Raw genomic sequence first — 142615 nt, forward strand, 5'->3', positions numbered from 1 at the left:
TGTGTCGTGCGGATCTATTGTCTCTTTATTTTTTGTATTTCTTGGTGTTTGATCTAACAGGGGGGAGTGAGGGGCATGGAAGGGGCCTGGATCTTGGTAGATATGATTGTTTCTTGGTCCTGATACTAGGCTGACTCACGTAAGATTTCCAGCAGTGATAATCCTTTCGGCAGATGTATTTGCACATTTTTGTTTATGTGCATGTGAAAAATTATATCCCAAAACATATATATGAGCATGTGAGTTTCTAACTGATAATTTATGTCCAACTAGATTCCCCCCCTTGTGAGAAGTAGTTGTGATTTTAGTGTCATTATGTATTAAATGTGTGGAAGTTTCTGCAGATTGGTTAGAGAAGATTCTGTCAGAAACCAAACCAGTGCCAAAGGTCGTCACAGTTGTAAATCCAGGCAATCCATCCGGGACCTACATTCCGGAGCCTCTTCTCAAGGTACCTGTTTATATCTATGGGGAAGAAAATTACATATTTCTGATCTCTAATTTTTTTAATCTCTTTGTAGTTCTGTGTAACTCTTATTCTTTTTGTTTGTTTTAAGTAGAGAATTTCAGATCTTTGCGAAAGCGCTGGCTCTTGGCTCATTGTAGATAATACATACGAGTAAGTAGACACTTGTCCTAACGCAAATTGCCACATAGAAAAACAGTGTCTTGTCTTAACTTTGCCGTAACTACGAAGGAAAAAAATGGTGGTCAAGAACTGTAAGGGAAAAGGGATGGTTTTCTTTTTCACTATTTGTTTGAGATTGACTATTGAGTTTATTTTTTAAGTCTCTTAGTAGATATATTATGCAATGCTTTTTTTTTTTTTTTTTTTCTTTTCTTTTCTTTTCTTAATTTCTTACCTGGGAGGAATTGTGATTAGCACGGCAGAGTTCCTTCTCACTGAAATTTGGCTTTGGAAATAAATTATCTTGTGGTCATATATCTTCTGTATCCTAGTCAGTGACATCTCGCTTAATCAATGAAATATTCTCTAATTTCTTGTGTGCCATGGAACCTGGAGCTTCCTTCCCCATTGAACTAAGAGATACTCCTTGTGGAGAAAAGGGATTTTTCTGATATACAGAGTGAAATTTTTTTGTAGAGTATAGATTCTGTAAGCCATATCCACTGTACACATTCATTTTGACTTAACAGTTATTGCACATTGTAATTTTCAATCATTTAATGGATGGCATGATTGAACTTTAGGATCTTATCAGAAAATGTCCTCTTTCATGTATGTGTGGATCAACTCTCTTAAAATACCATGATGAAATGTAATTGAATGGCGTATGATACAACATCAACCATTGAAAGTGTCAAAGCATCAACACTTACGTTTGATTCTGCAAAATTTCTGAGATTCTTTGCAATTATATTTTGACTCTGCAATAGTTCTGCCCTCTTTTAAATTTAGTCAGCTTTTTGAAATTTTCTTCCTGAGTTGATTCGTGTAATATACAAATCGACATTGCAATTCTAATGACTATGTCAGCAGGTATTTTATGTATGACGGGTTGAAGCATTCATGTGTGGAGGGTGATCACATAGTCAATGTCTTTTCCTTCTCAAAAGCTTATGGCATGATGGGATGGCGAGTTGGATATGTAAGTAGGACTTCAGCTTCTTAATAGCTTATGTATAATTTGAAATTAACTTATTAATAACACAAGTAAAGAATTTGAGCTTTATTTTCAATGGGGAATTTTTTTCTGGGGTGGTGTCTGGGCTTTGGAGATTCCCCAGACCTCGTAGCGTGGTTTTAAGGGTAGTAGGTATTATGCGGTGGATACTAAGCTACTGCCAATGAAATTTTCTGAGTAGATTGGCTGGATTTTGTTTTGACTCGTTAGATCCATACAAATCTGAATAATTATTGATCCTGGTTTCAGTATGATCTTTTTATCCTTAACTGTACATTATCTGCTGCTAATGGTTATTCTTCAAACTGTAGTCTCCTTGCTCCCTATTCACTTTATTGGTTTTCACCTTTCGTTTCTGTTGTAAACCAATCATTGTTGTTTGAAATGATAGATTAGGCAGGAGTAAAAAACTTGATGGCTATGCTTTTTTCTTATTATACCATTGTATGCATTTATGCAGATAGCATATCCATCGGAAGTGGAGGGTCTAGAATCTCAGCTCCTCAAGGTTCAAGACACTATACCCATCTGTGCAACTATAATCTCACAGAGGCTGGCTCTGTACTCACTAGAAGTTGGACCTGAGTGGGTCAGGGACCAAGTGAAGGACCTCATTAAGAACAGAGCACTCATCTTGGAGGCACTCTCACCCCTTGGAGAGGATGTAGTAAAAGGTGGGGAAGGTGCAATCTACCTTTGGGCTAGACTTCCAGAAAAGTGTTCTGATGACTTTGAGGTTGTGCGGTGGCTTGCACGGAAGCATGGGGTTGTTGTAATCCCTGGAAGTGCAAGTGGGGGGCCAGGCTATATCCGGATCTCCTTTGGAGGGCTTACTGAGGCTGACTGTAAAGCTGCTTCAGGGAGACTACGAAAAGGGTTAGAAGAGCTGGTGAGAGAGGGGATGGTGGAGTAGCCAGCCTAAACAATTATGCAACATTGATTCTCTTGGCCAATTGTAACAGTTCATGCTCGTTGTATTCTTAAGCTGAATAATGCCCTGTTGCTCTTATAGAATGTTTCATTCATGGAGAAATCCTCAGCACCATCACTTGTTCATAATTTATAATCTCCTAAGAGCATTTGAATTTTTGCACTCTTGTAGTCTTGGACTACTTAATGGTTTGTTTTACCACTTGACCAATTCGAATTGAAACTTAACAATGTGGGCAAGGAGCAAGGAATCTTGGGATCAGTCTATCCACAGAATTAGGGCACCACTACAGCTATAGTCTTGGACTCGTTAGGGATGCATACCCATAAGGATTCATATTTTATGTTTACAAAAAAATAAAAAAGAAAAAAAAATCATGTTTTGTATTGATAGCTAATAAGGTATCCCTAGTCTAGATCCCCTCAATGAAAGATGTAAGATGGGGTGAGGTGGTGAGTTACCTATAAAAGGGAGAGAAGCCCTAATGATAAATAGGGATCACACCCCATGGATGATGTGAGATGTGGGTGAGGTGATTACGTGTATGGGAAATGAACTTTACTGATAAATGGCGACCACATCCCATGGACGATGTAGGATGGGGTCGGGTGGTTACATGCAAGGGAAAGGAACTCCGTAGTGACATGAACCTCATGTGCTGGGAAAAAGAACGCTACCCGTGTTTCGTATGCATACAAGGGGGATATTAATGACTCGCCATCTTAAATTTAACATGTGGATAATTTATATCTGTTCATAAACATTCAATGATCAAAATTATCTATCTTCCTCTTGAAACCGTCTTGATTTATATAATATAATTTATGACTATCATCTTATCATTTTGTTTAGAATAATGAGATCTGATCGGCTTGGATCAGACAGAAATGCCCCAAAAATTCAATTAAGAATTTTTTTTTTTACTATTTTATTTTTTGTTCACACTGATCCACCAATAGGTTTCAGCCAAAAATTGGGATCAATCAAAATCAAAACTGATCCGATCAGCGTACCATGCTCTTTGACGTCAATTGATTCATTGCATTTATAAAAAATTGCTGAAACTTGGATTTTTGACTCCACGGCATCTAATTCATTTTATTTGATCTATGAGAAAAATGGTATGTCGACTTAATTTTTATAACTGAGAGATAAATTAAGGAAACTTTTAAAATCATTCGGAAAATAATAGAAAAACTTTTATTAAAAGATGTGGAAGAAATAGTAAAATGTGAGATTTTTCTAGATTTTATTTTTCATATTCATTGTCTTCTCTCTTAAAATCTTTAGTTACATTGATCTTCACTAATTGATACTAGGAAGAGGGAGAGTAGTATTTTTCACGCATTGGTTCCACACCGCTGGACCAGTCTTGGAAAGACCTTTCTTAAACATTTGGTATTTGTTATAATATGGATCTGATTTTTCTACAACAATCAATCCAACTGCTTCAACCAATGCATTGTGGCAATCATGTCCCATTTCTTTAAGTTGAAGGCAACAATGCGTACTAACTTTTGATTCTTCAGCCAACCCTTTAATGATTTCTATGCCACATGCCTCGTCGTGTACATGTTGTGAGCAAGTGTCTAGATAATGAAAAAATCCCGACCGAGGTTCAGGTGGTATGTGTGAATATAAATTAGGAGCAGGTGCAATGTTCCTTACTGCAAGTGCAGGCACAATGAAGGCGAAGAACCCTATGATTTTCATCGAGATACTATAGAAATTTGCCATCTTATTTTCTAATCTTTTACTCTAAAAAGGATATGAGATTTTTTTGTTTTTTAATGAATTCACCTTCCCTAGAATAACAAATTTTTAGGATTCAAGTTTCAATTAGAAACAAATTAAACAAGTGCGTTAGGACTGAGTGGAATTCATTTATTTCATTTGTTAAATATAATCAGTTATTCATAATAACATAAATGATATTTAATATCACAATTCTAGAGTGAGTACATAATCTTTATTACTATTACACGTTGGGTAGACACAAATTTCTTTGGGTCCCTCAACCTACCAGCAGCCTACCGGGTAACAATTCAAATCAAAATCGAACCAATTTACTTTGGTTTGGTTCAATTTTAAATTGCTGGTTTTGATTTTAAATTTTTCTCCTTACCTGAACGGCTTGCCCTCATGACGACAGATCGATGCGTACACTGCTAATGTAAGCAGTGCATTGAATAGGCTACGAGCGGAGGGACCGACGATGATGGAATATCGATGCACCAGCCATGTGAAACCTTTACTGGTGGCGTATGAGGCTACGATGTCTTCAATATCGATAGGGCCCTCCAACAACTTCCACATAATAGTTTAGGTGGGTTTGCAATTTTTTGTATGGGTGGAACCCTAGAAAGGAACCCTAGTCCTCTGTTCATGTGTCACCCAATTCGAGTTTGCCAAGTGCTAGGAGCTTTCCACATCCGATCTATCTGGTATTCTGGCTTTGCCTTTCTTTAGTCTATGAGATGACGAAGGTGTCACCATGTTCAAGTTTTGGCAGGCCATTCTTTTAATGAGTGAGTTTTTTTTTTTTTCATACCGCCATTTAGGATTTGGATATCTAAATTCATCAGACAAATTATACATAGGAGGGTAAAATGGTCATTTCATAAGAGATGCTAGCATACCCTCCCCTGACTGTTGAGAAACTTTTCCCTTAAAAAATAAGAACCACAATAGAATTATAGTACCAAAGATAAACTCATCAATATTTTATATCTTAATCTCATTTGTCCTATTTATTCGAGTGGAAAATGAGTCGTTGTGGCATCTTAATTGTTTCTTCTTGTACTGGCCATAAGGGTCCTAGCCTCCCAGGGATGCATATCCGTAAGGATTCATATTTTAATTAGAGGAGAGAAATAAAAACATCATCTTTGGGATTAGAAATAGATAAATTAGATTTCTTAATTATCGAATTATATGCTAAGTTGGCCAAAAAAAAAAAAAAACCACTTTCATTCCCACGTTTAGAAAAAAAGAGATAGAAAGAGTATCATAGATATCAAGAAAGAGGGGACTACAATTCAAGACCATGATGTGATTGTAAGGTCAAAATTTACCCAAAAAAAAGAAGATTGTTAGGTCAAAAACAGTTTTTCAAACTCTTCAGAATTTGCCAACACTTCCTTTATGTTCCAATTCTTCACTTGCGCTTATTGAAATCCAGGGAGGAAACCCCTATTGATATTTTGTGTTGATAGCTGAATAAGGTATCCTAGTCTAGATCCCCTGTATGGAAGATGTAAAATGGGGTTGAGGCGGTTAACACAAGAGAGACCCTTGTCGATAAGTAAGGACCACACCCCATGGATGTTATGAGATGTGGGCGAGGTGATTATATGAAGGGGAGAAGAACCCTATCAATAAATGGCAACCACACCCCATAGATGATGTAAGATGGGTTCGGGTGATTACATGCAGGGGAGAGGAACCAGAAAATAAAAGAGTTATATTACTCGATTGTTTCATACGCCCATATACATTGGGGGATATTAATGAGTCTCCATCTTAATTTTAACATGAGAATTTATATTTGTTCATAAACATTCAATGACCAAAATTATCTATCTTCTTCCTGTGGCAGTTGTAGGAGGAATGATTTTCATATATCTCAGCTTCTCCACCCACATTCCCATACTCTTAAGCGTATCAACATACCCAAAGAACCCAAATTCTCTACTCTTGTTCATACTACAAACGTGCTGAAACTTGAACTGCAAAACCATGTTGAGCGCAGAGAAGCATGTGATCTCCTCCATCTTTGTCTTACATAGCCCATTCTCTTCCACTATAGCATCCCAAACACTCCCTTTCTCTTTCATCTCCGCCACCCAATCGAACGTCTCTGTCTCATTGAAAGGGAGAAATTCAACCTCAAATATTTCACACAACACTTTCCAGAGGCTCTTCCATGTAAACACGTCACCATTGGTGCAGTTGAAGGCCTGGTTCTTCGCCGTCTCCGACACTGCCGCTGCCCAAATTTGCTGCTCTGCCAGGACTCGTGCGTCTGACATGTCACAAAAATGATCCCAGGTGTACCGTGTACCAGGATACCTGAACGTAAGGGTATCAATCGCTCGATTCAGATCAAGATACATAATGCAGAAATCATAACCAAATCAAACTGAGAAAAAAAAAATCCTACAAGACTAGTAGCATAGGAAGGAACACAGGCGGGCATGAAAAGACTCACGGCCTAAGGATGTTCATTGGTTTGATTCCGATGTAAATGTTTCGATTCAGTTCGGTGCAAGTTTTCTTAGGTGAAACCAAAATCGAATGATTTAGTAAATGGTTTCGTAGATTAAATGGTTTTCTTATGCTTTCTAATTTTTTTTTATCCAAACAACTTCTTTACTTTTAAAATTTGTATTGAAATGGATGTAAACTGTAACATTGACTTGAATTGTTTTTTGTTTTATGCTTTTATTAATAGTTATTTATTGTAAACTTAATTTTTTTTCATTAAAATGTATGTAGACATTGAATGACTTAAATTTACTCTATATATATATATATATATATATTAATCGGTTTAACAGTTTGTTTAAACGGTTTAAACTTTAAAAACAAAACCGAATCACGGTTTCAATTTTCAAATCAAAATGAAACAATTTAATAAACGGTTTCACGGTTTCGGTGTAAATTGTACAATTGGATTTCGATTTCAAATTCACATCCTTATCACGGCCCTAGCCCTGCACATTGAAGATACTTCTGTGTAAGGGTGTTAATCGGTTCGATTTCGATTTAAACGGTGCGGATCAGATTGGTTCGGTTCACATTTATTTGACTAAAACCATAACCACACCATTTACTAAATGGTTCCACTTTTTGAAACCGTGACTGTTTAATAAATAGTTTTGGTTTCCACGGTTTCTAAACGGTGTCGATTTCACGGTTTTAAACAGTTTCGATTTCGATTTATTCCATATGGTTTGTAAAATGGTTCACAATCGGTTTGTTATAACTTGCAACCATCTCTAAACTGAAGATCATAAGCTTTTAAAAAAATAATTGGCAACTACAAATAAGAAAATTCTATATTAACGATGGAATGTCTTAATTTGATAATCTAGTGCTATTTCTTTACATGAACTTTCTCAAACATTTAGAACTAATATCATACAACATCCAAATCTAGCATTCTACAGCATAAAATATTAAAATGACAGGTGGTTCAGCCAAAACACCCCACCTATGATAACATAATAATATAGTAACATATATGGATTACAAGTTTTTGATCTAAAGCTTAAACTTGAACTGAATTGCAATAAATCATACCAAAGCAGGATGGACACTTAATTTAATTGTTAATTGTTATACAGATTACTGCCCCTTCTTTATTTAATTGTTATACGGATTAATCGGATCGGTTTAAACGGTTTAAATTGTTTTAAACGGTTCGATTTAAATGGTTTCAATTCGATTTGAAACCAATGGGTTCCGCGATTAAAATCGACCCGTCCCGTTTAGCTAATCGGCCTAAAACTTGAAACCATAACCACACCATTTACTAACCGGTTTTGCGTTTTCTGTGTAAACGGATCAGTTTGATTTTGGTAAACGGTTTCGATTACAAATTGACATCCTTACTTTTGTGTTTAGATGTTACTTAAACTAGTCTGGCATAGAGGTGTAAGTTTGGCCCTGATGGCCCAAACCCACCATGAGCCTGAGCAGGGCGTGGGCTAATATTTATGAAATCCAACCCTAATTTTAACATTGACTTATATAATATAATTTATGGCTATCATCCTATCATTTTATTCAGAATAATGAGGTATACATCATTGATTAACCTGACCCTAATAAAAATAAGGCCAATTAGGCACAAGCTGACACAATCAGAGTTAATTAGGGCCAAATTGGGTTAGCATGAGCCTAGTATGGTTGGGCCTAGGCATGAGCCGGGGAGGGCTAAGGTTGACTTTTGGTGACCTAGGGTTATATTGGGGATTTAGCAAACCTAACCCAACCCGATGTTGTTTCACTCTTAGTCCAACATGGTTCTTTTCTCCCCATAAAAAAATAGGAACACATTTTAGAAACCAATACTCAACCGTGTCTAGGCCAACTCTTTACATTTTCATCAACAGTAAAACCCTTATTGATTCCTTACCAAACAAAAAAACCCTAATTGTTGGGGTGATAATTTAACAAACTAATTTTTAAATATTAAAAATTAAATAAAATTTAACACCCACATATATTGAAATAGTTAAAAAAAAAAAAGATTTTAAAATGATCAGCCCATCCCCATGAAATGAAAAATGATGAATCTATTGATACTTCTTTGTGCGCACCCATTGGTCCTAATGCATATGCTGGAGTTGCACTCCTCTACGGGAAACACTTCCCCTCAAAACTAGTGAAAAATAATATGAAGGCAAGAGAACAATAACTGATAATGTGGCGACAGCGCAAATGCTTGGACCAATGGAGGAGCATACATTATCCACCATAGAGCACATAAGGTGGACCAGTGGCAGTGGGTCATTTCACAAAAACCTGTGAGAGGGCAAAGGGATGGACCAATACTGGTAAAAAAAAACGTAATCCGATTTGATTCAACAATTTAGCCATGAAATAGAAACTGAACCGAATCAAGAAAAGATTGCATTGTTTTAAATCAAAACCAAATCGATTTATTTTGGTTTGTTTCAATTTCAAATGGCTGGTTTTGATTCTAAGGTGATACCCTTACCTGAACGGTTTGCCCTCGTGGCGACAGATCGAGGCGTACACCGCTAACGTAAGTAGCGCATTGTATACGCTACGAGCGGAAGCACCGATGATGATGGAAGATCGATGTACCGACCATGTGAACCCTTTACTGGCGGCGTATGAGGCTACGAAGTCTTCAAGAGCGTAGTAGAAGTTGGGGAAAGGAAGGCGAGGAGAGTCTTCCATGAATGGTGGGTCGTGTGGGACGAGTTGGCCGGAGTGGGCCGAGTCGAAGATTGGGCCCATATAGTGTTTGGTACCTGTTTGGATGGTGATATGGCGGAGACGAGAACCAGGAGATGAAGTGAGGACGTTGAGAACGTTGGAGAGCATAAGGGAGTTAACGGCAACGTTAGCTTCCTCGGTGTCACGGACTTGGATGGCGACCCAGAAGATATGGGTGACTTGGTTGGAGATGGGAGAGAGGTGGAGTTTCGTGTCGTTTAAGTTGACGGCGTCGAAGGTGATGTAACGGTCGAGAATGGAGGAAGGGAACCAGGTGGTGGGTTTTGGACGGCGAGCTGCGCCGTAGACTGTCCATGGCCCGGCTGGTGCGGTTAGACCCTTGAGAGCCTCGGCTAGGCTCAGGCCGGCCATTCCTGTGACGCCTACGATTAGGGCTACTGGTTTTTGCATCTCCTGCTGCTGCTCCATCACTGGAATTCAAAAGAACTAACTCCTAGAGAGAGAGAGAGAGAGAGAGAGAGAGAGAGAGAGAAATCAGAGACTCGGAAGAAGAGAAAAAAAAAAAATTTTCTCGAATCATTTACTCAGAGAAATAAGTTATGACTAACACTCTACAATTAACATAATCTTGGAGCTAACCAGGTGGTCTTCTTCTTCTAGCAACCTGCTCTACTTGCTGTTCAGCTAGTTCTTCCACTTGCTCCACTTGCTTTTGATTGATGTCGATACTTACTTGAGGTTGTAAAAGAATTCGAAGCTGGTTGCTACCCCTTGTTATGAGAGTCGGTGTGTTCATAGTCGTAGTCTATCGATTATGTATCCAAAGTATATAAAAGTATCCAAAGTATATAAAAGTTTTTTCTTTTTCTTTCTCAAAAGATAAGGTTGATCTTGACTGAGATACAGTTGGTTATAAAAGAGATATGATGTTGGATCCAATTATACAACTTATATGGGTTAATCTGCAGTAATGAAAATTTCTTGACACATAAAACTAGACATATCAGCAAAACGATTTCGGCTCATCTATTACGGTTGAACCAGAGTTGTCATAGACAACTTTCTATTAGATATTTTGACATGAAACATGTGTTCATTAATTAAACCCGATTTAGTGTGATTAATAAATTAAAGAGAAAAGAACATTGCCTAATTGCATTTCTCGAGCTCTTAAACACATGAGCATGTAAAATTATCATTGCACTCCTTGTGAAATGTTAATATGCTCTCATTGGCCCTCATGCTGGTGCGGAGGCAATAGATCAGACATTGATATCTTGCCCATAAATTAACTGCAGTTCATTATTATGTGTTTCTTATAATTATCTTGTTATATGCAACAACCTGAAAATATTGCTTATTTGTTCATAATTATAAACAATTTTTTTTTTATTGAAAGGAAAAAAAAATCTATAGACAAATTTGAAAAGTGTATGTTATGAAAAGTGTATGCAAAGGATTTTATTTTATTATATATTAAAATTAATATTACTGGAAAAGTGTTTTCAAACCTTTTGGTCCAGTCACAGAACGTAATTTCTCTTATTTATATATATATATATATGGGAAAAGGACAGGTATGCTATCATAGTACCTAGGAATTAGGAATGCTAGCGACATTTTGACTGTAGGATTTGATCAACATGAATTGAACCATTAGATGGAGAGAAGATAAACAAATTTTCAATGCACGGTTGCAACACCTCTCTCTCTCTCTCTCTCTCTCTCTCTCTCTCTCTCTCTCTCCTCGCCGGAAAAAATCATTCATTCACCGGATCCAGCCGAAGAAAGCAAAGTAGTTGGCACCGCCGCTGTTGATGGACCGCAGCCACAGCCGCAGCCGCTGCCGCTGCCGCTGCCGCTGCCGAGTTCAAAGAAAGCTCAGAGGGAGGGGGAGAGAGAGAGGAATAGAAAAAACCAGAAAAAGAAGAAGAAGAAGAAGAAGAGAACTGAGCTCAACCTGGGCCTGTTCGGTGCTGAAACTCACACCGAACGCTGCCGCTGCTGACTTGTTCGGTGCTCTTTCTCTCTCTCTTTCGCTTCTCTCACCAAAGGGCCAAAGGAATGGGGATCTGCCACAGCCGCAGCCACTGTCGAGGTCGAAGAAAGCTCAGAGGGAGGGGGAGAGAGAGAGGAACAGTAAAAACCAGAAAAGAAGAAGAAGAAGAAGAAGAAGAAGAAGAGAACTGAGCTCAACCTGGTCGGGGGAGAGAGGGAGTAATAGAAAATTTTTGGATGAAAAAAGCTGACCGAGGTTCCTCTTCCAATCTTGCATTTCTTCTTCACAAAACCCTAAATCTGAAACCCAGAAGATCAACAAACCCTTGGCCTTCATCTGCGTTTCTGTTTCCATTCTCTTGTTCGTTCTTTCATTCTTTTTTTTTCAATCAGAAACCCTCAAATTCATCTTCATATGGTTCTCTTTGTCCCTCCTTGTTGGCCCATTCGCTTCGATTGCCAATCCTAATTTGTGAATTCCATTGGTCAAGCCAGGAAGAAGTTCCCACCGTTGAATCAGAAATCGAGACTCTGTTCTCTGCATCCACTGAAAATGGGTCGAGCAGCGGAATTAAGGGCGAGAAGGTTGATGCCAAAAAAAAAAAAAAAAAAGAGAGTGCAGCGCTGCCAGAGTTGGAGCTGGTGAGGAAAAGGGGAAGGAAGACCATGGAGCAGCAGTATTGAGTAAGTTTTGTACGACAAAAATTACAAACGGATGAGATCTTTTATCTTTCATCTGACGACCACTATTCGCTAGCATACCTAATTCCTAGGTACTGTGCTAGCATACCTATCCCTTTCCCTATATATATATATATATATTTTTTTTTTTTTATAATGGATCATGGATCATAACATTGATTTAAATCCATGTCTGCAAGCTCCATTGTGGATTTAGTTGTATAGATGTAGAGAAGAAAGTGTAATGAAAATTTTCTACAAGGGAGAGTCCTATTGATAAATAGGGACCACACCCCATGGATGATATGAGATGTGGGCAAAGTGATTACATGAGGAGAGGAACCCTATCGATAATGGCGACCACACCCCATGGACGATGTGAGATGGGGTCGGGTGGTTACATGCAGGCAAGAGGAACCAAGAACAAAAAGAGTAAATTATTCGATATTGTTTCGTACACCCATATACATTGGGGGATATCAATGAGTCTCCATCTTAATTTTAACATGAGGATAATTTATATTGTTCATAAACATTCAATGACCAGAATTATCTATCTTCTTCCTATGGCAGTTGTAGGAGGTATGATTTTCATCTCTCAGCTTCTCCACACATATTCCCATACTCTTAGGAATATCAGCATACCCAAAGAACCCAAAATCTAAACTCTTGTTCATACTACAAATGTGCTGAAACTTGAACTGCAAAACCGTGTTGAGCGCAGAGAAGCATGTGATCTCCTCCATCTTTGTTTTACACAGCCCATTCTCCTCCACTATGGCATCCCAAACACTGCTTTTCTATTTCATTCCGCTACCAAGTCGTCTTTGTCTCGTCGAAAGGGAAAAATTCTACCTCAAATATTTCACACAACACTTTCCAGTGGCTCTTCCATGTAAACACGTCACCATTGGTGCAGTTGAAGGCCTGGTTCTTTGCCATCTCTGACACCGCCGCCTCCCAAATTTGCTGCTCCGGAAGGACTGGTGCATCTGACATGTCACATAAATGATCCCAGGTGGACCGTGTACCAGGATACCTGAACGTAAGGGTATCAATCGGTCGATTCAGATCAACATACACAATGCAGAAATCATAAAAAAATCAGAGAGAGAGAGAGAGAGAGAGAGAGAGAGAGAGAGCCTGCCAATCTTTTATATTTTATTTTTTGGAAAAAATGGATTTATTTAGAAGAACGGAAAAGATGCAAGGATGCCAAACATTGATCTTGGGTCCAAGAATTGGAAATGAGCCAAGCTATCATGCATGTCATAGACAGATCCCTCTTTGCTAGAGAGACAGCTAAACAATTTAGCTTCCTATGAATGAAAGAAAAAAAAATGTAAGATTCAAAAGAAGATTTCAAATGCAAAATATCCTTTAAAATGGGCTTAATAGTCAAAGGGGCTGATGAGATTCGATGCTATTGGAAAGTCACCATGTCTTTGTTGTCACACTTCAACATAATATGAAAAATATCTTCAGAAATAGCTTTCAAAAGAACTGAGCGAAATGCCAAAGCTTCACCCACTAAAGCCACTTGAAATTGAACAAGATTAGAGATGGCAAACTGAAGATGCCCTTGATAGTCACGACAAATAATATTTATACCTCCTTGCATCGACCCATGTGGGAGACTAGCATCACAACTATTTTATAGAAATTTGCTGGCATGAGATACCATTCATGAGGTAGAGAGACAATTGTGGGGGATTTAACTATAGGAACCGATCGATGAGGAGGGGAGATGGATTGATAGAACTCCCTACAATGTTTTTTTGCTGACCAAATGACCTCCAAAGGTTGACCATACTCGCTTTCCAAATAAAAAGTCATTTCGAGCTAACCATAATTGCCAACTGATAAACAAACCTAGGGATATCATCTCTTTGCTAGCATCCTTACCTCTTGTGGAAAACACTTTCCATCCATCAATCCAATCATAGAGGAAAACCTCATCACCTTTTGGAGCTTTGTGAGATAAACTACTACCAAGCCACACTGAACGTGCAAAAGGGCAAGTCAAAAGAATATGGGCCAGTGTAGGGTCGCATACGCCAAGACACAGGTGGACATGAAAAGACCCCAACCCTAGCCCTAGCCCTAGCCCTAGCCCTAGCCATACACATTGAAGATACTCTTGCGTGCTGGTGTTGCTTACACTAGTCTAGCATAAGGGTGTAAGTATAGCATTAATGGCTTGTACTCGTATCAACCCATCCTGAGCCCAAACAAGGCTTGGGCTATAGATTTCTGAAGCCCGTCTTGATTTATATAATATAATTTATGACTGTCATCTTATCGTTTTATTTAGAATAATGAGATTTGGTCGGCTAGGATTAGACAGAAATGGCCCAAAAATTCAATTAAGAAAATATTTCTTTTTATTATTTTATTTTGGGTAATTTACAACGCCACCCTCTAGAGAATGCCATTATTATAGAAACACCCCCTACATAATACCAAATTATACTTAGACCCCCTGCTGTCAGTCGCTGTTTCGGAATATACCTTATATGTTAATGTCAGTTAGTATATATTTTCTTAAATACCAAAATACGCTTGCAAAATGGGTACTACCTAATATACCCTCTAATAACTCCCCAGCCCTAAATGATATCATGTTCTTCATTCTCAAATCATTCACGATTTCAGAGCATCGATGATCTATCTCCTTGAAGAACAACGGTAGCGGTCACAAGTGGCAACCAACAACGAGGAGAATCCAACTGACAAAGCTATTATTGCCTCAAAGAGTAGGAGAAAAAAAAAGAAATATTACTGGAAAAAAATATTTCTTGCCAATGTGAGATAAATCTAGAAATTTTGATCGATTGATCTGTTCACATATCGAAAAATTACATGAGAAAATAATAGCTTTGCAACAATGGCAGCTAAGGTAGTGTTAAGCCCGGTAAAATCGTCCAAGCATAGCCTTTGCGGTGGTTACCCTCCATTGAAGTGAAACAAAGCATGACCCAGTTTCAATTATGCCTAAAACTACTTTAAACTTTCTAAGAACTATAGTTTGGAAGGTAAGAGATGTGGCTAAAATCATCCATATTCTAATGGTAATACTAAAGTGGGATTATAACAAAATTCTTATCGCATTCTTGTAGAACCAATTTTAACAATATCCCAAAGGCAAAGAGACACCCCTGCTTGCAAATTAAATTCATCTGCTTATTCACCCAAAAAAGAATTTGATTGCTCTCTTTGTTTTTGCAACTATGGCTCCGTTTGTTTCGATGTAAAATTTTACCTAGAAATTTTCTTATAGAAAATTTTCCAGTGTTTGTTTCCAAGAAGAGGTAAAATATGTTGTAAAATGTCATTGGAAAATTTTCCAATTTTTGTTTGCCATTTTTTACATGGTAAAATTATTTAAAGTAATTATATAAGATGTCATTATAAAAATTTGAATCAAGCAGCCCATATTATATGATTGTAAGAAACATGTATTGACATGGGACCCACAAATACATGAATTATGAAATTAAAGGTAATAAAAGATATGCTTAATGTGCCCCTCTTTAATTTTATTGAGCCAATATTCATGTTGACAACTATTCATCATGTATTCAAAATATCAAATTTGTTATTTATTTATTTTTTTTTAGCACAAATTTGTCAATCCATAGAGAGATAAAACATTGCCTACTTATTAATCAATTATAATTCTACCTTTCCATGTAAACTTTTATTAAAAAATATAATCAACAATAATTGCTAATATTTATAAAACATGGGTAGATGTTGGGCATGCCACTAGCTTTCTTGGAGCTAGCGACTCAACCAATGGGTGGATTGGGATGGGAGGGACATGAGAATCATTTCCAATGGGGAGGGAGAGAGAGTGACACAGGCTGAGCATATTGCTACTCCAATAGTGTGCCTAGCCTTTTGCCATAAAACATATATGAAACACATGATCTCAAGGGTAAAGAGAGGGTTTATTTATTTATTATTATTATTTTTTTTATACAAGACAGAGATGTATACACTTAGAGTTTCCATTTCACATAAAAATAAGCCAATAAACAAAATATAAATAAACATTTTGAAAATAAAAAAGAAAAAGAAACTGATCAGGTGTCTTCTGAATCATCTCCAAGGATCTTTACATCTTCTGTTGTATTGAACCAATGCTCATAATCCCAATCCCAATGGCCTAGCCAAGCTTCCTAGCCCCTGCATCAGCATTATCAGATGAAAAAGTGTAAATAAAGAGACCAACTGTAATTCTTTCAAAAAATGACCAACAAAAGGAAACTAAGGGCAAGAAGAAACACAGAAGAGCAATACAATGCTGCCTGCCACTAGCTGCTACAGAGCAGTACTCAATTTCATGGCATGTTCATCAGCTACAGAGCTGCCAATACAGGAATCAATTGATGGATTTGCTGTTTATACTTCATAGTGGATGTCCAAGAACAGAGCTCTTTCGGTGAGGGGAACCACTCATTCAGAATCCATCCAATTGCTGGCTATATCTGAATCGCCTTCGCCTCACCTATTACAGACGATTCAATTTTCAGAAGCAATATCTATAGTCCTTTAAGCTTTCACCTCCTTATTTGGATTTCACATATTGAAGATTAAGCTTAGAATTGGACATGTGTTCTAGTCAAAATGGTACAACAGTCATTTTAACTCCTCACTTAACAACGACTGATGATAAAGGGTTTGAATATAATTTGGTATTATGCAGGGGGTGTTTAATAAAGGAATTCTCTAGGGGGCGGTTCTGTAACTTACCCTTTTATTTTTTGTTCACATTGATCCACCAATAGGTTTCGGCCAAAAATTGAGATCGATCAAAATCAAAACTGATCTGATCATCGTACCATGCTCTTGACGTCAATTGATTCATTGCATTTCTAAAAATTTGCTGAAACTTGGATTTTTGAGTCCACATCACCTAATTCATTTTATTTGACCTATGAGCGAAATGGTATGTCGAATTAATTTTTTTAACTGTGAGATAAATTAAAGAGACCTTTAAAATCATTCGGAAAATAATAGAAAAACTTTTTACTAGAAGATTTGGAAGAAATAGTAAAATGTGGGATTTTTCTTCATTTTATTTTTCATATTTATGATCTTCTCTCTTAAAAACTTTAGTTTCATTGATCTTCACTAATTGATAATAGGAAGAGGGAGAGTAGTATGTTTCACGCATTGGTTCCACACCACTGGACCAGTCTTGAAAAGACCTTTCTTGAACATTTGGTATTTGTTATAATATGGATTTGATTTTTCTACAACAATCAATCCAACTACTTCAACCATTGCATTGTGGCAGTCATGTCCCATTTCTTTAAGTTGAAGGCAACAATGCATACTAACTTTTGATTCTCCAGCCAACCCTTTAATGATTTCTATGCCACATGCATCGTCGTGTATATGTTGTGAGCAAGTGTCTAGATAATGAAAAAATCCCGGTCTAGGTTCAAGTGGTATGTGTGAATATGAATTAGGAGCAGGTGCGATGTTCCTTACTGAAAGTGTCGGCACAATGAAGGCGAAGAACCCTATGATTATCATCGAGATACTATAGAAATTTGCCATCTTTTTTTCTAATCATTTACTCTCAAAAGGATATGAGATTTTTCTTTTTATGAATTCACCTTCCCCAAAATAACAAATTTATAAGATTCAGGTTTCAATTAGAAACATATTAAACAAGTATGTTAGGACTGAGTGGAATTCATTTATTATATATAATCAGTTATTCATAATAACATAAATGATATTTAATATCACAATTTTGGAGTGAGTGCATACTGTATTGCTGAAAAAAAAAACTTTTATATATTAAGGAAGTTATTAGCGTAACGAGGTTGGGTCAGGTCGAGTTAAATTGGATTGAGACCTTAACTCATGCCTGACCTAATCCGGCCTTAGGCCTGTAATTCTCAATCTTAGCCCGTCCTATGAGCTTAAATCTAAGTTCAGGCCTCTTCAGGCTCAGTACAGGTTAGGACAGGTTCGAGCTGATCGGACTTTCATCACACTCTATCCACAGGTACGGTTCAGTTATCCAAGTGGGTTAAAGAACCTGGGTTCAAGTGCTGGGTCCGATCTCATGACGTCATATTTTTTTTTTTAAATCAGATTCACCGGATTGCCCGAACCGTATCTGAATCATCGACAGGTACTCACTCCTCTGTTCTCTCTCGCCCGTCTCGCTCTAATTCAAAATGCTATGGAGTTAGAAATTACAGAGAAATGAGATTGAATCGGGTTTCTCATACTCAGATTTTTAGTTGAATCATATTCTTTCAAGTAATATTGATCGATTTTTTTTTTCTCTAATCTATTGAAAATTTCATTAGCTTCAGTGAAGAAACGATGATTCGTTTTGTTGTTTTTTTTTTTGTTTTCATTTGATTCTATTCCAATTTGTTTCTCTTCGGCGTTGCAGGTTCTTTAGGTTGGTTGATTCTTCTCTGATCGAGTATAGCCTTACAGATTTCCAGAATGTGATTTCCAGATCTTCTCTTAAGTTTATGTTTACGCTGTTGTAACCCTAGAACTGCACTAGTTGGAAAAGATAAGCGGTTTGGATAATTTCGTTAAATTTGGACAACATGAACTCTTAACTTTTTTTCTTTTTCAAAAAAAAAAAGTACTTAAACCATTTCGTTTTTGCTGTAGTTGGGAGGATTCTGGTTTGGAGATTTCCAAGCATCGTCTTTAGATCGGCAAGATGGTGTCATTCGAGATGAACGACCGGAAAAGTAAGTGCTGAATGCTTTCTCACTTTACTCTTCAGGTTCCGTAGCAAAATATTGGAGTCGTTTCTGTTGAAAACTGAATTTGGTAGATTTCACATTTTGCGTTAGTGTGCAACTGTGCATTTAATTAGTTAAGTTGTTTCATGAACTGTAATATTCATTTTAGAGAAATGAACATTGCCCTAGATGTATCTTAATCTGTCTGCATGACTCCTTTTGAATTGGTCCACTTTAGAAATTAGTTGCAGGTCTTACTATAGTTTTCTGCAAAAAAAATTGTGGGTGGAAATTTTCCTGGAGAACAATGATCCCACAGACTTAATTTCTTTTGCTACTGTACGGACATATAATGAGTCCAAAGTAAATAAATAAATGAATTAAATAAGAAGGAAACATGTCAACATGCACCCTGCAATTTTGTGGTTGTGGTTCTAAATCTGGAAGAGCTTACATTTTGAATCTTGTTGATTTTATTCATGGACAACTGAGACAGGATAATTGTTCAGATTCTTAGCTGTTAATAGCAACCTTACTATCAACACCATGTGCACAGGTGCTGGTGATTCTCAATGAAGTCACAAGAGGACATACATTCAAACAAGTATTGATTTTATTATTGTATATAAAACAGGGACTAACCTATTAAGTGCCCCTATCTAGGGCTGTAAAGAAATAAGAAATAGGAAACCACTGGATTATTCATCTTATCTAGGGCTGTAAAGAAATAAGATACCTCCAGGATCTTATCTTGATCCTTTGGCACAACTTGATGTATTTAGTAGATTCCTTTAGGAGGCCCCAATGACCGTGATTAAACCTATCCAATTTTTATACTGCGGTGGTAGTTGCATTGCAGTCCCTGAACTCTTGATTAACTGAAGCCTAAAAATGACTTCCTTCTTGGCCATTGTAACTATGTTCTCTTACTCTAAAAGCTCCAAATTGCTGCAGCCTGAATAGATACCATAGTTTTCTCCATAATGGCTTAAATGATTCCTTTCCAGCTCCCTAAGGCTGGAAATGCCATTTCTCGTTATGTAGATCAGATTTATTTTTTCTCAAAACTTGACCCTCTAGGTCGGCAGTTGTTACTTATATCGTTATCTAACTTCAATTTCAGGTTACAACTTTAATTGTCCTGCATTACTTTGGCATCAATGTGAGATTCAACCAAAATTTTTTCATGTGTGATTGGTTTTACTCTTCTTGGTTTAAGTCTGTAGGGATAAGTATTATTAAGAGATATCCTGCATAGTTTTGATAAAAAACTAAAGTGGATCGAGTTTCTGTTGCACAATAATTGAAGCAAGAGCATGATACTAAATCTTCGATGCAACCAATATGGGGAAGTATTATTGATTGGATAATATGGGCTAAAGATTCAATTGATAGGAAAGGATGATGTGTTTCAGTGGTCATGTTCAAGAAACAGGGAGGTGGGATGAGTCTAATCTGTAAAAGATGGTGATCTGTATTGGGATGGAGACAAAACATGGATTCAATGATGGACCCAGTGGGGCAGTAACTTCTGATTTACTTCTCCAAGCAGTACAAAATTGTACTGAAAACACCATTATGATGGGGAAAAAGTGTCCTTTGACTCATTTTTCAAATCAAAATTCACAAAGAGAAAAAAAAAAGGGGGGAAGATTATTCAAAATGTAAGCAAAAGATTAGGTAACTATTCAAGTCATTATATGTCCTCCCTAGTCCCAGTTTTTGGGGTGGTTTCTTTGCCTTTGAGGGGTTTGGTGCTGTCATATATTCCTATTATTTTGTGATGTTTGCTTCATGGATTGACATAGAAAAGTAGAAAGTTGTAGACTGTGAACGATTTAAAAAAAAAAAAAAAATCAAGGAAGAAAATATGATGCCTCTTTTGGTGGTTTGAAATATATCAATTCGTGGTGTTTGTATGGTGTACCGCAGGGCGCATGGGTATTATTGTCAGAACCCTGTATTGGTATGCTGTCCCTGTTATAGTTCTTTAGACTTTTAATTGTGTTAGTCTTTTAGTCTAGTTCATAGTTAGCAAATTTGGATCCGGGAATTATTTGGGTGGAGAATAATTCGGAATAATTCGGTTGGTTAATTTAAGGGTTCGGTAAAAAAAGTGGACAAAATAAAAATTGGATTCGGATTCAGGAATCATTTGATTACAAAAATAAAAGTCGGGCAAAAAATTCGGATATCATTTTCAAGTATACCTAATTTCTACTAATGAAATAGATTAGGCCCCAAAACAGTTAAAGCAAGATTACAACCACAATAAAACAAATAAATAAATTGACCACGAAAGTTTTTCACTATCCTTTTTGTTTGAGTTCACATGACCCATCGGACTTGCATACAGATGCACTAATTTTTCACAATTAAAGCAACAACATGAGAGAAGATCGACCCATACATTTTTTTATTAGAAGCATCAGCAGAGGCAGTCACTGGGAAAAAGTCAGCTTTGGTACAAGAAATTAAAGCATCAAAAGTAGAAACCAAGGCCAGAAAGGGTTTTAAGATGTAAGATCCAGTCAGAATGTTAAGCAACAGTGTGGTGTCGGTACAGTCAAGTTTTTATGAAGGGGAAAAACGTCTCATGATGACCGATATCACTGGAGAGATTGAAAACATATTCTACTTCCCTTCTAGATCACCAACAAAGGAAAACTACTGGCACCATAAACTCAAAGGTTAGCTCTAGCAACAAATATGGCACTACTCTACTGACACCATGAACAAGGCATTGAAGTTCAGGTACTAAAAGAAGAATATGCAAACAACAAAAATAATTATTCAATATTCTATGGAAGTCATGAGGCCATACCTGAAGCGAGTGTTAGGGTTTCGCGATGCGAGAAGGCCTAGACCGGAGACGAAGAACAAGAAACCCTAAATCGTAGAGACTCGAGAAAAGAAATTCACGGCGAGGAGCGAGTATTTGGGTGGGCTGAACCACCAACCAAACCAGTATGCCCTCTTGCCCAAACCACAGGCTGGTTCTAACTTCTAACAATAAGGAATGAAGGATTCAGAATTTCAGAGTCAAAGCTTGAACAAAACACTCAAAAAAAAAAAAGGGTTAAGAAGAACACATACCTGTGTAACTGTGTTCGTGACTTCGTGTGCCTGCAAGCCTGCAGCCAGCAGCAGAGAAGATTCAAGAGTCAAGAGTCAAGAGTCAAGATTCAAGAGACTCAAGAGTCAAATTGGGGATGAAAGAAGATGGGAAAACAGAGGCGGGGGAGAAAGAAGATGAGAAAAGTGAAAAAAACCCTATTTCGGTGATTCGGTCGAGTGGGTTTTTTGTTTTTTTTTGTTTTTTGTTTTTTTGTTTTTATTTTTTTTAATTTTAAAGTGTTTTTAAGTGAACCGAATAATTCGGTTTAAATTCGGTTCGGCCCAGTTTATTCGCTTTTTAAAATCAAATTAGAAAAAATCGCGATTTTTACTGTTTTTTATTTTTTATTTGGATTCAGTCAGAAATTTTCATATAATTTGGAAAAATTCTATTCAGCCGAATAATTCGTGAATTTAACAACAAAGGTCTAGTTAGTAAACTGTTAGCGCAAGGACAGAAGTGTCTTCTAGTCTTTCCGGTATTGTAATTCCTTACGTTGTCCCTAGTAATAGCAAGGGACCGCCGCATGTAGTCAACCGTTACTTTCTTGTGGCAGTCTGCTCTTTCTCTATAATTTCTTCTTCTTCTCTCTTCTGCTAGGTTTTTAGTTCTGATTTTCTCTTTCTGGTATTATTACTTGGTATCAAAGCATCCTTAAACAGTGCTTGCAATCTTAGTTTACTCTGTTCTAAGAGATGCTATTTATATTTCTCTCTTGTGGTTTGCAGCCACCTTTTGCTGCAATTTTTTGTATAATGAAGATTTAGTTTAGATAAACAAAATACTAGTTTCTTCTTCTGGGATGCTATCTACATGAAGACTATTACTTGCAGCTGGCTTTCCATAGAGTTATTTATCTACAGGAATTGATATCTATCTACAAAGGGTTGGCGATACCTTCTTCTGGATTTTCTGCTATTAGATTGCACTTGAATACACTCAATGTGAGATATCTGTTTTCTGTTCCCCTCATGGTTTGATCCATTAAACAAGTTGTTCTTATACACCCCAACAAAATGGGGTTGCTGAACCAAAAAAACAGACTTTTAACGGAGTCTGTTTGGTCTACCATAATTCGTGTGCATGTTCCCAAACATTTAACATTTTTGGTGTGATGCTGTTTTCACAACTTGTTATTTGATTAACCGCATGCCCTCTTCTGTACTAGATAACTGTTCGCCTTTTTCTGTTCGTTTCCAACATCTCCCTTATTTTCCTTGTTGCCTCGGGTTTTTGGATGTGTTTGCTTTGTTCATAATTTCCAATCTCAGGTTGATAAGTTGTCTACCCGGGTTGCCAAGTGTGTTTTTCTTGGTTGCTCTAGAACTTAAAAATGGTACAAGTGTTATAATCCTCTTACTCAATGGCAGTTTGCTAGTGCCAGTGCTATATTCTTGAAAATATTGCATATTATTCACCTCTTGCAACTAGCTCTTCCCATGACACAGATGTTGTTTGCGCACTTCCTATTCCCTCTCTTGTGCCTTTTAATGATGCTCTAACCACTATCTTGTTTCCGCCATTGCAAGTTTATCAGTGGCGTAAGAAGATAACACAACCTACTTCAGTTCTTTTTTTTTCTTCCAGCCCACCACATGATTTGATCCTCCAGCTGAAGCTCGTCTCCTGCTATTTTAAAAGTTGCTCTTCGCAAAAGCACATTCTTGCACTTAGAAGTCCATGATTACTTACCTAATAGAAAATTGTATTTATATCTCATCTTCCATAACTTTGCTTTCTCGTTATCTGTGCATTCTGTTCCCAAAACTCATTATGAGGCTTTACCTCATATTGGGTGGAAAGTGGCTATGGAAATGGAAAAGAATGCTTTAATTTTTTGTCAGACATGGACCTTAGTGGATTTATGTCCAGATAAGGATCTTGTGCTGTGTCACTGGGTGTTCAACCATTAAGTATAATCCTGATGGCTCGATTGAACGGATTAAGGTCTGTTTGGTTGCAAAGGGTTATACTTAGACCTATGATATGTATCGTTTTAAAACTTTCTCTGCGGTTGCTCTATCAGTTGGATATCAAGAATGCTTTCCTATATGGAGACGTACATGAGGAGGTGTATATGTAGCAACCTTCAGGGTATGTTGCTCAGAGGGAGAATGCTTATAGAATTTGTTATTTACACAAGGCAATTTATGGTTTAAAAAAATACCTAGAGCCTGGTTTGATAGTTTAGTTTGATTTTTACTTGGTGCGGATTCTCACAGTGTTATTCTAATCACTTTGTATTTGTTCATTGCTGGAATTCTAAAGTGGTTGTATTGGTGGTGTATGTTGATGATATTATCAGTTTTGGGGACGATGCATCTGAGATCACAAAAGTGAAATCTTATCCATAGCAACATTTTCAGATGATAGACTTGGGTGCTTAGATATTTCCTTGGTATTGAAGTGCTTTGAAGTAAGAAAGGGATTAGTCCATCACAGAGAAAATATGTGTCAGACCTGTTATGTGAAAGTGGATGCTTGCTTCTAAACTAGTTGATACTCCTATGAATCCACATCAGAAGTTTGGGACAAGTGATGTTGAGGAGTTTGACAATAAGCACCACCAGTACAAGAGATAAATGGAGAAACTCATTTACCTTATTGTTACTAGACCTGACTATCCTTTGCTATTGGAGTTATAAGTCAATTTATAAAATTAATTCACACACACACACACACATACACACACAAAATAAATAAATAAAAGAAGAAAAAGAAAAAAATTTTCTAAGAAGACTCACTGAGAGGTAGCATGTTGAATCTCAAGGTATCTTAAGGGGGTTCTAGGAAAGGGGTTTATTTATTGGTCTCATCAACATATTGATTTGGTTGGATATTCTGATGCATAGTAGACTAGTGCTGACGGTGATGAAAGGTCTACCATAGGTTATTGTACGTTCATTGGTGGCAATTTTGTCACTGGAGAAGCAAGAAGCAAATGACTGTGGCTATATCTAGTGCTAAGGAGAGTATAGAGCTATGGCTCATATTGCAGCTGAGTTGATGTGGTTGAAATCATTACTTCAAGAGTTGAGGTTTCTCGTTTCTGAACCAATTAAGATGTTTTGTGATAGCTAGTAACCCGATATTTTATGAAATGGCTAAACACTTTGAACTTGACTGTCACTTTGTGAGTAGTGCAGTAATGAGGAAGTGGATTGATATTTTTTTTGTCTCTTTAGCATATTAGTGCGGTGATATGTTTACCAAGCCTTTGTTTAGTCCTACCCTCCGGAAGGGTTGTTCTAAGCTGGGCATGGGTGATTTATATGGTCCATCTTGAGGGTTAAGTTTTGTATGGTGTGCTGCAGGGATATTATTGTCAGAACCCTGCGGTACTGGTATTCTGTCTCTGTTTTAGTTCTTAGACTTTTAGTTGTGTTAGTCTTTTAGTCTACTTAGTATACTGTTACTGCAAAGGGCAGAAGAATCTTCTATTGCTTGCGGTTTTGTAATTCTTTCATTATATGTAGTAATAGTTATGGAGGTCTACTCTTTCTCCCTTAATTCTTCTTCTTATCCTCTCTTCTCCTAGGTTGTAGTTCTGGTTTTCTCTTTCTGATATGATTACATGTGGGAACTCTAGTAACAGTACTTTCGAAGTGTTTTTATGTGACATGCTTGATCTGTTTTTAACTTTGTCATCTAATCAAACAATGTGAAGAATATTTTTAAACATTTTGTAGACAATCAATTAGCCTGATCTGCAACTGTTATATAATTTTTAAAGATGAAGATACTCAATTGGTTTAGAAGGTGGTGAACAGCAGGATGGCTAACACCATTCCTATCTGAAGTAGTTCATTGAGCATCATGATTGAAGATTGGTGTTAACATTTAAGAAAGAGATTTGAAGTGCATGGCTGGAAGAGGATGGAGTTGAACTAAGTTTGTGGTTCTTTAATCTTTATATATTTATTGTTGGTACAAAATTGAAACACTTATTAAAAAAGATGGTACATTCATGAGCACCTACACCTGTAGGAAATTGACATGCTACAAAATGAACAAAATCTCAGACTGAAATAAAACAAATTTCTTACTTCCCACTATACCGAACCCAGCAAATTCTCTGTGAATTTGGCTGACCATTGCATTCAATGGAATTGAGTCAGTTCTAATGGTTGTGACTTCAGCCATGAGCCGATACGAACCGCAGAATTGATGTTATCGGCCAAGTCTAATATGACTTACTTAAAGTCTGACTACTTGTAGTGTTAAGCCTATCTGTGTGCGTTTTGCATACTAGTGATAGATGATTTGAACCATTTCAAGTAATAATGTTATTAGGGGGACAAAAGTGTTTGAAAAATGTATCTTAGACATTTTCTTTCTTCATCTTTAAATGATTGTAGTGTTTTTTTTTTTTAATAAAAACAGTAAATTTGTAGCATTTTGAAATGGAAATGGAAAAACACTTGACATATAAAAATAGGAGTACAGATTTATTGAGGTGGTCAAAAAGATGTTAGTACTTCTCTATTTGGGTGTGTTGTTTTTTGGTTGTCCTTGTTGGCAACTTCGACCACATGGCGGTGATGACGTGGCCGGAAGTGGTGACGTGGCAGTATTCGATCTCTCCGATGAGATGACAGTGTTATGTGATGCGTATGGATCGGATTGATTCATCCATGATACGTGGTGCGGGATATTGGATCAAAGTTGGCAAATTTGGCCTATTTACGCTTCGGGGAATTTTCGTCATTGTAAATGAATTTTTTGGAAGATGGTTTCTTCATGAAAAAGTTAAGAGTGTAATTTATCCTTTCCAATGCACCTGATTTCGTCTAGTTTTGATACTGTATGAAGAAGTTATAGCATCCATAGTAAAAAAACTGACTTATATGGCAATTAGGGGCAATTTCGGCAATGAAGATGATTTTTCTGGGAAAAGAGTCCTCCATGTAACAATGCGATAAAAATCTATTCTTTTCAACGCACTTAGTTTCATCTCGTTTTGATTTCATATGAGGAAGTTGCGGCATCCGAAAGGTTCAGGGGCATTATGGTTTTTTTGCATGGCTGAATCTAACGATCGGGTCTTCTAGAAAGTTTTTAGAGCATCGAGTCATTCCAACGCTTTTTGTTTTGTCTCGATCTGAAGTCATATGAAAAAGTTATGTACGATTCCGTAAAACTCGTCAAAGGATCCAAATCCAAAAAATCCCAAAAGCTCTTCGTGTTGGGTGGAAATTTTGGATTTTTATATTTGAAGTGAGGAGCTTTTATGCAAATATTGGAATTTCTGGTAGTGGGGGTGTTTAACATTAAAAATATGAAAGAGAAGGGAATCTGTGTAATAAGGATAAGGTAAATGACTATGATCGGACAACTGAGGATTAGCCTCGTCATAAGGTGTCGATCGTATAGCTGAGGCGCATGCATCTATCTGAGTCGAAGATTCCAATCCAAATACGTTGGGTTGATTTTGGTAACAAGAAACAAATCCAACGGTTGAGATGCGTTTCAGCTTTTTGAAATAGCAACCAACAAGCCTCTTTAAATTCCGCTAGAGCAACCAATGAGATTTAGACAACGAAAGGGGTGCTGATGCAGGCACTGACCGTTTGCATCAGGCTATATGTCAGCATATTCTATATCCACGACCCTTATTTAATATCTGTTGACAGAATCCTAAGGCTAGGATTAATTGCACCAGAAGATCCAAGATCTGCGGTCACGATTTTCGCAGCCATTTCCGCACCGCTAGCGTATGCCACACCGCCTGTAAAAAGATTCCAAATGAGGCTTTCTGGTTGCCCCAACTTCAAGAGGTCATAACTTGCAAACCATAAGGCCATTTTGGTCCATTCAAGTTGCAAAAAATAGAAGTTTAGTCAGAGGAAGACCATGCGTTTTGAGAGAGAAGCTCTCCCTTCCATTAATGGCCTTTGTGTGAGCTTTAATGTTTCAAGAGTGTGTTGTTTACTCCATTGAAGAGCCATAGAAGAGGTTGTTGAGTTCCATTAATGGAACATTGATTTCAAACCAATGAGAGAAGAGAAAAGAGAGATTGAGGGTTAGTTGATGCTTTGAAGAGCAAGAAGAAATGGGGAGAGAAGGTGTGACTATGTGAGGATTGAGTTTGTCAATGAACACTTGAAGAACCAAGTTCACGTTGAGAGGTCAAGTTGGAGATTTCAGTGGTTAGTTGAGGTTCCCAGATCATCACAGACATCCCGTTGTGAGATTCCCTAACTCTTTAACTTTAAATTTATTTATACATGTTGTCTGTGGTAATGAATGCATGCTAGTTGTTGATGCGGGTACAACTGCACTTATCTGGTTGGACTAGTATGACCAGCTTTGGAAGCCAAGAGCCAAGAAGAGCCGGTCTAGCCTAGGATTTTGGTCCAACAAGGGTTGGAAATAATTAGTAGGTTATTTTGTCTTTTATTCGTGTCTTTTATTTTCTAGATTTGAATGTAAGAGTTAGGATTTCTTTCCTTGCATTGGTTTCCTTTTATGGTTGTTTCCTAGTTTAGGCTAGTTACTATTCCAGTAGAGTTTCTAATTCCATGTCTTTACTTTTCTATATATTGGCTGTAATTGATGGACATGTTAGAATGATTTTATTATTGAATGAGAATTAGTTTGATTTGTGCAATGTGTAGTGTGTGATTCCCTTCCTTCCCCCCTTCTACTCTGGTTCTTCCTTTCTTCCCTAAGACCCTCCATCAACTTGGTATTAGAGCCAAAGGATCCTTTCCTTCAGTGTCTTTTCCTTCCCTATCTTCTTCCCCTTCTTAGTTCTGGTTTCTGCCAAGACAAAGAGCAACCATTTAAAAAAAAAAAAAAAAAAGATTGAACCTTCTACCGCATCAACCCACTGACCCGTTTTCTCTCCTAAAATCTCAATTGAACCCCCTCCTCTTTAGGGTTCTGCAAGAGCAACATAAAAGGAAAAGAAGAAGAAGAGAAGAAGAGAGAGCAGTCAGAGAAGCCTCCAGAACCTCCACCGACTTCCTCTCAGTCGAAACCCCTCTCTAGTGTTCTGACAACAGCAAAAAAAAGAAAAAGAAAAAGGAACAAAGCAGCAGAGAGAGACGATAAAACCAGAAGGAAAAAAAGAAGAAGAAGACGAGAAGAGAGAAGATAGAAACAGAAGTTCAGAGAAGGAAAAAGAAGAAACTAAGATACCTGGTTTGTCGCAACTCCATTGCTGGGTCGAAACACCACTGCCAGTCGTGGAAGCCCTTGGTCACTTTTTCAGTTTTCGTTCGCAGCAACTTCACTGAAAAACCCCTTCGCACCACAGTTCTTGGCCTCGCTTCCCTTGGTTCGACAGAGCAGTAAAGCAGAACCACCTCCTTGGTTTCCATCTCCAAGGAGTAGAAAGTCTCCTTTGTTGGTAACACCCACCCCCACGATCCCTCCTTTTTGTTTCCTTTCTTTAATTCTCTCTTTATTTCCTAAAGTACCCCTCCCTTCCTCCATTATCCTTTTCTGTCCTATTGTTTTAGTCACATCCAAGTATACCCTTATATTGTGTGATTTTCAGATATTACGTTACTGCCATCCACTTAGGAATTTCATGTTAATTACCATTCTGCCATTCCTCTTTAAATCTTCATTTATTTACTACTTTGCCATTATTTGTAGTATTCTTTGTTTATCATCACCGTGGTAGCCAATAGTGAAGTTATCCAACAACTGAACTCTTATAAAGGAGAAACTGATGCGAAAATTGATGCCCTCACTACCATTTTCATTTTCCTTAAGACAGTGGTGGAATCTATGCAAATTTCTGTTGATCGATTGGTGGCTACAGATAGAGGAAAGAGTCCCATTCAACCTGGGGATTCTTCTAACACCACCCCACAGGATCTGTCATTACCACTGCCACCACTATCACTACGACCACATCATACACCACCACCACCACCTCCACCACCATATGGAATTGGTCGATATGATGATGGAGCGGAACGAATAGCAAAATTGGATGTCTTTAATTTTTATGGAGATAACAATCCAGAACTGTGCCTTGACTGAATCCACAACTTAGAGATATTCTACAGATGGTACGGGTTGACTAAGGCTTGAAGATCCTATTTGCAGAGGCTAAATTGAAAGGCACGGCCCGAGTCTGATCGGTCAAGCAACAACAATAGAACTGAACCTGAGGCATTGGTATAGTCACTACTTGGGCTGAAATTGATGTAGATCAGACTTGCACAAGGAAGGGGCTGTTAGCCCCATCAAACCAAGCGCAACCTTGATTAAGCCCAGATTTGGTTTTCTTTTTGGGTCCTTTTGGCCAGCTCAGCAGCAGCAATTGTTAGAATCTTCAAGAGAATATCTACTGATTTCAGTCTGGTGCTATATTGCCTTAATATAAAGATACAACTGGAGGAAAATAAAGAAGTTACTGTTCACGTGAACACTAACCAGCACATTATTTCTTCAAGAATTTGTTGCCTTTTTGGTGTTTAGAATCTTTTGTTAGAAAAGTAATTAGTTTAGTAATGTTTTAGTTGTTAGTTTCCTAGTTACTTACTTTCCTTTTCTTGTTAGTTTCTTATTTTTGTAACCTTCTATTATGAAGGAGTTGTTGTGCCTCTTTAAGAGGCTAACTGATTTTAATTGGGGGAGACTTGATTAATGAATTTATTGAGTGAATACCCTTTGGATCAAAGACTGTTATTGAGAGGTGAGATGCCTAAATCCTTGAGGAGTGTGATACCCAAAACCTAATGGGTGAGATGCCCATTCCATTATTCTCTTTCACCTTTCTCAACCCTCAATCTGTTTTATTTTTTTTTTTCTTCTTTATTTGTGCTTGTGAGAGAGAGAGAGAGACCTGAGAGTATTTTGAAGCACCGATTAAAGGTACGACAGCATTCCTGAGTTGCAAAACAAGAACAGCCTAGTTCAGCTATCGGTTTTGTCCTAGAAGTGAAGGATTGCAGGAGTAGCATTCCTGAGTTGCAGAACAAGAGCAACCCTGTTCTCTCAACCTCTGCTCAGTATTTCTGGAAATCCTTTGGAGGAGTTAGGGACCATTCTAATGGGAACAATCGACTAGGTATTTACCCTCTGATATTCAACCAGATCTCAGTTACAAACCCTCCCTCTATTTTGGCCGAAACCAGCTCCACCCTGGGTTTTGTCTGCTGCTGTCGGTTTGTTTTTTGGATTAGCTCTTGTTGCTGCAAGTGCTTATCAATGAATAAGTTTGGTCATATTAAACTTTGGTTCTGATTCCTTTGTCTCTGGACCTTTTTTGATTTCTATTGGGACTAATTTGTATAGTCAGATTTGAATTGGTTTGAGCTTAACATATTAGAAGTTGTTTACCTAGCGTAACCTACTTCTACATTAGAAATGCACGAAGTCATGAACCGGATATTCTTGCCTCCTGATTACAAGCAACGCATGCATCTCAGGTTTGCACAGTTGAAACAAGAGAATTTGACCATTGAAGAATATGTTGCTAGATTTTATTATTTGGCCACTTGTTCTGATTTGAGTGGGATGAAGAAGTATTGGTGGCATAGTTTCGTAATGGTTTGCACCCTTAACTTAGTGCAGCCCTTGCATCTGGTCGACTGTCTACAATAGAAGATGTCGTGCAAGTAGCATATTAGGTTGAGGAAAGCCTGAAACGCCTATACAATCGGAGGCCATTTACAGATACTTTTCCTAGGGGTCCTAGTTTTATTCATCCACAGTCATCTCCTCAGGAAAAATCAATCAGTAGATCACAAGCTAGTGCTACATCTTTAGTTTCTTCATGACCTAGTCGGCTATATTCTCCACCTCGATATGCTTTTGAAATGTCATCTTCACGGCCTACTCGTCCATATTCACCCCCTCTGTGTGGTTCAAATAAACCTTCTGATGCAACAAAGTTTACAGTTTGGTGCTACTCGTGCAATGCGTTTGGACATATCAGTGCTCAATATCCCAGCCGTTTGGTTACTTTTATTGATAAGGATTCTCCTATACCATACATTCCCGAAGAGCAACTTGATTCTGACATAATTGATTTAAGAGAAGAGTGTGCGTCAAATGAAGTCAATGCCACTCTCAGTGATGAGGACCCACATCATTTTTATGTCATTCGTCATCTATTGACCACTCAGAAAGTCATTAACAATGAAGATTGGCGCATTAGTATTTTCCAGATTCATGTGAAGTGCAATGACCAGTTGTTAATCTTGGTCATTGATGGAAGTAGTTGCACTAATGCTGTCTCTGAAGACGTTGTTCGTAAGCTAGGATTGAAGACAGAGCCACATTCAAATCCCAACAAGGTTGCTTGGGTAAACAACACTAATCTCAAGATCACAGATAAGTGTTTGGTCACATACTCTATTGGTGGATTTAAGGATACAGTCCAATGTGACATCCTCCCTCTGAAAGTGTGCCATATCCTTCTTGGTCGACCTTGGTTGTTTGACAAAAAAGTACAGCATTGTGGTTATGCCAACACCTATGCTTTCAAGCATGCCAACAAGACTATGAAGTTTCATCCAGTCAAAAATCTCCCTGAAATTAAGCTCAAGAAGATGGTGGGATCATTCCTGATTCGGCGTATTCCTTCAGACGGTCTCCTCGGCCCTTTTCCTAACTCAACGGAATCGAGTTCTTTTGAGGGGATGAGAGTTGATGCTAATACAACTGCACTTATCTGGTTGGACTAGTATGACCGGCTTTGGAAGCCAAGAGCCAAGAAGAACCGGTCCAACCCAAGTTTTTGATCCAACCCAAGTTTTTGGTCCAACAAGGGTTGGAAATTATTAGGAGGTTGTTTTCTTTCCTTGCATTGGTTTCCTTTTATGGTTGTTTCCTAGTTTAGGCTAGTTACTATTCCAGTAGAGTTTCTAATTCCTTGTCTTTACTTTTCTATATATTGGCTGTAACCGATGGACATGTTAGAATGATTTTATTATTGAATGAGAATTAGTTTGATTTGTGCAATGTGTAAGTGTGTGATTCCCTTCCTTCCCCCCTCCCCTCTACTCTGGTTCTTCCCTTCTTCCCTAAGGCCCTCCATCAGCTGTAGCTATGGATGTATACATGCTAGGTAGAGCTTGATTGTAGGGTATTGATTATAAGCCCCAAATTGTCTATATTTTGTATTGGGTGCTAAGCATCAGGAGTGGGTGCTTCCTTGCAGTGGGTGCTGCAAATTGTACTGGCACTGTGTCTGCAATCTCAGCTGTGGATTGAATAAACTAGGTATAGGTGCAGTTAAAAGTAACATATTGAGTAGGGACGAAGCCTTTATACTACTCTGGGGATGTATGCTTATTGCTGAACCTCGAAAAATCCTTGTGTTGTGGGTGTGTTCATTGTTTGCATTGTATGCATTGAAGTGCGTGGAATGTGGAATGGGTGTGCACACTTGGAAGTGCCTATGAGAGGCTGAGTGTCCATACACCTGTGTGCGAAAAGGGATAGGTACTACAGGGTTTGCTGAGTCGGCTTTCGGGACAGTTTTAAGGGATTGGAATTAGACTCATTGATTCAAACCCCTGTCAGTGACTGCTAGGTTACAACATGTTGGAGGTCTGAAAAAGTATTTAGAAAGTGCAACTTCTGCTACTCCTGACTTTTTAAGGAGGAAAGTTTTGGGATATGTTCTTCCATAACAGGTTATCTTCTATTTTTCAGGAATACCATATCAGCTTTAAATTTCCCATTTACAAATATTTCATGTGCATTAGCCACTTACCGGTTTTCTAAATTGTTTGTCATCTAGTTCTGTTATTTTTTACTATGCAATATTCTCATACTCTATGAATCATATTCTTCAAATGAAACAGAGATCGGGCTAGGATTGACAGGGTTTGGCATATTTTTCTCATTTCTGGGAATTATTTTCTTCTTTGACAAGGGATTTCTTGCCATGGGTAATGTAAGTGTTTCAGTCCTACTTTCTCTCTCTTTTTTTCTTAAAGCTCATGATGCCTGTTCTGTTTCCTGATTATTTTTCATATGATGCTTCCTTAACATTGGTTCATTTGCGTGTGATTCTTGATCAGATACTCTTCTTGTCAGGGTTGATGTTAACTATTGGACTGAAGTCCACCATGCAGTTCTTCATGAAACGCCAGAACTACAAGGTGCAATACCTTCTCTGTCTCTCACTCTCTATATTTCCTCTCATGTTGCTTACATTGTACTCTTTTTTATGATTGGGCAGGGTACAATCTCATTTGGTTCTGGCTTCTTCTTCATCCTTGTTGGGTGGCCTATCCTAGGCATGATGTTTGAAGCATATGGGTTCATCGTACTTTTCAGGTCTACTTTGCTCCCCTCTTCTCCCTCTTTGATTCTTTACTTGCTCTGTAACCCATTCACATGTAATTTAGTTGCTGATATCTTTTGCTTTGCAGTGGTTTCTGGCCTACACTGGCAGTTTTTGTTCAAAGGATACCAATTCTTGGTTGGGTGTTCCAACAGCCATTTGTAACTTCGGTGAGGGTTCCCACAATTTGAGAAGTGTTAATAAAATGAAATCTGTGTTGGGTGTTGTCACTGAGGCTTCATTGATTATTCTTCTGTTTGTATTACGGAAGTTTTTTAACGTTTCCCATTGCATGACTTGAGCCAAAAAAAAAAAACCCTTGAATGAATTCTTTCTTGGACCTTTCAGTTCATGATGCAAGATTTGGATGAGCGAAGATGGTAGGATAGATATGAATGATCCTTCCAACACTTGGGCCATGACTTTTCTATTTATTCTGCATTTTTTTCCTCAGTATGCTTTGTGGAAATGGCCTGACATTGTGGTAATTTAATGGTCATCATTCTGTACCATATTTATACTGAGATTCCACTGTTTTTGTCCATGCAGTTCTTCGATAGGTACAGGTCTAGACGTGTGCCTGTATGAAGTTTCTGAATCAATGGAGGAGCAAAGAAGCACTACAAGACAATTCTCTCCCTGTAAGATAACATCTGACCACGATCCAATGTATTGTTTTCGCCCACATTGTGTGGAGCTAAAATGTTCCACTTGATTTGATGATATGACCTTGTATAATTCTAAATTCGTTTAATAATCAATTTCCTCTCAGTTAATTGTTTTGAGAAAAATGAAATTTGTGTCGATGAGGACATCAAATGTCCTTAATGGCCTTTATCATCAATCTTTGTGTTGCCTGCACTCCCTGAATCTACTCCAAATCTGGAAGATCATAGAATACGGACTCCAATGAGATTTTTTGATATTTTTGCTGGCCTAGTTTTTTGTATAAAGGTTAGGTTGAAATATTTTCTTAAAAAACAGGAGCAATATATAATTGAATCTGAGGACTTTGGATATTTTGGTGTTCCTTTTGGTGGAATTGAATGGAGTTTGGATCTTCTCCCTAGCATGGTGACCTCTCCACATGGGATCTCGCAATTCAAGGGGTATCAAACCATGAGTCAATGGTGCATTAAAAATTGACTTGTGGTTTAGGTACCCCCAGGCGGTGAGATCCTATGTGCGGGAGGTTAACTCTCCTTACACGGGGAGCTGATCCAAATCACAATACCCTAGCACAATGGTGCGTATGGTTTTAGGCCGTTTATAACTACATGTCAAATTTGGGAGGTCGACTTAATTTTAAGGTAAAACTTCTTTTGACTGTTTTTTGAACCATTTTCAAATCTTTTGACTGTTTTTTGAACCGACACTTTATTTTAGGGAAAATCTTATTGTAATCATAGTTGATGCTCTTTTAGTACACCATTTCTTTTCTTTCAATGAGAATAAAATCATGTCATTCACTAGTACTATGTAAGTCTGTGGTACAATGACAGCTATCTAAAAAAAAAAAAAAAGGCCACTCACAGATAGGCTGTGCTGCATAATGGCCTGAAACTTGAAGGGTGAGAAGGTTGCAATATTCTCTAAACTGAGATACGATTTTTTTTTTTTTGGGAGGGGTGGGGTTGTGGATTGAGGCCTTGAGGGTGACAAGGACTGAAATACTCCTGCATGTGAAACCTGAACCAATTATGGTCAAACACAGATTGAGGCAACCCAGACCTCTTTATGAGTAGATGCCCTGGTTTTAAATCATGGGCATTTTAATTTTAATCGTATAATATCTATAATATACAGAATGTGCATGTATCTGATCATCTTTCTAATGGAGCTACTAAGCTTAAAATTTTGAAAACCATTGGCTGGATTCTCTCTTGGACTCATTCTATGCTCCACTCATTTGTTGTGCATCTTTTTCTTTCATGACCAATCTCTTTGTTTACGATCATTTCTTCCACTGGGGCAATCTCTGGATGACAACCTGCATCAGTCACAAATAGACTTTGTTAGTACAGCTAAGAAAATAAGAGGTTCCAAAATCTGACTTTTCATATGTATAAAACTAAAATGAGTTTGTGAGTTTATGATAGTTAAGTCATTTTTTAAATTATTGATAAGGTATTCTAATCTTTCAACTACTTGTCCTTCTACTTTTTCTTGCATTGCTTGATAGATGGGAATGAGGATTTCGGAGAGTCATTTCCCAAGTTTGCTTTTGTTTCGTTCTTAATACAACTAAATCAAGGTTCCAAATATCGGAATCACATCAGTGGAATTGGCTGATTCAAATTGGAATCAATGGTCACAGAGCTCCATTATAAAAATGGTAAATGGAATTGGTAACAATATGCATAGATCTCATTTCTTGGCCAGTATCGCCTGCAAAAAATGAAAGGAACATACCTCTTGTAGCTAGATCTACAAGTCCAAAAATCTGAGACTAAAGAAATCTATACCCTCCCCTCCTAATCCCATTTTCTTGTCTCTGGTTGATTTGAATTGGATTTGAATCAGAATTGAGAAGAGCGATCCAGATCTGGTTCCTTTTTTTAATTCTTTGATCTGAACAGTCAGATAGAAGACCAGATGTCTCTATGATATATACAAAATCACTGAGCAAGATGAGTAGCTTCATTGTTGTAGACTTTGATCATAATATTACCAACAGAATCCCAGATGATACAAGCTAAGGGCGCTTTTCTCATTGTGCATTGCTATGTACATGGTGAGCACATGGCTAAGAAATTCATTACCTATGTAGCATTAGAAAAAAAAGTCTTGCAGAGTTCTTTGAATCATAGAAACAAGAGTAGCAAGGAACAAACAAATAGCCCGAGGGCCTGAGAGATGTTTAACTTTCTCAAACAGCATCAACGTTATTGCTGTGCGAGTTGACTAAGGAGAACTTCCAAGATTTGTAACAGAGGAGTTAAATTTGCGTCAATGCACAAAATCCAATCCCCACATATTGTGTGGCACTGGGTAAAGATGTGCAACATTGTATTGATAGTTAGAACTGACAAGGAAAGGAAAGAAATTTTCAAGGCAAAAGAAGGTAGGCAGATGGATCCAAATTATTCAACTTATAAGAAAGGTTAAAAGGAGGGGCAAGAGAACAATAAAAATACTATAATAGACAAAACTCTGAAGAAGGAATTGGCCATAAATTTTTATAAGCATGGGTCATGATGAACAATGCATATAAGGTAAGATGAACAATTGTTCCAGCATGGCTACCAAAAGAGAGAACAAAAGATTACAGCATACCTTTCCAGAATTCTCCTTGTTCCCAACAATAGTTTGACAAGCAAGTCTCCAAGACTGGGGTTTCTGTAGATTCAGAGCAAAGTCCAAAATGGATAAAAATCAAACATAAGGAAATCATTATGGAGCATATAACAAGAAATATCGATTGTTGAATAGATCCAGATATTTCAGTCTGTAGAGATTCCATGGTAGGTGTAAGAATGTAGAACTATTTTGCATTTCGGTAGTTAAACGTGCCTTCTTTAAGTAACGGAGTTCAGTGTTTGTTCTTTCGTTCAACAAATCCTCGCCGTCAATAACCTGCACAAGTAAAATTAGTATGCAAAGGACCCCTGGAAGTTGTAACCATTTAAGAGCATTAAAACAAAAAGCTCAACCAGGGCTTAAACTTTCTAGACTTAGGTGTGATTTGGTCCCTAATTAAGGAAATGAAAATAGGTAGAGCTAGTAAGTTTAATAAATTGAACAGAACATAACTTTCACCAAACAATGAACATTTTCAATTCAGTAAATGAAGAATCTAATTAGCTCGAAGTGAATTTTTTCTGTATTACAAGATGATCATATAAATGGCCTGGTTTTGGATAAATTGAGCTCACTCCAGCAATTTTAGAATCAAAACCCACAAAAGCTCTCTATTCTCTGTTGAAGAAAATTTGGAAGATTTTAGAATATCCACATGGTTGATGTAATTGAAATCCAATTGATATCTCAGATGAGAATGGTTTTAAATAGATGATACTCTGTAAAGGGAAAGTGGAACATTTTAAATCAAACCTCTACAATGCAGGTTCCACAGCTTCCACCACCTCCACAGTTCATCACTTTCCCCTGTTGATGATTAGAAAACTCATTTATAGAACATTGAAGATGCAGTCCATAGAGAGTAGTCTCATGAAATTAGTTCTAAAATGTCCTACTGGTTCAGTTGATGCATTTCAAAACCCTCCAACAGAGGATTCTTTGGTTAATGCATTTCAAATCACTTTCACTTACATAGGTAGCGTAGAGCTCTATCTTGTTATCCAGCATGATATTCCTCAGCAACTTCTCTCCACTGATCGCCGAAGCCCTCTCTACTGGATACGATCCATCCGACCCTGGTTTTGGCTACCCAAATTTAAACAAAAACATAGAGTCAATCGAAGGTTGTTTAGTTCTGAAACTTCAAGAACCAGAAACCAACGAAGGAAAGAATTGAGATCAACAGCAAGGTCTTACTCCTATGAATTCGAGCTCGATTTCAGGCTTTTCAAGTGCAGACGTCGAGGGTGCCGATTCCGACGGATTTATGGCGCGAGAAAGTGAAATGGATTTCTTCAAGGAGGGAAACGATATAGGTTTTTGGTAATTCGATGATTGAGCTACAGAGGTTTCTCTGAGTTTGAAGGATAGAGAGGCGAAATGCACTTGCAAGGCAGGGGCAGCCATTTTTCTTCTATTCTGTTCTTTCAATTCTCAAGCAATTGCGAAAGTGGTCTTAATTAGAGGCTTAGAGCAGAGAAGGGTTGTTTCTGGAAAGGGTCATTTCGTCCTTCACATATAAAATTTGTGTGCTAGGAAGACGAAGCTTAGCTACCTTGTTATCCTTTTGGGTTATTTCTTTCCACTAAAAAACACAAAAGATATGGGTTATTTCTGGAGAGAGTATAAATTTTGTCCTTCTGGTTGTGTCTTCAATGCTGGTGTTTTTTAAATAATTGCAGATTGCAAGTTCAGAAATTTTTTCTGATTTTAAGATGAAAATATGAAATCCAACTTAAACTTGAACACCAGATCATGTCTAATTAGATAAGAAACTGCCCGTTACAGAACATGGTAATTTTTACTACAATGGGAAATATGGAACATTGGGACAGAGCTCCAATCTCTCAAATATAGAAAAATGGGAAAAGAAAAATCCAAACAAATCACCTTCTCTCTCCAGCACTTTGGGAGTCTCCCAATGCTTCTAGTGCGCATCGCACCCCTAGTTGTCACATGCGCACTATACACACTTGAGAGAGTTCATTGGAAAGCTAGTATGACATCCAACGATTGGGAGGACTTGGGCATGCACCCCGAGGTCCCCAACACATGGGTGCACCCCCAGGTCCTCCCAACTGTTAGATTGTGCATTTGAGAGAATCCATTGGAAAGCCAACATGATATCCAATGGCTAGAAGGACCTGGGCATGCACCTCGAGGTCCCCAACACATGGGTGTACAACCAGGTCTTCCCAACTGTGAGGATGAGCACTTGAGAGAATTCATTGGAAAGCTACCATGACATCCAACGGCTGGGAGGACCTGGGTATGCATCCCAATAGGGGATGTCAATTCCAAGTCCACACTGGCAGGCCCGATCGAGCCGGACTTGGATTGGCCCGATTAATAAACATGTCGGGCCTAAACTCGGTCCATTTATAAATAGGTAGTACACAGTGCAAGGGTAAGCCCGATGGGCCTCCCAACTGGCCCGCCCTTTTACAAGCCCAACTCGGACTGACACGTTTAGCCCGACTGTATATAGAGGTATTTTGATTTTTTTGGGATAAAATAAGGTATATATTGATATTTTTATCAATCATTAACTATAATTAAGTGTAATGTCTTTTCAAAGTAGTTGATAACTTAACAAAATAAATTAAAGTATCTTAAATCTAAGAAAAGTAAAGGCTGTTTAAGGCTCGTTTAAGGTTTTATTGGTATGTTATCTTGTTTAAGGGTTGATTATAGCCCGATTAAAGCTTGAAACTTGATCAAGCCTGACATGACACCAACTCATTCCTTAAATAAGTAGGTCATGGTCCAAGGACATAGGCCCGCCTGGCTAGGCTTGACTAAGATCGGGCCTACCCGACTGATTGACACCCCTACACTCTAAGGTCCCCAACACATGGATGCACCCCCAGGTCCTCCCAATGGTTAGGATGCGCACTTGATAGAATCTGTTGGAAAGCCAACATGACATCCAACGACTGAGAGGACCTGCGCATGCACCCTAAGATCCCCAACACATGGGGGCACCCTAGGTCTTCCCAATTGTTAGGATGCTCATTGGATGTCTCAATAGCTGGAGAGGATGTAGTTCCTCTTCAACATTGCTAGCAATAGAGGAAATGTGGCATTACACCCACACATATCAGGAAATGGAATCAGATTGTGAAAAGATGTCCATGCCTTGACCTACTTCCCCATGTGTGTGGGTGTAGGGTACACCATGAGGGTGTGTTCTTTAACCCATTATATGGGTGTCAATTTTTAGCCCAAACCAATTGGATAGATAGAATATAATCAGAAAAAATCGAATCAAACCTTTGTCGACATTATCACATTACATTTTCTGGCAATGTATGTGGGTGAAAAACCAAAATGAACCAATAACAATTTGATGATCGATCGATGAGAAGACGTTGAGCCAACCCAATAAGGAACTGAATTGGACCGAACCAAATCGAACTTCATCTTATCGATTTGGCCAAATACTAGCCTAAAACAGGTTCAACCCGATCACAACCAAATGGAAACCGTCCTATTGACACCCTTAGACCCTAGTTGATCCCAAGCTTGATTTAAGGAGATAGGATCTGCTGCTCGTACGATCACTTGGTCGTACTAGTCAGCCTCCAATACCTGTTCCACTTTCTGCCATTATAAAGATAAAGAGGGGTATAATTGGAAACAAATAGGACAAGTGTTGGATATAAAGTCGTATGACTAGAGAAATACATATCCTGATGACATGGATCCACATACGTCTCCATGCGTGCCGCGTGGCAAAAATTTCAATCCCTTTGGGCCAAAAAATTGGATCATATTTTTAGTTGGTAAGTAATCATTTGTCAGAACCAGAGAGAACCAGTGGAAGTGTGGAGCACACAAAACTTCCAGGTGCCAAGAGCTGCTTTTTTTCCAAGAATTTCAAACTTTCAAAAAAATCCTGGAAATCGATCATCATTCCTCACAGCTTTTCGAAACCCTAGATTTTGAAGATGGTTGGGACTCTTGCAGGCTTGCAAGAGCATGTCAAATTAGCCAAGGACTACGCCCTTGAAGGCCTCTATGACACAGCAATCATATTCTTCGATGGCGCCATTGCTCAGATCAACAAGTATTTTCCCCCCTCTCTCTCTCTCTCTTTCTCTCTCTCCTGTTATAATCCCTACCCTTTGTTTCTGACATTGCTCTTGGATTTATGTTTCTTTAAGGAAAAATTTAGAATTTTGGCTTTTACTGATTTGTGAATGCGAAGGTTCTTCTTTTTCGGCATTTCCTTGTAGAATTAGTAATTGCTCAAGTATTTTGAAAGGTCGTGTTCCTGTGTGTTTGTTAGCGTGATTGATAGGTTTTTGATTAACTATTGTTGGCTGTTATTAAGTTCTCAGCTTCTTCTGTCTTTACAGGCATTTGAGTACACTTGACGATCCTTTAATCCAAGCGAAATGGATGAGTGTGAAGAAAAGTCTATCAGAGGAAATAGATATTGTAAAACAGTTGGATGCAGAGAGAAGGGCCTTCAAGGAGATTCCGGGGACCAGACGCTCTTCCTCACCTCCTATTAATGTTAAGTCGTCGTTTGTTTTCCAACCGCTAGATGAATTCCCTACTTCTTCAGGTGCTCCCATGGATGATCCTGATGTTTGGAGACCTCCAACTCGAGACACAGCAAGCAGGAGGCCTACGAGAGCTGGCCAAGTGGGTATGAGGAAGTCACCGCAAGATGCTACTTGGGCTCGTGGTGCTTCGACAAAAGCAGGTACAAGTGGTCGTGGAGCAAAGACTAGTTCTTCAACTAGAACTGGCTCTGGAGTCAGAGCATCCACTGCTTCTGGGCCTGGGAGAAAAGGCAATGCCTCTGGCAAATCCAACTCCAGCAAGACAGAGTCAGCGGTAATTTTATAGCTGAGTTTTGTTTCGTTTATCTGTGGCTTGCGGTGTTTAGATCTTTGTTATTTGCAAAGATGATGTTAAGTGAGTTGCTTTCTTCAAAAGGGGCGTACCTAGTGCACGAGGCTCCCGCCACTGCAGGGTGTGGAGAAGGGTCATAAGTATGCAGCCTTACTCCCGCTTCCCGGAGAAGCTGTTTCTCATCTTTAATCCGCAACCACTAGGTCACAATGGAGCAATCTTTCCGTTTCACCGAGGCCTGCCTGCTAATTGAGTTGCTTTCTTCCTCATCCAAAATATCTTACAGGCTTAGGGATGAATAGTTTGTCTCCCGAAACATGAGAGTCATACTATAAATGGGCTTAAAGCTCTCTCTGTTAGCAGAATTTGAGAGTGAGCAATTTGCTCTTAGTACTAAATGTTTTTAACTGGCGTATTGTTGATGATTTGATTGGATCATAACCACGTTTCTCAACTTGGCAGTTCCCATGACCTTAACACTCCATTCTACATCTATGTAATTGCCCAGCTGTTAGCTTCATTAATTCAATTCTAAAGATAGTGAACTTTTTTATTGTACCATTTAGTTCTTCATATAAAGTTAATTGAGTTATATCATATGTACTTACTGCCTGATTAATATGCTACAAAATCATAATCATAAGTACTTATGTAAAAAAATCAGGTTTTGTGAAAGTGGATGCACTGAAGAACTATGCCTATACAAAGTACTTTTGTGAAGCTACTGCATAAAAAAGATAACAACAACAAAAACTCAGCCTTATCCCAACCAAATGGGGTTGGCTACATGGATCCTTTTTCCTTCTTCAAAACAAGGATGAAGAAGGAACCTCAGGTATTGAAATCAATGCTCTGATATCATGTAACCGCACTAGAACTTGATATCAGTGCCTGGACATTGAGGAAGAGAGAAGAGAAGATGATGGTTGAAGTGAAGAAAGAGAGAAGAAGGGAAAGTGGAGAGAGCAGCCCATGGTTTGAGAGAAAGCCAGAATACTCAAACTGTGGGTAGGGAGAGTTACATATATTGATATGAAAAGCGAAAAAAATTACAGTTTAAGGACAGGGTCCCCAACTAAAGCCTATAACTTAAATGTGCTTTACACTTAAGGACAGAAATATAAGGTTAAGTACAATTATGCCCCTACCGAAATGACACTACTTAACCCGTAAAACAGTACTTTTATTTTGGGGTTAGTACATCCCATTCACTTGTTGGCTGATGAGCTGGCCAAGGTGATCTAACAGGCAAGTTCCATCATCATGAAGCGTTATTTAGAATGTCTTTCAGACAGATGCAATTAGATGCTTTTTTTATTTATTATTATTATTATTGTATATCAACTATGCTATAATTTCAGTGGTGTATATAACTATTGAATGAAGTTCTCTTCATATTAATGTTTGTAAAGGAGTGCAGTTAAATTTTCTTTTGTTGCTTTTAGTTTGCCAATTGTATTAAGAAGCAATCCTATATTCAGGCCATCTGTTTTCTGTTTACTGATTTGCATGTGCAATTGTTAGAATGGCGATGCTGAAGATGGAAAAACAAGAAGGGAATATGAAGGACCTGATCCAGATTTGGCCGCAATGCTTGAAAGGGATGTGTTGGAGACAAGCCCTGGAGTTAGATGGGATGATGTTGCAGGGCTGAATGAAGCCAAAAGACTTCTGGAAGAAGCTGTTGTACTTCCTCTGTGGATGCCTGAGTATTTCCAGGTATACATATTTTTTTAGAAACTTCTTTAGATTATTTAGTGATATTAACAAGTATTCTATCAATCAAGTGTTAAGTGAGTCAGGGGAACACTTTGTGCTTAGGTTACATAATAATATTGTCAAGGATATAAGGTGGATTAAACTGATTATATTAGTTGTGATTAATGATGAGCGTTATTTTCATTTTCATGCTCCATATAAATGATAGCCATACTGATGCTAACTACGTCTAACTCAGGGAATTAGGAGGCCATGGAAAGGTGTTCTTATGTTTGGCCCACCTGGTACTGGGAAGACTCTTTTGGCTAAGGCAGTTGCTACAGAATGCGGAACAACATTTTTCAATGTTTCTTCTGCTACCTTAGCTTCGAAGTGGCGTGGTGAGAGTGAGCGCATGGTTCGGTGCTTGTTTGATCTTGCAAGAGCTTATGCTCCCAGTACAATTTTCATTGATGAGATTGATTCTCTTTGCAATGCTCGAGGGTATGTTATTACTACTATTATTAAATTAGATTTTTGTTTACTTTTAACCTTTTCTGCTGAATGTCTGAAATTTGTTTCTGTTTTGTACTACCTGTTTTTGAAATGCTGCAAAACCTTTCTGAGTTATTTTCTATTGCATTAGCCTCTAGGAGAGATATACTTTCTTATGCATACATATATGTGCATACCTACAGATTTCTATATCTATGGTATTTGAGGTAAATATTGATACATTTTTTGTTCTTATCGATAGTAGCATCTTAATGTATACTTTGGTTTCTTATGATGTGCTCTCTTGACATCTTTGGGTAGATGTGCTTCCAAATTTTGATGTCAAAATCCATGGACATTAATAATGAAATAATGCATTGATTCTTTCAGGGCTTCAGGAGAGCATGAATCATCCAGAAGGGTGAAGTCAGAACTTCTAGTACAAGTAGATGGTGTTAGTAACAGCTCTACTGGTGAAGATGGTAACCGCAAAATAGTGATGGTCTTGGCAGCTACCAACTTTCCTTGGGATATCGACGAGGCTCTAAGGTTGGGCATCATTTCATCTATTCTGAAGATTTAAATATCCAAGTCACCATTGAATTCTAGTTCTAATTTATATTACGTCTACAATGCTGCATAAAGCCAGTAGCTTATCATCCTGTGAGTCAATTTTTGTTTTATATGTGAGGTGTTTCTGAGATTTGATGTTTGCATGATGCAATGCAGGAGGAGGCTGGAAAAGCGAATATATATTCCTCTTCCAAATTTTGAGAGTCGGAAGGAGCTTATAAAGATTAACCTTAAAACTGTTGAGGTAAAAGTTACATTATCTAACCATTTGTTCTCGCTTTTTATGTCTTGATCTGTCAGCATTTGTTTATGCATCTTTTGATATCTTCCATTTTGGAATTTATATCAATGATTCATAGCCACAGCCATTATCTGTTATGCCCCTTTCTCTTGAATTCCCAACTCAATAGATTGAATCTCTTATTTCTAAAGAATACCACCTTCACATTTATACCTTAAGAATACATTCTTGACTGCTTTAGAGGGGAGGGGGAGAATCCATATTTAGGATCGGTTTACTTGGGAATCTATATCCTGAGATGCTTTGGTCCTGTGACATGTTTTCATTCTGTCACCACTATTAAATTATTAATGTTAATTACTACAGTAGTTTTAGAAATAGCACTTTTAAGCTCTTCAGAAGGTTTAGTTTATCTGTTCTGCGGTCCTAATTGCTGGTGTGGACCCGAATTTCAATGAAAATATATAGATTTAACTTCATGATGTTGCTCGATAAAAATGTGACTTCAGAAGTTCCCTATGATATTACATAGAAAAAAAAATTTCTTGCAACTATTTGCACAGTATGACAATAATATCACACGATGTTACAATATCACAATTAATCAATGACAAATTTTTTATTGCATAAACATCGTGCAAGATGATAAAGCCTAAGCTCAAGGGTCTTTCTAATTTGCAAAATTATGGAGCAAGCTCCTCAGGCTGCTGCATTTATTGAGAAAGAAGGGCCGCTTTGTTTGTTTGGGCATAGCAACCTGTACACTGAGATACACATGTGCACAAAAGGCACCAGGTCCAGGTACAAAAAGGCATGTGCTTCGCAGAAGTGGCATGCCTGTCACTTGAGGCACACTCCTAAATAGCACTGCATACTTTTAACAGAGCTGAGTATGTTGTTTACTTTCTACCTGGGTCTCTGCAAGCTTTACTGAATCATAAAGGAATCATATTTTTGTGCTTTGCTATAATTTGAAGCGTTGAGAACATAATTTAATACCTTCCATTTTAATTCCAACGAATAATTAATCTGACTCGTCCATAATATATCCAAAACTGTTCTTTATCTTGCCATAACTGCTAACCTTTTGTTGCTGCTGCATCTCTGTTGTTTTAGTTGTACTACGTTCTTACACGAACCCTCTACTGTCCTATCAGGTGGCTCCTGATGTAAACATTGATGAAGTGGCCCGTCGAACAGAAGGGTACAGTGGAGATGATCTCACAAATGTTTGCCGCGATGCTTCCTTGAATGGCATGAGGCGTAAGATAGCAGGTAAGACTCGTGATGAGATCAAGAACATGGCAAAGGATGACATCTCAAAGGACCCAGTTGCCATGTGTGACTTTGAAGAAGCTATAACCAAGGTCCAACGAAGTGTTTCTGCTGCGGATATTGAACGCCATGAGAAGTGGTTTTCAGAGTTTGGGTCAGCATAAAATTTGAGAGATGTTCACTTCGATTGGTTGTTCGTTCCTCTATTGGTCCTTCTAGTCTATCTGGTGATTGGTTTTTTTCTCTATTGGTCCTTATAGTCTATCTGGTGATTGATGATTGTTTGAATCTCTTTTAACCATATTGGCTGTGTTGTTTCATATGTTCAAGAAAAAATTAACCTTTAAAAAAAAAAAAAAAAGTTTGTAAGCCAGTCATGTAATGTTCTCATTAATCCATGCCCTGGGAATATTGGGTCAGAAAAAAAAAGTTACAGGAAGGAGGACCGAGTTTTCCTTCACCCATGGTGAATAATAGTTTTTTCAGCCATTGAATCTCAATTTAATCTGATTTGACCAAGGAAGGGTTCTTCGGACCTTCATCAATAGGGTGTGAGAGTTGATGATGAGACTTGATATTCCTGGATGGACAAAAAGCTTTTGCCAATAAAAAAACCTGAAAGGGAATTCACTTGTGTAATATAATTTGATCCTATGAGCAGGCTTAATTAATTTGTGGTGAGTCTCTCTCCTGGCCACAATCTTTGTGGCTTAATTTGTGTCTATTGTGACAGTTATGCTATCTTTTAAACATGGATTTCATAATGTTGTTGACAAATGACAATAGATTAGTAAGAAAACTAAATTCCAATCTAATTTCCAGTTAAAATTAAAACAGGCTTTGAGGGGGTTGTAACTTTCAACCAAAAAGTACAGGGTTCCAATCTAGAAGGAATAGTATGGAAGACCAGCAAATAGTGGGGATATTTAGAATTTAAGTAGATCGGATATAGATATCTCTAAAGGAATACGGGATCAAATTTGGATTTTCAACCATTTATTTACTCTCAGATTTGTGCAATTCGGACTTTTCTACCTCCCAATAAATATAATTTGCTCTTAATCAATCTTTCTAAGTTGTCTTAGTTCTTTTCCTCATTTTGTGGAACATGTTTAAATTTCAATAACCTTCAAAATCATTAATTGATTCTTTAATCAGATCGGATAATTATTTTTCAAATAATTTGGATTTTAATCTGAATGACTTTTGATCGGATACGAATACCTCTAAACAAATATGGATTCAAATTCGGATTTAGATTATCTATTTACATTCCTAATTTTAAGGGAGTGCTACAATAATCTGAGGAGGGTGCCAGTATGCAATTTTGTTTTTGAGCTGAGGTTCTGCAAATCTTAAAAGCAAAGGTTGGTGAAGCCTTTTTAAGTCAAAAGCTGAGACACGTTCTAACTTCTAATTGATTGTGGTTGGGTTGGCTGGAGCGTTGGAATACAATTAATAAAGCCCCAACTCCAAAACAGAAACCAAATGGTAGATATCTGGAAAATACCATTACCACCACTGTCCCAGACTCCCAGGGCCATGGGAGATGGGACAATAGTTTACACTACATCGTTTTTTTCGCCAGAAGAGGAAAAAGGGTTACAGTCCATGGTTGAACTGTGTATCAGTTTGACAGGCCGTGTGCATGACACCCATGGCTGGTCAGGTGACTCAGGTCATGTAGGGTGGGAGTGTGAAAAATGAGGCTGGACGGTTTTTAAAAGCTGTTGAGAGATCCAAATTTGAAACCGACATGTGGCCACTGGACCCAGTTAGAGGGGAAGAGTGGGGGTGGGAATCTTTTCGTGCCCGTTTATATCTAGTTGTAGACACACGTAAGTGGGTACCTTTCTTTTTTCTATGGACATTTTCTTCTTCTCCTTTATCTTATAAATGAAGATCATGTGACGAAAGAAACCGATCATAGATCGAAAGCTATTAATTTTGGTTTGACTTTTGTAGGTCGAACATGTTATTGGCCCCATTTTTGTCCAACTCAACTATGTAAAATGTAAAAGAAAGGATCAAAATCAAACCCAACCAATTGTTTGTCAACCCTAAGAGGTCAAGTCACCCTCCTTATTACTAGTTTGAGGTAAACAAATTAGCAAGCAGAGCAGTGCCAACTGCCAAACTGCTTAGGCAAACCTCAATGTAAAATGAGACCCACAAGGACTGGCCAAACGGTAGCAACCCCACCACTTTTGGTATTTGGTCATCAGAACCAGAAGATGGGTATGGAACTGTGGAAGTGTAAGTGGAAGTGTGGGGACTAAAACAGTGCCAATCTCCATGGCCCACTTTCCAATTTACAATCTCTCTCTCTCTCTCTCTCTCTCTCTCTCTCTCTCTCTCTCTCTATATGCGTATTGTGAACGCAGAACCTTTTCAGTTCTTCCAGTTTTCCATCACTTCTAGTCCTAGTCCTCTCTCTCTCTCTCTCTCTCCCTGTGGAAAACTGTCAATTAACTGGCGAGTGTTCAAACTTCAAAGGGAGACTGAACCCAAGACCCATCACAGTTTAAACTCCACAGTTCAAACACACCGCCTTACCACCCACCAACTACTCTCATATAACCCATTTTAACATCTCCATTAAATGCTCTTGTGCTCTCCATGGCTCCACCTGTCCACTCACCAACGCTTCGTTTTCTCCAATGCCCAATGACATCCCCCACTCCCAACTACTTGAGTGATTGTAAGAATTCTCTTCTTAACTTCTTACTTTTGTAGATTCAATCTTAAATCTTGGCTCTTCACTAAGTTTCTGCACCGGTCCCATGGGGAAACTCTGTATGATTTCCGTTTTCTCTAACTTTACTTTCCCTTTTCTTATTCTTGTATTTTGTTTACTCTTTGGCAGTCGCAGGGCCGACTTTCCCAACGCTTTCAAGGGTAAATCTCTCACTTTTGAATTATTTTCATCTCCCCCTCCCCACCAAAACCCATCTTTGAATTGGTTTTTGGATTTGATATGTTTACTGATCATTGGGTGGATTTTCTTGATGGATTGAGAGTTGTGAATAGGTATTGGATGCGATTTGATAAATTGTGGGGAAGGAACTTGCAACTCTTCTGGTAGCTCCTTTCTGGGCTTCGAGTGTGAGTGCAATCCTGGATGGAATAAGATTCAGATTGGATCTTTGTCCTTCTCCTCTTGTGTTGTTCCCAACTGTGAGTCTCTCTCTCTCTCTCTCTCTCTCTCACACACACACACGCACACACCTCAAATTGTCTGGGTTCATTTAGTAGAGTTTCTGATCAATTCCATAGTGCCCAGATAAAAATCTGTCTTTCTTATTTTGGATTGTTAAAGATTGTTAATATGGTGGTTTGGGGACCTGATTTTGATGGATTTGCAGGCACAGTTGACTTTGGATGTGGTAGCAATACTCCTACTCCACCACCTCCTCCTCCTCCAGCTTCTCTGTTTCCACCATTGAATTTTTCAGACCGTAAGCTGTACTAACCCTAAAGCACATTTTCACTATTTAGTTTTAGTTTTTAGTTCTTAGTTCTGATTCATAGACATTAATAAATTTTTGATCATGGGTATTTTAGTTGATCTTCTATTGCTTTCATACATAAGAAAAGTAAATTCTGTTATGTAGATTGTGCATTGACATGGTGTGGCGATGGAACCTGCATAGCAAATGAAACTGGGCACATCTGCAGTTGCCATGAAGGTTCATATAATTTGTTCAATAATACAAGCTTAGCTTGTTTCAAACAATGTAAGTTTCTTCCTTTCTTCCTCAATTTCATCTCTAGGACTAGATCTATTATTGAAGAAATAATGCTGATTACAGGGGTTGTGTCCCGGTAGAATGAAATTCTGCTCAAACAATAACAGGGAAGGAGATTGAAGGGTTCATATCTTCTAATTGTGTAATATATTTGCTTGACATGAAATGGACTTATTCCTATTGCCTTGTCCTTTCTTTCTCAGTAGATCATTAGATGCCTATTGAATTACTTGATTTGCAGAAATATGTAGGACACTTGCTATGTTTGGGAATTCAAATTCCTGTATCACATGAACTTGTACTATTGTTAATACAAATGTGAAATGTCTTCCTCATGAAGAGTACATTTTTTTTTTTTTTAGGCTCTTTCGGGGCAGATTGTACGAGCCTTGGGTTTAATCTTTCACGTCCAAGTCCCAGTTCCAATTCCAGTTCATCTGTCTTAGCACAAAACGGTATGCCACCTCCAAGTCCAAGTAGTTCTGATTCAACTGACTGGACCAGAAATGGTATGCTAGATATTGTAGTTCTAAAGAAATTAACTCGAGAAGAAACTGTTTTGGAAGTGTATTAATCAGTGTTTGTGACTATGAACAAATGAATGAGCTCTGCTTTATTTGAGATTGATTGCTACTCAATAAGAGTGCAGATTAATTAATTTCTTCTATGTTTATGAATATGTATAGGAGCTAGTGGAAAACCCAGTTGGTGGAGGACTCTATTTGCACTGACCATGCCACTGATCGCAGCTATATTTATCTACTGGGCATAAAGGCAGCCTGATCTCTGAGAAATTATCCATTTTGCCTTCGATATCTTGAGAGGAGAATTTTTCAGTTTTGGGTAGGAGAAAAGAGAAGAGAAGAGAAGAGAAGAGAATAGATGGCTGCAGTCAAATTTTACATTGTTATATTATTTATTGAAATGATTAACCACTGCTTATGGTGATGTAAATGGGGAACTATCACACTTCTGATACAAAACATGATTATTTAAGGGGAATGTTTGTGAATTACATCTTTATTTGTTTCTCCCATTCTGTGTCTGGTTATTCTAGGAGAAGAGACTGAAAATCAAGTATGGACTCTTGAGAGTTGACACCATAGTTAACAAAGACGGGAACGGAAAAAAATGAAAACAGACGGTACGGGTTTTAAATAGTAAAATTTTTTGAATGATATGGTCAAATAAATTGTAAAAAAAAAAAAAAAAAAAAAAAAAAAAAAAGAGAACGGTAAAATTGGAAAATGGATGGTACGGGTTTCAAACGTGTAGATTTCAAACAGTCGTTTCCAGAAATAGCGAAACAAGTTAACAAGTTGAACTTGTTTCGCCTGGGTCGTTTCTAGTATCATAAATAAGTAAAAATTACTATTTCTATTTCTAAAAATAAGTGAAACGAAACAGTTTTATCAAACGCTTTTTGCTCCATATCTGCTGTTTCTGGAAACAGAAACGGTTTCCAGAAACGGCAGAAACGCGTTTCTTGAAACGTTATCAAACGGGCCCCTAGTCTTATATATGTTTTCTTTTTCCTCTTTCCTACCCATTTGCTCATTGTCTCACTATGTCTTTGCATTTTTCGTAATATAGAATTCATTGCACATTGGTGAAGGCTAGCTTTATGTGTCTACTCTTTAAGAGAAGGGATATTTTTCTTCTATAAATTAAAGTCATCCCCGACACTATAGACATTCTATTCTAATTGTTCCTTTACTTGTCTCTTACCCATTTGCTCATTCTCAATATCTTGTCGTTTGCTTACTATTTTGGGAGTTCTCCTTATTCTTTTCTATTGGTTGATTAAGCATAACCTAAAAATGTTCCGATATGACACAATAAGTGAGTTCAACAACTACTAGAAGATCTAAGGGGTTGTTTTATCTTCGATTTGATTCATAAAAACTCTTTTACACTATAAGAGTTGAATACAAACTTAAGAATAATAACCAGTGACACAATAGCGACCGACAATCTTAAGGATAATAATTAATGACATGACTCACCCGACCATCACTTTGATATCTTTTGGAATGTGTTACAGTGTCAAGTTGTATAAATTTAGTTGTATCACAAGTAAAGCCTTCGCTTTCATCCTGTCAGTGAGTGCTCTTTACTATTTTGATTAATCATCTCTTGTACAATTCTTTCAAACCATTCATTTTCTCTCTCCCTCTCTCTCTCTCTCGCTCTCTCTCCACATTGATTTTTAGATTTGTTGCTTCCAGATCGAGTTCATTGATTCTAAGATCTATTGCTTTCATTGCAAAGTTCGATCAAGATGTATACTTCATGTTACATTTTCTTTGTTTTAATTATGAATTACTTCTATGTGGGTGCCGTCTTTAATATCTCTAAATATACTTAAGAAACCTTATGGCTAGAGCCGAAATGGATCCGCTTTTAGTGACCACCAGAACTGCCACCCACAAAAACAAATAAATAAATGAAAATTGAAATTATGACACTCAAGAATACAGTAAGTATTGAACCTGTTTGAAAGATCGGTTAACTGTCCCCACCAAGAATACGACAAGTACCAGGGGGTTTGAGAGATCGGTGAAGGTGCGCAAACTTTAATCTCACGTCGCATACGAAAAAAATATTGGATTAGTTAATAATCTTTAACCTCCTTAACATGGCACAACGCATTTTAAAACCTTGAGGCTTATGGACCAAAGAGGCCGAGCAATATTTTGCAAGGTTAATGGGACTGAGGCATTATAAAAATCCATTTACATTGTGAATATCTGTAAGTGAAAGGGTTTTCCATCATGCCAGTGTGGGGAGAATCTCCCATAGAAAATAATAATAATAATAATAATAAAATATACATTAGAAGGCGTTAGTACATTGGGATCGTGGGGAAAATTTTCCTATCTGTAATAGGCATAAGTTTTCTTATACCGTAACTGTGGGAAAAGTACACCCATCCTGGGTCATATATGTTTTGCCTCAGTGCAAGAAAAGTACACTCATCAAATGTTTTGTCCCTTGTAGCATGAAGTTGATAATAACCCCAAACAATTCTTGATCCTCTATAGATACCATCCAAATCCCTAGTCATTAAAAAAATAATTGATTTTTACCCCCACACCCCAAAAAATAATAATAATAATAATTGATACTAGAACTTATTTACAATAGTGAATTTTACTGAATTTTATCTTAGATGGGTGATCAACACAAGAACATTGTCTTGAGTTCTGATCGATTAAGTAGGAAATTCACTTTCAACCTCGTTTATCAGACGGGCATCTGTGAAAGACGTTGTAAAAAAAAAAAAAAAATTACTATTTTTGCAAAAAAAAAAAAAACCTGGGCCATGACTACTGAAGATTATCTAATCCAGTTCAAAAGGGTTTGTGATTAAGTCAGTGCCATTGGCAAGCCATACTGCATTTCCTTATTAAATTAGACAATTAGTATTGTGAATGAATGATTGAGGATTTTGCATGTGATCTTTGATATATCACCAAAGCTATAAAAGTTGGAAAAGTTTGAAAAAAAAAAAATGCAATCAATATAACTAAACTGTAACAGAAATTTATGAATCATTCTCTTCTTGTGAAGTCTTCTTATTTTGGGAAAACTTGTATGCCTCTCTCCATCTTCCATTTGTCTTGGACTTTTGGGATTATCATAAAAATATGGCTAAAATAAGACAAGAAGTACTATTCTGAAGGTCACTTTTATTGCTACTGGACCACCATTCACAACCCCACATAGATGAGAGAGGGAGAGAGAGGCACAAGGTATTTAATAGACGGGGCTGAGAGTTTTAATGTCTTCTTCAACTCATCTATTTCCAGGTGGCAAGTTTAATGCAATAAGACTGAAATAGAGCACCAATACCCACTCTCCAGTCTTCATTACTGGGTAGGTTACAGATACCTTAAGAGGTCTTCAGGTTAGTGTAGAAAGTCCAATTCAATCATTTTCAAACAACTAAAGCCTGTCGTTTGATGAAGGGGAAGAATTCACTCTAAAATAAAAGTCCTCAACTATGGTTTTCTTGTATTAGCTAACATCTACGAAAAAAAGAAAAAAAAACAGTTTTCCTGTGCTCCCGGTTGATGGGAATTCATTCACTAAGATGCACATAGAATATCAGAAAGGGTATTTTTTTTTTTCCTTGGTAAACCTTGCAGGTGGGGTTGGTAAACCCTAAGACGATGGATGAACAATGAACCGTCGTTCATAGGTTTAAAAAAAAACTAAAAAAACACGTTATGTTTTGTGTGAATATATAGAAAATCATCTACCTAATGATTGATTTATTTGATTATTTGTACAAGATATAACTATTAAATCGGTTGGGAATTGACTGGAATCAGCCCAAACCCTAAAAACAAATTATGGATTAGCTGATTCAAATCAGTAGGACTCCGGATCAAGCTCGGCCAACTCGAATGATCTCATTCTGATTTTTAAAACCACACTATTAATCGATAACTACAATTAGATAATCTAATTTAAAGGATTGATTTCTCTTGTCGTCCATGGTGAAAAGATTTTCTATCTTTATTGCGATTAGGTGCGACTCTTAAGGGTAGTGTCAGACTTCGTACAATAGGAAAGAAAATTATGACCCTTGATTCTCTTCACCAAACTTTCTCCAAATTTAAATGTCATTAAATGGGCCTTTAAATTTCATATGGTTCTACCAGAAGGCTTAGAAATTTTTTTTCCTAAGTGAGTTTGGAGACTATATGTTTGCCGCATTAGGTTGAACTTCGCATTTTCCTAAGTGGCACAGAAAGTCCATAACTCATTAAAGATGATGAGCAACTTTTGGGTGTGCTTTTAAGTGCCTAAAGTGCAATGCTGAAAGTAATAGTAAGGGCAAGTACAATTTTAAAAAATGGGCAAGTGTTTTCTATCCGCAAGTGGCCCCTACGCCCTATTACTGTGTGTCTGTGGCACAAGGTCTCTCGTGGATCAAGAATTTTGTCCCCCAATTGTGAATCTCATCGGTGAATCATCCATCGTCAATCTTGATTCCGACTAATTTGATATTGTTAATTAATGTCAAGAAACCCTAAATTATTGAGTTTCCAGATCTGAGGGCCGGTTCTAGGGTTCTTGAAGCCGACTTCAATATGAATTGGATTAAAATTGACAAGGAATGACTCAATCTCCAATTCCATGTTTTGAGACAATAGTGAGAGTTCTTCACGTGCATGTAATCTAAAGTTTGGAGCACTCTTAAATGTTAATTAAGTGGTGAGGGCCAGGAGAAGCCCACTCTTCAAATTCCATTAGATGTCCTCAGGATGATTTGTATAGACACTTATTGATGGAGAATTATACTCTGGCGTTGTGGGTAGTCTCTCACCCTAATTGGTGAACTTCATTGAATTAATTAGCATAGTGTGTAGTGTTTGGCATCAAAAATAAGATTTATTGAATTAATTATAGATATATGATAGAGATAGGTATTTAAAACCTTCAATGTTTTAGTATATGATAATATACGACAAACATGTATGATCATACATTCAATTGTCGATTGAGAAAATGAGGATCTACGGTGCATCTCCTCACCTCCACTGATGGTTATGTGCACAAAACCTCTCCCTGTATCTATTAGAAATTTAGTAAAAGTTTTAAGTAAAGGAAAAATAAATGAAAGTTGAGGCATCGTTAGAAGTATTAAGGTTGTATGCATCCCTTCCATATTCTCTCTTCGCTCCACTCTCTTTTTTCTATCTTGTAGAGTTCTCATTGATAAACTGTGTGGTGCCTCCTCCTGTGCCCTCATTGGCTAGGCTATAGATTCCAATATGTGTAGGTGGTGTGTAGACCCCCATCCCCTGCTAAAAATAGTTTTTCATTTACTAAAAAATAAAAAATTAATCCCTAGTGATAAGGGTGTTAATTGATCGGTTTGATATGGTTTCGATATTTTATTGGGCCAACCAAAATCAAACCATCAAGGAAGTTTTTAGTTTCGATTGTTTTTGGGTGGTCTGGTTTCTTGCTAGTTTTGTTATCATTTCGTAATCAGGCTACTATAAGGTCTGGACGAATTTCAGGTTAAATAATAATAATAATAATAATAAATTATTATTATTATTATTATTATTATTAATTTTTTTTTTGACTTTTTGGTTTCTTATCAGATTACTATGGGTTTGGTCTTTTTTTTTTTACCTTGTTTCCTCCGATTTTCAATTTCAGTTGATAGGTACATTCGTAATAACCAGTTTGATTTCAATTCCTACCAATTCTATAAAACTCCCTAAAATTAAACCAAACTAAACCGATAAACCTTAAACCCTATGCTCTAAACCCTAATCTTTACTTAAAAAAATAAAAAAAAATAAAAAATTACAAAAATTTGATTCAGTTCAGTCTGAGCTCAACGGCTCAATTTCAGTCGGCCCGATAGGTTTGGGTTGAATTTTGACAAACTTACCTAGTGTGCCGACCAGATATGGACCATTAGGTTGCCCAATTAAATGAAAGTCATAAACTCCTCTATGGGGTATAATTAATTGTCAACTAACTGTGACATCTAACAATGATAGAACTTAGAACTTAGAAGATGATTAAGATGGAGCCTTGGGACAATGGGTCGACAGTTCAATTTGGGATTTCCCCATTGAAAAGATGTTCATTTTGGACTCTATGATAACGATGTCCCATTGATATTATAACTTGAAAATCCGAGAACAGGTAAAATTGCATGTGGTTAGTCCAGCCATTAATTGAAGCTTCCACATGTTAACCAATTAATGTGCCATTTTGAAGGATTATTTGGAGATCCAGCCATTGAATAGGAAGGGTAATGTTATAGATTTAGGGTGTTAATCGGTCGGTTTGATTTGGTTGGATTTCAATTTAGTTAAATCATTTGTGGTTTGTTAAGAAAGTTTTAGCTTCGGTTCTTTTTTTTCCCTCATTATTTTTTGATTTTTTATCAGGTTCATTCCGCTTTCGATTTCGCACAATTTTGTTTAGTTTTGATTTCTATTAATTCCAAAAAACTCAATCGGAAACCAAATCAGTCTAAGTTTGTCCATTATCTTTGATTCAACCATTTCATGTTCAAATCTAGATTGATCATATATCAAATTCATATCAAAACTCAGTCATTTACTCCCATATTGAGTGGCCCTCTTGGGGTCCCTGTCCTATCTTTAGTGGGCCATGTAAAAAAAAGAATTATGCATCAACTTCCTACCAAAAAACACTATGATGACGTATGGCATTGCACTTTATTGTCTGTTGAACTACCTTCACTTATATCTCAATGTGTACTATTAATGTGGCAAATAGTAGGTATGTAATAAATATTTCTTAAATATTAATCCAAAAATAAAATAGAGAAATATTTCTTAAATTGTAATGGTACATATTATTATTTAAAAAGAAAATTATAACCATTATTCTAATTATTAAAGTTATGATATAATTAAAAAACACGCATAGGTAATTATAAAATAAAAAAGGTTGTCGCACTGCGCATCCATTGAATCTTTCTCTCTCTTTTTCTTCCTTTCAAATAAACCTCGCCCCTCCTATGTGATGTCCCATCTCATGCCTTTATGGATGTTGACCGTTAATTTATTGCACATGAACGCTCATGTGCATACCCTCTCCTAATTATTACTGTCCAAGTAAAATGTTTGTGTAACAACATAATTTATGATCAACAATTTACTTAATTATAGATTTTTAAGAGTCATGTGACCATATCTCATGATTTGGACCAATGATAGGTAGTGACTTTGGTCATAATTTTTCAACATTAGAGACCTTAGCATATTTTTAATGCGTAAAGCTATTAGTTGTAGTTTCTCCAAATGTTAGGAACCTCAAATGTAATTTATCCTTGCAGTTTATTTTTAGAAACCAAATATTGATCAAAGAAGCATAGGAAAAAATAATGTTATCCGAAAGTGTGTTTTTACGACCAAACATAAGGGCAACAAAATGACCATCCCCCACCCCCCCCCATTGTTGATGCCACGACGACACATATTCCCACTGGTCCCTGCGCTGGCACTATGGCCATACGACCAGGTTGCATTCTATCTCCCATAAAAGTATATATTTATGGAGAAAAATTCTCATGTCGTTAATGTACATTATTGCCCTTACAACTTCTCACATGATTTTTTTAACCATGTGGACCCATATGTATGATAATATTTTACTTATTTTGATAAATGTAGATAATACTATTCTTTACACCGTCATTGACGTGGCATGAAAGATCTCCACCACATTAGTAACATGGTGAACATTGTTCCATATTTATATTACAGAAAAAATCAAAACGTCTTGCAGATTTTTTGGCGCATCCTCTCACATAAAAATGACCTCACAACACACTCTCTCTCTCTCTCTCTCTCTCTCTAAACCCCTTATTCAATGGGACTTCCATTCTCTGTCATGGGTGTGACTGTATGGCGAGGATCTGAGGGCCGAGACGATATCGATACACATCTCAATGCCATGTTGGCCATTGGATCCTCACCGTACGGCCACACCCGCGGCAAAGGATTTTTTTGGCATTCAACGATGGAGTTTTCCTGAAACCACGGTAAAACCAAAGAAATTACCTGTGGCTTATGTGGGTAACTTACCTGAACCACTAATGGTGGATGCAGAGAAGTACCATATTTTAGGTTGCCACCATTGTCTTTCCTATTGATGAGCATGACATTACATACAGTTGGGATCACATTGTTATAATTGTGGGACCCACATGTATATTTATGCATCCTATGGACAAAATCCTAACCTTGCCTGGAGTGCTGTATGCATTTAATGTTACTTTTTTTTTTCATATTATTTTGGAGGGAAAATGCAAATTTCTTTCGGTGGCTTACAAAGATAAGTCGGATTCTGATCCTCTCCAGTTAGGGGTGTCAATTATGAGTTGGCATCGATAGGCTCGATCAAAGGTGATGTGTTTACAGTTCGATTTAGATTGACGCGGTTAATAAACGTGTTAGATTTGATTAAACAGGCATTCACGGTGTAGGTTGCAAGTTTGTCGGATATTCGATTGAACTGATATGTTTATATATCCGACTTGAACTGATTCGTTGTAACCCAACCCCATTTAATATTAAGTAAAATTCCTATTTTATCATTTACTTTGTAATAGGATTTGATTTAATTAAGTTTTATTTTGCAAATTGTAACCGTTATAATCTCTTTTCTCTCTCTCTCTCTCTCTCTTTTTAATTAATAACAATCACAATTTCATATCCTTTTTGTTTATTAAAGATTTATGTCAAATATTTATGGTCCTTCAACCCCCTTAATAAAAGAATTTTAGAATAAATATGTTTAAAGTTTGTTTAGACTTAAAATAGGTTTATAACTCGGAAGACCCGTTTAAGGTAGTTCAATTAAAGCCCGACACTGACCTACCTGATTATAAACCCTATACCATGCCCCCAAAGTTAGGTCCATTGACTTAAATGGTGCAAGGCTGTCAAGTGATCAAACTCGATTAAGTCTGCCCAAGACCGACCTGACCCAACCCATTGACACCCCTATCTCCAGCCACTGGGATGCAACATCCGATGAATTAGGGTATATTTTGGTCGATTCTTGATTGACATTTTGTTATTTGGATCGAAATCAGCTACAACAAATCGGATCATTTTTTCGTCGTGGTGGTCTAATCGTGGATATATGCTGTCAATCATCTTGGAAATCGATATAATATCGGGTGTGCCCTTATTTTTCGTAAAAAAATCAGGTTTTTTATTTTACTGTTTTACCTTGGCCGGCACCGTTCCATCAATACAGGAGGATCGGAATACTGATACGGATCACCCTTAACCAATACCAATTACCTCAAACAATGGTTGTCACTTGTCACTGGGCCTTGTGTTTTCTTGGGGAGTTGGGAATTTGCAACAAATGAAACCGACACGACACATTACCCACTACCAAGGAGAGTCTCCGCGCGCCAACTACTCTACCTGAAACTTAAAAAGCTAAAACAGCTTTTATCCAACTGTAACACCACTAAACCTTGCTTTTAACCGTTAAATTCAAAACCACCCTTCTCTCTCCTCTCTCTCTCTAGTCTCTCCCTCTTTGAAATACCCGCCTTTTCTTTACTTACTATCCCTTCTTCTCTATAAGAGGTAGCGAATCTGCCCAACTAACCCATCTTTAAACATACTTAACTGAGAAAAAAAGCCAAACAAACTCTCTTCCAAAAACCTGATCAGAGAAAACCCAGCAGCCCAGACGTGAGAGAGAGAGAGAGAGAGAGAGAGAGAGAGATTCAGGAAAAAGCAGAAAAGGAAAAAAGTCTCAGAGCGCGCCATTAATGCGACACTCAACAACCAACTATTGCTGCCTACGAAGTCGTTGGATTGAAACAAGCAAAGCATTTTGTACAATGTCCACCTCAGAACCTTCTCCTCCTCACTTTCTTTTCTACTTCTAGTAACAAGTTATCTTTCTCTTCCTTCTTCTTATCTATCTACCATCATTAGGGTTTTGGGTCATCCTTCTTTATTTCTTCTCTCTATTTCAGTCTCTCTGCTGTGGGAGATCTGTCATCTTCATCGTCATGTGGGGTTCCTCGGAAAATGTGTTTGCGAGGTCGAGTTCCTTCAGGGAAGATGAAGACGACGAGGAGGCCCTCAGGTGGGCTGCATTGGAGAGGTTACCCACTTACAATCGAATCCGCAGGGGCTTCTTCAGGAACATTCTTGGAGATGTCTCGGAAGTCGAAGTGGGTGAGCTTCAAATCCAGGAACAGAAGCTCGTGCTGGATCGTTTGGTTAATGCCGTCGATGAAGATGCCGAGCACTTCTTTGCTAGGATGCGTCAGAGATTCGACGCGTAAGCTTCTTAAATTTCACTTCGCCATAATTCATTTATTCAATAAGCTAATACGCAGTTTGGGTGGATTCTGGTTTCGTCGAGTCTCTACATTTCGCATTGAATTTGTTTACACTCGTCAGTTTCCTTCCTTCCGTGTCCTTTAGATCTTCTAGTGAGTCGGTGCTTTATTTATTTTTATTTTTTTCTTCCTTCTTTGTGCTAATTTTCGTTAATCACTTCAGTTTTCCTTCTATTATTTTTGTGTGTTGCGAGGTGCGTCTTTTACATTCGTCTCTTCTGTTTCTAAGCATAAGCTTATCACCAACTTTTTGCTAGTCTGCAATTGGGCATCTTCTCTGGTGATTGTGAATATCTCATTGATGATCTCTGTCTCTGTTGGTCTGTTATTTTTTTTTAAAATTTTTTTTAATATTAACATAGTGAATTGGAGTAATTTTTTTGGGTATTATTTTGGTCTTCCTTACTCTTTTGGGGCTTCGCAGAGTGGATCTGGAATTTCCAAAGATTGAGGTTCGATTTCAGAATCTGAAAATTGATACATATGTTCATACTGGAAGCAGGGCTTTACCAACTATTCCCAATTACATTTTGAATATGACTGAGGTAGGATCGGTATGACTGTTATGGAGTATCCTTTCTTGGCGGTTTTATATTCTTTCTTGATTTTGGTTTGTTATTTGTCAAGGCTTTCCTAAGGCAATTGAGGATCTTTCCCGGAAGGAGGGAAAAGTTGTCAATTCTAGATAACATTAGTGGCATTATTAGGCCTTCAAGGTAGGTCTAGTACTTCACTCGATATCCATTTGTGAAATTGGTGTCAGATTCTGTAGAATGCTTATATTTACTGTTGTTTATAGGTTAACACTACTATTGGGTCCTCCAAGCTCTGGGAAGACGACATTGCTTTTAGCTCTTGCTGGACGGCTTGATCCTGGTTTGGAGGTATCCAGATTTTGTTTGCTTTTTATTGGAAGTTAGCATTTGATTTGGTTGTCATCATACTATGTGGATACCATTTATGAGCTCTCGCTGGATCAGATATTGGAATTTTCTGAAAGGATATATAACACAGTGTTAATTACTTTTAGTAAACCATATAAATGGATAAATTTTATAGTGGGAAGGGGTTCGGATCTAACTTTAATTCTTATTATTTAAATGGATTTATGAGGAAGACAGATGAAGTATTGCAGAAACTGAAATTTATATGTTGAGGTACCTCTAATTACTGCAGTAATATGAGGACTTGGTGAGACTCATTTATTCCCCAAATTTGCACCCTTTGATGATGGAAATGTCTTGATCAGTATCTTTAATGATTACCTTGCTAAAGTTGAACCGGTGGAGGGTGATGAAGGGATCTGGAACCTGGGTTTATTTACGTTTTATTTTATTTATTTATCTTATAGGGACTGTCGCCTGGTGCGATGGTAAAAACTTGGCCTGCCAGCATGAAGACACACTTTAGAGTCTAAGGGTGGACACCTCGTGCAAAAATGCTGAAGGTTAGGACCAACTCCAGTCCACTCTCCCATTCCCTGCAAGAGAAGGACTCTTGCTGGGTTTAGGGCCCCCTTTTTTTGTACCTTTATTTATTTTTTCTTGCTAGAGAGATGGACTTGTAGGATGAAATGGAAAGAGAGATCTTCAAACTTTAGCTCTGAGGTTTATCTTTCTCCTATGCTAGTCCCTAAAAGTTGGGCATACCTAAAAGGATACGCATATTCTGATCTAATAAAAGTGTTGTCAAATGACACCAGTGTGCTAGACAAAAGAGATTTGTTTACTAATTCAATTTGAATTGTACACTTGCTTCTTACTCATTAATATTGTTGATTTTCTTGAAGATGTCAGGGAAAATTACTTACAATGGTCATGGTCTAAATGAGTTCGTTCCCCAGAGGACCTCTGCTTATGTTAGTCAACATGATTGGCATGTCGCAGAGATGACAGTGAGGGAAACACTTGAGTTTGCTGGATGCTGTCAAGGTGTTGGGATCAAATATGGTAATCTTTATGTATTTACACGCATGCACTTACTTGAACCCCCTGAATTTTCATATCTAGATATTTTGTTTATGTGTGCATTTGTGCGTGTGTGTTCTAACACTTAAGTATCAAAACCTGTCACAGATATGCTTATGGAGCTCTCACGAAGAGAGAAGAGTGCTGGGACAAAGCCTGATGAAGATCTTGACATATTCATGAAGGTAGATGTTGTTAAGTAGAAGTGTGCCATTTCCATTCCCCCTCCCCCCACCCAGAATTTTCCCTTTAAATTTTTTTTATTTCCTCACCCAGAATTTTCCCTTTGAAAGTTTTTTTATTTCCTCAGATTTTGTGCCTATATTTATGCTAGTATTTTTTTGTGTCTTTGCATAGGCATTAGCTTTGGGGGGACATAAAACAAGCCTTGTTGTGGAGTATATTCTGAAGGTACTTCATTTAGATAATTTGGATATTAGTTTTTCATACTATTGGTGGTGGCATTCCCTTAAATTTTCTTTCTGTACGTGACATTTTCTGTGAAGCATGATTTATTTCACTTCTCGGTAGTTCTCATCATATGAGTGAAAGCTTGATTATGTTTTAGGAAAGATATAATTGTTACCTCTCATCACTGGATCTCTGGCTGCTTGCAGTCTTATGTAGAGCATAGATGTATGCAGTGCACTTGCTATAATGTAACATTGTTCCTTTCATTTTCCATGATCCAATTTGGAGAGCAGCAACTCTCCTACAGTAATCCGATGGTACTGAATGTCATTAAAGAAAACATTGAATCATAACTTTTGCTCACCCCTCACCATTGGATCTCAGCTGCTCTTTGGGCCACTTTCTGACCCCAAATTTACTGTCAGGAATGCCAAGGGGGTGACTCTCTCGTCTCCTGGTTTTAAATGTTTGATTTATTGTATATCCTAATCATGTCTTAAATAATTGTATATGCAACAATATATTTTGCCTGCTCTATTTTTAACAGTTCTATTTAATGAAGATTTTAGGGTTGGACATTTGTGCCGATACACTGGTTGGTGATGAAATGCTCAAAGGGATCTCTGGAGGACAAAAGAAGAGGCTTACCACAGGTGTGTATCATGAAATTTCTGAATTTTCTTTGTTACTACCATAGAGCTAGAAGTTTTACATGAGATCCAACAATGGTACATGCGTGAGTTTTGGCAGGTGAACTACTAATAGGTGCAGCTAGAGTGCTGTTCATGGATGAGATATCAACTGGGCTTGATAGTTCAACTACGTATCAAATAGTCAAGTATCTCAGGCATTCAACGTGTGCGCTCGATGGGACCACAGTGATTTCACTGCTGCAACCAGCTCCCGAGACTTACGAGTTGTTTGATGATATTATTCTCTTATCTGAAGGCCAGATTGTATACCAGGGGCCACGTGATGCAGTTCTTGACTTTTTTGCATTAATGGGTTTTTGGTGTCCTCAGCGAAAAAATGTGGCAGATTTCTTGCAAGAAGTAAGCAGTTTGTCAATATTTTCTCCATCATAATTCTCTCTTAGTTGGATTATTTATTTCAATATTCTCAAATAGGTCACGTCTAAGAAAGATCAAGAGCAGTATTGGTCTGTTCAAGGTCGCCCTTACCAGTACATAACTGTGAAAAAGTTTGCAGAAGCCTTCCGTTCATTTCATGTTGGTAAAAGTTTATCAGATGAACTATCTGTTCCATTTGATAGACGTTATAATCATCCAGCAGCTCTTTCAGTAACTAGGTATGGTGGGACAAGGGTTGAGCTTCTCAAGACCAGCTTCTCCTGGCAGACTCTACTGATGAAACGGAATTCATTTATCTATGTTTTCAGATTTATACAGGTACTGTTTTCATGACATTTATATGTTTTTATGCAACTTAGATGGATAAGTTCATCAGAATTACATAATCTTAATAAATAAAATGTTTTGGCTGATTCAAATAAAAAATTGATTTGAATCATGTGTATATCACTTTACTTGTTTTCTTACTGGCGAAGACATCAATTTCTCTGTGACCATTTAGCCACAGTATTATGTTTGTCCTTTTGAGCAATAATTCAGAAAAGAGGAGTAGTTGGGACTTTAAAGATTGTGGATCTGAAAGCTGATATTCTGAATACTATGTTCTTTTGCAGCTTCTATTTGTTGCTCTCATTACAATGACAGTATTTTTTCGGACAACGATGCACCATAACACAGTTGATGATGGAGGCTTATATCTTGGGGCTTTGTACTTTTCCATTGTTATTATTTTATTTAATGGATTTACAGAGGTTTCTATGTTGGTAGCCAAGCTTCCTGTGCTTTACAAGCATAGGGACTTGCATTTCTATCCATGTTGGGTTTATACACTTCCTTCTTGGGTGTTGAGCATTCCAACTTCACTTATAGAGACTGGTATGTGGGTGGCAGTTACATACTATGTAGTTGGATTTGATCCACAAATAACTAGGTAAAAATCGTTCTTATACCCGAGTGGTTTCTTTGATAGGTTTGATAACTGACTTGGTATGATTTTGTTTATGTAATGATCTGCAGATTCCTTCAGCAGTTTCTGTTATTGTTCTTTTTGCACCAGATGTCCACAGCACTATTCCGTCTTATGGCTTCCTTGGGTCGAAATATGATAGTCGCAAACACCTTTGGATCATTTGCAATGCTGGTTGTCATGGCTCTAGGCGGTTACATCATTTCCAGAGGTCAAAATTAAGCTTCTAACAGCATTATCAACCATTAATAACTTTACTGCTATCCGTTGGTTAATTTGCTTTAATAATTGTTACAGATAGCATCCCTAGTTGGTGGATCTGGGGTTACTGGTTTTCTCCTCTAATGTATGCTCAAAATGCTGCTTCCGTAAACGAATTTCAAGGGCATTCCTGGGACAAGGTACTATAATTTTGGCTTAATCAGTCAATATATTTTCTTTTTCCCTTATCCCTTCTAATTAGGAATATTAGTCCTAACCCAGCTTGGTGTACAATGTAATCCTAGTTACCTGCTGGATATGATGTCTCATTAATTTTTTATCTCACTTGAGCTTCTTTGTACATTGAGATCTAATTTCACCTCTAAGGTTAGCTCAAGCCATAGTCGTATCCTTTTTTTTGATAAAATCGTCCTTCTGTGAAGAAACTTAATTTCTTTTTCTTCTATTTGTTTTTCCTTCTGTGCCGGTGGTACGTTGTAGAGAGCTGGTACCAACGCTAATATATCATTGGGTGAGGTATTATTGAAAGCACGCAGTTTATTTACAGAGAATTACTGGTATTGGATTGGTGCTGGTGCTTTGCTCGGCTATACAATTTTATTTAATATCCTCTTCACATTCTTCTTGACTTACCTAAATCGTAAGAATCTCATACTTGTATATATTTTTTTAATTTATCGTTTCAAATTCAGCTTGAAGTTGGTTCTGATGTAAGACCACAATTTCAATTTTATGCAGCTCTGGAGAAGCGACAGGCTGTTGTTTCTAAGGAGGGGCTCCAAGAGAGGGAGCAAAGGGGGAAAGGTGAACCTGTTGTCATTGAGCTGAGGGAGTATTTGCAGCACTCATTCTCATATACTGGTTAGTAAGAGTATATTCTCAGATGGTTCTGTTTAGTCTTCCTGAGCACAGCTCAATGTTGGCATTCCATTTCCACAAAATATTTGGTGCAGGAAGGAATGGTAAAGAGCAAAGAGGCATGGTTCTTCCATTTCAGCCTCTATCAATGGCTTTCAGAAATATCAGTTACTATGTTGATGTGACTGTGGTACGTCTAAAGAAGCACCCCTTGCATAGCATTTTATCATAACAATTGTTTTGGGTAGTTCTATCTCTTATCTTTGTACTGCTGCAGGAATTGAAGCAGCAAGGTATACTGGAAGACAAAATGCAGCTGTTGGTCAATGTTACTGGAGCCTTTAGGCCAGGGGTGCTCACTGCATTGGTCGGAGTCAGTGGTGCTGGTAAAACTACCCTCATGGATGTTTTAGCTGGTAGAAAAACTGGTGGGCTCATAGAAGGAAGCATTCACATCAATGGTTATCCCAAAAAGCAAGAAACATTTGCAAGGATATCTGGTTACTGTGAGCAGAGTGATGTCCATTCCCCCTGCTTAACTGTTCGTGAGTCACTTATTTACTCTGCTTGTCTTCGGTTACCCTCTCATGTTGACCTGGAGACACGGAAGGTAAGAATGAAACATATTTGGATTACTTTGTCTGTTTTAGTCCTGGGATGATTTCTTTAGTGATGATCTAATGGTTCTACAGGCTTTTGTGGAAGAGGTAATGGAGCTTGTAGAACTCACTCCATTGAGTGGGGCCCTGATTGGTTTACCGGGCGTTGATGGGTTGTCTACAGAGCAACGGAAAAGGTTGACAATTGCTGTAGAACTTGTTGCTAACCCTTCTATTGTCTTTATGGACGAACCAACTTCAGGATTGGATGCCAGGGCTGCAGCCATTGTAATGCGAACTGTGAGGAATATTGTCAATACTGGGCGGACAATTGTGTGTACGATCCATCAACCGAGCATTGACATTTTTGAGTCCTTTGATGAGGTTTTCTTCTCTTCCCCTATTATTAATTTGAGTGAACCAATGGAATAAGGTTTTTCCTTCTGTCCCCGAAGTACTCATCTCATAGATGTTCGATACTTCGATCCATGTTGAGATGGATTTTCAGGGTGATGGTATATCTAGATGCTTTTCAGTATTGTTTTTTAGGTATATCATCCATTGATTATCCCTGAACATGGCAGAACACTTCCCCAAAGTAACAGGAAACTGAACCTATTGTGTTTAGAGGGCCCCAGGGGAGGGATGCTTATGGGCATTGTCATATATTTCTTGTTTCTTTCAGTATTGTATTTTAATCATTACTTCTTTTTTTTTCGATCCCTGTGTGTAATCTATTTCTTTTTTCTTTCATAATTTCATCATTACTTGATACTTTGTTACATGGACCTTTTTTTTTCTTTTTCTTTTGATGTTACAAAAGGGGATCAGAGGGACAAGGGGGTGGGATACTAGATGAGGAATGGGAGGCTTGAAATCGAGATATCCTGGGGGAAGTGCTCTACTACACTTTGCTTCTGTCCTTCTGTTCCATGGGCATTAAAAAAAAAAATCTCCACCTATATCTATGTGGACTCAGATTCCAATGCCAACATTGTGCAGACGGCTGTTACCCCATCACCACCACCAACACCAATGCTAGAGACACACACGCAACCACACCCACATCCCCAATCCAAAAATAATTGATCTCTTCCAGAACATTTGGAACATCTTATGTTATGGTATACAAATCCCTTAGAAAGGCCAGAGCTCTTGAATTGCAAGGTCATTTCTCTTTTTCTGTGGTGGATGAGATCTGCTAAGTTATTGTCGATGAGCTTGCGGGAGTGTGTGGCTAGGCAGTCTTAGTATGTGAGCTCATACCCTATTATGTAGTCACTGTGGGTGTTGGCTTCGGCCTCTCATTCAAGTCAACCTCATCCCAACTAAATGGTCTTCAGCCTCTCGTACTGTATATATATATATATATGTGTGTGTGTGTGTGTGTGTGTGTGTGTGTGTGCCCACGCTAATCATTTAGACATCTCCTACATTAATTTTAGAATGTTTTGAAAATGAATCGTTGTGTACTCCCAAGTCCCTGAATCCTATTTTTCATGGCTTTGCCAAGTCCAGCAACTTGTATCCACGTGGGTACTAACAACCACAAGTATCAATGTAACGTAAACTTAATTTCTGTTGCATAGTCTCCTTACCATGCTTTCTCAGGTTTTTATATTTTGGATTCGTTTCTTCTAGAAAAATAACAGGTTTATTTGTCACTTGTTATTGTCAATCTTCTTTCATATCTCATTTGCTATCCACAGCTTTTACTTATGAAGCGTGGAGGAGAGCTCATTTATGCTGGTCCACTTGGAACCAAATCTCGCAAGCTTATTAGATATTTTGAGGTCAGTGTTGTGCTTTTTTTGTACCTGAGAGTACTCGATCAATCTACTGATAATGCTGATAGCTAAGATGTCATTTTTCCATCCTCCGTGTTGCTTTACACGATTATGTACTCGTGTTACTAGGCAGTTGAAGGAGTGCCTAAGATCAGGCCAGGTTATAATCCTTCTACTTGGATGCTGGAGGTGACTTCTACATCTGAAGAAAATCGGATTGGTGTGGATTTTGCTGAAGTATATAGAAGATCTAATCTATTCAAGTACGTATGATTTCTCAGAGAGTGCTGGTGATTAAGAAGTTCTAATTCTAAATCTGCAGTTTTCTGTTGTTTCAGGCAGAACAGTGAGTTGGTTGAAAGCTTGAGTAAACCAAATACTGATTCAAAAGATTTAAATTTTCCAAGCAAATATTCTCAGTCATTTTTTGCACAGTTTCTAGCTTGCCTTTGGAAGCAAAATTTATCATATTGGAGAAATCCGCAATACACGGCTGTCCGATTTTTCTACACCGTCATAATCTCTTTGATGTTTGGAACGATTTGTTGGAAGTTTGGTTCTAAAAGGTCTGTTTGGAATATTTTTCTCAACCCTTTAATTTTCATGATGGCCCTTGTTTGGATGTTTTCTTGGTCTATTGTTTGTTATTATCTTATATTATCACTTGCACAAGAAAGCATTAAAGGAATTCAATGTCAGGAAAGGATCTTGGGGTTCTCATCAAGTAGGTTTGGGTCCAGAGTTCATTTTCCCTTCTATTTAATTGTCACATGTACATCTCCAGAATAAAAGAGTGGTCTTATATGCAATATCCATCGTAGTGTATTACATTGATATATTCTGTGATCAATAAGGCTAAGAGCCCAAAGAAGAGGCATATAGCCAAGATGATAATGTTCATTCAACAGTCAATTTTCAACATAGAATCTCCTTGCCCATTGAGTAGCTTCTAAACATTCACTACATAGTGAAGATTTCTTTCATCCTGTTTTAATCATCTCATACTACAAGAGATTGTGTGGATGTAAGATACCAATGCTGAAAGAATGATGTTATTTTTCTTATTACTTTCAATCTGTTGTAACTTTTCTCTCCTTGGACGTGGTCTCTTTGTATTTTTTCTCTAGCTATACATTAGTTCCATTTGAATGTCGATAACATTATTTTTCCTTCCATTTTACAGGGAGACCAGCCAGGATATCTTTAACGCTATGGGATCCATGTATGCAGCGATCCTGTTTATTGGGATTACCAATGCTACTGCGGTTCAACCTGTGGTCTCCATTGAAAGGTTTGTTTCGTACCGAGAGAGAGCAGCAGGGATGTATTCAGCTCTTCCTTTTGCATTTGCCCAGGTGTCTTTTTTTGCCCCTTTTTTTTTCTAGCATTTTTACTCATAGTAGTAATATGCATAAACCACAGTTTTACATGGCTAAGCATGCAGAGGTCTCTTGTGAACAGGTTGCCATCGAGTTACCTTATGTGTTTGTGCAGACACTTATTTATGGCAGTGTATTCTATTCATTGGCCTCATTTGAGTGGACCCTTTTGAAGTTCATTTGGTACATATTCTTTATGTACTTCACTTTATTATATTTCACATATTACGGGATGATGACAACTTCAATCACACCCAATCATAATGTAGCGGCAATCATAGCTGCGCCATTTTATATGATGTGGAACCTGTTCAGTGGTTTCATGATTCCTCGCAAGGTAATGAAATGGATTGCTTAAACTATCTGCATTCTGCCTTTTTAAGTACTCTAATTTCTTTTTGACTGCTTTCATGGGAGGAGTGATTGTTGAGTTGTAGAGATCTTATTGGGAGTATGGTGCAACCTGTCTGTTCTTGACACAGTTCAGATGGAAGAGTTGGGAGGCCATGACTTGGATTTCTTGCATCTATTTACAGCTCAATTGGATGCCCTAAGCATCTGATTTGCTGAGTGATGAGTGGATCTCTAAGTGATGCCCACTGTTGATAAGAGTCCCTCCCTGAATATTTTCTGGATGGATAATGCAGTAATAAGGACACACAAGTCTTACCACATTCCAAAATCGCTCCTTTTGCCAAAGAAACGAGTTACTATTTGTGTCTATTACTGAATTATTCTCTCCTTTTGCAGAGGATACCCATCTGGTGGAGATGGTATTACTGGGCAAACCCCATATCCTGGAGTCTTTATGGCCTTCTGGCGTCTCAATATGGTGATGTGTATGAACCCATGAAACTTATTGGCACAGACCATTCTGTTCCCATAAGGCAGTTTCTAGAAGACCAGTTTGGATACAGGCATGATTTCTTGGGGATTGCCGGTATTGTTGTTGTTGGCTTCAGTGTTATATTTGCAATGATTTTTGCTTTTGCAATCAAATCCTTGAACTTCCAAAGGAGATGACAAAGTGGAATCTTACAGATTGCTGGAACAGTTACAACATGACAGATATAGAATACAAGTTCTCAACCAATAAGTCCAGAAGCATTGTATTACATATATGTATAGATATTTATCAGTATAATGGAATTGCTTGTTATTGATTCCCACACTGAAAGGATAATTGCTTGTTATTGATTCCCACACTGAAAGGATAATATCACTTTAAGGTGTGACACCAAATACTAGTGTGTATGATCCTTGCATTAAGCCATGGGTGACAGGAAGCAACCTGGTTCTCTCTATGCAGTTAGCATAGCATCACATTAATACAATTAAATTAACCCTAAACCATAATTGAAGGCAAGCAAGAAATAACTCTCTCTCTCTCTCTCTCTCTCTCTCTCTCTCTATGCAAGTGGACACTACTGATTCCAGCTTGCCTAGCCATCTTTACACCTAGTTTGATAGCAAGAGCCTCACTGACAAGAACAGAAGATGGGTATCTGTGAGCAGTAGCAACCCATTCCAAACAATCAAGAGCATTAAGAGCAATACAAGCTAAGGTATTGGGAGAATACATTGTTTCAGGATAACTGACACTTCGTACACAATTTCGTGATGACACATATCCTTTTGTTGACATATATGCCCTTTCATGTTGCCATTAAGAGTGGCTTTGATAGGCTTTTATGGAAGCTAAAGAACGTATCTCATCACAAAAACTTTATGTGAAGCATTTGGGTACAGGTAAGTGATCAGGGTTTGTTTTCATACTTGGGCTGCACTTATTTCTGAATACAAAAATATCTCTAAAAAAAAAAAATACCTCTTAAATGATAAGTTTAGTGCCAGGTTGTGTGGCCCCTGCATTAGTGTGAAGCACCAATGAGAGCAGATGTTGAGACATCAACTGGGTGGGATTTTTCATTGTAGGGGCTGTGTGGTCATTTTACGCGGTATGTGTCTGGCGCAGGCTCCACGCAGCTTTAGTAGGATCTTTTTCCCATACTTATGTGTGTAACTTGATTAATCTTGGATTTTTTTCTGTTTCAATAAAAAACTCTATGTACTTGGTGGGCCGCATGGTTTGGCCTTGAAGAACCATCAGGTTTAACCGCTAGAACCTGGTCTGATTGTTGAAGGGATTGGGTCTACTGTATGAGTCTCTGAGATAAATAACAAAATAGTATCCTACATGCACTTTTGGTGGTTGCATATAGTTAAAAAAAAAAAAGGATTTTCTTCCATTTTTGAAGAAATATAAGTTCAAGAAATTCCAAATTAATATGCAGAGATATAGAGAGAGAAAAATACTTTCATTTACTAGAACGGGTTCTGCCGGTTGAACCTTGCAGTTGGTTCTACAAAACAGATGGTAGTGTGAGAGAGAGAAAGCAGAGCAAAGCAGAGCAGAGCGGAGTTTGATGGTGTCATTGGTGCGTCTTCTTGCTTTAACCCTTTCCCTCCGCACCAGAGGAGACCATACCCTTGCCTTGGTCCCTTCTCACAGGCTCTTCTCACATCAATCATGGCTTTCAGTTCCGGGAAATCCCATCATCAAGTGGCCCGTACAAGTACAGTCCCTACCGGAGGTTCACCCACCACCACCACCACCACCACCACCGACCTCCTCCTTTTCCTCCTTCCCCCACCAGGCAAACAAAGAAGGAAAAGAAGAAGAAGAAGAAGCTCAAAACCCTACTAACCTTTTCCAAAGGGACTGTGCCACCGTCTGTGACCTCCTCAGTGATCACACCCTCTCGGGTCCGACTCTCGAAGCAGCCTTGGATCAGACTTCCATCAAACCCTGTTCAACTCTGCTGCAAACAATCTTCCACCACTTCGACTCCTCCCCCAAACCCCTCTTCACTGTCTTCCTCTGGGCTCAGAAGCAACCCTCTTTCCATTCCACGCCTCCCCTTTTCAACTCCATGATAGATATCCTCGCCAAGGCCAGACTATTCGACCTTGCATGGTCCCTCTTGCTCAATCGCCTACGCTCTACCAGTGATACTACCTCGTCGTTGATCTCCACTGACACATTCGCCGTACTCATCAGACGCTATTCCCGTGCAGGTATGCCTTTATCCGCTATCCGTACCTTCGAATTTGTTCATAGCTCAGACCCATTTCATAGTAGGTCCGAGTCCAATTTCGATTTGTTTGAGATTCTCCTGGATTCCCTCTGCAAGGAAGGGCATGTGAGGGTCGCTTCCGAGTATCTTGATCGGAGAAGGGGATCCAAATTGGAATGGGTTCCCTCCATTCGTGTTTATAATATTCTCCTCAATGGCTGGTTCCGCTCGAGGAAGCTCAAACGGGCTGAGCGGCTCTGGGAGGAGATGAGGAGGGACAATGTGTCTCCCACTGTTGTGACTTACGGCACCCTTGTCGAAGGATATTGTAGAATGCGACGAGTGGAGAAGGCTATTGAATTGGTTGGTCAGATGCGAAGGGAGGGAATTGAACCCAATGCCATCGTCTACAATCCTATCGTGGATGCTTTGGGAGAAGCCGGAAGGTTTAAGGAGGCTCTGAGCATGATGGAACGGTTCCTGGTTTTGGAGTCTGGGCCTACCATCTCCACATACAATTCTCTGGTCAAGGGTTTCTGCAAGGCCGGAGACCTTGTTGGGGCAAGTAAGATACTTAAAATGATGATTAGTAGGGGTTTCACCCCAACTCCCACGACCTACAACTACTTCTTCCACCACTTCTCAAGATTCGGTAAGATTGAAGAGGGGATGAATCTTTACACCAAAATGCTTGAATCTGGTTATGCCCCAGACCGACTTACCTACCACCAGTTGATCAAGATGCTGTGCGAGGAAGAGAGAGTGGATTTGGCAGTACAGGTTAGCAAGGAAATGAGGGTGAGAGGGATTGATTTAGACCTTGCCGTAAGCACCATGTTGCTCCATTTGCTCTTGAAATTGCATAGATTCGATGAGGCATGTGAGGAGTTTGAGGATATGCTCAGGAGGGGAATTGTGCCTCAATACCTTACTTATCGAAAGCTGACTGAAGGGCTGAAGAAATTTGGGATGACTGAGAGGGCCCGAAAGCTATCTGATCAAATGAATTCTCTTCCACATTCAATGAAGTTGCCAGACACATATAAAGGAGACATGGCTCGTGAGTTGAGATCATCCATAATGAGGAAAGCCCAAGAAATGTCAGATATTCTGAAGACCTGTAGAGATCCCAAGGAATTATATAAGCTTAGGAGTTCACCTCAGAATGCAGTAACTAGTGCTAGCCGCCTGGTAGAGAATATAAAGAGGAGAGTTAACGGGTTGTGAAGCTATGGATATTTCAGAAATCAAAATTTCCACTCTTAGATGTCTACTAATTGGATTGCTTCAGGTCCTCAATCCAATTGGCAAAGTTACCAAGAACACATGGGGAGGAGAGGAATCATGGGTAATGGAATTCTTGTGTAACTGACCCGTTTTCCAAAGATGTCAAATGATATCTAAGAGAAGTCATTCATTGAGCTGAGGGTTTCACCTGGGAGCACTCCATGTCAAATCAGTTTGAATGAAGAATAGATGGTACTTGAGTTTTACAGGTACCATTAAACTGAACTTGACCGAACTTCTAACGAAGGGTATGGTATCAATGTATCATCAGCTGATGCCGTTTTGGAATTTGGTTCTCTCTCTCTCTCTTTCTCTAGGCCAAATAAGAGCTGTTTTGGGAATGTGTTTTTTCATCAACTTAAAGGGATTGATAAATCACATGAATGGCTTTGAGATTGTAAGTGCAAATATCAACATTTAATTCTAATTCAGTGAGAATGTGTATGCTTGTACTCATCATACTCAATGAGATCAAAATATTTTCTGTGGTCTTGTATTTGGAAGTATCGAAACTTTCAGCTAACTTAATGGTGTCTTTTGGAACCAATAAAATCAGCCATCTTCCATGTTCAGGCAATTTTTGCTTCAGCCTTTTTCCTCCCAACCTTCTTATGAGTGCTTGAATTCAAAACATGCTGTAAACATATTATTGCTTAAACTGTACATCCGTTTCACATGAAATGTGACCTTTGACAAGTAGAAACTACTGGGGCGGTTTTAAAGTGTTGGAAAGTAGCTGTGTTAAGAGCATCTTAGCATTTACTGGAAACATTTTAGCAAAGAGTGTCTTTCAATTAACAATTAGGCAGTGTTAACAGGCTGATTTGAATTCCAATTAAAATTGAAAATTTTTGTGTTTGGATTGCTAGAAATAAATTTGTCTAATTCCTTACAGCATGTGTGAATTTAGTGCCCCCATTTCTTTAATTTGAAGTCCTTGGGTTCGCTATTTCCGTATCTGTATCAACTAAGAAGCTTTCGACAAAATTGAAAAACCCTTAACCCCGAATGAAACCTTTGAGCACTCTGACCCTTTAAGTGACCTCCCCCACCCTCTCTCCACCCAATGAAATTTGATAACCCTAAACTCCCTTAGTTTGTAATATCTGCGATCTTCTCATGAAAAGCAAAACAGAAAGTCATCTTTCTCTCTTTCTTTCTTCTCTTTCTTCCTCATTGGTTTGGTTTGCTTGCCAGCTCAGATGCTGCAGTTGTTCTTCGTGGTGGCCTTCTTGGCACTGCCCTTGCACACTCTATGGTCCGCTGGTACGAAGCTTGAATCCCTTTGTGGAGACAATGGAGACTCTTCTGTGCTTATTATCAGCATATTTGGCACTTGTATTCCAGGATCTTTGCTTCTATGTTTGACATCAGGCGGTATATTGCTCATTATTGGGTTCAGATCCCCCCCTTTTCAGTTTAAACTTGGTTTGAACAATATTGGGTTTCTGTATTCTGTAAAGTAATCAACTTTATTTTATTTATTTATTTATATTTTTTTTTGTGTGTTGGGGGGGGGGGGGAGGGGGTGGTGGTTGTTTCATCCCTGTTTTGGTTTGATTGCTTCTTCTTCCTCTTCTTCATGTTCTTGCAAGGTTACCTTGCACATGGACCTTTATTCTTCTCAAGTAAAATAATACGATGATTCAGTTTGATTATTTTCTTCCTTCTTGTTTGTGCTTTCTCCCTTTTTTCTTTTTCTTTTTCCCCCTTTTGAGCAGAGGTGTCTCAGAGGGAGCTGAGTGGATTAGATATTCATGCATTCTGTTTAGACTTTCTCATTATTGGGTGATTTTAATGATGGGTTAATGAATATATAGCAATAGTTGTAGTTACGTTTCTTCTCTTCTCTGTTTTAGATTGAGATTTTCAGATTTTCCCCTTTAATTTAGGGAGTTGTCCTCACTTTCTTCCTCTCTCTGCTTGAATTTGTGTCTGTATTTTGAGGATCTAGGAATTGGAGATGATGGTTAGTTGACTTCATGCTCTGTGTTTCTTTAACTTTTGTTTTTATCTTACAATGTGAAACTTAGTTTGTATTTATGAGTTCTTTTCCGAATAAAGTTCTGTACTCTCTCTCTCTCTCTCTCTCTCTCTCTCTCTCTCTCATGTTGTAAAATGAATCGTGTATCTTTACACTTAACAAACAATCAAAACAGAAGGGGAAAAGCTAGAATCGGAAAGTTTCAGGAAGCAAGTGCTAGCATTAGGTGAATCTCTAAACTTATTGCTTGATTTTTATATTTTTCTCTCTTAAATCTGTAACACTTAGTGATAGATTGGGCACTTTATTTAGCATGCTGCTTCTTATGGTTCTAAATCATTTTTCCATCCGTGTGTCAGTTTTTTCATGTTAAATTAATATAGGTTATGGTGTATTTCATTTACATCTATGGTTCTAATTTAGTTCATCTTTTACCTTTGAAATAGATTAGTAGGTTTCTTACATGTGGTGTTGTATTTTTATTTGATTTTTCCATGTGGGGAGTAGAGTTTCTCAACCAATGATAAAGTGAGAATTAACAGCGTTATTGTCTTTACTGATTGCTTTAGAGCACTCTGTGGACACAGGTCGGATGTAAAATTCTACTGTGTATAAGGAGATCCAGAGGGAACAACACTGACACCTACACCTCAACCTTCACTTATCAAAATAGGATGACTTACAATGTATAGAAGCCCTAGAAAACCTGCTGAACTGTTAAGTCATCCAGAATTGAGTTTGTTTGAAGCTGTCGAGATTTGACACAGTGGCAATCAGTTTTCAAGTTTACTGCACTAAGTAGTTGCTTTTGTCTTCAATTATTCTCTGATTGATTATATGTTATATAGGTGAACATGGACAGAAAGATTGCAAGGTCCAGGTCAACACACTTGACTAAGAAAGATCTCCATATCTCAATAGTGAAAGAAACAATTCAGGTATTAGTTTTGTTATTGATGCAGGTGCACATCCATGGTTGGACCATTTTGACTCAGTCTGGAAATCCAGGGCAAGACAGACCAGATCCCAAACCTGGTTTTATGATTCAAAATGTCTGTCCAGGATATTTTGACTATTTTCTATGTAATGGGGTATTTTGTAATTTTAAGTTTATTTGTTATTTTTTATTTTTTTATTGTTGTTAGCTTTGTAGGAATGAGAGTCCTAATTCCAAGCTAGCTTGGAACTCTATTTTTAGTCAAGCTTGATTCCGTTATGGTTTTAGATTGTGATAAAGAGTCTTTTTATCTTTTCTTTCTTTCTTTATATATGCAAGCAATGTAACCAAAAAATCAGTTTTGGAATGGAATAAAATTTTAAAGTGTTTGGTTCTTCACGGTGGTGAAATTGTGTGCTATCCTTTCTCCCCTCCCCATCAATCTCTCTCTCTTCTCTCCACTCTAACTCTTCTCTTTCTTCCCAATCGATTTCTCCCTGTTTCTCTTCTATTACCCTCATTCTCTCCTTTTTCTTTAACTGTCGCAGGTACTGGATTGAAGAACCTGCAATCCTCTGCTCTGTTCTGGATGACTAAACAGTCCCCTTCTTTTGAGGTTTGATTTCTGTCATCCTTTCTCCTTTGAGTCTGAGATTTGGGGTGTGAAAACCTCTGCCCTAGGCGACTTAAGCCCCGTAATCTTAGCATATAAACCCTCCTGCTGTGAGTTTCAGATCAAGACTGAAATCTGGTTTCAGTTCTACCACCAGGCTTTGGTTTACAGAGGAATTTGCAATTTATTACCTGAGACTTTGGAGCCATTGTCGATTGATCTTAAGAAGGTTAGGTGTTATTAGCTTATGCTTAAAGTCCTACCTTGAAAGGTGCTGAACTAAGTGAGTTCTATCGCCTGCAGCTGGACCTTGTTCTCCCGCTGGTTGCTGATTTGGAGGTTGACAACCTTCATTGAGAGTTGTTTTAAAACCCTTCTTTTGTTCTTTCCTTTAATACCCCTTACCTTTATTCCTTATTCTCTATTGTCCCCTTTTATTTTGGTTTATTCCAAGTTTACCACTCAATAAATACTGATCTCCTTTATATCCAGTCTAGCAGTAGCACCTTAAAACTTCTGTTTACCAGATTTTGACTCTCCTTTTGCAGCTTCAATCTATTTACTGTTTTGTCGCCATTGCTCTTGATTTGAATCTTTTATTAGTTGGGTGGGCCCGTAACGAACCCAAACAGTGTTTCCGAAACCCGGGATTGTATCAGTTGAACCAAATTTTCCTCGTGGTAATCAGTCTTTCAAGGAATTTGTTGTTCACTGGTAAGGTCTTTCCATTAGATGTCATCCAGCCATAGAAAGAATTTTGCACTGGAATCCCAGTTCTACAGTAGTTGAGCAGGGATGGAAAGACCATCCTTTTTGCTCATGACAGTGTAGAAGATGAATCCAAATGTGATAAACCCCTTGGTGATAGTAGTGCTATGTTTTCTGTTATAATGAGTGTGGAGGGATCCTAACATACTATTCAAAATTGGCAAGGACGTCCACCTCATGATCATTCAGATTGTGTTGGAATGTAAAATCCCAAGTCAAAAACCTTTCTTTTGAATGTTATGAAAGTCTGAAGAATCCAGCTTTATTGGGATGTCCATGCCAATTTTTTCTTCCCATATGCTTGTCTGGTCCTTGTTGGAGTTGGCTTGGTTTAGCATTGTTTATGATTCACGCCTGTGCGACCGGCGCTGGTTAAATATTTTGAACCCAACACCATCAAATGTGGTTCATCTTAGTTTAGTTATGGTTGAGATTAAACTAACTCCGAACTTATTTTAACAAAACTTCATGAATTTGGGGAAGTGAAACTTTAATCTAATAAATAATTGTTTCTGTAGTTTCATATCAACTAGGTTTCCCCACCATCTGATTACTTTCCCCAAGTGGACAAAACTTCCAGTGTACAATTATCAAATATCAGGGGAAACAAAAATGGTACGTGAAATCATGTAAACCATAAGATATAGACTTCCCCTAAAGCTCCATTACTGAATAGTTCATCCATAGAGAATTGCTGGGTCTAGGCCTCCGTTGGGCTAGATATTCTTAGAGGAACACATTGACCAAGCCATCTGAATAAGATGATAAAATCTTCACTGCTAATATGGGACCAAATAAATGAAACAAGATGTGTGCAGTCTTAGAAAGATTGAACATTGGATGTAGTCGAGTCAGCTAACCCAATGGGTGCTTGAGAAGACTTTTCTCTTGTCGACCCCTCCAACACCAATTTGGATCTGAGATTTTTATCGTTTCATTTTTTTTTTTTTTTTTGGGGGGGGGGTGGTGGTGGGGGTGCTGAATCTGTAGGTTGATGCTGTCTGCTTGGTTTGATGTTATGCTGATTTAGAATGAACTTACAATGAAATTGGGAAACTACAATGAGCTGATTTTTCCTGTTTGATTGGAATTATTTAGTTTTGTTGACATATTTGGAATTTTGAGAACCTGAGGCTCCATGACCTTAGCTTGGAAATGGCATTAGATTGGCATTTTCCAGCCCCAACCCAGGTCACAGGCTGTAAAACCTGCCCAGCCATATTTGGAGTTTTCCCTGCTGAAGTTCCTCCTTTATTTTAATATCTTTGCTGAAATTTAATTCCTTTTATGTGTGGGGGCATAACCTGAGGTTTCTCATTCATTCTCACTCACCCTCTAGTATGCAATTTCTATCTGATTTCTCCCATGAAAAAGAGAAATATAACTGTTCTTTTTTTTTTTTTGGGTAGGGAGGGGGATGTAAATAACAACCAAAAGGCTAGAACTCAAGACCTCTTCATGAGCATGGACTTTTTATGCACCACAGCTCACCAACTGCGCTAGATAACTGTTTTTGTCATTACGTTTATGTTAAAATTTATCTTCAGATCCTGTTTTCTGCACTCAGTTTTCTTTTGACAGCTGATAGTTTGCAGGATACTTGATAAGCATGAAAGGCTGCTGGATTTTGTTACAAAGCTAGAGACACACATGCATTTCGTCGGTGAAAACAGGGGAAATGAGCAAGGATCTTGCTCTTCTCATCCATGGATCAATGTATCAGACTCTATTATCCCTGGCGCTCCTGAATATGGGAGATATCTAATCTTATCCCAACCTAATGGGGTCGGCTACATGGATACTCTTCCTCCAATCAGCTCTATTTAAAGCTATACTTGTTATGAGTCCTAAACAATGCATGTCTTTCTTTACCACTTCTCCTAGATTTACTTTAGGTTTATCCCTAGCTCTTTTAATTTCTTCAATCTGAATCAAATCGCTCCAACGTACTGGATTGTTCAAAGGATTCCATTGCATTTGTCCATGACACCCTAAACAACTTTCCCGCAACTTATCATGTGTCGGAGCTATTTCTAAATTAATACATGTACACAATTTAACACAGATTTTTCAATTTTAGAGAATTGGTAATCTTCTGGAATTCCAAATCTGCACATTCAAATGCAGCATGTGTTCTTGTAATGCCCCATTTCCTTGACCATCACTGTCAAGTTAACATATGATGCCTGAAACTTTCCCAGACAAGATATACTCAAAACTGTGCCGAGTTGCTTGTGTCTTATTAGCCTAGACAGATAATGATATAATGCATGATTGCATCTTTTTTTCTTGAACATAAAAGGCAATGTTCTACAGCACAGTGGGGGAGGCCATGCAAGACGGTTGGAGCTTCTAAACCAGTTCCTCTTTGAGTCTAGGGTTGGTAATGGGTTGGGTCAGATCAGACTCTTGCTGTGGTCAGGTCAAAGGCGACATCCCAATTGCGTGCATCCTCAATATTAAACATGTCTCTCAATACTAACACAAACACAACCTGATTTTTTCCCCTTCGTTGGGCATCTTGGACCCTCGAAAAGACGGTTGGGGGAGTGGAGTTAATGATGATATTTACTATTCCAAGGATTTAATCATAATATAAAATTACATTAAATGGAGAGAGTCTCTCTTCATCTAGAGTGGCTGAAAAACTCTCTATAAATAGAAATGACACAACAAAATCATAATTGAAAAATCACGACTGACGTCGGAAAATGACAAAGGATTAGGAGGTAACACAAGTGATCAATTTAAAAGAAAAAAAGAACTCGTCACCCAAAAGAAATCCACCTAAGGGGTAAGAGAACTCAAGAAGAACTATTTCATCCCAAAGGCCAAAGGCTCAAATTATGAATAAACTCCAAGTATGTTCCATTCCATTCACTAGTGTAGGCTTTATATATAAGAGCATGGAACAACCTTCCAAGCATAGGCAATTTCCAAAAATGAAACGAAGACTAATTGGAAAAGACAAACAATTATCCAATAGGAAAGAACCTTGGGAACCTTGAGAGGCATTTTTCACATCTTGAAGAGTCTAGAAATATAATGGTTGAAGTGTCCAAAAAGTTTTAGAACTGAATGTGAATGAAAGTTGGATTAAAAAAATGAATTTCGAACTTCTAAGAGTTTGCAGTTAGCCCAAACACACTTTATCAAAACGGTCATAACTTCTTCTAGAAAATAGCAAATGATGCACCGTTTTTTTTTTTTTTTTTTGTTGGAAAATAGACTTCTAGATCTTTCCATCCATATATGGCACAACTTCTAGTTCCTTCTGAGTTGATTCAGGTGTTTCCATGAAGTTATCCTAAAATCCTGGACTGTAACTTTTATTTTCAATTTCTATCTTTTGGCTTAGGCTTGTGGGCTTAATGAAATGAATTGTTGGCCCATTTGAAAATGCCCATGCATCAACGACCCAACAAAATCATGTAAAATCTCTTTATAAATGTATGGATGTAAAGAGATTTAACTCTCACATAATCAAAATTGTGGAGTTGGAAATGTAAACTTCTTAAAAAAAAATTTGGAACTAAACATATATATTCGGGTCATTTTCAGTTGATTTCATGTTTACTTTTTATTTGTCATGTTTGACCCGAATCTAACCCGGATCCTAAAATCTCTATCTCAAAACTTAAAACAAAATATGGAGTTGCTCTTGTGATTTGAGTTCATTGAGCTAGTCTTATTCAACTACTTTTTAGCTTTAGAGCATTAGTAGTTGCCCAACAACAATCACAACAAAAGTGATTCTCCCAATTGATGGGCTGAGGCACTGATTGATCATTTGCTCCTTCATTACTACATTGAAAATATTTTTGAATGAGGAAGTGATGGTGATGGTGAAGGTGATAGTGAAGGTGAAGTGAACCCCACCCTAATGAAATCATTCCTTTTGAAACTTTGTTCAATGTGGATAGTAAGGGTTGTGTCACTAATCCAATTGCCAATCAATACTGGTGCCAAACCCCACTATCAAGGAGACATCTTTGCACCAATTGTTGAATCTATGAAGGCCCACTTGTATGTTATAATTCTGATCCGAGTTTTAAAACCATCATTACTAATCCCATTTCTAATCACCATCACTGTCATTGCAATATCACGGCGGTATATTTGCGCCAATTGTCGAATCCGTGGTGGCCCACTTGGCAAGTTATAATTCTGATCTGAGTTTTAAAACCATGGTCACTAATCTATTTTCTAATCAATAACAGTGTCACCGCAATATCACGGCGACATATTTGCACAAATTTTCAAATCCATGGAGGGCTGGAGACCCACTTGTAAGCTATAATTACAATCTTGTACTAAAAAAAGAATGGAAAAAAGGGTAAGTGATGGGACCCCCTCAATTTGTTTTTCATCAAGCTTCATCCGGAGGCTTTAAACCAAAATTCTAAAACAATAATACCCGTTTAGTAACTAAAGAAAAGGATTAAGTTTCCCTTCATCAGTGATTTTTTGTTTTGGAGGGGGTGGGGTGGAAGAGAGACGGAGAAGTTTTTAAATCAAGACGTCTGATTTTTGGGTTAGATTAGAAAATAATATTTTCGACTTCGTACAATAGAAGGTGAAATTAGTTAATAATGATACTCACTTGCTCAAGTGTTTAATTATAAGATCATATCATCGTGGTCTCTTCATTATTGGCGATTAAAATCATTCTCTTAAAAGGCTCCGTTTGCAAGGGGGAATTAGAGGGAACGAAAGTGAAATTTTCATACTCAAAAGGGAATTTTTGTAATCATTATTCCATGTGACCATATCACTAACTTCAAATCATTCTATATTTGGTAATTAAATTTCATTTTACTTTGCATCTAAATCATTTCGCTATAAAATTTAAGATAAAAATTACATGTAAAATGTATCATTAATGAACATGGGGTGATAATTACAAAAGTTGTTTTCTTTTTTGCTTTTTAAGTTTGAAATTTTCACTTCGTTTCCTTTTAAATTTAACTTGCAATCAAATATAGTTAAAGAAAAATGAAACATGAAATTTTGCATTCTAAATTTAATTATTTATCTCAATCAAATGGCTCACCATATATATAAAATTTTCTTTTATTTATTTTATAATTTAAAATCGTAAAAAATAATTGAGATTCATTCATAATGAGATATCATAAGCTTTAGTTTTATTTACTCATGGAGAGCAAGATCTGGGGACTTCATATGCGTGTGTGCGTGTGCCCGTGCGTATTGGAAGTACGGATGGACATTAGCTTTTTGTATTAAAAACTTTAGAAAGAGACAAGGGGGAGAGCATATCATATATGTAAGCGTGTAGTGAGATTGTGAAGTGGACAAGGACACATGAGAATATAGGATAAAGGATGATATAATGGGAATCCAAGTTGGACTAATCATTCTTATTCAAATTTGGACATTACGATTGAGACATTCTGATGCTAATAGCATCCCTCCCTTTAGAAATAGCCAGTTGAAGAAGAGCAACTCTGGTTTTTGTTTCCCATTTGTCCACAAAGTTGGCTAAATACAAATAGAACACTTTGCAGATAAAGCAGCCAGCCAGCCAGCCAGCCAGCCAGCCAGCCAGCTTAGCTAGGTACCGGTGGAAGTGCAACTGTTTGGGGTTGCTACCCAGGCAGGAGTGCTTCTAAGACAGCAGTACCTTTGCTTCCATCACTATGAAGACTAGTAAGTCAGATTTGTAATCACTAATGCCACTTTTGTTCAACCACTTTGTGTGACCATGAAATGATATGAGACTCTTTACATCCTACTTGTATCCACAATCTATGTACTTCATATCTATATTAGGGTTTCAAAAATTAACAAAAAAAATAAAAAATAAAAAAGTCACGTTAGGGTTTGAAGAATTGGAATTGGATTGGCCGGATCCATTGATTTTGATTGACTCAGTTTGTTCGATCTTTGTATTGAAGAACTTTGAAGAGTATTAAAACATTGATTTTGGGACTGATCCAGGATCTTGATTCTGTGATTTTAAACCCATATGCATGAAAATAGTCTCTTTCATGTTTTTGTTTCCTCGTAGTATTCGATTTGGTGCACATTCTTTTTTCTCTTCGATATAAAGGATTTAAGTGTAGAAAAGAATTATTTGATATTGATTGTATAATGGAGGCTTGCATTTTCTTACACGAAAAATAAGTTGATTCTATAGTAAGTAAACCCAACGATGGGACACTTATAAATTATAAATTTTTTATGTAAATGGAAAATATTAAACATAAAATGTTCAAAATTAATAAAAGATAAAGTTTGGAAAAATATGTTTAATAATGACAATATAATACTTTTCCATTTAAGAAAAAAAAAAAAATGGGTGTAGGGGATCTAACAAGAGCATGCCTATTTGGATCACCGCATGTATATCACATAGTGGCATGCAATCTCAGTGACTGAAATTCAAGTCTAATTCCTGGTGAAGTAGCACAAGTGCCTATTCAATTAACAATAGAAAACCCCTAAATAATTGACTTAAAATTTATAAACGAAAAGGATGTGCAGGCTGTCAAGGTACTCAACTTGTGCCACCCTCTATCCTCCTCTTTTGAAAAGACCCCTTTGCCCTCCTATTCGAACTTGTTATTGGTGCAAGCCACCAACGGAATGCTCAATCTTCTCCCAATTTGTTATCTACCTTAAAAAATGCAAGCATAGTCATCTATCTAAGCTTGTTTTATTATTATTATTATTATTATTATTATTATTATTATTATTATTATTATTATTATTATTATTATTATTATTATTATTATTATTAATGTAAATTTGGCATATTAAAATGAAAAACAATTAGCACTTAGAAGAGATCACTTCAAAATGTTCATTAGAGGCGTCCCTACTTATTATGGGTAGGTCCTAATCCAACCGTCTTAATCAATAGAGGGCAGCTGGCCATGCATTCCCAATTCAAAAGGAAAGACATTTTTACAACGTAGTAGGATAAATAATGTATAATTTCTAATTAGCCTAATTGTCATTCCAACGTAAATCTGTTAACAAGATTCCACTTTTTTTACAATGGGCATATAGTCCAAATTTAATTCAATGTAAAGTTTAAAAATATATATATATATATATATATATTTTTAAGATTTAACTGAATTAGATATAAAATTTATAGACAATTAAGAGACTAGTACAATGGAAGCTAGTTTTAAAATAGATTTGAATGTAAAGATACAATGGATACAAATTGATTATGCTCATTTTATTAGTTAGGGTGATTTACATTAACCTCCCCTAGTGTTTGCCTATATTATATCTTCCCCCCTTAAAAATCCGTTTATTACATTTAAACCCGAAAATCTAACACCGTAAGAGAGGTGTTAGTTTTGAATTTTAAAGGATAAAATTGCTCCTAACACTTTGGTATAAAACACCCATCCTATCTGTTATATACCAACACCCATCACAAACCCAAGGAAAAGGACGCCCTACGGTGGAGAGGAGCTGCTATTTCTGGCGAAGGTGGTATGAAGTCTTCGACGAAGGTTCAAGGTTCAACGTGCTTTACTTATCTAGTTAATTTTAGTTGTATTATTCCCTAAATTGAAACCTATCATTGATTATGAAAGTGAGGGTAGCGGTTGATTCATAACAGCAACTGAAAAGTTAGGGCATGTGCTCTACTTATGTGGTTTGGAATGATTTTTGAAATTTTGATTCCCTACTGGTGCTTCTATTCTTCTAACTTTGTGCAAACAACCTTCGTGATCATACCCCAAGAACAAGGGTTAATGAACATCTTCTAAGAATCAGTATTATTTGAATGAATTCCATATCGGGAAAAAAAAAAATGTTAACTGAAGCATTCAAGAGTGGGATCTGCCAACACAATTGTTACTATCCATGCCTACTAAGAATTTAGGAATGTTGTATGTGCTTTTTCGATTCTTTGCCTCCTAAGAATTTTACCTTTTATATTATTTATTTTGTAGATATACAATGTCATTATCATGTGTGAATGACAGCAATTGAGGTTCAGTACTGAAGTATTTGAACATTGTATGCTATTACCAAAAAATGGCACTTGTTAGAATATCAGAGAATGCTAATAGCAAATACAAGCTCTACTATTGCTGCCTCAATGCACCACATAGTTGTGGATTATTTTCTTGATGAGACATTGTAGAAGAACCAAGAGTGTTGCCTCTTATCAGAGACAATATCACCACAATCATTATCCAGACATTTGTTGTTGGCAGAAGTCTTGAAGATCAACAAATGAAGGAAGGGATTCGTGCTTTGAAGAAAAGAGTGAAGGGATTAGAGAAGTCTATTGGAACACTTCAAATTGTAATAGTGGTGCTTGTTTTGATCATTGTTATCATGTTTGGGAAAAAATGAGGAGTTAGGAAGAAAATACATAAGTTGTAATGACTAGCTTCAACTCTTCAACTTTCAATACTATTGTACTGATTTTATTAAGTTAAACTTTGTGTCATTATATTTGTCTATCCCATAATTTTAAGCAAATGGACAGTATTTCCCTTCAACATAGGACAATATGACAGTAAGGCTGTATGCAAGACAACATTATGCATGCCAAAAAAACACCTGGACTCATTTTTGAAAACATACATCATTTCGTTTCAATATGAGACATTATGACTAACTTGTTAAGATGCAATAATGCAGTTTAATTGAAAATACACCTGATTTCAAAAGAACTAAATACCATTAACATCATCATATAAGGCTTTCCACATCACAAGCCTGTTAAAGTGCATCCATAGAGTCTACCATAATACACTTTTGTTCATCATTGTTCCAAAACCTAAATAAACAAACAAATTGTTCCATAACCCAAATAAACACCATTGTTCCAAAACCCAAATAAACAAACAAAATGTTTCGTAACCCAATAAACATCATTCAATAACAACTTTCTCCAAATATTCATTCATCCCATTAAAAAAAAAAGAAAAAAAGAAAAGAACCTATTCCATAACCTAGCTGCTCTCTGTCATCACCAACATCCATATTCCTATTTCTTCTTAGCATGTGTTCTCCTCCATTTCACGTGCTTAGCAGCTTGCCTGGCTAAGGCTTTCTTCTGAATTATTTGTTGTGTAGGCTGAGATGTTGCTTGTGACTTTGTTAGTACTTGGGAGCTACTCTCTTCAACCTGAATCTCATCCCCTTGCTTTCTCTACACAAATAGAAAAAGGAAATTTCAAAAGTAATATCAGTCATGCAAGTTAAATAAATAATGTTCAATTGTAAAATACATGTGAGAAGTCATACTTTCCTTCCTGTTGTGTTCTTTTTCTTCGGTGGTCCGTCATTATAAGGACATGTTCTCCTGTTGTGGCCAGATAGGTTACATATGTCACATCTCACACTTGAAGATTTATTCTTGGCAGGATCCTCATCAAATTCTCTTTTTTTACTTTTTCAGGGTCTACTGGGCCTCATCTTAAGAAGTAAAGGTTCGACAATCTCATCATAACCATCAACCACCAAATCAGCCAATATTGGTGGTGGTTCGATGAACTCACTATGCCTAAAGATACATGTTGATACTATAGTATGGACTGCAATAAGCTTCAAGTGACCCCTACTGTGTGTGATAGTTACTGCTGCATGTTTGCATGGCAACCCCGTATAATCCCATAGCATGTAACCACATGTCTTAGCTGACAAATTGACCACAACCCTACCACCATACATATCTACCACCTCAAATGCCTGTGTATTAGCTTGGTGTACGATGCATTCTCTTACTTTCTATTGTATCTTGTCTAAATTTTTCTTCATATCAGGTGTGATTAGACCAGATATTGGATAGCTGCAATCCTTTTGAAACATATTCAACATCTTATTCATTATCTTTAGCCTTATTTCATCAACTATCAACATAATATGCTTATCTCTCATAGTTGCTATCCAATGGTAGAATGACTCGATCATGTTATTGGTTATATGAGGACTCTTAGCAGTAAAATCAAATGCATGCCTTGCCCATAACTTTGTAGGAGTAATATCATCCAATCATATGCATCATTGGATATCTCCTTGATGGCATTCATTTTCTTCTCAAATTGGATGATTGTTGTTGTTGATGCTGCTGACCAGAAGTGCTTCTTAAATAGCTATCTGAAAGAAACTGACTTGAAGTTCTGATATAGATGTCTACACAACATCTTTGATGAGCATTAGGAAATACTCTGGTGATGGCATCTGATAAACCCTAAACAATTTAACAATAAAAGTCAAATACTGATTACAGATTAGTGGGCAGAAATAAATAACCTGATTAACATATTGATAACATACATTTTGTTTGTCTGACATAAAAGTTGAAGTGAAATCATCAGATGCTGTACTAAGAGCTTCACATAGAACTTCAAGGGAAAAAAACCAACTGTCGTTGCATTCAACTTCAACTATAGCATGTGCCACAGGGAACATTTCATTATTCCATCATAAGAGACTGCTTCCAAAAGAATGTCTCCATATCGACCCTTTAAGTGGCAGCCATCTAGACTAATCAATGGTCTGCATCCTTTTAGAAACCCAGAAACACATGCTTTGTAACTAAAAAACATTCTCTTGAAGATAGGGTTCATTGATATATCATGCATTTCCTGGTATTGTATCTCCAACAAACTACCTGGCATCTTAGCCAACACCAATCTACCATATGTAGGTAGATAAGAATATAAATCCTTATGACTACCTTGAGTCATTTCCAGAACAAGGATGCATCTCCCATGCAACTTCATGTAAGGAGCTTAATCTTGTAAGTTTCATCTAAGAAGGTAGCCATAGACCTTACACTCATGTCTGGATCAACTTTTAAGTGAAGAGCAAGTTTTTCTGCAATCCAGTGCAATGTAACACTCTTGTGATCCGTTGACAAAATACATGCATGCTTCGGATTGTACGACTTTATCATAAATGTTGTGGAATTCTTAACACTCTTATCATCATCAACCGGTGAAGCATGTACTCGCCAAGTACAAATAGGAGCCTTCCTCTTTGGCCTCCTATCCCTATTAAGCAGATTCTTCTTCTTCAGACTCTGATTATTCTTATATCATCCCAGTCTTCTCTACCCAGGAGTCAAACCGAGAATCCTGCACTGAACCTATCGTCACTGATAATGAAGAAGTCCACATAGCACCCCCTCTCAGACTCCTCCTACTCTTCAGCCATTATTTAACTAGGAGTCTAAACATTTCTTTACTTTGGATGATATTCCATACTCCAAATGGGTTCTGAGGTTCCAAGAGTTTCATGCTTGGCTTACTAGTGAAAAAAACGCAAGAAGGTTCAAATGACCAAATTGCCATAGCTAAATTTCTTATCTGACTCACTGGCACCCTTCGAGAGTGGTACCTTGGTTTGGGACAGTATCGCCAACTCCAATGGGTACAAGTGACAGTGGATGCATTCATCTCTTCTTTATATAATGAGTTTCTCGGTAACTTTCAGAACAAAAAGATTAAGGACCGAGAAGATTTTCTCAAGATGAAATGCTACGCTTTCAAGAAAAGGATCTAAACCGACATTATTTCAGAATGCTTGATAAATTTTTCTCTCTTGAGGGAATGGATGATCCAAATTTGAAGCAAGTTTCCTAAATTCTTTTCCTGAGCCTCTTGGAACAGATGCTGCACGAGATCTTGAAGCCCAAGGATTCACTCTTGCCACTACTTCTATCGGAAGAATTTACCAGGATATATTAAATACCCTTGACAAACTTTGTTGCCAACATGAATTCTGGAAGAAATGGGAGAAGACTACCCATAAATTGACTTCTATTTGTGGCACTTCGCATCTTAAGATCAAGTGTAAAGACAAAGACTGCACTTGTTCTCCTGAAAGAAAGACCACCACTCTTTGGCGCGGCGGTTTCTTCGACAGTCCAAGAGACACAGCAGAAAATTCAGATTTCATCGTCCACAAAAGCGATGGAAATTTCTCCGATGGAAGAAGTTCCACGGTAAGACTTCCGATCGTTGTTATATTTGTGGTCAAAAGGGACATTTTGCTAAAGCCTGCCCTCAACAATATCTGCAGAAAAAGAAGTCTAAACTGGTTAACATGCTTCATCAGTTTTCTCTTCATCTTCCTAAAGATCAAGAAATCTTTAAAGATGCTGATATTGAATCCCTCTTCATCCTTTATGACGACGAGTCTCTTGACTCTCTCTTTATTATTGATTTCACTAAAGAAGAGGCTTCATCCGAAGAAACAACCGAACCAGAAGATATTGAGCCCATATACCAGTTGGAGACTCTCCCACCACCTCCCATCTCACTATAATCCCCTACCACTCCCCATTACACTTTGCCCCTGGCCTTAGTCTATGTTCAACCAACCAGTTGAGATTGACCTATTAAGGTTATTGCCTATTTTGATACAGGAGTAGTCCTCACTATCATGGCCCCACATTTCCTCCCTTTCGACCATTGGAAACCTTACAAACAATAGATTCTTGCTGCTAATGGCCAGACCTTCACTGTTGACCTTGTGACCAAACAACTAGTCAAGATGAAACTCTTTCCTACATTGGTAGTGAATCACAAGGTATTAGGTTCAATCCTACTTGGCAAAGACCTTTTAATTGGATTTGATTTGCTCAGCCAATTTCCTTCCCTCCAACGAAGTCCAGAAGGTCTTAGCTTTAAGAAACAACTTCTTCCATTGACCACAGTCCCAAGATTGTTCTTAGCCATTCCTTTGGAAGATATCCATCAACAATTACTAAAAGATTGTTGTGTTGAGTCTCATTCTGAATTTGTTGGGAAATTTTCATCCCCTTTATAGCATAATCCTGAATTTTTCATCAAATTGCCTTTTAAGAAGAACGAGGATTCTAATCCCACCAAAGCTAGCCATTCTAGAATGAATCCTGAACATTTGTCTCTAGCCAAACAAGAATTATAACGCCTACAAGAACAAGGCCTCATTAAACCAACCTCTTTTCCATGGCCATGTGAAGCCTTTTATATCAATAAGTGCGCTGAATAGAATCCAGGAAAGATGAGATTGGTCATTAACTATCAATCTCTCAATGATTTTCTGACAGACGACAAGTTCCCATTACCAACACGGCCTACACTCTTATCCCAACTTGCAGATGCCACCGTTTTTAGTAAGTTTGACTTAAAAGCAAGATTTTGGCAGTTGGGAATTTCCCCAGAAGACCGGCCCAAGACAGCTTTCTGCATCCCAGGATATCATTTTCAGTGGACTATTATGCCGTTCGGCCTGAAGATCGCACCTTCTCTCTTCCAAAAGGCCATGATGAAGCTTTATGCCCCCATTCAGGAAAATGCCCTAATCTACATTGATGACATATTGCTTTTCTCCAAAACAGTTGAAGAACACTATCAGCTTCTCCAAAGGTTTTATGCAATTACCTTGCAATTTGGTGTTATGCTCTTTCCTACAAAGATGCAGCTGGTAGTCGCTTCCATTGACATTTTGGGAGTTATAATCACTAATGGTTCTTATTCTTTGCAGTCACACATTGGTAAGTCTCTCTTAGACTTCCCTGATGGACCATTAACCATCCCACAACTCCACAAGTTCCTCAGAATTGTCAATTACATGTCAAAGTTCATCCCACAGAATGTGTGAGATCATCCAGAAGAATGGCTCAGTTTCCAGCTAAGGATGTGTGATACCAATAATGTGGACCCAACCACCATTCCAACATAACTGCTTGGATTACTCATTGCATGGGACCTTGGTCACGAGGTGCAGGACCCAGACATCACATATCTGATGTCCATGCACCACAAGTTTTTGCTTGGCATGATTTTCTTCAGGGCAGCCAATGGGACAGTGACAACAGCCCAAACACTGATTAAGGTAAGAATAATTAAAGTGCTTTATTATGTGTACCTTTTTTATTATGTGTGCTACATGTATCTTATCTATTTTGTTTTCAATTCGGATTTGTAAGTGTGTGAAGTCCGTCAATTATTATGTGTATTATTGAACCTACGGAATTGTAAGTGTGTGAAGTCTGTGCGAACTTATGGTGTGTTTAAGTCCGGGTTTGTATGTCTTTTAAATTTAGCTCTTATGTAATGCTTGAGATCAGAATGTTCAAGAATAAGTTTCACTTGTGATACCAAAACACACTTACAATTCAAGAATAAGTTCATTTTTTGTTAACCAAGGTGTCCGGGCTAGCTTATGCGCACCTCGATTAATCCTTGAGGAGACTAGCACAGCAACCCATCGCCACAGTCTCCACTTAAATTGCAGATGAGATTCCTATTCACCTAAAAAAAGGAAACCCCTAAATAATTGATCAAAAATTTATGAAAGAAAAGATTGGGCAAGCTGCCAAGGTACTCAAACTGTATCACCCTCTATTTTCCTCTTTGGAAAAGACCCCTTTGCCCTCCTATTCAACATGTTATTGGTGCAAGCCGCCAGTGGAATGCACAACCTTCTCCCAATTTATTATTACCTTGAAAAATACAGGCATAGTCATCTTTTATTATATATATATAATTTTTGGTAATGCAAATTTAGCATATTAAAATGAAAAACAATTAGAGCTTGAAAGAGATCACTTCAAAATGTTCATTGGAGAAGTCCCTACTTATTATGGGCAGGTCTTAATCCATGTCATCTTAATCTATAGTGGGCAACTGACCATGCATTTCGAATTCAAATAGAAGGACAATTTTACAACATAGTGGGCAAAATATTGATTAATTTCTAATATGGTTAGCCTAATTGACATTCTAAATTAAATCTATTCACAAGATTCCACTTTTTTTTACAATGGGCATATAGTTCAAATTTAATTTGATGTAACATTTTAAAATATGCATCTTTTTGATTTAATTGAAAGTTCAAATTGGACATAAAAATTAAAGACAAGTAACAAACTAGTACAATGGACATATATATATATATATATATAGTCATTTCTAAAACTTACAAAATTTACAATATTTTCAAATATTTTACCAAAAGGTGTCTTCCAAATATTTTACAATTTTTCTATCACAATATGTCCCATAAAATTTCCATTAAAAAGCTTTACTCCAAGGTCTAACTACCCCAGGAGCTCTAATCATCAATTGAAAAAGTTCATTAGTAAAAGGGGTGAGCAGAAATAGCTAATTCATAGACTATAAAACTGCATATTCATCAATAAATTACAAAATTGTGGTTTGGAAGTCAAAATCATAATCCCAAAATATTTAAGCAACATTAAAATAATTTCTAAACTTAAGATTTCAAGGAGGGAAATTGATATAAATATGTTCACATCTCTTGACATTTCCAAAGAAGTATTCTACTTACATTTATTTCGTTTTCATGAGGGAGAAAATCTAAAACATATACACATAAATAATTTCCAACATGAATCCTACTAGAGGGCAAATATTTTCATTCAATAAGTTCAATCACCCTTCAAATGCTAATGACAATTTCAATATTCATTTATCCATTTTCATCAAGGAAAAAATTTTCCAACACCTATCAATATTAATGATTCAATCTAATGAGGGGTAGGGATTTAATTCCAAGGTCGATAGGGCAGGGGAGCTCAACATCTACCCTTACCCAGTGTCCATAACCATATCTTGGATGGGACTCAGTATATTCTCACAACCATCTTCTCGAGTGGGGCTCAACATCTACCCATAGCCAGGTGTCCTGAATGAGGCTCAATTCAATATACATGTGTCCATAACCATATCCTAGATGAGGCTCAATAAATGCTAAGGGTGCAAGTTTGTCCCCAGTGGCTTGAACCCGTCCTTGGCCCGCCCTAAGCTCGTATAGGGCTAAGCCCGAAAATTCTAGCCTTGAGGGTCAGCTCGGCCCTAAAAATTTTTGGTCCCCAGTCAGAGTTAGGGCAAGTAAGGGTGGATGTCTGTGGCCCGCTCTAAGCCCAACCCTGATTTTTTAACCTGACTTTTCGCTCTACTGGTACTGAATTTTACCTTGATTTTTTGAGTGCTCGATGGTCAATTTTTTAAGTTTGAGTAATCATTATCCACCATGGTTGTATAAACTACTTAAATTTATTAACTAATGATATTTTTTAGATTTAATTTTTATTTTACTTCTGAATTCCAAGGGATTTAGATACAAAGTCAAATGAATTTTTAGTTACTCAATATTTTGTAGGGTCAGGGTAAGGGTCAGTGTATACCCAGCCCTTGATGGCAAATTAGGGTCAGGGCCAATCAGAGACATCCCGGCCTAGCTCTTTCCAATTGGGGGCGGGTCTGTGCTGGGCTGAGTCCTGCATGGTTAGACCTCGGTTGAATTTTTTAGGCCCCAAGTTAGGGTTCAGGGCAAGCTTGGGCCTAGCTAATGAGACTCAGGGTTGGGCTAGGTCTTAAAAAGCTCAGCCCAACCCGCCATGTTGCAACCCTAACAAATACCTATACTCGTCTTCTTGGGTGAGGTTCAACATCTACCCATAGCCAATGTCTATAATCATATTTAACATCTACCCATAGCCAATGTCTATAACCATATCCTAGATGGGCTCAGTATATATCCTAGCTTTGACATCGTAACTTTCCCCCCTTCCATAATTTAACTGGTCTAGCATCGTAACGCATTCTGACATCGTAACGTCCCTTTTCCACAATTTAACTGGACTCTGACATCGTGACGCATTCTGACATCCTAACGTCCCCTTTCCAAAATTTAACTGCACTCTGACATTGTAATGTTCCTCCTTCCATAATTTAATTGGACATTGACATTGTAACGTATTCTGACATCATAGCGTTCCTTCTACAATTTTCCATAATTTAATTGCACTTTGACATTGTAACGCACTCTAACATCGTAACGCACTTTGACATCGTAACGTTCTCTATGTAATTTTTCATAACTTAGCTGCAATCTGGCATGTAACTCACTCTTCCATTGTAACGTTCCCATTGCAGTTTTCCATAATTTAAAAACACTCTCACATGTAACGCACTTTGACATCGTAACGTTCCTGCTTTACCTCTTCAGTTTTCCACAATTTCCGCACTCTGATATTGTAACGCACTCTGGTATTTTGACGCACTCTGACATCGTAACGCTCCCGCGTTACCTCTTCAGTTTCCATAATTTAACTGTACTCTGACATTGTAACGCACTCTGACATCATAACGTTCCCACGTTAACTTTTCAATTTTCCATAATTTAACTGCACTCTGCCATTGTAATGCACTTTGACATCGTAAGGCTTGCTTTTTAATTTTTCATAATTTAATTGTATGCTAACATCGTAATGATACCTCTTCCATCATTTATTGGTGTATCAAAAAATATATATTGTGACCCATATCTATACTTATTTATTTATTTATTTTTGGTAAGAATATCCATACTTGATTACTAGACAAAGTTTTTCTTTGACCTTGTTGAATCACAATAGAGGAATGAGGAATATTTTTCTCCCACACAAAAGTTATGACTACAATACAGAAATGAAAAAACTGCACCAAAGAGCTCAATTTCACACCATAAGATCTTACATAACTAAGAAAATTATTCACTCACTAGAAACCCAGACTGCTACTCTCTCTCTCATTATCTCTAGTAAAGTTATGGGATGTGTACTTTCTATTGCTCGGTCTGGTCCAGCCCAAGTGAACCAACCAAAATTTCAGTCAAGATGGCACATGACACATGTGGTGGCGTGGATAGGATTAGGAATGATATATACCATTTTTTTTTTTTGTTAAAATATAGAGAATGATATATTAGTTGGCTTGGAGAGGAGTAGTCAACATTTGTACTTGAGAATCTATGCCCCAAAATTCTTACATTCTCTCTCACACTCTCTCTCTACTCCTCACAAGTCACTGCCACCCAAAAAAAAAAAAAATACAATCGACAAAGATTCCTTCTCTCATAATGATACACACGTGTGATGTTTCATTTGTTTGCACGTGCCACCGTCCTTGTTCCAGCATTAAGTTCCCATTTTTTAACAATCTCTCTCTCTCTCTCTCTCTCTCTCTCTGCCCTTTCTCTCTCTCTAGAATACGGAAAAATGGCACAACAGACACAGAGGGTTACAGTCAGACACAGTTACCTCCAGAGAGAAACAGAACAAAACACAGAACCCATGAAATTAAACGAAAGATAGAAAGTGAAGAAACCCCCCTCTTCCCGACTTTTGCTTTTAAATGCACCCTTTCTCTCACTTTCTCTCTCCACTCCTCCAGTAGTCCGTTCCCTCCCTCTCTCTTCCTCTGTAACTGCTTTATCTTTTCTGAAAGTCCGAGCTTCTTTTATCTTGTTTATAGCTATAGTCTTATTGTTATTTTATTTTATTTTATTTTTTTTTGTAAAGGGTTTGCATTTTGAGTTTGATTCGAGCTCTACAGAATGATCTCTCGATGAAATGGCTGTATTGACGATGGCCTTTAACAACAGCAACAAGAATACCAACAACGAAGCCAAGCCTACTTTCCATGATTTTCTTGGCATGAGCTGTGCTTCTGCTCCTGGTTTGCCTCTTCGTTTAGCGCCAAAGGCTTCTGCTTTTGTTGGAGATATCCGTCCATCTGAACCATCCGCATCGGCTTCGGCCTCTGTCGGAGCTTCTTCTGGTGCTTATGGCCCTGTTTCCGCTGCTACTTCTGATCTGGGTTCTGGTGAGTGAGACCTCTTCTCTCTATTTCTTTCTTATAGTTTTTTTTTTTACCCGATCGTTTTCCTTCTCTCATTTGGCCATTTCTTAAAATCTCTCTTTTTAAATACTTATTTTGTTTGGTTTTGTTTGCATTTCTAATGGAGTGGTTTTAGTGAGGTCATCACCCAGTTTTTTAGCTTTTCTGCTTCTCTCTCTCTCTCTCTCTCTCTCTCTCTCTCTCTCTCTCTCTCTCTCTTCCCTGCACGGCTGTGCATAAGTAATCATCGTTCTTCGCTTTTGAGACTTCCTCTGTTCTTCTGCCTTTACTCTTTTGGGTATGTTCTGGTGAGTCGCAAAATGCGTTTGGTGTTCTTCTCCACTTTGGCCTAAAGTAACGGATGAAGTTGAAAGTTCTGTTTTTGGGTTTTCTCTCGCTAAGATGCTTCCCCCCTTGAAATGAGTTTTTTTTTTTTTTTTTTTTTATTTAATTTATTTCAAACCCGCAAATTTGATGCAATATGTAGTTTTTCTCATCAAATGTCGCACATTGGCAGTAGCATTGCAGGTAATCTGTATTGGCTTCTTTGTGGGTTCTCTCTGTAAATTCCATCTGATGGACATAAATGAAGTTGCAACTGAAACTTTAATAATAATGTTCATTTCTTTGGCAGAGATTTGATGATCTGAATTGATGTCTGATTCTTTTCTTTTTAATCCTTGGTAGAAAGGCAGGTGGGGAACCAGTTTGAAGGGGTTTCATTTCATGGCTCGAGGAGTGATGTGTCTGGCCCTGAGATAAGCAATAGGTTCCCTGGAAGAAAAAGGAGCAATTCGGAGTCCACATTCATGGGGTCAACAAGAGATAGAATGCCTCAAACAGGACCGGGATCCTGTGAAAACTCCCACCTGATGAAAGTAAGCAGATCATCATTCCACATGTTTTATTCTATTGCTCTTATTTATTTCCAAAATTACTGTGTTTATTGGGTGGTCCTTGATATTCCATAATGTTGATTGCCACATTTAAATTCAGATACTCCGAAATGGAGGTGGGGGAGAACGGCCAAGATGGTCTCGAGATGAGGAACTTTTCATTGGTATGCAACCACCAAGGCCGACTTCTACTTCTGTCATATTACAGCCGCCCATTGGCAGTAGTAGACCTGATTCTGTAATTTCGAAGTGGGAGCGGCCTATGCCCATGAATGCAGGCGCCATGGTGCCCATGAAAACTCCTCTTCTAAACCAAACCACACCCTTCGCTGATAAGGTCTCCTCTACTAAATACAGGGAGGCCAATACCGGCCCTTGGCGAATCTCTCAACCAGCTGCTGATGAGGGCTCTAGAACAGGCATTAAAGGTTCTGGAATTCTGAGTGTTGTTAATGCCAGTGTTGGACCTTCTGAACGAAACTCACCTGGGTTGCTGCCAAGTAGCAGCAGACCAAAGTCTGGACCTCACATTGGAGATCCTGAATCTTCTAATCCAATGAGGTACATCTTATATGGCAGTGTATGATCGCTTTAATTCCCAATTACAAATTATTTTTCTTACTCTAAAAGAAAATTGATGCGATGCTTTATTCTGTCTGTTGTGGTGGCAGTCGACGTGGATTAATGTCTGCTAGTTGTCAAATGACTATATTTTATGCTGGCCAAGCTCATGTTTTTGATGATGTCCACCCTAACAAGGTCAGTGTTTTGTTTTTGTTGTGAACTGGGATGGCTGTATTCCTTTATTGACTTAAAGCCATGACTATTTATTGACCATGGAAAGGCAAATTTTTATAGCCAGGCCTATTGAATACATTGCAGACCAGCCTTTCAGAAGTGGGCTTGCTTGAGCCTTAGGTAGTCCATGAATTACATTACTACTGTTAGGACAAATACTTATTGACATGTGCATTTGATTTATTCATTGACGGATAGTACATGCATCAAAGTGAGCATGAATATTGATTTCTTATTTCAGCCAAAGACATGGTTCTTTTACTTTGTCTCCTAGCTCCTTCCAATGATTGATTATCTAGATTTCATACTGGTTTAACCATGCATCTATCTTTGGTTCATAAACTATATTTTGGATATCAGTTTGTCAGTTCTATTGAAATGAAAGGTAATATGAAGTCTGGATAAGTTTATCTAAAGTATATCTTTCACCTGAGATTATTCCTGCTCTAGTTGACCTTAATATTTACTAGCTTGTTCTATAAATTCTCTTCTCTTGATGTACCTGAGCTCCAATCAGTGGTGTTAAGACCATCTCTTGGGTGGAGGGAACTGGAACTTATTCCTGAAGTTGACATGTAATGATGGAGTTGGAAAACATATCCATCATCATGTCGTTCCATGTGTGTTTAAATCCAAATTCACTTACATGGTTAGGAAAAATGTTCATGGTACCTGTTGGTTTAGTTTATACGTTTTCACATGGGATTACAGGATTGCATGGTTGACTCAATTGAGTGAGGCTTTGATGTGAGGTATGACTTGGTTATACAACAGAAGCAACTGGCCTCTTTTGGCACAACAGTTTATTTGTGGCCTTTTACACATTGACATGCACTGCTGGGTCCCAACCTCCCTTTTTACTTGGTAACTAGCAAGGTTCTCCCTGAGGGACTTCCAACTCTAGCAAAATAGCATCACTTTCTTCATCCTGTTTGTGGAAAATCAAATCAAATTTTTCTGTCATTCAATGGGTTGTCCTATCAGATGCATTATCTTGATATGCCGCATCATCCCTCCTTGTGCAAAAAATCTTATGCCATAACAGTACACAGGGGGGGGGGGGCAACCTGCCTTAGGCTTGACACCTTGATGTGGCCAAGGCACTCAAGGCAAGTGCCATATGTTATATCCCAATCCATATTTCCAGTTATTTGTCATCTTACTAGTTTGGGAAAAAGCCTCTCCGTGAAGCAGGGTAAGGCTGTGTATAATATGAATCTCCCCAAACCCGGCAGTGGTAGGAGCCTCAAGAACTGGGTACACGTTTTTTTGTCATCTTACAAATGTAAACATAAAAAGCATAATTTTAAAGAAAGGATTTTCTTCTTGACACCACTTAAGGTGTCAAATTTGCAACCTTACTTATTTTGAAAACCCTTTTTTATCTTTGGCTTAAAATCTTTTGGGAATAAGACAATGGGCAATCAAAAGAAGGTTACGAGTATTAAATACACCTTTAGAGGTTCCTTTAAGATAGTCCTTTAAAGAAATAAGGTAGAATTTTCCAGCTATTTTATATTTATGATTTAGGGTTACAAAAGGTCAAAATATAAAACATAAGCGGGCCAAAATGAGGTTGAAGAAAGTCAAGAAAAACATATAATGGTAGCAATGAGATATGATCAAAATTTATTATATGCGGGGGTCAAGTTCATCAGGTTTTGGGTACCTTGGCACATAAGGTAGAGACTGGTATCCTAGGCCCTCAGGGGGTGTCTTATTGCCTAGGCATTGCCTATTGACCTCTTGACAAATATGACTGTGCCCCATACAAGAAACACCTTTCTATCTATATTACAATCTTCTGGTTCTTATAAAAATTACTGAAAATTGTGAGTTTGATCCTCTTGGTGATGTTATGCATGAATACCTTTATGATATGTTTAGTTCTAAACTCCAGTCGAAACATTATCTTTATTTATAAACTATACAGTATATAACAAATAATTTTTATGTCGGCACAGTGAAAGCCCACATTATCCCTTTTTCTTTTGAGAGGGGAGGGGGGGATGGGCAGAAGAATTCTGCCTGGATTCGTCAGAATCTTTTGTCTACCTTGCTGACCATGTTGATAGTTTTCCTGTCTCTCTGCTCACATGAAATTGGTTCTTTCCCAGATAAATTTCATGATTATATACCAAAAGTCATAATTGATGGTTCACCTTACATGTAGCAATGCCTGAAAAAAATCAGCTTTTGTTTTGAAAGTTCATGATTTCGCTTAAATCTAATAATAAAAAATTCATGGTTCTTACATCTATTAATATCTGACCAAATTCCTCTTTTATTTCCAATTTGCCATAGTCATTTATTGGTGTCTTCTGCCATATCTCTTCTGATAGTACAAAGCTTTTACTACAAAATCAGAATTTTCAATTAATGAGAATATGGATGCATCTTCCATGCATATTAGACAGAAAGCAAGGTCCATTTTTCGGTGGATCCCAATCATCGAGTTCACCTGAAACAAAAGCTTACTCTAATATGTTCATGTTTGTCTAGGTATCATGAACCAAGCAGAGAGACCCAGGAATATTTGCTCATCTGGATGTTTGTGGTAATGGCTGGGTAGAACTTATGAGCAGAGGTTGGGCACACCACTAGCTTTCTTGGAGCTACCTGCTCTTAACCAATAGGGGAACTGGGATGGGAGGGGCATGGGGGGTCATTAGTGACATAGGCTGGGCACCCCAGCAGCGTGCCCAGCCTTTTCCCACAACTTTAACGTAATGTCAGTTTTAGAAATTTCTAGATGTCTTGTGTGTATTCCAGAGCAAAGTTGTTGCCTCGTTCATGGTTTATTTTTCATCGTATTTTCATGGGGAGGAAATCTAAGTCATATCAAGTCATTTAGCACTGGCACATGATGGGGTAGTGTTATGCTTTTCTTCCATTCAAAACAGTCTTTGTGACCATAGTACTGAGCAAATAATTTCCCTTAGCATAACAAGCATACCGATGATACAAAAACTCTGCCTTATCCCAACTAAATAGGGTCGGCTATATGGATCCTTGGCCTCCAATTAGTTCTATTCCAGGTCATACTTGATACAAGGCGTAAGCTAAGCATGTCTTTCCTCACCACTACTCCTGGGATCATTTTGGGTCTACCCGTGGATCTTTTAGTTCCTTCAAACTGAATCAAATCACTTCTCCATTCTGGAGCATCCAAAGGCCTCCATTGAACATGGCCACTGCCAAGTCAGCTCTAATATGATTATTCCTTACATTGACGTTGTAATTTTTGAAGATATATTCAACAATCATACAGTACAAAAGTTTCATATTTTCATGCCATTGACATACTAATTCTATGAACATTGTGGTTTTTGAAGATATGTTTGATGTAGAGTGATGCATGCAATATTTTTTGTGAATTCTTTAACCTGTAGGTTACTTTTGTCTACAACTGTATACTGCCAGACATATTCTTTCATCCTTAAACTTTGGTGAAGTGATATGTATTTTAAGCCAACTAATAGAAAAGAAAATTTTTTTTTTTTTTAAAACAAGATAAAAAATGTTTTTTAGGCCATTGATTATACACAGTTAAATTTTGTTGGCTTGAAGCTGAATCATGAGTTACAGATAAATGGGAATCATTGATAAATAATTTGTATCTTGGTATTTATATGACAGGCAGAAGTAATAATGGCATTAGCAGGATCAAATGGGGCATCATGGTCCACATCTTATTCCCCAAAGTCCACTGTGCAGCCACCCATTAGACAGCCACCCCATGGTGAAAACTTTCCCCGCAGTGGAGGTAATGAAATGGGCAAAAGCAGCTTACCATTCTCACAAGATATACGTGGAAGGAGGTTGTCCATACCAGGGAATCTCAGTCATGGACTTAGCCAAGGTGGCCGAGTCTCAACGACCCGAAGTGATCCTCTAGACATTCCCTTGGGTATGTAGTTGGAGTTGCTATATTATGGGTCTCTTCTTATGTAAACCCTGCTGATTTAGGTTGCTGTATGTGGATTGTAGGAGTGCAGCAAAATGTAGTAGCGAGGGATCCAAGAACCCTAGCTCGAGCATCAGAATCTGACACCAAAAGCGGAAGATAGGTATGACAATGCAGAGTTTCAAGGGCCATGTTCATCTTTTTTCCTTTGTCAAACTTCACCAATGCAGTTGCTTCATCCTCCCTTTTCCCCAACATTAAGGAGAACTTCTTTTTGTATCCTTTTATAATTTATACAACCTATGTTATGGCCTGGTCTATTAAAATATGAAATGATGCTATTTGAGTCATCTCAGTTACATGAGGTGAGTGGACTTGTAGTCCAGAAGGCCTTCAAAACAGGATAAAGTATTGTCAATTTGTGGCAGGCAGGTATAATTTATTCTAAGTTACCCCTTTTTGGGATGATATCTTTTTTTTTTTAATTATATATATATATATATATATATATTGGAAAAGGGTATTCCTACCAATTATCTGTGTTGGTATGGATCTGGCATGCATTTTGAAACCCTGTTCTTCTCTATTTCTTGCTTCAAAATGCGTTTTAGAACCAAAATCTATTTAAGAATGCATTTTGAAACCTGGTTCTATTACTTATTCTAAGTTACCCTTGTTGGGATGATATCTGATTTTAATTTTTTTTAATAATTTGGAAAAGGGTATTCCTACCAATTATCTGTGTTTGGTACGCATTCTCAGAATAGATTATGAATCTAGAATGCATTTTGAAACCCGGTTCTTCTCAATTTTCTTGCTTCAAAATGCGTTCTAGACCCAAAATCTATTCCAAAAGAATGCATACTAGACACAGCTTTAAATGAAGTTATGTAACAGTACTGCTTTGGTACGGTGTGTTTGTTTGCAGGGATATCCCTAGTCCAATCAAGTCCAACATAGGTCTCTTCATTTCGGGCTTAAAATCTAGAGTAAGTGTATGCCAAGTAGGGTTTGGGTAAAGTTACAGAAGGTTGAATTGGAATTGAAATCAACTCACTGAAGCCAATCCACTGCTGATTCCGCTTCTTCCCTTCTACAGGATTTAAAAGAGGCAAAGGGAAATAGGAACACAGTAAAGAGATTTTTCCTTTAAGAAACTAGTTAGGCCAAAGGTCTGAATACCCGTCGTTAGCAAAAAAACTGATACTCTTGTATTGTTGATACTGGTGTCCACAATTGCCATTTGAAGTTGGAGTATCTTGATGAACTTGTGACCGGGTTGGGATCCGCTAGTGGGATTTTGAAGCAGGGTTTCAGAATTTTGTTCATTGCCTTTCTATTTTGGCTAAAGTTTTTAGAAATATCCTTCCAAGTTCAATCAAAGGTTAAGTAAGATGTTATGATAGTAGAGATTTTCTCTTCACCATGGAAGAAGTGAATCAGTATTTTTATTTATAATAGATATTTGAAAGATGTTTGAAAAATAGAAGAATGCTTGAAGTCCAACAAACAAGGTCTTCCTATGAGTTTTTGAGAAATTTGGCTTGTAAAGCATAAGCATGTGTGGACATATATGGAAGGGTATTTGATTGAATTTCAATATGAAATGTGAAATGTGGTTTATCTAGATCATTCTCTAGATATTAGAGGAGGAAAATTGTCATATCATCATTTCACATGACAAAATCAAATGTGCTGATCATGTAAGGTATTTTGCTCACTTCAAGAAAAATGGAAAAGGGGGTATGATTCCAATTTATTTTTCTTTTTTTGCTTACATTTCGAGTTTCAACTGAGAGGGAGTTTGTCATGTGGCATGATAAAGTATCAAAAAATTATTTAGTGAGAGGATGCGTGGACATACATTGGGGTGTATGCTTATTACCAGAAGAGATGGGAGTGCTAGTGTAGGCCTAACCCTCTTGGTTAGGCGGCTATATTCTGGGGAGGAGATTCCTGCCACTCCTAAAACAACAAAAATAGATGAACGAGCTAAAAATGCAATTGCAAGCGTTACACTAGTAGTGATGTCTACTCTAGAGGAGAAAGATAAACACATGGGAGCGCTGATTTAGGCTCCACTCTTGGACACAAAACATTTCCTTTTATTTAATTACTTTGGACCAACTTATACCTTCATTTCTAAGGAATATCATTCACCTTTTGTAAGCTATTCTAGGGATTAGCCAATTAGAGTTTGCTTAGGGATGTGCACTGATTTTAACCCCTAAGCCTAGTATTTGTCAATTGGGCCTTAGAGGGCTGGATGGAACCATGCATGATTTCATTGAACATGTTTAAGTAATTGTAAAAATGGGTTCACTTGCACACAACTGGTCTTTTAATCATTTCTTATTATTCTAAGGGCTTTCACCTCTTGGCTTACATCGATCATTGGAGAATGAATATCATTTCATCTCCCTTTTAGGGTTTTGGAATAATAAAGTCGGTACAAAATAACAACTATGAAATGTTTTGTTCAATTTGGACCCCCACAATATAACCTCAAGAGTGATTGCCTATAGTATATAACACCCATTAACCAACCTCTTCATAGAGACAACCCCCTTCCTGAGTCTGTTTTTGTTCTATATTGCTAACAAGAGAAAGGGCCTTGCCAATATGCTTGGCTTTGGTGTTGATGTACTCTCCCCACAGCATAGAACAATAGCGAGGGACATCGCCTGGTTCGACCAGATTGGAGAATGGCTTGATCTGAGCGTTTGGTGTTGGGCCATAGAAGTAGGCCAAGGAGATGCGGTTGTGGGCTGGGTTCGCAAGCACACGGTGGACGAGGGTTGGGAACCGGCCATTGGATAGTATATGGAGGAGGTCACCGGCATTGACGACGAAGGCACCAGGTACTGGTGGCACCGTGGCCCATCCAACCCCTTCACGGTAGACTTGGAGACCACTTATATCACCTTGGTAGAGGATGGTGAACATGGATGTATCTGTGTGTGCAGCTAGACCCATGACCTGTTTTGGGTTGGGACAGGGTGGGTAATGATTCAACTGGAGAGCAGTGATGCAGCCTTCAGTGAATTCACCTGATGGGCCAAGCCCAGCCATCTTTAGATCTTCTTCAGTAGTCAAGCCCAATGAGGCAAGGATCAGCCTCTTCAATTTCATGGACAGCTCCTGCATCTGCTTCAGATACCCTTCTATTACATCACTACATCAAAATCATGAAGAAAATTACTATCAGTTTTTCACTCTAAAAGTGATGCAGAAGGTAATGGAAAAAAACGAACAAACAACGCACACAGGTTTACGAGGTTCTGTAAGATTGCCTACGTCCTCTATGAGATAAGATTCTGCATCACCATCAATAGAGAATAGGATTACAACACTCATCCTCACACCTCTCAGAATTACTTACAAAAAAAGTAAACCTCGCTACAAATGTATAGTGAAAAACCCTAATACCAGAATATTGTGTAGTTGTCTGGCCAAAGCTTGCGGGCATCATCAATGGGGGACCCCATAATGGAAAATCCTTCATTCCACATCAATCTATCGAAGAAGGGTGTGAAACGAGTGAGTCCATAGCCTGCGGACCCATCCGGCGGGTGGAGGGCTTTGAGCTTTTGTTCGGCAGGTAGGGAGAAGAGCCTTCGGGCCTCAATCTCGGTATCCTTTATGAGGCCCATGTGAATGCCATGGTTGGTGACTTGGAAGACACCATATGTCTGAAATGCCCGGCCCACCAGTTCAATAATATTAGGGTCTGCAAGGTCCACAACAGGAACATATGCTTGTGAATCAATCAAGTTCACAAAGGAGTTGTAATCAATCTCCGACCTTAAGTAGGAGGCTGGGACCTCTTTCAGTGATCGGAAGTCCGGTGGTGTGTCTTTGCCGGAGTCGGGTTGGGTCAGTTTTTTGCCTTCTGAGAGGGAACCCATGATTAGTCAGACTGGGGCAAAGAGATTTCAAACTCCAGAGAGTAGTGTGATATTAGATGGATATGAGGTGGGCTTAAATAGATGAAATTTTGTGTCTTTAATGCACACTTTATATAGAAATTTAGCTTTTATTGGAGAACAGTAAAAACAATGTAGAATTATAGGAGAGAGAAGCCAAAGGGTGGATTCATTCTTTGCACGTGCCACAATCACAGCTAGCGAAGAGCTTACTCCCTCATAAGGAAAAAAATAATAATTTATTGTTTATCATCCTCTTCATCATAAAGAAAATAAATATTTTTTAAGATAAATATTTTTTTTAATATTTTTTATTTTTTTTTAATGATGGATATCTAGACCTTCGGCTTGACTAGTCCCATGTGTCTATACTAACCCCACAATCGCATGGACTGAGGCATATTGGAATTGAATGAGAGTAATATCATACCCTTAAAACAATAATCTTTTGGTAATTCGTGAGCCAAGATTTGAATGAATGATAATGTGTAGTGGGTTATATTACTAAATCATCAAGAAAATGCCTTTTAATTCCCCATCCTACAACTTTAGTTAGGGACTTGATTTGCGATTTGCATGGACACCATAGATTGGTAGTCCAGATTAGGTTATAATCTAATCACATGATATGAGATTGGAATCTACTAATTTGCTAGGCTGTTGATGCAGTGAAGTCAGGTGAAGTGGCATTTGTTTTCACTAAAAAGTAGAAACCACAGCATTTTCAAGAAAGAGAAGTCCTTGTTCCTATTAAATAAAAGGAAATAAACCATAAAAAACAAAAACCCTTGTAGCTAAACCACCCAATTCATTTAATTATGGCAAAAAGTATATAGGTCCTACGGTATAGATGGATTGTCAGTTCGTACAACAGAGTTAACAATTTCGCATTTGGCCGAATAATTCGTGCTGAACAGAATTTTTCTGAATTAAATAAAAAATTCTGAACGAATCCGAATTAAAATAAAATTCAGTAAAAAACACACTTTTTACTAATTTGAATTTAAAATGTAAATTATTCGGGCCGAATCGAATTAAACTGAATTATTCAAAAAAAAAAAAATACCCACCACCGAAATAGTTTATTTATTTATTTATTTTTTCATCTTCTTCTCCCCTAAATTTCCTTTTCGTTCTTCCCATATTTTTTCTCCACCTAATTCTTCTGTAACAATCGTACGACTTTCTGATAACTTCATCAGTTCATCCTAAGATAGGGGAGATATCAAGCCTTGATGGATAATTTGAGATTCCGGGGGACCAAGACAGATTTATATCGCCGTATCGATCAATCTTCTTTTATATTGTTGCTTTAATTTTGAAAAATTAGTATGTCTTAGTGCAATATGGGTCTTGTAAACCCACGCAAAAGAATAGTGAAAATTTTTTGTGGTCAATTTATTTATTTGTTTTATTGTAGTTGTAATCTTATTTTCACTGTTTTGGAGCCTAATCTATTTCATGAGTAGAAATTGAATTACAATAACCATTGCTTCCATCACTCAATGACAAATTTTTTATAGTTTTTTACTTTATTGTATAAAGTAATTTGCTCTTTCTAAGTATACAAATCAAGTTAATAACTTGATAAATAAAAAATATACAATAAACTATAAAAATAATATCCAAATTTTTTGCCCGACTTTTATTATTTTAATCAAATAATTCTCGAATCCGAATCCAACTCCGATTTTTATTTTGTCCGCTTTTTTGACCGCTTTCCTTAAATTAACTAATCGAACTATTTCAAATAATTCTTCGCCTGAATAATTCCCGAATCCGAATTTACTAACTATGCTTACAACCCCGACGGTTGGATAGGAAGAGGACATCATGTTTGGATTTGTTGTCAAAATTGGGATTCTCCTACTACACATTTCACTTGTGTTTTCAATGATGCAAAGGCTTCGCTTTTTCACTATTATTTTATATTTGATATCTGGTAAAGTTGGATTAGATAAGTAGCTGGAATGAAACCATTAACCATGGGGTGATTCTGAAGAAACCAAATTGTAGGCTTTATTATCATTTTTTTTTTATTCAAACAAATAAAAATTAGATTACTTAGAACTAGGTATATTACATAGTATATTCGATTTATATAAATATTGTCTTTTCGTTAATGCCTCTCTGGCTAGTGATTTGAGCTCCCCTATGTACCTAGAATTAGTTATCTTACAAAATTTGGGATAGATAGCTTGATTATCAAGTTCTACATCTAATAATATCATAGTTCTTGCCCATAAATTCAAATGTGGTTTGTAGTTTTTCTCTATGGCCCATCCGATTTCTTTAGCATCACTCCAAACTGATTCAACCTTCAGCTGTCCTTTTCTTGCTTTGGTTAGTTCATATAGTAGCCCTATAGCCTCTGCCTCACCATCCTCTCCTGTCAAACATAAATTGGATTCCATTAGCATACATTGTCCATGTAGGATAATACATACAACCCAAGTAGTAAATTTTGATGTTGTTTCCCTTACACTAGTGATTATTATGGATGATGTATATGTAGTTAGGGATTCAGGTTTATTTGTTTGAGATAAGCTTGATATCTCGTATGGTTTGGCTTCAATCTTGGGTAATCCATAGGATATCCAAAATTCAACCTGCTTGATAGTTTGTTGTGGTTCAGGTTTCTTATCTAAAAAAGCAGATTGGTTTCTATGTTTCCGAATAAAGTAGCTGATAACCATGAATTTTGAAAAAAACCACTTTAAAGCCTTTTTTGGTACAAGACTCGTATTGAAACAAGTCATTACTAAATTGTTCACATCTGAAGCAGGGACATGATTGGGTCTAAATCCCAATGGGCCAGCAGCCCTTATCTTCCTAGCAAACTCACATTCAAAAAGATCATGGAATGCTGTTTCCAGTTTGTTGTGGCAAATTCCAGAGAGAGGGTCAATATTTGCCCATCTGGATATAAGATCCTTGGTTGGCAAACCGTTATTATAGTTCTCTAGAAGAACAGTTTGAACTTGGGATGATTTGTCATGATGTATTTTGCAGCAAGATTAGTTTTGAAATGCCCTCCTTTGAGAGGAGGCACCACCAACTATCCCTTTGTTGGGAAAGCAGGGTATGGGTATGATCTCTGTTACATGGACAGGGAATATTGATTTCATCAATTCATGGTTCCACTGTCGATTAAGGGTAAGGTCACTGATTGTCAAAAGACTCGAGGCATTTTGATTTTGGAAATTTCAGAAATTTTGAATGTCGAGAGCAGTATTTCCATTTTGAATCCATGGGTCGTTCCAAATGAAAATAGTCATTTCATTACCAATTTTCCTGATGACTATCTTTAGGCTTGGGATGATCTTAGCTATGCTATTCCAGCAAAGTGAACCCTTTGCTTTTAGAGTCATGGGTCAAAGATGGATCTGTTGTGAAAGTTCTTGGCCCTAAGAATTTTAGCCCATAAGCAGTTACTGTTTGTGAGTAACCGCCATCCTAATTTGAGAAGAAGGGCCATGTTGTGAGTTTCCGACTTTCTTATTTGAAGCCCCCAGAAAACTTTGGTTGAAAATTTTTCCCACCCAATCAGATGGCATTTTTTCTTATTTATTGAATCCCCATTCCAAAAGTGTAAATAAATGGAATCCAACATTTTGCATATGGTTTTGGGTATGGCATAACATCTCATGAGGTAAGATGGTATTGAAGCCAAAGTGGATTGGAGAAGAACACTTCTACCAGCATATGAAAACATTCTAGATTTGCATAAGCTAAGTTTACCCTTCACTCTCTCCAAAAGTTTAGAAAAAGAGAGAAATGTGGTCATTTGGTGAGCTAGTTTACTTCCCAAATAAATTTTGTTATCCATTTCCTTTATTCCAATATTATTGCATAGCAGATGTTTTGTGGATGCATCAATGTTGGAACTGAAAGCTAGTCCACTTTTTTCAAAATTAATCGTAAGTCCAAAAAGATCAGAAAACAATTCCAAAATACATTTAATGGTATTTATAACCTCAAGGTTGCCTCTGCAAAAAATAAAGCTATCATCAGCAAAGAAGAACTTTATTATCATTTTGGAAGTCCTAAAAGGAAGGGGAATGAAATAAAACTAAAAAAAAAAAAAAAAAAAAAAAAAAACCATTGAGCTACTTTCCCACTTTCGGCATGACCATCAGCAGAAAAAACAACTCAATCAAAGGAAATACAATCAAATGGTTATGAGAACCTAAATCTAAGTCTCAATTGAATATCCCAATTAATATCAGATACAAGAAAATATGGAATAACATCCCAAGTAGAAGAAAATCTAGTCAATGTCATCAGTGATTATGTAATCCAAAAACAAAATAAATAAAGGAAAATGATGAATATGCTTTGTTAGTGTATTAAATAAATAAAGGAATGAAATAAATTTGCATTTTCTTTTTAATAATTATGTGGGTTTTTCTGTATGGCAAATCAATACTCACCAAAATGATCTCTTTCTATTTCTCTGCATTGGCTTGACATGTAAGATACAAATAATATCCTGCCTATGTGTCGATCCTTCTTCCATAATGAAATAAATTTTTTTCATCTATTAACCAAATTAGTTGAATGTGAATAAGAAAATTACATAGGACCATAATAATATTTTAAATTAATTATACTATATGGTTGCACATATATATACTTAAATCACTTTCAATCATTCCTCTTTACTTTTCTATGGTGAATGATTAATATATTCAATGAAGCCCACAATTATTTCTCTTCTAAATTGGAGGAAATAATAATAATAAGAAATAAGAAGAGAAAAGAGGAAATGGGGAAATTAAAAAATAAAGCAACAATCTATCCCTTACTGCTGGATCGTGTTGAAAGGATATCCGAAGAGGATAGAGAGAACTAATAAGCGCTAAGTACTGGGCCAACACAGAGAAGATCAAAATTACCAGACCACTGTGTGATCAAGTGCCATTTTTTTTTTTTTTTTTTCATTATTCCTAAATTGAACCTTAATAATCATTTCATCAACTTTAAATAGTTCAAGGACGGGGGGGAAGAGAATATAATTGGGTTACAAATAGGGAAGTAGCCTAGGTTGTACCATGTGACACACGTAATTTTAGGTTTGATCCAAGCCATCCCAGCATAGCCCTGGCATAATAGATTGTCAAAACTGGCAAGTGATCACTATTTTGGTCCTTCACTGTGAGAAAAGCCAACAAATGATTTTAATATTGGCTTTTATCACATAGTTTTATTTTCTTGTGCACATTTCAATTTGGAGGAGGCAAATCCATAGATTTTTTTTTTTTTTGGGTTGAATCCTTATAGCTATATTACACAATATATCAATAGTTTTTGTCACCTCATAAAATTCAAAATATGGTTGAAAAGGTACAAGTCTTGAAAAATCTAGGGTTTGAACTATTAAAAATTGAAGATAAAAGTACAATACATGATAAGGCTATGATTGAAATAGATCATTAGTTTTGACAAGACAAACAAGTAAACAATCTATAGAATCCTTTTGACAATTTTCAACATGATAAAATCAACCTTTCATGTTCCATTGATAAAACTCAACAATGATTATATATATATATATATATATATATAGAGAGAGAGAGAGAGAGAGAGAGAGAGAGATATGAACAAAACTGATTGGAGAAGAATATGGTCCTTGAGTTCCCTTTATAGGAACTATGTTCTATTTATTTAAGTTTGGAACTGCTCAGGGGCTCTTTTACCTTGGAAAATCCTATTGTTACCTCACGATGAGTTGGCTGCACATACAAAAGATCTAAATACTACAGTTACTTTAGCCTTTTATATATAGTAGATAGAGATATGTATCTATCTAACTCAACAACTTACTACATATAATTATAAAATTTTACTTAATTATTCTACCAGATTAGTTGAAATTTAATAGGTGTAGATAGGGCTGAAGAATTTATTTAAAATTTTAAATTATCATATATAAAATTATTTTGAGAAAAGTTAAGGTGAAAACTTTTGTAATCATTAAAATAACAAAATTCAAAAATGATTATACATATCTAACTCAACAACTTACTTAATATGATAATATAATTTTAATTGATTATTCTACCAGATTAGTTGGAATTTAACAGGAAAAAAAAAATGATAAAACAGAAGAATTTATTTGGAAAATTTTCTTATCATATATGAAAATATTTTTGAGTGTGTCACACAATTATAGTTACAAAGTTTTATTTTCTTTTCAAAATTAGTTTCACCTTCATTCATTTCCCTTTACTTGTAATAGCTGGAATTAGCTAATCATATCCTCCAACAATAATAGTGTACATTCATTCATAATCTAACAACAATACTTTTGCAGTCTCAAAATTACCATGCCATGTGTTTATGGTGTTTTATTGTCAGGGGACTGGGATTTATAGTGAAATGAACTATCTCTTATAAAATTTAAAAAAGAGCAAGGGTATGAAAACTCCCTGCTCTATGCATTATCCCCCCCCCCCCCTCCCCTTTCTAAAAAACGATACTAGAGTAGACAAATGTGTTGGTCATTTGAATAGGCTTAGTCCTATACAACTATAATTCCCAATCAAACATGAAAGACATTGTCTGTTCAGACAAAATGATTTTAAAAGTAAGTAAATTTTATATTGAGTTACTTTGTTAGTTTGGAATTTTTCTATATTAACCCAAACTCCCATATGGAATATTTCTTTTCTGATTTCTCACCCCCCCAATAAAGCAAACTTTCATTCAGATTACCCTTAAATGTCATATTTTTATAATTTTTTTTTCACTTCAATTTTAAATCTACCTCCAAAATATGTATTGAGATGACCTACTTATGTATTACATAATTATTAATGCTATATTATATTAAAATATAAATATTTAATTTTAATATCTACAGACACCTTAAATCATATGAAGCACATTTTCTAAAAATATTTGCCGTATTAGTGACTGTCAAAGCATCAAAATAATTTTAGTACAGAGTTAAAATAAACTAATGCATAGATAAAAAATGTGCTATAAAATTGATCAATCTACACCAAATGCATCAAATACCATATCTTGTTAGACTGAGGTGACAATGTGAACATTGAAATGAAACATAGGCATTAAGAAATATGTATATTAATAATTCTGTAATACATAATACATAGTTAGGTAAAAGAAAATTTTATTTAGGAGGTATATTTAAAAGTAACGCGAAAAAAAAAAAAAAAAAAAAAAAAAAAAAAAAAAAAAAACAGTGAGAATATACATACCATCAATGAAATTTAGGTATTTTGAAAAGTCTAGCACAGGGAGAAGAAGATAAAAAATTTATTTTATTGCGGGAATCAGAAAAGAAGTATTGTATATATAAATTAAGTTTAGGGCATTAACAAACATTTCCCTTTCTTTTTTCATCTTAGAATGTAAAATCTTACAAAAAATTTACAGATGCCCAGCAATTTTTTGGAAGAACAATTGTAAAATGAGATCTAGCACAGTTTTTAAATTGACTCATGAAAATAGCCATAAAATGCAATAATATATTGACATGGAGCCAACCTCTGGCTTCTGGTCTCACAACTGAGATGTTTTATGCCATCAATGGCCCATTGTGATTCCTTTGTGATGGTAAAGAATGAGTCCCTCCTGGTCCCTCATTCAATAAAGAAAGCAATGTTTAATGGTATTCAGTATAAAGAAGTGTACAAGCCCATCATGCATCCAAAAGAGTCCAAAGACAACTTATTTGATCTGTAATTAAACAAGCTTAAAGCCTTTGAAAGAGGTTACTTGACTCAAGCATATCCAATGTATCCATAAAACTTTATTGAGAGTATGATCTATCCCATCAAATCATAATCTTAAATAGAAAGATTACAACTTAGTAACTAAAACGGTACCAGTATAAGATAACAAGTAGGGCTTAATTGCCTCCTCCTTTCTGGTGATCAGGACACAGGTAGGGCTTAATTGCAGGCTTGTCTGTTTGGGCTGGATCCTCACTCTTGGGAAGAATTCAAGCAGTTGAAAAAGACGGGTTTTACCAAGTTTTAACTTTTCAGAGGTTTGTGTAGAAAAAAGAGAACCTAGAACAATGCAGAAAATAATGGAAATCACTAACAAACAATCATCCTACCGCATACAAAGATTTATGTGATTCGGTAAGATCGTCTACGTCCATGGTGAGATGAGATCTGCTTCACCATCAATTACAAATAGGATTACAGCCGTTCGTTCTCACATCTATCTCAAATTGATTAGAAAAAGAAATTTCGCTAGAAATATATAATGAAGCCCTATACAATCAATTTACTCTTAATGACCGTTCGGAATCAATCCACTTATGCAAGTGAAAGAATACAAGACATCGTACCCCTAACAGTTAGAAAAGCTAGACCTATAGGAAGCCTGAAGGAGCTTGTACAAGCTTTTAAGTCGTTCGTTTTTTTAAATGGTGAATAGCTTATAAGCTGTTCTTAGCTTGTCCCCAAAGCCTCAACCAGCCAAGTGGAGATTAATTAAGGACAGAGAAGTCACATTAGCTTGTCCCCAAAGCCTCAACAAGCCAAGTAGAATTAATAACAGCTTATAAACATCAATTTTAATAAAGACAGAATCCAGAATGACATCACACCAGGAAGAAGAAGTCACATTCGCTTGTTCCCAAAGCCTCAACTAGCCAAGTAGAGATTAAGAACAGCTTATAAACATCAATTTTTTCTGTGTCATCCTTGATTATGTCTTTTATTAAAATTGATGTTTATCAGAGACATATTCAGGTGTGTGTTAGGTTCATGTTCATTGTTAGCTACTGCAAGTTGACTGGAGGCAGTAATAGCAATGGGTCCTAGTGTTCTCCTCTCTATTGTTGGCATTTGCTACTATTAAAAAGACTAGAGCCTGATCTCTATTAATTGAGAAGTGGGTTCTGAATAAACCAAACCTCTGTGTGGTCAGCCATTGAGAGCCACTGGGCCACAACAGTTCCTGGCTCCTGCTTTATTACTCAATTCTAGGACACACACATATATAGCAAAACTATACCATCGTTGTCATTTGTCATAGTCATTGTCATAATGTCTTGTTATTATTATTGGACAAGAATAGGTAGGATGGGTTGTACATATTGTGAGAGCTCCTTCATTCACCGAGGAAGGAGAAACCAGGTGACCAACACATTCCCCTAAACCCATGAACTAAACTCATAACCTGTTTTAGTTAAAAAGGCATACTTTGGGTTTTCCTCACTCACGTGAATAAGAATCCATTTACCTCGGCAGACGGATGAAGGAATGGGATGGAGGGTTTTGGACCCTAGGATCATGCGATGAACCTCACCACGTTGTCGAGGGAAGCTTGTCCTCACATAATTGTGATTTTGATTTCAGTTTGTCATGCATCATACTCAAAAGGGTTTTACCACCAAAAACATAAATCTTTGCCTTGTTCTAATAGAACACTTGATATCCAGGGCATTGGAAATCCCAAATGTGAATGGATTGTGACGCCCTAGAATAAGTGAGCCAACATTTTCTTACTAAGAAATTCCCAAAAATCTGGAAAGAGAATGAGGAATGAGATGCAAGGTTGACAGAAGGCCTGATATGGGAGAAGGAAATAGAACTAAATAAGGAAAGAGAAAAAAGGGGAAGGAAACCTCCTATAAGCCATCTCATGAATTCTTCATTCGTGACTTATCTGAACACATCACATGAAATCGTGGGCAACCATGTAAAATAGGGAAGAGGGGACGTTTAAGACTCCCCCTCAAGATCAAGATGGTGTGTGAATATTGTGAATACTCATCATGGGTGTTAAGAATTGAAACTGCTCTCTCCCAAGAGATTTAGTGAAGATGTCTACCAGTTGAAGAGCACTTGAGATCTTGGTGGGGAAAATAAAATTCTGTTATAGTTTTTCCTGAATAATATGGCAAGCAATTTCGATGTGTTTGATTCATTTGTGAAAAATTGGGTTTGTCACAATGTGGAGGACTGCTTGATTGTCACAATGAAGAGGCACTGCCTTAGTGAAAGGAAACCCAATATCACACATTAAATAAGATAACCATGTGAGTTCACAAGTAGCCACAACCATCGCACGATATTCGGTCTTTGCCAAAGAACGGGATGCATTGTGTTGCTTCTTTGTTTTCCAGGAGATGGGACTAGAACCAAGAAGTATGCAATAGCAATGGACCGCCTCGTTATGGGACAGCTTGCCTAGTTAGAATCACAATAAGCATGAGGCTGTAATATAGAAGTAGCTAAAAAAAAATAGACCTTGACCGGGAGTAGCCTTGAGGTAACGTAAAAAGCGATGAGCGGCATCAAGGTGAGGCTGATGCAGTTGATACATGAGCTGGTTAAGAATATTGACCATGTACACAAAATCCGGTCTAGTAACTGTGAGACATATGAGACGACCCCACCAAACTATGATAAAAAGATGGATCAGTCCATATAGCACCCATGGAATCAGTGAGTCGAATGTTCTGCTCCATAGGTGTGTCGGCAGGGTGGGAACCAGTAAACCCACAAGTTGCAAGGATGTTCAATACATACTTACATTGACATAAGTAGAGACCTTTATTGAACCGTGCCACTTCTATGCCCAAAAAGTATTTTAATGGCCCAAGGTTTTTGATGTGAAATTGCTGATTCAAGAAATCCTTAACATCGGATATAATCATCAGAACTAGTGAGAACAATGTTGTTGTAGACATCAAATTTTTTCATCCTCCCAACAATGGTAGTTGAGGTTCACTGGGCTCTTACATCGTCCACGTGTCACAAATTTTCTATCAAGAAGGAAATAATTTTCCCAATTGAGCCAAGACCTAGGCCCTCGACGTGAGGCAACCTTTTATTATTTCAAGACCATGGAATTTAAAGTGTTGGTTGTGGCCTAAAGATTTTAGTAGTTCCTTTGGTCCTTACATTCTTAGCCCACTTATTTTAAGGTCCAATTCATTGGCTGGGCTTGCAAGGGAGACTTATTTTAATACTAAACATATTATATTTTATACACCATAGTTACTGTGGGTGATTGCCAACCTTATCCCATGCACGTTGGGCGAAAAAGAAGCAAACCAAATTTTTGCTAATGCCTCCTAAGTATCCCATATCTCATTATCTCAAATCAATTTCTTACATATTATAAATCCTTTTGATTGTGTGTGTGTGTGTGGGTGGGTGCGTGGGGGGGAGAATACTAGGCAATTATAGAAAAGAAAAGGGTGGCTAGTATGTATGTGGACATAATTAAAGACATGTACGAAGATGTGGTGACTAGTGTGAGATAGGTAGGAGATCATGAGAGTGAGTTTCCAGTTATCATTGAGTTACATCAAGGATCCGCTTAAGTCCCTATTTTTTCACTCATCATGGATAATTTAATTAAGAACATTCAAGGAGAGGTTCCATGATGTATGCTTTTTTCCGATGATATCATTTTGATGGATGAGATAATGGTAATGATTAATGATGAGTTGGAGCTATGGAGATCTATCTTGGAATCAAGTGGTCTTAAGATTAGTAGAACGAAGACGGACTATTTTGTTTGTAACTTTAGTAGCACAAGAACGGATATTGATGTGATGAAGCTTGAAGAGTGAGGGATCCCACAAAGAGATTATTTTAAATATTTAGTATCTACTATTAGTAAGAATGGTGAGATAGATGATGATGTTTCCCACAAAATTAAAGCAAAATGGTTGAAGTGGAGAGATGCGTCTAGAGTATTGTGTGATCAATGCATTCCCCTCAAGCTTAAATGAAAGTTTTATAAGACGCTCCTAAGACCACCTATATATATGTTGTATGTGGTAGAATGTTAGGCAATCAAGAAGCGTAACGTAGATAAGTTAGGTGTAGCAGAGATGCGGAAGTTGAGATGGATCTGCAAAAATCTAGGAGAGTAGAATAAGGAATGATAGGGTAAGAGGCTAAAAGCTGAGTTGGGAGTGGCGAATACCACTTAAGGGGGATGACTATGTTCAAAGGAGGCCTGAGGATGCTCTAGTACAGAGGAGTGGTCAAATCTAGTTAGAATGAGCTAGTAGAATTAGGGACAAACCTAAATTAAAGACATTGATGACTTGATAAGGAAAGACATGCAACAACTTAGTCTTAAGTCCAGTATGACATCAAACAGAGCTATTTGGAGGGTAAAGATCCATGCGGTGGATTGCGTTTAGTAGGATGATCCAGAGGTGCTACATTACTTTATTTCTTTTCTTGATCACCCCCATTTTTTCTCTTCTACCTCTTATTTTTTCCTTTGATAGATCCATAAATTCAATCTCATTTAGTTGGAAAAATGTTGAGTTGTTGTTTGGAATGCAAGAAATTAAAAAGTGCAATATACAAAGTTATGTGTAATAGAGATGATGATGTTAAGATGAATGAGTGGCAAGACTAGGAAGGATAAAGTAAGGAATCAACATATTAGAGCTGACTTGGAGTTGCCCCGATCAACGATAAGCTCCGTGAAAGTCGTTTAAGGTGATTTGGCCATGTTCAACGGAGGCCTGAGGACGCCCCAGTAAAGAAGAATGATTTGATTCAATTTTAAAGAGTTAAAGAGCTAGGGGCAAACCTAAAATAACTTTAGATAAAGTGTTGAGGAATGACTGCTTAGTCTCGACCTTGTCCCAAGCATGACCTTGGATAGAGCCTATTGAAGGGCTATGATTTATGTTCCTGACACCATTTAGTTGAGATTCTTTTGTCTTGTGGGCTGAACCTCTTTTCTCTTACTCTCACTAGTATACTCTCATCTTTGTTTTTTAAACCACTTTTGGGTAGATCCTCCAAAGAATAGGCCAATCCGCCTAAGCCACTTAGGCAGACCTATCCAAGATTTTGATCATATATTTACCAAAATACCATCATTTTGGAAAATCTATAATAGTGTTTATTTCTAACCATATATATATGAAATAAAAGTGGGAGAATCAATGGGTCTACTAACGTATGCCAACACAATTCTTCTAGCATGTGGAACTAGGTGGGTCGACCCGAAAATCCTAACATCTATTTATATAACCCGTGTTGACTGGTTTATTCCATTTGGTTTCTGGTTCCATGGTTTTGTTGTTTGACCATATATTTACCAAAAGGTTCCAGCGGCCTGACTTTTGGGTAGGTCCTCCCAAGAATAGGCCAATCCGCCTAAGACACATATATTTACCAAAATGCCAGAAAATAAAACTAACAAAAAAAATAAAAATAAAAAAAAAATAAAAGTGGGAGAATCAAGAGGAAATTCTCAAAAAAAAAAAATTATTTCTTTAGGAAATTCTAAAAAATCCCCAAAAATTTGCAATATTCTTGAGAGGTCTCTCAGCAACCCCAAACTCCATTTGAATAATTAATGCCGTAACCTTGATTATTCGCAAAAATTCTAAAAAAATCATAAAATCCCAAAATTTCTAGAAACCCTAGAAGGACTATAAAATCATAGAAAGTGCCGAACCTCCAAGGAAAGTCATCTCCTCTATGAAAACGAGAAGAAAATGACATTTTTCACTGAGTCGAGGGATTCAACAACCACAATTGGACTCCAAATATAATTAACTTTCCTAATTAACCTTAGCTTGGATAGAGTTGATTATTTCAATTATTAATGTAAAATATAGCACAATATTGTACAACCGTTCCATTGTTCGCATCAGCATGTAATATTGAATTATACAGCTATTATTATGTTGCCCATTTTCATAAAATTAGAAATAATTCCTATTACAGCATGTGGAGGGCGTAGATGTAATTTCCATCATTTCATGTGGCCATTTTAGGATTAAATTCCTATTATTGCATGTGAATGGCATATATATAATTTCTATCATTTCAATTGTTGTTTGTAAGCCCTCTATTTATCATTTCATGTGAGTGGTATAGATGTAATTTCCATCATTTTATGTGCATAAATTATATCGCTCAGTCATCATTGCAAGCATATCCACTTTCATTATGATTTTGTTTAAGTTTATATAGTAAGCATGTTTGGCCTAGGGCTATCAAAATTTTCGGGTGAGAATATTTGAAATCAAGCATCTGGTCTGAAATATCAAAATTTTCGGACGAAATAGGTGCCTAACATCTTCCCACTCTCGTAACCTAACACATACCCACATCTCTTAAACAAGTTTAATATGAAGTCAAACTTGGGGGTTCGATCATTTCATTGGAATCAAACCTCTACTCGAACTCAATTCCTCGATCGATATTGAGCTCACCATTAAGGTTCTAAGCCCTTAAATATTAGATTGTAGCTCCAACATCATGTTTTTCCCATCCCTTTCATGTTGTTAAGAAGATTGAGGATAGCACCTCTGCCTTGAGAAGAGAAGGAATGAAGAAAGATAGGAAAAAACTGCACCCCTAGAAAACAGAGGCGGATCCCAATATAATCGTGTGAGAATAGAGAAATTCTCCGTTTGTCCTCACAAAACCCAATGGTACAAATTAACAAATGTAATGACTAGTCAGATTCTTCATCCAACGGGAGGAAACATGACACGATGGTAATCATAGCCACCATTACTATCACACAGTACAAACCCTCAACCTTTTGGCTTGGTCGAAAAGGACGAGATTCTTAGTTCCAAAGCTGATGGGCTCATGGGTTAGGATCATGGGCCCTACACTCAACGTGGGCCACCCAGGGCCCATGGTAATCACTTGGCTTATACTCTCAGAATCTCTTTATAAGATATGAAGATATCTCTTTCAGGAAGGAAGAAAAAAAAACCACTCAGAAACTGAGTCACTATTGCAGTATTGACAAGATTGATTCTTTCAGACTCTTGGCCTCTTTTGGAGGAGGATAAGAATCAGAGTGGTAATTGGGATCATTCATGGGATGACCTAAGTCATCCTTTAGGGTAAAAACATTCTCTGCAGTGAGTGCAGTGATGCAGTGAGCATCGGTCGAGAGGATCTAAGGACACATGCTCGGATACTCTCAGTCATTCCATGTTCACTGTACCTCCGTACTCATTGCAGAGAATAATCACTCTCCTTTAAATGACACTAGGAGAATAAGCATATTTAAGGCATTTATAGTAATGCCTTGAAGTGGGTATGAATGCTCTTAAATATCTATCTTGGACATTGAGTTAGGCGAGTGAGCTAGCTAGGTCCTTCCAGGGGACACATTGGTTGTGGCTCAAGTGCCACTAACTCCTTTTTCTACTTTCTTTGATAAGTCATTGGTTAAAAGAGGTTGATGGATGATATAACTTTAGCCCTTTTTTGACTTGGATAGAGGAGATGTTGGAGAGATTTACATAAAAGTTCTTCCCCCTCCTTGTCGTATTAAGTGGCTTTAGTACTTCTTCCATTTAGAGAGAGAGAGAGAGAGGGAGAGAGAGAATGATGATGATAGGTGGGTTTGGTGTTCTCGGTTTTCCTCAGGTTTTCTTGGGTTTCTCTGGTGGATCTCCCTTGAATTTAGGAGATAAGGCAGAGAGAAAAGTGGGTATCACTAGGTTTGAGGATTACGGTTATGGGTATAACAAGTTTACAGTTTTGTGTTTGGGAGCTCTAGGGAAAGTTGGGCTTTTTGTAATTCTATTAAAGGGAAAAACCTGGCACACTGCGTGGATACCACAAGTTAGCACCGGCTTTGTTCATCTCTCTCTTCTCTCATTTGAAATGAGAGAAGAGTCCTCCAGTAAGATATCCCGTACCATGCCCCCATTGATATGGCCTGCTCTTTTGCCGCACGTGGCTGGTGTATCTATTCTTCTCCTATTTGTATTTACTAAGATTCTTGGATTTGGCTGTGGATCCAAGATTTTATCCATCATCTACTCGACAACAAATTCCGATTTTTCCATCATTCAATCCATATAAGATTGAATTAAACCTGGTGAAAAAGATACTACACAAGTAGTTCTCTATGTAAGAGGGGAGGAATGTCTTATTTTTTACCAGGGCAAGAGATTGCTACCTGGTCTCGTGGTCCCTACACCAACACGGGGGGCAATGAGAGTGCATGTTGGAGCATTACCATGGATGATGTTCTTGATTTTATGAGTTGCAAAGTGGTAATTTCGCTTGCTCTTGTATCTAGGTGCAAGAGCCATAAAATCAGGTAACATCTTTTTTTTTTTTATACAATTATATGTGGTTTCTCCAGCACTCCTACATCTTTAGCTGTGGGGTTTTTGTTAGATTGTGAGTTTCGTGGGTTTAGAGTTGTGAGAGAATGTTTCTTCTATCCTAATTTTTTCTCTTTTATAGGGAAAATGAAGAAGATTGATGTATAATGTCCAACCCAAACGTCTGAGCTTCAGGGTATGTTAGGACTAAAACACTAAATCCTCCATTCTTGGTCAAGAAGTTAACCGTCATTTCATCAAAGACTCTACCATGCCATCCTCTAGACACATACCATATTGTTAAACCATGCAAATATTTGGGTTTTCTTCATTTTATCCCGGTAAACTTTGTTCTATATTAATTTCTCGTTAAATCACTAAATTATTGTTTTGCAATTTACAAATCTTTTTCTTGAATAAAAAGAAGCAAAATCCGAATCTTCATTTCTTTACTCATTTTGAAGCAGGTGATTTATCCCACTTTATTTGAGTAAGGTCTTAGATCTACAATCTAGCGGGGAACAACTTCATCAATCAGACTCGGATGTGGAGGGATTGGGATATACCTAATGTTATGCTTGCATACCCTACTCTGCATAGTGGAATGAATAAAAACCTACAACCGCTTTGGAAGCATTACCTTAGAAAATAAGCAAGATGCACTTCGTCAATTTCATGAAAGGATTTTTTTTTTTTTTTTTTTTTTTTTGCTAAGAATCAGCAATGACACAAAAGGAATAGAAAAAAGCCCTCGTTGAAGAAAAAGAAAGTGATGCAATATATCGAGAAATGATGTTTACTCATATAACATTAAGCCATTTATACCCTAGTATCGAGGTAAAAAGTAGAATGTTTGATAGAAGAGTGGGAGATCCTTTTGGCAATTCTTTCTAATAGGTAATAGGAAAGTCCGATATCCTTGATCATCAAGTTAATAATAAAATTCACAGATAATCTAGTGGACAGTACGCACTTGTTACACAACAACCCCTTCGAGAAAGGGCCAAGCAAGAGGGGACAATTGATAGGAAAACTATGAAAACTTTCTTTGGTTAAAAGGTTGAAAGTTGATGCTCAACCAGTGCCGTATGGTGACATTTGATAATTCAAAGTCCCACCCACGCCCCCCTCACCACCCACCAAAAAAAAAATAAAAATTGGCAACAATAATTGTGGTCAGCGAATACAAGCTTTCAAATCAATGATGGAAGACAAGATTCCATATCAATGATGGTGATCGGTTTTGTCTTACCACTATCGGAATTTCTGATAATGTTTGAAATCATAGCTTAAACTTTTCTCCCTTCTCTACTTGTCAATGTAATTTAGTTAAGGAAAAAGGTTACTTTATTCTAAATATGATATGATTTTCCAAGAGCTATGAATGTTGGATGGAAATTTGGGTTGATTAGTGGTGAACATGTCGTATCAGTTGTATTGTATTGATGTGGTATCAAATCATGATTGATTAGCTATCGGTTACAAAATATCAAGGTAAGAAGAGATGATTGATTAGAGACTTATCAAAGTGAATGTTCCAATATGATAATAACTAAAAGAAGATAAGCCAAATCAATGGCTAGAATTGTTCAAACACCATCATCTAAATTCCCAAAGTTTGCCTTTATTATCCTTTTAGATGCCTTTATTTATTTTTTGGGTAGGGAAAAATTAAAACTTCATCAAAACTACAAACATTAACAAGCTACAAGCCAAAAAACAAGGTCATCAGCTGAGGATGAAATCTGTCACTCCAAAACACAGACACCAGATCTAAACAGGAAGCTAACACCCCACTAAACCCAACAAAATGTTTCTAATATCCCAGTCCACAATGTTTTATTTTGTTATTGTTGTTGTTCTTGTTGTTTAAATGATTTATAAAGCCTGCATGATTTTTTTTTTCTTGTTTTGCCTTTCATGCTTTCCCCCCTTTTCTTATTTTCCTTCTTTCTATTTTAATATTTCAAGTAAATGAAAAAAAAGCACAATAGTAAATTTACATGGTCTACATAGAAGGCCTTCCTACCCAATTTACCTACTTTGACATGTAAGGTGATGTAATTATTTCGTTCTTCTTGCTTTGGGTTCTTGCTCTGCTGATGGTTATGCCGAAGGTAGGGTAAGGACTTGAAGAGTTTTGTAACCATTCTATTTTTATTTGTTCTTAATATACTTTTGTTGATCATTAAAAAAGAAAAGAAAAAAGTAAGCTGATGATGTGATTTCAACCTTTGGATAGTAGAGTAAAACGAAAATTTGCCACTTGACAACTGCCAGTGTAGAATTCAATCATATACCCCCATGTATTGGTATTTTCTTTAATATTTTCTATCATTTAGATGTTTTCAAAGCAAAAAGCTCTCTTGAGTTGACCATGGAGGGCACACTGGCACCTTCTCTCCATATCTTCCTTCTCCTCACACATGAAATGACTTTTCAATCCTGGCCTATATTGCTTGCTTAGAGAACCCTCATCATATCTTTAATTACTTTGAAAGATATTAGAACTCTATTTTCACCAAAGTCTTCTATTAGTTTTGTATATGTAGTAATATAAGGGAGTGTTACAGCGTTTTATCTAGGGAAGTAGTTTGTTTTATCGATCCCCTAGTCAGGATGACCCTGTTAACGGTATGTGAGACATTTTGGTCAATTTTCATTCCTTGGTTCTGGATAATATGTATCCAAACCTTGTGTTTATCATACATTCTATCTTCAGAGTCCGACCCAAAAGCTTAAGCTATTAGATGGAGATAACACATGTGTAAATTCACATGCATGAAGGTATACATCTTAAGAAGGGCAAAAAATGGACCTAGCTTTAATACATAACCCACCGAGTACCATTTAGGGGATTCCATTTAGGGGATTCAATCTAAAAGCTTAAGCTATTAAGTGGAGATAATCCAATAATATATGAAGACATATCTAAAGCCCAAATAACTATTGTGTGACTATACCTATATAATTCCCAACATCTCAACATCATAGATTATATGGTTGAGATGTCATACTATTTTTTTTTTTTAAATAATTTTATTGTTTATGCAATACTAAACTTAGTAAATATTTCCCTAATCAAAGTGATCTTTGAGAAAAAATGAATTTAAATACTTTTACTTCACCCGATTTATACGTAAATATTAGTTTTTGTTTTAATTTTTCCCCCAATCAACTTAAATCATGAAACACAAAAACATTTCAAACACGAGGATGCTAACTGCACAAATTATGTGAGCACCGTGAGCCTTGCAGGCTAATCATCTATTGAAGAATAATTTTTATTATTTTTCATACTCACCTCATGTATTATCATGAAAACCCCTAGATACTCTGTTTCTCTCTCTTAATATGGCCCGTAGGGTGCCATGGGTGACCCAAGTACTATTCCTTTGAGGGAGTAATAACAATTATTTGTTACCAAAAAAAAGGTAGACATAGATAGAGTTTTTTTTATTTATTTATTTTTAAGTAGAATAGGTAGAGGGCTAGTGGTCGAAGAGAAAGACCACTCATTCGGAAAAGAAAAAATAAACCACTTGTAGCTTTAGTGAGGAAGCATAATGCCTTGACTATCTGGTTTTGTGACCTCAATAATGCTGAAAGGAAGACAAGAGATCATCATTTCTTCTCCTCCATTCCTCAATCTTCACCATCATAAATATTCATATGTGATAGAAGAGACACAAGGCTAATGGGAGTCTAAGAAGAAGTCGCAGTGCCACGACTAAGAAAGCTAAATGACAAGACATTTCTTAGATGAGGGTAAACCACTGACCTCTTGGCCTCTCCCTTGCAATCTAGTTTTCTCTTTGGCTTTCCTCTTTCAATATTGAAAGTACTTATGGCAATGTTTAAGTTTACGGAATCATAAAATTCTAACCAATAGACTCTAGTTAGTTGTTGGGAATCTTGTCTCCTAGAATCAGTCGATATTTATTAAAGGGAGGTCCATTGTTGGTAATATTCTTGTCTGCTATGATGCAGTGAGGCCTGGCTCAAAGCATTAGTCACTGCTTTATCTTAAAAGATAGACCTCAAGGAGGTCTACATTTCATTCGAGATATATTTTGTGAATTTTTATTATATATTTATGGGATGATTCCAGGACATATTGAGTGGGGAGAAGTTGTGTTGATTTGGCCACATAATCCAAGGGGATAGCGCAGTTGGTGAGTAACGAACTTGGTACGAGTCATAAATTCGGATGTCCTAAGTTCCAATCCCATTAGGCACACCTTGGGCCACTCACACGGGGGTATGTAGTGCTCTTCGTTGCTTTTAGTGAAAGTTGAATGGTTCTCATTAAACCCTAGTATGACTGGGTCCATGCGGTTGTGGGGTCAGTATGGACCTATGGGACTAGTCAGGTAAGGCCAAAGGCCTGGATATCTGTTGTTAAAAAAAAAAAAAAAAAGGGCCATATTCTCTATGTCAAGAACCTTATTCTAGTGTGCCCCCTCTTCCCAGGATAGGTAAAGTTAAATATAGATGGGTGCTTGTTGGCTAACCCTGGTAGGGCGGGTGTAGGTGGCATGTTTAGGGATTATAATGACTACAAACTTCAAGGCGGAGTTTCTAGTGCTTATGGTAGGTTTGAAGATGGCCAGGGGTAATTCTTATCTTAGGATATGGATTGAATGTGATTCGGCGGCGGTAGTAATGGTTTCTAAAGGGTTGGTTCCTTGGTTTGTCTTGTAACAATGGCCTGCCCTTTAGAGTTACTTATCGGTCACTGAGTGGAAAATAGCACATTGCTATAGGGAGGCTAATCCCATTGCAGATCATCTTGTGAATTTAGCAGTGAAATTTGAAATATCTACTCCCCGGTCCAAGTGGTCTTCTTGTATTCTGGAGCATCTTTAGGCTAGCTGATGGTTTTGGTAGACCAAGATACCGGATATCATAGTTGGTAGGAGAGAGACTGATTGCTTCTAATCAGTGTCTATTTCGTTATTCTATTAATTGGTTTTTTCCTTCTGTTCTCTCTTTGCTTATGGCAACTGTGGGCAAGAGTGAGCCATGGACCTTCTAGATAATCGTCTAGTTATTTTTATTTTTTCCATTTCCTTTTAATACAAATGATCATTTAGGGAAAAAAAAGTTAAAACCCTCCTAGCTACTTAAATCTATATAGATTCTTGGGGCTTACCTTCAAGGCTTGTGCTTCTCCTTTTGAGAGTGGTTTGTTCTTGATTGTATGATTTTTCATTTTTTTTCTTGTTTACCTTTCCCTGGCTTCTGTTGTAAGGGACTCCTTTTGTTGCGCTTTATTGAATGTATTGACTATTCACCACCCCCTGAAAACAAAAAGAAGGGTTTACTCTATATGTAAGCATCCCTTACAAATTAAGTTTTAGCCCTTGCTTCTACTATCTAGAATTTGTAGTTTTAGCAAATTAAGGGGTGAAAAAAGAATTATCCAAAAAAAAAAAAACTCTGGCTTATGATGCTAATGCATAATTATATGATGAGACTAGGAAAATAGGTGAAAGCTTTGGATTTATTTTTTTCCAAAGCTTGTAGGAGAAGATTAAAAAGGTTCTGAAAGTTGGAAAACTTTGTCAATTGCTACTCTGTAGTAAGATATGACATGCTTGAAAGTTACAATATATGTGATTAAAAGGTTACAAAAGGGAGATGCTTACAAAATGTAAACCCTCCAAAACAAACAATTTTTGTGATAGATATGAGGTCCAAGATCAATGACTAAAGATTAAAAGTAGAGCCATCCAATATTGACTAAAGGTTGAATTCCTTATAGGGATAGACTAGAAAACCGAACTTTTTTTTTTTCTTTTTTTTGTGTGTGTGTGTGTGTGTGAAGATAAAAGGGCAAAGAGAAGAAACAAAAGAGGAGGATCATGAAGCCTCTCAACAAAGACCACTAGCAAGAGCAAATGCTTAACAAAAGGATCAGCAACACAAGCAAAAGTACAACCAGCAAAACAATAAACAAAGAATAAAAAAAGTGCTGGGGAGAAGCGACTAGGGAGCCGAGGAGAAAAGACAAATCAATGAAAGAAAACCAATGGGCAGGCCCAGGACATCATCCTTGTTAACCTTACTAAGAGCAGTATTATATAGCCTTTAGCCATGAAAGAGATAGGGCAAGAAAGAGAGAGAAGAAAGTTTTGTGGTTGATACAACTATATATATATATATATATATATATAGAGAGAGAGAGAGAGAGAGAGAGAGAGAGAGAGAGAGAGAGAGAGAGAGATGGTCATGAACACAAATTTAAAGGCCATTGATTTGTGGGCACTTCTCATTCATGGCACTTACTGCCACTAAAGATGGAAAAAAATTTGTCTGAGCAATAACGAATCTGAGTACTGGGGATATTGCCTTTGCCTGACCACACAAATGAAGCCTTGTAAGGCTCAAGTCTATTTAAAATCCTTTACCACAATAAGACAAGCATACCAGAATTCAACTTCTTTTTACTGTTTCATATATAATGACTTGCTTTAGCACCGGATTCCCATGAGGAATAAAAGAGTTGAAACTCACATTATAAATAGAGAAAGAATCCTTATGGTCGGAGTATATATGGTTACCCACATGACCCACCTAAGAAGGGTTTCTTAAGGGGTGCGGTTGCACTGCATGTACGCTCAATGCTCGACATATGTTTCACCCACTATCATTTTGAGAACCTTGAGGGGCATTTTTAAAAGTAAAAGGGACACGTGTTGTGTTTTGAGTGTACATTCAGTTTATTTCTTGTGTTACGCACATAGAGTTCAACTAGAGTCCAAATTTTTTCAATTGATAAATATTTACATATCAAATTTCGATCCAAATTAAAAGATTTTTTTAAGTAGAAAAAAAATTTAAAAGTTAATGATTAGAGAGAGTGTGTAATAGTGGTTTGAGTACCCTAGACGTGGAGGAGAATATTTGCTTAAATTAAGATATGAAATTTGAGAGATTGTTAATTCAAATCATGTCCTCTCTATCCAATGAGTGGTCATTATAGTTAAATATCAATCACAAGAAAAAAAATTCATTAAAATTTTAAAATTTACCCAAGAAATCTTTTATCTTAAAATAAAATAAAATGAAATGGTGTATCCATTGCCCCAACTCTTTGGCTACTTGGGATTTGAGTGTGCGGTTTCAACTTTTCTTGGGGCCGCCCTACCTAAATATATATATATATATATATATATAATAAATAATAAATAATAATAAAATACCCTTAATTTTGCTGCTTTTGCTTCTTTTCTTCTTTTTTTTTTCTTTGGGGGGTTGGGGTTGGGGTTGGGGGTTGAGGGGAGGGGGGCTGGCTAGAGACCACTTGTATTTTGAGTGCATTTTCACCATTCAAGTATGGGGAGACATTTTTAAGCTATGGCATCCTCCTAGGGGTCTAGGTAGAAGCGTCAAGCAAGAGGCTTAGTGGTTGGGGAAGACCTTCTAAAAGGACTCTAGTGATTGCATAGTCTAAGTTGGATTTTTATTTATTTATTTGTTTGTGGATTTGTAGAGTCCTATCTACCCTTTTAGGGAGTGTCCACGAATTAAAGGTAGGGCAGGAGTGGTTAACCGACCTTAAAAACCTACATACATCATTTTCCATTAAAAAGAAACTTGCATTCAACATTTGCACCAAATTTGGGTATTTACAAATGCTGACTAATTGATTTCATAATAAATGCAGGAAACATTTACCATAATATTATTAAAGCAGTAGAAAGAGTCTTCCGTGACGCATGATGAATCAAGAATCTCTTCACCCATGACCTTCGTCATCTAGTGGTTCTCGGACATTGTTTTAAACAATGGAAGGGCTGTTGTAGCTATGTTGATTATTTGGTAAATAGAAGTCCATATAGAGTGGTCATTGTCAAATTATGATCCACCATATGGTGAGCAATCCAACTGTCGATTGTGCCACAGTCTGATTCTTTGTCTTGGATCAGACTAGGAATTAGGGGATATGGAGAACTATTGGAAAGGAAAATTTATCTCCAACTAAACTGCGACATGGTAAATAAAATATTGCCCAAGGGCACCACCTCCTAGAGATTCCTTTGGCTTCCTCAAGCAGAGAACCACACTTAAAACAATTTGGAGAAAGTGCATGGCAGTCTTTGGCCATGTTTGATCTTGTCAAAAAGTCATGATTCACCCCGTCCCCCACATGATAGGCTTGGGTGAGCTCAACAAGTTCATGTGACAGAGGACACCTCTATGCTCCATCTCAATGGTTAATTTTAGCTTGAACCAAGCATGGCAAATGGTTTCAAAGTGTAGTATAAGGTTTCATAAAATGACAAGGTAAATGGTTTTGTGCACATCCGTGCATCATGCACGATTATGCATACAATTGTTTGATGGGGATGAGGTCGAGTCTACGGTGCACCCCTTCATCCCATTGGACGACTATGTTTATGATCATAAATCACCAAGAACAATCCCCAAATTACAAGAAAGCTTTTTGAAGTAATGGGATCTAATGGAATTTTTGTAATGTTTTACCACCACAAACTCATATGCAAGGCATTTCCCTTGGAGGTTCCTAAGGAAACCCTAATCAAGAAATTTGTCTTCTACCCTCTTAATACCCTAATTCTTAGTGGAGAGATCCAAAGAATCGAAGTTATGGGTGTGCAAGCCAATACTTCCAAAAGCAACTAGCATAGCCACATCTCTCTCTCTCTCTCTCTAGCCTTCCTAGTCCCTTTAGATTTTTGGCCTACAACATAGTGTTTTATCCAATCTCTCTCTCTCCCTCCACCTGGTACCATACCATTTGCTAACTCACCACACCAGCTATAGAAAGCCACGCTCATCAATCTTCCTATTCACTATCAACTTGCCATCAGGACAAACATTTTAAGCCTAACCAAGAACTGAAAGAAAAGAAGTGTGGAACTATTCTCTGTCCTTAGTTGTCTCTCCAAATTTCTCTCACATTCTTTCTCTACTAGGAATGAAAAAAAAAAAAAAATAACCCACTTTAAGGTGGCAGGGGATGAAATAAGTTAATTTGCTGGGTGTCCATATATGGACAGCCTCCTTTCATTGAGAGTGAGAAATTCAAAAAGAGAAGTGAAATTATTTGTAGCAGTACCAGAACATGAGTCTGACGTACTGCATTGGAGCAATATTGCAGTACAAACAATCCTTCTTGGCTGCACTAGGCATGAGGTCCACATGCATTATTTTGGTTAGGGATCAATATAAAACATTTAAATGGGTAGCAAACCAAGATATCTGCCCAAAAACCAATAAGAGTCTAACTTTCTGACACTGTAGAATACATGTAAATCTGGTTAATCACTACATTTGTTCTGGGATTGAGTATATATATTTAAGGAGATACCATTGGTGGAAACCACAAAAGTGAGGAACTGACATGTATTCAGACATTGCCACATGAGTAGCATCATATGCAAAGAGATTGGCTTCTCTTTAGATCTCTCCTTGTGTGTGTGTTGGTATGTATTATTGAGCCGGGGCACATGGCCCATGTGTAATGATTTCAAGGTTATTGGTATTCCATTTGCAGTTTCATGCATCACCACCATTTAAAAATACTCTTTTTTTTTTTTAAAGAAAAATAAGGATATATAATTAATTTATTTGAGAAAGAAAATTATATTTGTTATTAAAAAAAGAAAGAGAATTATACAGAATCACCCTAAGATGGTAGAAAGAGACAAAGAAGAAAATACATTATTAATATATGGCTTGTCCCACATATAAAGTAATCAAGGATTTTATTCTTAGTATCAAAATCTGATTGAACACCACCAATCCTAAACTAGATATGTTGGATGATGTGGCCTAATTACCACATCAGCATTAGTAGTTATCCAAATCAACCGCAACTTCTTCGATGATATAGAGAGTTGCAAGTAGTTAGATAAAGATGAATTTTTTTATTTTTTATTTTTATTTTTTTTAATCAAGGTGTCCGGGCCAGCTTACGTGCACCTCAACTAATCCTTGGGAAGACTAACGCAGTATCCCACCACCACAGTCTCCACTTAAGTCACAGATGCACAGATGGAGAATCGAACTTAGAACCGTGTGCATATCCACGCAATCCTCGATTCTCCCTAACCATCTGGGCAACCCACAGATGAGTAGTTTTGACTTCAATTTATCGTTGCGGCTACAAACCATTCCATTGTCATAATAGCATGAACATTGAGAAGCCATAAGACAACCCTATTGTTGGCCATTGCTGGATACGGCAGAACATTGTCCAAAATTAGCAAAGCTTGCTAGAGTTGAGAAACATTGTCTGAAGGAGGAATGATGGGACCTAATGGAGTTAAGTTTGTCTTCATTGAACCTTTAATTTATGAAATCTAACATGTGGTATCACAGCATGATTCAGGCTTCTTGTTAACTCCATTATGTTTTTCGACCTTTTTTTTTTCTTGTAGGAAAATTGATAATTTTTTTTTTTTTTTTTACAAAAGGTTATTTGTGTTAAAATTTGTGAAAAATAAAAAATGCAAAGATGCACAATAGCCTGGGCAAATCCATGATACAAAACATATGGATTTAACTCGCCTCCACCTCCACCTTTGGCATTGCCATCAGCAAGGGAGAAGAACTAGAAAACGAAACAAAAAATAAAACTGACCAACAAATAAGGTCGTTCTCGGCTACCCTGGCTATCAACGCACAATGTAGACTTTGCCACTCACTTCACAATGAAATCAGCAACATGATTAGCTTCCTTATAGTAATGAGTAATTTTTCATTATATGCCAGACAAAAACCTCTAAAGGGCTGACCACTACTGCAGAATGAACCAAGATTCCACCCCCTTTGCTACCAAAACCATTGTTGCTACAGAATCACACTCAATCCAATATTTGGAGAGAGATAACTCCTTAGCCATTTCCAACCCCAGTAGAAGCGCACGAAACTCAGCCTCGGAGTTGGTAGCCAAGCCTAGGAAGAATCTCAAGTGAGGCACGACATTAGTGGTTTAGCACTACTATCCCTGAAAATACCACCAACACCTGCCTATCTTGGATTTCCTAGAGAACACCCATCAATATTAAGTTTAATTCAACCATTTTTGGGCACACACGACAAAAACTTCCCTCAACACTTGCGAACGATGATAGGGAACTTGGAAGTTCAATTTCCTTGCAAACAATAGATCCACCACTGTATGAACTCACCCTTCGAAATTAGGGGCTAAGACCCTTATCTCTCCTAACAACATCGATAAAATCTAAGTAAAACTCCTCGCTACAGTGTATCTTCTAGAGTCCTTTCCAGCCATATGAAATATGGAATTAGCATGAAACCCGGGATCCAAGCATCCTTGAGAATCAAGATTCTGATTTGTTATCCCATCATTTACTGAAATCCAAGAAATTTGTAAAATTCATTTGGCAGGACACACCCAAAGTTAGGTTTTCTATGACAACTGGCAATGGTCTAACTGCCTACGTATGATGCTCCTTAAGGTTAATATTAGCAAGAGCATAGGGGGGGTCGATGCATGAATGTACTAAAGTGAAAGAATACATAAAGATAATCGATAACCAGCTTGTAATCTCTAGTAAGTCTATTTCCAACTCTCATAGGGAAATTCAGCCCCTTTAAGGACAATGTCAGTATTGGTGTGGAGAATAGTAGCAGATTGCCTAACTTGGTAGTGAGAGCTATTTTTTTGGATTTGCAAGGAGTATCTAGCATCACTCTGGTGGTTTGTGTGAATGAAGGATCTGATGACCTCAACCAGCCTGAACCTTTTCCGTGCTCTTCCTAGATCAAAGAGAATTATTGAAATTCGGTGGGAAAGACCTCCTCCTGGTTGCAGTAAGATAGATGTTGATGGGTGTTCTTTAGGCAATTCGGGAAATGCAGGCACTAGAGGGATTATTCAGAATGATCTAGGAGTCGCGGTGAGGTGTTTTGCTTCCTTTGTAGGTATTGGCACCAATTTTGATGCAGAGTTTTTGGCTTTCTTTGAAGCTCTTCGTCTCGCTATGTTATTGCACATAAATTGGTTTATCATTGAATGTGACTCCAAGGCAGTCGTTTAGTGTGTAGTGAAGCAAGTGATTCCATGGAAGTTTATGCAATTATGGCTAAGTTTTCAGAGGTACTTGGAATTGACTTGATGGAGTATTCAGCACTGTTTTAGAGAAATCAATTTGGTGGTTGATGGGTTGGCTAAACATACCGCAGTGACCTCATCCTACAACCAATGGGTGATTCCTCCCAGATTTTCTGTCTATAATATTGAATGGGATGCCATGGGTAAACATCTGTTCAGGTTTTCCTTATTTTGTTCTGTTTATTTGTTAGGAACTCGGTTTTCCCTCTGCTAATGGCAATGCCGAATGTGAAGGTGGAGATTGAGTCAGTGTGAGTATGCCATGTTGGGTTAGTTGTACTATTTCACGATTATAGTTATTAATACATTCTTTGGCTGACCTTCAGCATTGAAATAAAAAACAAAAATTAAAATAAAAAAAAAAAAGAAGAAAAAAGAGAGAGAACATCATCAAGATAAGGGATATATTGACTCAACTTAAGTCCTTGCAGGTAGGGATGCCTAAGACCTTTGTGGTGCACTACATCCTTAATATTCTCCTTAAGCATTTCAAACCTTTTAAGGTGTCCTACAACTCACAAAACAACCCAGTTGCTTCTTCTGTAGAAAGAAGGGACACTTTAAAAAGGATTGCATTCAATTTGAGTGATGGTTCGAGAAGAAAAGTACATCCTACTTTTGTTTTGAGTTTAATTTGGTTGATACTCATCACAACAATTGGTGGATTGACTTTGATTTTATAATCCATGTTACCAATGCTATGCATGGCTTTCTACAGACAAGATAACCAAAGGAAAATAAGAGGAGCATCTACTCTGGTAATCAGGTGCAATCTCAAGTGGTGGCACCAAAGAAATCACTGAGATATCTTTAGGGCACCAAGGATCACATATTCACATATAGACATATTGGTGATTTGGAACTGCTTAGTTATTCCGACTCATTACTACGCTAGATGTGGAGATATGAGAAGATCCACTTCATGGTACATTTCTATGCTTGCTGGAGGAACAATATCCTGAAAAGTTGTGAAGCAACCAAAGACTGCGCCCTCTACTATAGAAGCAGAGGTGGTTGCAAAGTTAAGTTGATAACCTTAATTTTTCTATTATTTATTTTGTTTGCACAATTTAAGTCTTGAAATGACAAATGTCCTTAAGGGCAATAATGATTGGACCCTTGAATTAACCATAGGATTCATTCTCCGAAGTTGGAACTAACCACATAATGAAATTATATAAAAATGATAATCATTGTAATACATGGAAGAGAGTGGCTAGTTCCTGGACATGAACCGTCATGATTCATGAGTTGGAGTTTTCATTTTGAATGCAATGCAACAAGATAGGCCGATCTTTTTTCAAGATGTGAGTAGGCTTGATTTAATCCTTAAATAAAAAGGGGCGACCAAATCCTGAAATTTACTGATTGCTATTTCTTAAACATGAATCGGATTGTTAACTATCCTTGTATTTTTATCACCCACATTGTTTTTCAAAATAAATAACACCTCAACCTTTTCACTGAAAAAAAACTTAGGAAGAAAAAACAAAGCAATATGGTTATATCAAGTGGGCAATCTACACACAGGAAGAGGATATGATGTACTGGTCACATGTTAGATTTGAGCCTCTCTCTCTAAGTATTCCATTATTTCATCGTAAATTCTGTTTAAACTCAAACTTGATACATGAAAAGGAAGATGTAACATTGCAATTGAATCAACTTTGATTCCACATGATAGATAATGGATAGAAACACAATCAGTGTTGCTTCAGTTCACCTAAACTTTATTCTAAAAAGACATGAGTAAAGGGTGATGCTCATAAAGTTTGTGTGCCCACAATGGATAAACAATTTCCTTTAGTACTGCAATCGCCAATCCTGGTCCACAATTTCTATTACTGCCAGTGTCAAATTTTAATTTTTAATTTTTTTCTTATATTAACTGTTTCTCTGAAGTAAGAGGCCGAAGGGCAAGGTATAGTGTTACTTACAACTAAGGAATAAAGGGAACCTTGATTTTTTCTCGTCCATAAAATTTTAGTCTCATACAACCTGTCACATGGGAAATATAGGTGTGCAAACTAGGAATTTGTTTGTAGTTTGCCAGTCCAAGAACCCCAAAGAGAACACAAAAATAATTGAATATAGAGAAAATTAAGGCTGGGCTCACCCCCAGTATACCATAAACTAGCACCGTCCATTGTGTGTCTCTCTCTTTTCCCCCGCCCCTCTTGAAATGACTGCCCTGCCCCATCTCGTGCCCCCATTGGTGCCATCTGTTAGCTTACCATACACCGACAGTGTGTCTATCCCTCTCCCCTGGATATATTAGTTCAAAGGGAATGCATAGGGAAGTCCATTCCCTTCCATTTCTATCATATGACAAAAGTGACCCTGCAATCAAAAAGGGAATTCCATGGCCTTCCTCATAGGTCCTAACCCAGCCATCTACATAGAATCCAGATGGGGTTCCACCAATTCCAAAAGGGTAATTCAGTCATTGTGTGAAGTGAAGGAGGATCTTGTCTTCTTATGAGGAAGGAGATAGAAGGCCTGTGTACCAAAATGGGATTGATATAGATGTTTTTTTCTACTTGTGGACAAGACATGGGCACATGGTGATAAGAAACCCTTCACGGAAGAAGTTGTGTGTGTGTTTGAAGAATAACTTGGGAGATGCCCTTGTTACTCATATGTACCTTTGTCTCTAGAGGATAAGATGGTCCTTCAATTTCTTTCTTTGTTCCTTCCCTTGTCCCAAAGAACACTCTCCCTCCCTCCCTTCATATTTTGTCCCCTTCTATGAACACTCAACCCAACACCACTCACAAGGCTCCGGCCACTCCCTCCAACTCACATCCTTTAACCACCTTGTCACCATCTTCTCCATCATATCTCTATATATATTCACTTACTCCACACAGCTCTTCATCCTATCTTCTTAAGTTTTCCTACTAAGGTGTATTACTTATACCCTTCACTACTGCTGCTACTGCTACTAGCTACCTCTACTAATCATCTTTCTTTTCTTTCTTTTCCAGCCTCTATTTGTATTAAACCTCCTACAGATACACTATGCCTTCTAGACTTGCAGATGTTTACAGAACTCACCCTACCCATCTCCAACACAATCACTTAGATTTTGAATCAGTACATGAAGTACCTGAATCACATGCTTGGCCACCACTGGATGATTATCCATCCAGGGACTCATATGGTACTACTACAGAGTCAGTTCCAGTTATTGATCTCTCAGACCCAAAAGCTGTGAGGCTTATGGGTCATGCATGCAAGACGTGGGGTGTATTCCAAGTAACAAACCATGGCATCCCCATGCGCCTTCTCAACGACGTCGAATCTGAAAGCCGGCGCCTTTTCTCTCTCCCTGTTCCACAGAAACTCAAGGCTGCTCGGTTACCTGATGGGATCTCTGGATATGGCATAGCTAGGATCTCTTCCTTCTTCCCTAAGCGCATGTGGTCTGAAGGCTTCACCATCCTTGGATCCCCTTCTGAACATGCCCGCCAGCTTTGGCCTAAAGACTTCAACAACTTCTGGTAAATCACAGCTACATGCATGCAGGTCCCAAACAGATGGTGTTTTAAGTACTGTGATTGCTAAGTAAAAGAGCCAATAGTTAGGCCATGGAAAAGTCAGAACAAACTGCAATTAAGCCAAACCATTTCTTTATTGACTTTAAGCAATAAGGATGATAATGGTGGCTATGGCCCACCAAGAAGATAGGGAGTGTTAGTATGAAAGAGGAAATCCACATCTAGTTTTTGTTTTCTTTCTTTTTTTCATTTTTTTTCTTTACTTTTCTCCCCCTCCTCCTCCTCTCCTTTTCTTTTTTCATTGTATTGATCTGATGTATTGTTGTTTTTCTCATGCAGTGATGTAATGGAAGAATATGAGAAAGAGATGAAACAACTTGCTGGAAGGTTGCTGTGGCTTATACTTGGATCTTTGGACATAAACAAAGAAGACATCAAATGGGCAGGTCCTAAGGGTGATTTTGCTGATGCAGGAGCTGTGTTACAACTGAATTCATATCCGGCATGCCCAGAACCAAATCGGGCTATGGGTCTAGCTGCCCACACAGACTCAACCCTCCTCACAGTCTTATACCAAAACAGCACAAGTGGTCTTCAGGTTCTAAGAGATGGAGCCGGGTGGGTGATGGTGCCTCCTCTAGCAGGTGCACTAGTTATTAACATTGGAGACCTTCTTCACATTCTCTCTAATGGCCGTTACCCGAGTGTTCTCCATCGTGCAGTCGTTAACTCAACCCACCACCGGCTCTCCATAGCATACCTCTACGGACCTCCAATGAATGTTCAAATCTCACCCCTCTCAAGACTCATCGATCCATACCATCCTCCTCTCTATCGTTCTGTGACATGGAGTGAGTACCTCAGAGCCAAGGCACAACATTTCAACAAGGCACTCTCATCAGTTCGCCTATGGTCTCCTCTAAACGGATACGTCGATGTGAACAGTAAAAATAGTGTGAAAGTTGGCTAATTAATGAGCATCATCTTCATCTTCATCTTCATCCACATTAGTGTTTAGTATGATGATTTCATTAATCTTCATCTATCTTCTCAGGAGACTATTTTTCCATAAGCGAAGGCCAAAGCAAGTATCAAATCATGTTAAAAAGGATCAAACAAACTGTCTCTGTTGTTTCCTGTTTCTGTGCGTACAAAAAGATGGTGGGCCGCATGGCCCGCACATTTGAATATTCGAGTATCAGAGACACAAATGAACAGCTTTTTAATGCCCCGGATGTAAAGGAAACTCCCCAGGCCTTCAATGAATAAGACAATTCATGAAATGGTAAGATCATAGATCAAGCACTAGAAAACAACAAAGTAAAAGGTGGAAGAAGGAAAACCTCAAATAATTTCAAAATAAAATGATAATTAGTTTACAAACAAGATAGCAAGAGGGCCATTGTTTGTCATTGTGACAGGACATGCTTCTTGAATTTCAATGAGGAGGTTTCGGCCTTATTGTAACATACAAATTTGAGTCTATTCGATGCTTGGCACTGCTCTGTGAGTGGAATGTCATTGCCTCTCTGTGCCCATGTGTTTATTGACACTCGCCTTCCAGCCTTAATACCCCTGCCATTATAATGTTCATAACTTAAAACTCATCTTTGCTAATTAGTTGGCTACAATTAAGGAAACCAAATAACACTCCACCTTCTATGGCCCTGAGCCAAGGAGGTTCACCTCCAAGAAAAGAACACACACACTACAGTAAATAGAAAGAAAATTCAAGCACAAATAGTCAATGCTAGTCGTAAGATTCTTTCCTTCCCCGACGGAGACGCACATTAACTTTTGAAAAAGGCATTTACTTTGTATTTAGATAAAGAGCTGTATCCACTGAGACATAGCTTGAGCAATTTGTACATATAGCGTATCAGGGCCAGAATAGATTACTGCCAACTGCTGCTGTAAATAGATGAGAGCAACCTTGAATTCCAGAGGGAATATATATGAGTTAGACAAATGGTAAAAATATAAGATTGCGGATTTATGTTGATTTAGTGGACCAGATACTTGAATGTCTCAACTTGCAAAAGAGAAGTACCTTTAATTGGAAATTTGATTCCGAAGCTTCTCATTCTTTGCACATTCTTCCTGGAAATTGTAAGCTTTGATTAGGGAAAGTGAACATAATGGGCATATGTGGAAATGGCATAAACTAAAATAATTAGAAACCATTAGTGCACAGTAACCACACTTCGAGTTCTGGTTCTGAGGAGCTAGTCCTGAGTTTCAATGCTGAAACTGACATCAGTGACCAATCATTTCCAGTCCAGATCAGAGGTATCAATCTCAGCTGTTTTATCTAGGGCTATGCTTGGTTCAGATTCTAATTCCAAGAATTCCTAATTCTGGGCCAATTCTAGGACCATGGATTCTAACTCAATTCTAAGAAATCTAGAATTACATTTGCATGCATTTCCTCTTTTGCTATTGCAGTTCCTATTCAACAAAGGGGGAAAAGCAATATATATATATATATATATAAATTATATTGAAGAGGAAATGCAATAGCAAAAGACAAGCTGCTGTATTTAAAAAAAGGAACAATAAAGTGTGAAAAAACCATGGAAATCTGGCATTCTTGCCCAGTAACTCCTTCAGATTCAATGGTAAATCAGAAACTAAAGAGTCAGTGAAACCAACATTGGATGCTGGATATCTCTGCAAAGCTGGAATTGTTCCTATCCAAGAACATTGGATTGAACAGAAAAAACCAGGAAAAAAAAATCCGCAAGACAGAGAAGGGCTCAGAAGTTACCATTGTCAATTTTGTTCATGGAGAAGATGGAGATGACATCCATTTCACACTCAAGCCCTACTGCTGTAGGCCTGGAGGTAGCGGTCGGTCTCCTCCCAAAACTCGTTTTCAGGTTGTTCTTTTAGATTGTTAAATGATCATAACACCCTTAACAATCCACATGCACCTAAAGCACTCAGCGTGAATTGGATTCTGAAATGCCAGAACACCTTAAAGAAAATATCCAGAATCTGAGAACTGGCCTGGTGTCCAATTCCGGATTCTGAGTCTACTTCTATTATTCACCAATTAGAATGACCCAAATGCATGGCTTCCCAAACATGATTCTAATTATGGACCTGGAATTGAGAATTAGAATCCAAACCACACATAACCTAGGTTTTCTTTTTGGGGTAAAGATACATAACCTAGGTGGTGATTACTAATTATTATAGCATCAACATATTTTTATTTTTCCACACAGAGAAGCATTAAGTTGCATAAATGTTGCATTTAATATCAAGATAGATCACAGTCAGTGGCCATCTAAACCAAGCCAGTTTCAGATCATAGTTGGGCTTCCTGATTGAAGCCAATAATGCAGGCAAAGCATCAAATTCAAGTCCAACTTTCATATTGTAAAATCAGTTTCAAGCCAATGCCAAACTGTATTTAAATGTCAAACCATTATAAGCAT

General features: G+C 37.4%; 12 protein-coding genes across 35 annotated transcripts in view; 8 read left to right on the forward strand and 4 right to left on the reverse strand.

The window, feature by feature from the left end:
* The window catches only part of LOC122064625 (aromatic aminotransferase ISS1-like), an 8903-nt gene extending 6224 nt beyond the window's left edge, over positions 1-2679 (forward strand). For all 5 annotated transcript variants that reach the window (XM_042628353.1, XM_042628352.1, XM_042628354.1 and 2 more), the window contains 4 exons: positions 345-451; positions 561-619; positions 1502-1610; positions 2107-2679. In XM_042628353.1, coding sequence (XP_042484287.1) covers positions 345-451; positions 561-619; positions 1502-1610; positions 2107-2559 — 728 coding nt within the window. In that variant the 3' untranslated portion in view covers positions 2560-2679. The remainder of the gene's footprint in view (positions 1-344; positions 452-560; positions 620-1501; positions 1611-2106) is intronic.
* A 3340-nt stretch (positions 2680-6019) lies between these two features.
* Positions 6020-10321, reverse strand: LOC122064632 ((S)-8-oxocitronellyl enol synthase CYC2-like). The gene is made up of 3 exons (XM_042628375.1): positions 10150-10321; positions 9305-10003; positions 6020-6648 (listed from the first exon to the last, which is right to left on the reverse strand). The coding sequence occupies exons 2-3, from the start codon at positions 9976-9978 to the stop codon at positions 6156-6158; spliced, it is 1167 nt and encodes a 388-aa protein (XP_042484309.1). The 5' UTR covers positions 9979-10003; positions 10150-10321; the 3' UTR covers positions 6020-6155.
* A 7987-nt stretch (positions 10322-18308) lies between these two features.
* On the forward strand, positions 18309-35077 carry LOC122064644 (vesicle transport protein GOT1-like). 4 transcript variants are annotated; one of them, XM_042628402.1, is made up of 8 exons: positions 18309-18346; positions 18617-18625; positions 18850-18932; positions 33822-33913; positions 34041-34121; positions 34202-34299; positions 34395-34476; positions 34856-35077. In XM_042628402.1, the coding sequence occupies exons 3-8, from the start codon at positions 18902-18904 to the stop codon at positions 34892-34894; spliced, it is 423 nt and encodes a 140-aa protein (XP_042484336.1). In that variant the 5' UTR covers positions 18309-18346; positions 18617-18625; positions 18850-18901; the 3' UTR covers positions 34895-35077. The 4 variants fall into 4 exon arrangements, with proteins under 4 accessions (XP_042484336.1, XP_042484335.1, XP_042484334.1 ...); XM_042628401.1 differs by having other exon boundaries at positions 18326-18346; positions 18617-18674; XM_042628400.1 differs by having other exon boundaries at positions 18341-18477; positions 18617-18674.
* Positions 35078-36021: 944 nt separating this feature from the next.
* On the reverse strand, positions 36022-39201 carry LOC122064639 (photosynthetic NDH subunit of subcomplex B 3, chloroplastic). Its single transcript, XM_042628395.1, has 6 exons — positions 38804-39201; positions 38579-38692; positions 38360-38413; positions 37820-37882; positions 37583-37645; positions 36022-36296 (listed from the first exon to the last, which is right to left on the reverse strand). The coding sequence occupies exons 1-6, from the start codon at positions 39011-39013 to the stop codon at positions 36261-36263; spliced, it is 540 nt and encodes a 179-aa protein (XP_042484329.1). The 5' UTR covers positions 39014-39201; the 3' UTR covers positions 36022-36260.
* A 2168-nt stretch (positions 39202-41369) lies between these two features.
* LOC122064621 (katanin p60 ATPase-containing subunit A1) lies at positions 41370-47127 on the forward strand. Its single transcript, XM_042628343.1, has 7 exons — positions 41370-41675; positions 41968-42454; positions 43997-44191; positions 44430-44674; positions 45056-45214; positions 45395-45482; positions 46637-47127. Exons 1-7 carry the CDS (start codon positions 41557-41559, stop codon positions 46916-46918), a joined length of 1575 nt encoding a protein of 524 aa, XP_042484277.1. The 5' UTR covers positions 41370-41556; the 3' UTR covers positions 46919-47127.
* Positions 47128-49216: 2089 nt separating this feature from the next.
* Positions 49217-51518, forward strand: LOC122064631. Of its 2 annotated transcripts, none has more exons than XM_042628373.1 (6): positions 49217-49652; positions 49785-49931; positions 50120-50212; positions 50369-50491; positions 50866-51012; positions 51190-51518. In XM_042628373.1, exons 1-6 carry the CDS (start codon positions 49538-49540, stop codon positions 51273-51275), a joined length of 711 nt encoding a protein of 236 aa, XP_042484307.1. In that variant the 5' UTR covers positions 49217-49537; the 3' UTR covers positions 51276-51518. The 2 variants fall into 2 exon arrangements, with proteins under 2 accessions (XP_042484307.1, XP_042484308.1); XM_042628374.1 differs by having other exon boundaries at positions 49225-49652; positions 50866-50958.
* A 9178-nt stretch (positions 51519-60696) lies between these two features.
* Positions 60697-71844, forward strand: LOC122064635 (ABC transporter G family member 32). The gene is made up of 24 exons (XM_042628380.1): positions 60697-61333; positions 61819-61939; positions 62022-62110; positions 62194-62278; positions 63184-63343; positions 63470-63546; positions 63719-63772; positions 64335-64425; positions 64523-64824; positions 64900-65181; positions 65478-65794; positions 65881-66041; positions 66128-66231; positions 66533-66692; positions 66791-66913; positions 67006-67100; positions 67188-67520; positions 67603-67893; positions 69219-69302; positions 69426-69559; positions 69635-69862; positions 70480-70651; positions 70758-71012; positions 71426-71844. Exons 1-24 carry the CDS (start codon positions 61059-61061, stop codon positions 71696-71698), a joined length of 4266 nt encoding a protein of 1421 aa, XP_042484314.1. The 5' UTR covers positions 60697-61058; the 3' UTR covers positions 71699-71844.
* Positions 71845-73014: 1170 nt separating this feature from the next.
* On the forward strand, positions 73015-81415 carry LOC122064636 (pentatricopeptide repeat-containing protein At5g11310, mitochondrial). Of its 7 annotated transcripts, XM_042628385.1 has the most exons (6): positions 73015-75248; positions 75357-75436; positions 76237-76416; positions 77872-77961; positions 78509-78576; positions 80751-81415. In XM_042628385.1, the coding sequence occupies exon 1, from the start codon at positions 73102-73104 to the stop codon at positions 74977-74979; it is 1878 nt and encodes a 625-aa protein (XP_042484319.1). In that variant the 5' UTR covers positions 73015-73101; the 3' UTR covers positions 74980-75248; positions 75357-75436; positions 76237-76416; positions 77872-77961; positions 78509-78576; positions 80751-81415. The 7 variants fall into 7 exon arrangements, with proteins under 7 accessions (XP_042484319.1, XP_042484316.1, XP_042484320.1 ...); XM_042628382.1 differs by having other exon boundaries at positions 73015-75436; XM_042628386.1 differs by lacking the exon at positions 76237-76416.
* Positions 81416-97335: 15920 nt separating this feature from the next.
* Positions 97336-104036, forward strand: LOC122064622 (protein TIFY 8). 6 transcript variants are annotated; one of them, XM_042628347.1, is made up of 7 exons: positions 97336-97444; positions 97649-97952; positions 98652-98845; positions 98964-99424; positions 99535-99622; positions 103301-103571; positions 103652-104036. In XM_042628347.1, exons 2-7 carry the CDS (start codon positions 97700-97702, stop codon positions 103729-103731), a joined length of 1347 nt encoding a protein of 448 aa, XP_042484281.1. In that variant the 5' UTR covers positions 97336-97444; positions 97649-97699; the 3' UTR covers positions 103732-104036. The 6 variants fall into 6 exon arrangements, with proteins under 6 accessions (XP_042484281.1, XP_042484283.1, XP_042484280.1 ...); XM_042628346.1 differs by having other exon boundaries at positions 97381-97522; XM_042628345.1 differs by having other exon boundaries at positions 97384-97549.
* A 1866-nt stretch (positions 104037-105902) lies between these two features.
* LOC122064643 (gibberellin 3-beta-dioxygenase 1-like) lies at positions 105903-107507 on the reverse strand. Its single transcript, XM_042628399.1, has 2 exons — positions 106998-107507; positions 105903-106743 (listed from the first exon to the last, which is right to left on the reverse strand). The coding sequence occupies exons 1-2, from the start codon at positions 107474-107476 to the stop codon at positions 106107-106109; spliced, it is 1116 nt and encodes a 371-aa protein (XP_042484333.1). The 5' UTR covers positions 107477-107507; the 3' UTR covers positions 105903-106106.
* Positions 107508-138335: 30828 nt separating this feature from the next.
* On the forward strand, positions 138336-140173 carry LOC122064634 (gibberellin 3-beta-dioxygenase 1-like). Its single transcript, XM_042628379.1, has 2 exons — positions 138336-139175; positions 139512-140173. The coding sequence occupies exons 1-2, from the start codon at positions 138694-138696 to the stop codon at positions 140140-140142; spliced, it is 1113 nt and encodes a 370-aa protein (XP_042484313.1). The 5' UTR covers positions 138336-138693; the 3' UTR covers positions 140143-140173.
* A 327-nt stretch (positions 140174-140500) lies between these two features.
* The window catches only part of LOC122064633 (coiled-coil domain-containing protein 93), a 40489-nt gene continuing 38374 nt past the window's right edge, over positions 140501-142615 (reverse strand). For 2 of the 5 annotated variants that reach the window (XM_042628376.1, XM_042628378.1), the window contains exons 11-12: positions 141223-141272; positions 140501-141104 (exon numbers count right to left, since the gene is read on the reverse strand). In XM_042628376.1, coding sequence (XP_042484310.1) covers positions 141225-141272 — 48 coding nt within the window. In that variant the 3' untranslated portion in view covers positions 140501-141104; positions 141223-141224. The remainder of the gene's footprint in view (positions 141105-141222; positions 141273-142615) is intronic. The other 3 variants (XR_006135779.1, XR_006135778.1, XM_042628377.1) reach the window with 3 other exon arrangements.

The sequence above is a fragment of the Macadamia integrifolia genome, unplaced genomic scaffold, assembly GCF_013358625.1.
Source record: "Macadamia integrifolia cultivar HAES 741 unplaced genomic scaffold, SCU_Mint_v3 scaffold170, whole genome shotgun sequence".
Classification (NCBI taxonomy): domain Eukaryota; kingdom Viridiplantae; phylum Streptophyta; class Magnoliopsida; order Proteales; family Proteaceae; genus Macadamia; species Macadamia integrifolia.

Coding starts and splice junctions, on each gene's coding strand:
- LOC122064632 (XM_042628375.1), bottom strand. CDS start 9,978: ATGGAGCAGCAGCAGGAGATGCAAAAACCAGTAGCCCTAATCGTAGGC. Junction 6,649..9,304: donor CACGAGGGCAAACCGTTCAG/GTAAGGGTATCA, acceptor CCTTACGTTCAG/GTATCCTGGTACACGGTACA.
- LOC122064644 (XM_042628402.1), top strand. CDS start 18,902: ATGGTGTCATTCGAGATGAACGACCGGAAAA. Junction 33,914..34,040: donor GATTTCTTGCCATGGGTAAT/GTAAGTGTTTCA, acceptor ATTCTTGATCAG/ATACTCTTCTTGTCAGGGTT. Junction 34,300..34,394: donor GGGTTCATCGTACTTTTCAG/GTCTACTTTGCT, acceptor TTTGCTTTGCAG/TGGTTTCTGGCCTACACTGG.
- LOC122064639 (XM_042628395.1), bottom strand. CDS start 39,013: ATGGCTGCCCCTGCCTTGCAAGTGCATTTCGCCTCTCTATCCTTCAAA. Junction 38,414..38,578: donor TAGAGCTCTACGCTACCTAT/GTAAGTGAAAGT, acceptor AATCATCAACAG/GGGAAAGTGATGAACTGTGG. Junction 37,883..38,359: donor GTGGAACCTGCATTGTAGAG/GTTTGATTTAAA, acceptor TTACTTGTGCAG/GTTATTGACGGCGAGGATTT.
- LOC122064621 (XM_042628343.1), top strand. CDS start 41,557: ATGGTTGGGACTCTTGCAGGCTTGCAAGAGCATGTCAAATTAGCCAAG. Junction 41,676..41,967: donor GCCATTGCTCAGATCAACAA/GTATTTTCCCCC, acceptor CTGTCTTTACAG/GCATTTGAGTACACTTGACG. Junction 44,192..44,429: donor GGATGCCTGAGTATTTCCAG/GTATACATATTT, acceptor CGTCTAACTCAG/GGAATTAGGAGGCCATGGAA.
- LOC122064631 (XM_042628373.1), top strand. CDS start 49,538: ATGGGGAAACTCTGTATGATTTCCGTTTTCTCTAACTTTACTTTCCCT. Junction 49,653..49,784: donor CTTTCCCAACGCTTTCAAGG/GTAAATCTCTCA, acceptor AGTTGTGAATAG/GTATTGGATGCGATTTGATA. Junction 50,492..50,865: donor CTTAGCTTGTTTCAAACAAT/GTAAGTTTCTTC, acceptor TTTTTTTTTTAG/GCTCTTTCGGGGCAGATTGT.
- LOC122064635 (XM_042628380.1), top strand. CDS start 61,059: ATGTGGGGTTCCTCGGAAAATGTGTTTGCGAGGTCGAGTTCCTTCAGG. Junction 67,101..67,187: donor ACTATGTTGATGTGACTGTG/GTACGTCTAAAG, acceptor GTACTGCTGCAG/GAATTGAAGCAGCAAGGTAT. Junction 69,303..69,425: donor AGCTTATTAGATATTTTGAG/GTCAGTGTTGTG, acceptor TCGTGTTACTAG/GCAGTTGAAGGAGTGCCTAA.
- LOC122064636 (XM_042628382.1), top strand. CDS start 73,102: ATGGTGTCATTGGTGCGTCTTCTTGCTTTAACCCTTTCCCTCCGCACC.
- LOC122064622 (XM_042628347.1), top strand. CDS start 97,700: ATGGCTGTATTGACGATGGCCTTTAACAACAGCAACAAGAATACCAAC. Junction 99,425..99,534: donor GAATCTTCTAATCCAATGAG/GTACATCTTATA, acceptor TTGTGGTGGCAG/TCGACGTGGATTAATGTCTG. Junction 99,623..103,300: donor ATGATGTCCACCCTAACAAG/GTCAGTGTTTTG, acceptor TTTATATGACAG/GCAGAAGTAATAATGGCATT.
- LOC122064643 (XM_042628399.1), bottom strand. CDS start 107,476: ATGGGTTCCCTCTCAGAAGGCAAAAAACTGACCCAACCCGACTCCGGC. Junction 106,744..106,997: donor GACAACTACACAATATTCTG/GTATTAGGGTTT, acceptor ATTTTGATGTAG/TGATGTAATAGAAGGGTATC.
- LOC122064634 (XM_042628379.1), top strand. CDS start 138,694: ATGCCTTCTAGACTTGCAGATGTTTACAGAACTCACCCTACCCATCTC. Junction 139,176..139,511: donor AAAGACTTCAACAACTTCTG/GTAAATCACAGC, acceptor TTTCTCATGCAG/TGATGTAATGGAAGAATATG.